Source organism: Camelus dromedarius, chromosome 1, assembly GCF_036321535.1.
Source record: "Camelus dromedarius isolate mCamDro1 chromosome 1, mCamDro1.pat, whole genome shotgun sequence".
NCBI lineage: Eukaryota > Metazoa > Chordata > Mammalia > Artiodactyla > Camelidae > Camelus > Camelus dromedarius.
Window position 1 is genome coordinate 84,001,649 of NC_087436.1, and position 144,179 is coordinate 84,145,827.

General features: G+C 38.6%; 2 protein-coding genes, 1 long non-coding RNA gene, 1 other non-coding gene and 1 pseudogene across 9 annotated transcripts; 2 read left to right on the top strand and 3 right to left on the bottom strand.

The window, feature by feature from the left end:
• Nucleotides 1–13,162: 13,162 nt before the first annotated feature.
• Nucleotides 13,163–24,151, bottom strand: LOC105091559 (uncharacterized). Its single transcript, XR_010381130.1, has 5 exons — nt 23,811–24,151; nt 23,425–23,584; nt 22,797–22,918; nt 20,556–20,712; nt 13,163–16,944 (listed from the first exon to the last, which is right to left on the bottom strand). It is a non-coding gene; the product is annotated as an uncharacterized LOC105091559 (long non-coding RNA).
• Nucleotides 24,152–25,636: 1,485 nt separating this feature from the next.
• Nucleotides 25,637–60,824, bottom strand: LOC116147104 (non-histone chromosomal protein HMG-14-like; annotated as a pseudogene).
• TRNAP-AGG (transfer RNA proline (anticodon AGG)) lies at nt 50,184–50,256 on the top strand. Its single transcript has one exon. It is a non-coding gene; the product is annotated as a tRNA-Pro (tRNA).
• Nucleotides 60,825–61,269: 445 nt separating the features above from the next.
• Nucleotides 61,270–68,461, top strand: LOC105091603 (nitric oxide-associated protein 1-like). Its single transcript, XM_064486399.1, is given in 4 exon segments — nt 61,270–61,673; nt 61,676–62,194; nt 62,196–62,427; nt 68,345–68,461. Coding segments are annotated over 4 exon segments (930 nt in total). The 5' UTR covers nt 61,270–61,550; the 3' UTR covers nt 68,401–68,461.
• On the bottom strand, nt 67,616–104,548 carry LOC105091557 (RE1-silencing transcription factor). 6 transcript variants are annotated; one of them, XR_010381131.1, is made up of 10 exons: nt 104,401–104,548; nt 103,340–103,476; nt 97,982–98,885; nt 95,008–95,079; nt 93,432–93,515; nt 85,785–87,586; nt 72,136–72,218; nt 70,926–71,010; nt 68,527–68,690; nt 67,616–67,980 (listed from the first exon to the last, which is right to left on the bottom strand). XR_010381131.1 is itself a non-coding variant. In XM_064486393.1 (9 exons), exons 3-8 carry the CDS (start codon nt 98,874–98,876, stop codon nt 70,938–70,940), a joined length of 3,009 nt encoding a protein of 1,002 aa, XP_064342463.1. In that variant the 5' UTR covers nt 98,877–98,885; nt 103,340–103,476; nt 104,401–104,548; the 3' UTR covers nt 67,616–68,690; nt 70,926–70,937. The 6 variants fall into 6 exon arrangements, 4 of the variants coding, with proteins under 4 accessions (XP_064342463.1, XP_064342464.1, XP_064342465.1 ...); XM_064486393.1 differs by having other exon boundaries at nt 67,616–68,690; XM_064486394.1 differs by lacking the exon at nt 103,340–103,476 and having other exon boundaries at nt 67,616–68,690.
• Nucleotides 104,549–144,179: the final 39,631 nt, after the last annotated feature.

The window sequence follows — 144,179 nt, forward strand, 5'->3', positions numbered from 1 at the left end:
GGAGGGGAAGCAATAACTCAAAAAAACAGCAGGAAGAAAAAAAATTCTGAGCTGAAAAAGTTTTGCATTTTTAGATCAAATGAGCTTAACAAGTACTTTTTATCTTTTGGGAGAATTTGAGAAACCAAATTCAATAGCCAAAGAATACATAAACATGTGTAGGAGAGGAAAAAATTTTCCTCAACCCCATTAGGGTTTCTGGCTAGGTCTGCAAATTAAACTGACAGAGATAGATTAACAGGAAAAGATGATATATATGTATTTAACATAAGTTTTATGTGACACATGAAGACCTAAAGAAACAGTTAGGTCTGGATATTTTTGTGCAAGATTTCATGAGGAGCAGGAGGTCATGTATGGAAACAACCTAAATGTCCATTGACAGATGACTAGATAAAGAGGTTGTGGTATATTTACACATTGGAATACTACTCGGCCATAAAAAAAAGAATGAGATAATGCCATTTGCAGCAACATGGATGGACCTGGAGATCATCATACTAAGTGAACTAAGTCAGACAGAGAAAAACAAATATCATATGATATCACTTGTATGTGGAATCTAAAAAAAATGGTACAAGTGAACTTATTTACAAAATGGAAATAGACTCACAGCCATAGGAAACAAACTTATGGTTACCAAACAGGAAAGGGAGGAGGGATAAATGAAGAGTTTGGAATAAGCAGATACTAACTACTATATATAAAATAGACAACAGGGACCTACTGTATAGCACAGGGAACTATATTCAATAACTTATGATAACCTATAACAAAAAAGCATATGAAAAAGAATTATAATGTATAGCTGAATCAGTATGCTGTACACCAGAAACTAACACATTGTAAATCAACTATACTTAAATTTTAAAAAGAGTAGAAGGTTATGGAGGAGTATGAGAGGTTAAGGAATATGAGATAAGTGTGGTAAACTGGGGAAACTTAGCAAGGCCTGTTTGTGTGCATTCTTCTTGGCGGACCCCTGTCTTTGGAGATAAGGATGCTTCTTTCCTCTGGGTACAAGGAGGGCATCTCTCACATGACGATTTATGATCTGTGTCAGAGGAGAAGGGGTGAGTGGGTTGAGGGGGGAAGTCAGAGTAACCTTCCTGCTTCTGCTGTTTTCTCAAATCCCTTCAGCTTAAAATATTCAATATGCCACGATGCTGCATTTTAATCCCATCACCTATAAAGAATTTGAATACTAAAATGAACAGATTAATTATCCATATCCATGTCTATTTCTGTACATGACAAACAGAGACTACAGGTTCTTTATGGCTTTTATGGCTTTGGGACATTTACAAAAATTACTCATGTCCTTGAAAACTACTAGAAGACTTTAATGAGGTGCTGGGGTAGTGGCCTGGGGTGGGGGGGAGCAGACATAGGAGTTGTGTCCTGGCTTGGGTCTGTCACTTTTGCTCACTTGCTATATAAACTCCTCCTCTCTAAGCCTTGGTTGATTGTGAAAATGGGATAAGACCTACTTGGCAGAAATGCTGCATGTGATAACGAGGAAATGCTTTATGCAAGACCTAGCATGATGCCCAGCACATTTTGGCATTTAGCAAATCGTAGTTACTGTTACTAATAACTGAGAATTGGGATAATATGGAACTTAGATAACGTGCAAGGAGATAGACTATAAAGCCTTTCTAGATTTCTCCTTCTATTGAGATAACCTTGCAAATAAATTCTACAGGTTCACAATGGAAGGCAGCAATGAAAGATGGTAAACAAGACCTAAGAAAGAGTATTTGAACTCTTTAAAATAGTTAAGAACCATCACTGATGAGACAAACTTTAAAATACATGTTTTCTTGCACAGCATGCATTTCAAAATTACCTATCACTGACACGTTAGAATGTTTTATAAATGTATTAATTTCACATTATTGACACATTAGTGGCATTAGAAGATCGAATATTCTTCTCTAATAACTAACTGTCTGGCAGGAAGTGATTTGGGTGATGGGAAAACTCAGGTTGAAACTGTCTTTAAGAGTATTAAATATCCTTAGTTAAAGTACTTGAAGCTATATTAAATTGTTTCATAATTATTTAATAGTTCTAATCTGCTTTTTTTTAAATGGGTGAGTTTTAGTGCAGCTTATTGAAGTGAATTCTCAGTAATTAACACAGAGACAAAAGGTAAGATGGCTGAACAAGTCAGAGGATTTCAGGGAGACCGTGGCATCACAGTCATCCTCTTCTCTTTGTCCTAAGCAGTGAATCACCAGCACAGTCTGCTCGTTTTGGGGAAGGCAGGAAAAGCAGGGTAGGGTGGACGAGTTTATTGCTTTGCTTCCTTTGATATCTCCAGCACCAAGCACTGAATGAAGCACATTGTGGACGTGTTAGCGAAATACCTGCTAAAGGCATGAATAAATACAAGGACAAAGACTAGGCAAATCCTAAGGACACAACTCCTAAGGTCGTGTCAGTAAACACGGAGCCCCTTCTCCACCTCTCTTCCCTTTTCCCATCAGCCAGGGGTTGAAGGTCCTCCTGCTGAATCTCACATCTCCATCAGCTGGGTCTCTGAAACTTGCTTCATAACTATTGTGATGCAAATTTTCTGTCCTCTTGCCACAAAAGTTTTTTTTTTCCCCTTGATCTTTACTCCAGACCTTTTCCCTGTTCTCTGCTGTTTGAGCTTCCCACGCAGAGAAAGTACCATCAGCATTTCAAACAGAGATATCAATATTAACCCAAAAGGGAGAATTACAGGATTTCTTTTCCACATAGGATCGTTCAGGATCCTTGAGCAAGCTGCTGTACTAAGAAACTGAGAAGGCTGCCTTGCTAAAAATCACTCCTCCGTTGGTCACATTATTTGTTTATGGCGCCTGCCCCAAGTGGACAAGTAACTGAAGTTCCGACAAGAAACCTGACTGATGAAAGCCAGAGTTTCTCAGCATTGCTAAGAAATGCTCCTCTTTCATCTTCAGGCAAAGAAAGACAATCTATGAAAGAATATTCACTTTTACATGCTAGTTATTGATGTAAAATAATGTACAGTAATACAAATTGCTTCATAGAGTTAGTTGTCTGTAAGGATAACACCTTGGGGGATTTAAGGAGAAGTCTTGCAAATTGGCAGGCAAGTTGAGACAGTTCTCTCTCTCCCCAGCTTGGCTCAATCCTGATCCCACCAAGCAGCTGTCTTTCCTAAGCATCACCCACTTTGATTTGCCAAATGCCTTTCTTAATCATCTGGTGCCACCAGATGTCAGAATTCCCTGCTGCTATCTCAAGTACTGATAGTCTTTCACTTGTGGTAAATATAGCTCGTGTTGATTCAGTTGGCTTTTTCTCTGAACAGCTGGATTGGTAGCAGAGGGGCTTGGGAAAGAGGCTGAACAGGTACTGAGAGTCCTGAGAGACTTGGTCACAGATGGAAGAGGGGGCACCTGGAAGAGCCTGAACCACGACAAAGCTTGCATCTTAGGCAAAATTTCCCTGTAAGATGGAATCTTTCCCCCCACCCTCCATTTCCAGATATGTTTTGTCTCTGCTTGCAGGATGATACAGAAGTCTGATACTTAGCTACTGTGTCCCTTTATTGCAAATTACTACTATAAAGATGTCAATCACAAACCCTTACTTTCTTAGCAGGGTTTGCCTGGATTGTCTACTGCCCCAGTTTTCAGTGCCTGGTTCTTGGATGACCTAGATCAGCATCACCTGGGGCACCTGTGAAAAATGCAGTTTTCAGGGCTTTTTCCTGGTGATCTGAATCAGAATCCAAGTCCTGAGAGCCAACATTTTAAACAGGCTTCCTGAGTAATTCTAACACACCTAAAATCTGAAACTACATGCTTAGATGAAGTTCTGTGAAGTTAGGATGCACGTCTGTTTTACTTCCTACACTATATTTGGCACATAACACAATATCTGGGAGGCAATTGTGTTTTATTTTATTTATCAAATAAAATATCCAGTGAAATCCCAAATACTGACTTCATTTTGCTTTTGAGAATCCTTCTAAATAACAGAAAAATAAATATACTATGTTCTTTAAAGCAAGAGAGATAATCTTGTTTCATAGATATATCCAACTTTTGCAAGATGGCTGCTGAGACTAGCTTATCTTGCCAGTTTTTGCAAGTGTTTTTCAATTTACATCACTGGGCAACTTTACAGCTGTCATGGCTTTGCTGTCATAATGTTACAAATTGATGGGACATTAGTGTTGGGTCTTCCCAAAGCAAGAGATGCTGGCTGGCCATCCTATGGAGCAAGGCTCTGGTGTCAGCCATAAAGGGACATGTGTGTAGTAAAGAATTCTATTGGGAGAATTAAAAGTTGAGACTTTCAACTCAGTCCTTCAGATAATTCAACAGCTCCTTCAGGTCTGTGTTTTATAGAAAAAATTAAGTTGAGGGGCAGGAATGTAGTTTCAACAAGAAATGCTTTGGTCATGATTTTAACCTTAACTGGCTGACCTCCAAGAAGAGTAATCAATCTAATCTCCAGATTTGTGATCTACGCAACTTGTTTATAGTTACTTTGTCTTTCAGCTCTAAACATGTAAAATACAGCTGAAGTGATAATGGTAAAATACTAAGGGCAAGGCTGGAAAAAAAAAAAAACGAAAACAGAAGCTTGTGGGCATCCCTGGCTAGAGATTAATTTTGAACTGTTTTGTATGAATATTCTCGAAGTTTTTAAAGTAACTAAAATTAATTGAGGACTTACTTGCACCAGGCTCTGTTCTATGTGTGTTTTTGTGTGTGTTTAATTTTTTTTAATTGAGTTGTAGTCAGTTTACAATGTTGTGTCAATTTCTGGTGTACAGTACAATTCTTCAGTCATACATGAATATACATATATTTGTTTTAATATTCTTTTTCACTGTGAGCTAGTACAGGATATTGAATATATTTCCCTGTGCTGTACAATATAAAGTTGTTTGTCTATTTTATATATACCTGTCAGTATCTGCAAATCTCGAACCCCCAGTTTATCCCTTCCCACTCCCTCCCCTGTAGCAACCACAAGTCTGTATTCTATGTCTGTGAGTCTGTTTGTTTTATATATACGTTCATTTGTCTTCATTTTTTAATTTTTTTAGATTCCACATATGAGTGATATCATATGCTATTTTTCTTTCTCTTTCTGGCTTACTTCACTTAGAATGACATTCTCCAGGACCATCCATGTTGCTGCAAATGGCATTATGCTGTCACTTTTTAGAGCTGAGTACTGCCCTGGCTATTGAATGGGGCCTCCATTTTATTTTGTGGTTGTCCCTGCTCCTACCCCCGCCCTGCTGTGTGAACTCTGCTCGCTGGTTCCAGAGGCCCTCTGGTCCCACCCCTGGTTTCTGCTGCTCCCAGTGCTGGTAGGCAGGTGGGTCGTGCCCATTCCCTACACAGCAGTCGGACTCATGCAAGGTAGGGGCGCGGGTAGCTCTCCCGCTCCGTGCAGATCCCCGGTCCAGGTCGGGTCCGTGCTCCTTAGGCAGCTTGGAGAAAACGGCCAACCAGCCCTCACCCCTGCTCTATGCCGGAACTCTGCTCCTTGTTCATTTGTCTTAGAGGTGAGAGTTCACAGAGGCACCAGGGCAGAATGTTCCTATCCGCCTGGGGCTGTAAACAAGGCTCAGTCCCGTCTATGAGGTTGCTGAGCCCCCAGGTACAGATTCAGGTTTTGACCCCACCTCCATCTGGGAGCTGCGGACAGGAGGATAAGGCGGCTGTGGTTGAGCCCTGCCTCTCTTCCCCAAGAACATGCCAGTAATGGTGCCATGGTCTGTGGAGATAAAGGCTATGGCGCCCCTCCCCCCAGGGCACACCAGCAGGGTTGCTTTGCTTTTTTTGTTGTTGTTGTTGTTGTGTTTTATGGGAGACCCAGGTTGTTCTGCTCTGTATACCCTCCCAGCAATGGCGCACGGCACACTGCAGTCCCCCAAGGTTGCTTCTGTACAGCCGGCCCAAGTCCTCAGCCCGGCTCGGGCAGTCTGTCCTGTCCCATACCTGCCGGTTCGCGGCCAGGGCTAGTAGTAGTGGGGACCCTTTATGCCCATTTAACTTAGTTCTGTTGGTCAAGGGCTATTCTGTAAGATCCGAGCCTCGGAAGTTCCCCCTCCATCCAGCTGACCTCTCTGTTGGAGAGGGGAAGACCCAGCGATCAAGCACTATTCCTCCTTTGCTGCTCCCTCCCCATGGGACGGGTCCTGCACTACTTTCCTTTTTCTTCCTTCTTTTCTCCTACCAGATTAATGGTGTATTTTGTCTTTTGAAGAAGGTAATGTTCTGTCAAAGTTCAGCAGGTGCTCTGGTTTGATGAGTGGGTCTGTGGGTGTCACTCTTGGTGTACTTGTGGGCCAGGGTGAGCTACGAGCGTCCTTCTACTCTGCCATCTTGGCCCTTCTTTGTTCTATGTGTTTTATGAGTATTGATTTATTTAACTCTAACATACCTATGCAGAATGTTCTGCTCTTTTCAGATAGGGAGTAAAGGCAATGAGAGATTAAATCACATGCTCAGCATCATATGCCTTCTCTGTAGCCACGTGACCCAGCAGAGATTCCTCAGTTACTCCGAGTTCCAAGTTCCACCGCTCCAGCAAAGGACAGAGAAGGAGTCTCTTGGGAGGCATTTCCACTAACTAATCCTCTAGGAACCAAAATGAAGTCCTGCAGCTCATTTGCCTCATCCTCCTAAAATCAAATGTTACTCCAGCATGCTCTCATTTTTTTGGAGGCGGGCAGAGTTCCTCCACCAATTCCGCAATGAGCTTTCTGCAGTATTCCTTTCATTCTACCTACAACGTGTGGAGACAGCTTCTGGTCAGTACAGTCTTCCTCATTCCCTAAAATGGCCAGTGGTGCTTTCAGAAGCAGTCCTGTATGCTTGCAGAGTAGTCCTCTGTGCTGAACTAGAAAGCTAGGTCCCCAGAAGAAAAGCATTTAAACCTAATAGCCCTCAGAGTCAAGCCAAACTTGAGACATTTTGATGCCAAACCTTAATCTTAGTGGGCAACAAGGAATACTAAATTCAGCTCCTGCTCCCTCTTCCCTTCCTGCCTAATGGAAGGACAGGAGAATTATTTTGGCTTGACGTGGCTGCAGACCATTAATATATTATTTCTCCTAATTAGCCTATTTAGTTAGAGATTTACTAACTAAGAGAATTAGGGTTCCTAACAGTTGATATCCACAAGAAGTATGCCAAGGAGAATACAGCCAAGCAGAGAAGTCTGCCACCATCCCTCCTGCACATAAATCGGAGCTTTAAGATATAGTGATTACAAAATGTGCAACTGACAAACATTATACTTGCAGTCTAAGAGGTTTGGAAAAAAACCTCAGTTAGCTCCAATTTTAAACATGATTGCACTGATTTACATACATGTCTGGCATTTCCCATACTCCCTAAGATGTATCTGAAAAAAATCTATTTTCCTAAGAAGGTTTGGTTTTCTGGAAAAACACAGTTCCACACACACTACAAAACTTTACTAAAATACCAATTGCACGCTTAAAGTCTTGATCTGGTAATCTGACTCTCCTAGAAGAATCTACTTACCATGTATATTTCTCATAACAATAGCCAACCATGTGTGTTTGGAAAGTAGCAAGCAGTTACCTCTGTTTGGAGGTGCTGTGCCTTTAGTTTCCTGAGAAGCCTAGGTACTACCTGGTAATAATGTGCTTGTAACTATGTTAAATACCATTACAGAAATTTCAATCTGCTTTATACTGAGAATTGATTTTTAAATATCCTGCATAAGAAGTAGTAGTAGACACTCGAGAATTATGATGTAGCTTGCTTTAATCTATACTGAGTACCTACCATATACTAAGCATTGCATAATTTGCTGTGCTTCCTATACTAAACTGAGGTATATATAGTCTAGTCCCAGCTCCTAAAGAGTTCGTGGTTTAGCAAGGGAAACAGACCCATATAAATAAAGGGGTTTAAGAGGATATAAAGGAAAGCATCAGAGGATGCTGCACTTAAGTAGGGTTTTGAAGGATGAATTTGTGTTCTCTAGTTATACCTGAGGAAGAAAGAGGAGGGATCAAAACATTCCAGGTAGAGGAATGGCCTGAGTCAGTCATGGTGATGGAGAGGAATCCCACAAAGCAAAGGCTGAGGAGACTCAGAAGGAATTCTTGGGGGTGGAAATCTAGAAGAGGAAACTTCAATGTCTTGAACGCCATGCTAACCAAGTTCAGACCTAACTTGGAGGCAATGGAGAAACACTGAAGGTTTGTACTTGGTAGAGTGACACGATCACATCAGGGTTTTAGAAGGATTACTCAGGTGGCAGTGGGCAGCGGGAATGCTGGTAGTTATTCCTGGAGACAAAATCAGCACTTAAGGGATTTTTGGAATAGCTTGTGGGGGAGACCATGTTGAACAGAAGCAAAGTGTGTGTAATGAGGATGGAAAGGAGAGGAGAAATTTGAGAGATGTTGAATTCCAGTCATGTAAATCAGTAGATTCTCAAGGTTTTTGTTTATTTTTTAAAGCATTTGAATCTGCCACTTCTCTAAGAAAACCATCTGAAATACTTATGTATAAAATATGAAAGTTGTATTTGGTTAATAAATGTAATATGTAAGTTCAAGTATGTATTTACTTGTAATAAACGCAATTACTGAAATCAATGTATTAGCTCATTAGTTAGGGCAAATTTGCTAATAAAATCTATTTACGGTTAAGAATCACTGCACTTTATCAGCAACAATGTACAACTTATTACATTTTTAGTTGTATATACTGGATTCATGAAAGTAAGTAGTTATAAGGGTAAATGATCATCATTAAAAAAGATTACTTTAAAATAGCAGATACTCCTCAGCTGAATTGATCTGGAAGTGTGAAATAGAAGTATCTGGTATATGTTTGTATCAAAATTATATCACCAATATATAATAATGTTTGCATTCCCTATAATGTGAACATCTGAAAAGGAACACCTAAAGTGTAAATGTATTAAGTTATCTATGACATTAAGGCATTGCATTGTGATATATTATGCATTCTTATTGCACAATTGATTTTTTTCTTGGCCAGGAGAACTACAGCCCCTAAGCTAGTGCTCCTAAATCTTGCCAGCATATGGTTGAGACTAGCACACACATGCTTTAGTAATGAACTCACTTACACAATTTTATGTGAGCAGACCTAAGCAGGTTTGATTTCCAGAAAAGGTACTTGTGTGTGTGTGTGTATGCATGTGCACAAGCACATGGTATGGCAGAAGTGCCACAAAAGGAATTCTAACCACCAACGTATCTTAATATATCAGTAATCACCAATATGTTAAAGTATGGCATATGGCGTATATAGAGCTATATAAAAATACAAGTTGACCCTTGAACAATGTAGGGGGGTTAATTTATAGCTGACCTCTGTGGTTCGCTCCACATCCGCAGATTCAACCAACCCTGAACCTTGTAGTATTGTAGTGCTTACTATTGAAAAATATCCTCATGTAAGTGGACCCGCACAGTTTCATCTTGAGTTGTTCAAGGGTCAACTGTATACAAATCATGGGATTTGTTTTAAACATTTCCCCTGAACACAATTTGAAAGCCATGGCCTAGATTATTCTATTTTATGATTAACCACATGTTGGCCATGATAACATTTGAAGAGCCTTTAATTTCTTTTTCCGCATCAGGTTAAATTGTTACCTAAAGTTTGTACTCTAGGAAAGAAATGATTTTTGTGTAAAACCCTTTGTGTAAAATGGCTTGAAATACATTTGCCTGTGAAGTTCCTGCTTTATTCTAGCTGGGGGAAAAGGAAAGTTACTTACTGAGCGTATCAGCTAGGATTCTTACATTTTGTAGAATGCGGATACTTCAAGGATCTGTAATGAGAACTTAGTGCTCAGTGGACAAACCTCATTCAGGAAAACACCGCTGGGTATCCTCTATGTTGGTGGTTCTCTATTTCGACTGACCACTGGATAATCCAGGAAAGCTTTTTTAAAAATCCCAATGCCCCAATGCCTGGCTTTCTCCCCTGCTCTGCAATTGTGACTTAATTTGTATGGGGTGAGTTTCGGGGATTGGTATTTTCAAAAAGTTCCTTGGGGAGTCTAACGTGAATTCAATGTTGGAAAGCCACGTCTATCTGGCAGGGCTTATTTTGGGTACCAGAAGAAGAAAGATTATTGATGTCTCCAATGGGAAAGGAAAATAAAGGATAATTTAACATACTGTGTTAAGTGCTAAAGAAGAGACAATATAGAAAGTACTATATGGAATTAATAAATAAGTAGTTGAATCTGATGCTGAGCTCCTTCTGATAGACGAATAGTAATTATAATGTTGGCAAAGTGTAGAGAGGCTTTCCGTGGCTTCCTGGAATTGATGATGGTTGAGTTGGAAGTAGGGTTCTCTCAGCAGGGAAAAAGTGATGTGAATAAAAGTGTAAGGCCATGAGATATAGGGAGTCATCCTCTGCTTCTGACAGTGGACAAAGATGCTCAGGCACTTTGGCGGTCACCTGACTCATTTCCTGATCCTGAGCACAACTTCCCAGAACAGATCCCTGATCTCCCTTTTGTGGTACCCTGTGTGTACTGGGAGGCCTGGGTCTTAGAAGTAAACTCGTATGCTGAGAGAGAGCACTAACCCTTTCAGATAATCATGCCCAAGGAGACATAATTTCATAAATGGAATTTATATAGCTTGAAAAGTTAATGCATCTTCCAAAGTGAGCATCTTAGTCACTTCTCAAGAGCAGGGTAAAACATAAAGCAGAGAATTCTTTCCCCCCACGAGGTCTGATAAAGCAAATCACCTACATGGAAAGACACTATTTTTGCCTGAGAGATTGGAGCACCTGATGAGTCATAAATCAATAAAAACATAGCCATAAGCTATTTAGTGATTCATTCGTTACTTATGTCTAAAATAAGCTTCCAGCAGAAGAGCATTTTACTTATACCCTCAGATTCTGCTCTAAGACGCACCCATAGAAAAACCTAGGGTCAAATCATGCCTTTGACTGCTAGGATAAAATTCCCATTGACGCAAAACCTCAGGAAATCTGTGGTTTGCAGAAGAAAGGTAACAATACCTATCTCACTGCTTCCATTTGAGAAAGCTTTTAGACTTTCTTTTCTGTAACTAAATGAAATTGGATTTTACTTTTCATACTTTTTTATTTTTGAAAAGAAGTTTACTAAGTGTGGCAAACTGTATTTTCCAAAAATGGCCAAAGCAATATTCTCAGGATCAGCTGTTTGCCCTTTGCCATTTCCCCATCAAGAGGAAGAATCTATCTACTTCTCTTCCCTTTGAAACCTGGCAGACCTTTGTGACTGCCTAGATGAAAAGAATGTGTACAAGTGACTTTAGCGTGTCTGTTTCTCTTCTCCCTTGAACTTGGGTGGAACTTTGTGACTGCCCAAATGATTGCAATGCATGGAAGTGATGCTTCTGAAGGTCAGTTATGAAAAGTGATACAGCTTCCATCTGGCTGCCTCTCTTTTGGAATGCTTGCCCTAAAAATCCAACCACCATATTGTCAGGAAGCCCGGGCCACATGGAGAGGCCCTGTGCAGAGGTCCTGGTAGGCAATCCCAGCTCAGGTCCCAGTCAACAGCTAGTGCCAAGTGACAGACATGGGTGTGAATGAATCTTTAGATGATTCCAGACCCCAGCCTTGGAGCCACCCCAGTTGGAGCTGAGTAGAGCAGGGTCAAGATGCCACCCCCCCCCCATAAACTACATATTTGGGAACAAAATTCATCAGTTTAAGTCACTAACTGTTGGCATTTTTTAACACCGTGGTAGATAACTGGAACAGTGAACAATAGTGAATGAGCAGATTTTTTTCATTTCAAGATGATTTTCAAGATTTAATCAATGCCACTTGAATAATTTAAAAAGACTTATTAACCAATTAAGTCTATTGTAAAATAGAAGAAAGCAGAAAGAAGATTCAAGAACTACTGTAGAATGGAGGGAGAGGAATCTGTTTCAGAATTACCTCCCACTTCTGATTTCCTATTTTCCTCCATCACCTAAGTTGCTATGCAATAGCCAATTTATTTAGGGAAGACCAGAGCCAGGAAATTTAAGTAAGGATACCCAAACTTCTATCTGACTTACTTGCCTCAGGCATCCTATTTATTAATATGTAATAAATATTTCACCCAATAAGTGATGCAGATTACCTTCCTAGAATCCTCTCCTTCTTCTCATTGTGGACAGATACACAGCCTGCCCCTGGCGATCAGCTTTTCCAGTGCTTTTCTGCCCAGCATAACAGTAGTTGTCATCCCACATGCTGAACTCCCTCACCCACACCCTAGCCTTTTTTGGCCACGTCCTCTTGTGGCCAATCTTGAGCTACCACTCTCTCAGTTCTTTTCCTGTGGTCCCCAGTGCTGATGAGGGACATCATAGCTACATGAAGTCATTCTGTGCTTATTTCAAGTCAAGGTTCATGTTATTCAGCAAGACTTTTAACATTTCAGCCTTCTTAAATTGCACATAGTTTGGAAGTTAGCTGTCCCAGACTTTTTCAAAATGCCCTACTTAGACTCAATCCTTCTAATATATGACCTAAATCATTTTACACTAAGTTAGAGGTCATTGGAACTCAGTCCTTCTTCTGTGATCTGATATCTTTACATTTTAAAAGCTTTGTCCCTCAGCTCTAGTTTGGAGTGTGTGTGTGTCATCACTGCTATCCATTTCCTTCTGATGGGGAAAAACAATCTTGCCTTGGACCTCCTTCTGTTCCCCCAGCATATAGTCATGCTTTTCTGCCTGAATACAGCCTCCTTGGGCCAGCCTACTTCTCACCCAGCACTGACCTTGTGGTCTCTAATATACACATGTACACACACACTGTCACATATCTGAAGAAAAAAGTCACAAAAATACTCATAATTATCATGAGCATTGTATTCTCTTAAACATGATTCCATTTAATTATATTCTACATTTTAAAATGCTGGCCATGCCTGCTAGTAGTTTGAGGATCGCAGGGAAAGACTGGGTTACCAGTCTGCAGACAAGTATGAGCCAGACTGAGAAGGAAGAACTAAAGACCAAAGTTGGCATCAGGAATTTCTTAATAGAGAAGGGACAGCAGATAGCAAACCAAGTTCAAATAACAGACTTAAACAAATCAAGGTGGGACAGACAGAAAAAAAAATTCAAGAAGCAAGTACATTTAGATTTTTAAATGTGTATATTTAGAGACTGAAATCCAGTGAAAGGGTAAGTGGGCCCTAATTTTAAACACGGTGGGATTGGTGCCACATGGAGGAGACAGAGAAGAGCTCATTTCACATTCCCTGCTGGGCTGCTGGAGCATCCTGTTTTGCCTGAGAGATCTGCAGACGACTTGAGCAAATGCTTGTGGATAAGAAATCTAGAAAAGTTAGACTGGCAAATTCAGAAAGATTAGAAAGAAGGCAGATACACAGCCCCTCTGTTGAGGGAAATTTTAACAGTTGGAGCATCTTTGTGAATGAAGGTGGATACAAAGACCAGGGAAGGAAACTGCCTGGTTTAGAAAAAGCCTAAGGCTTATCGAATCCCATGTAGGATGCAGCATTTGAGGACAGAGACCAAACGAAGGCCTATTGTCTAAAGAACAAATGCAGAAAATTGTGCCAAAATTTCCTGGGTCTCTGATCCCGCACAGGTGGAAGGCAAGGGGACTTACAGTAGAAGGACCACTGGCCAAAATATGGAGGATTATTCTTAACTGTTCTGTGCCTCAGTTTCCCAAACTGTAAAATGTGGACCATAATAGAATCTCCCTCATAGGATAATTGGAAGGATTAAATGAAATGATATCTGTAAAGGGTTTAGAATAGGGCCTGCCATATGATAAGCATTAAGTAAGTGTTCCTGCTATAGTTATTTTTACTGCAAAATTCAAATAGTATCAAATCTTGATTCCAAAGGTTCTAGTTGCTTTGACTCTCTAAAGTTGCTGAATGACTTCATCAACTGAGGCTTCAGCTTGAATAGGATGGAGAAAGGTCCATGTTTTGGGAGAATCTCCATTTCTTTTCAGCTCCAGTGACATTCCTGGCCTCTTCCCAGCCCCTCATCACTGTTCCTGGGAAAGAGAAGTTGTTTGTTTATTGAGTTTGAAAAAACTGCTTAGAATGTGCCATTTTATATGTGTCCTCTTTCACTTTGGGTTGCAACTTGCCTGCCAGAAGTATTAATTTTCTACTTCTCCATGTTATAAACCTGCAAGATCAGGCCTATGATTGCCCAGAACTGCTTGTTACTGGCTGGAACATTTGTCTAATTCAAGGGTGAAGTAGAGGAGGCCTGTTGTGGCCATAAATCTAAGACAAGTCATGCCTTCCAATCAGAAATTTATTATAATAAAACATACCATACTATCTGAGCTCTGTGCCTTTGTCTCAGGTGGTTTTGAACCCAGGAAGGGAAGGGAATGGTACTATTTTGTGACTTCTAAATCTTGGGAGAGAAAACTCATGCAAGGCATTAAAGTTTTAATTTCAAAGCAAGTAAGCACTTTATAAAAGGTATACTATTACATTTAGATGTTTATTTCTTTCCTGTGTTGATCTTTTTGGATACTCAAATTTTTATTTCCTCCTGACACTGTATAGCTGATTAAGCCATCAGCAACTTTAATAATGTATTCTATTTTCACAAAAGGATGTTTTCCTAACATGTGCTCTATCCATGCCCAATGAGTCCTTGGTAGCCACCCCAAATGGAAGCCATTTTCCATAGTGATAATTAATGACAAAAGTGCCATTCCTGTCACATTCAACCCTATGTCTCAATCAATATTCCCAACATATGGCAGCCTAATGAATCACTTGTATGTATTAGTAAAGTGCATCTGTCCAAAGCAGTCGTTCTCCACCAGTAGGGTATTTCTGATTCACTTTGGGAGCTTTCTTAAACTGCACAGTAACATCGTTCACTTCTCTAGCACAAGATTCTAGCCACCTTATGGTCATAAGTAATCTCCAGTTACATTGGAAAATAGACTGACAGGTTCTTAATTTGTCCTCTTCATTTATATTTTCTATGCTTGTGTGTCCTGATTTCTGAGTCTTTCAACCTTAGTTACTTCTTATTTTATTCTAACCTATGTCCTATTGTCAAGTTTACATCAAATTGGTCTTTTACTTGTTGGGGTTGATATTACTTAATGGCTCCGAGTGTGGAATTTTATGAAAATCTGGATTAAGGACTAGGGCCTGCCTCTGTGTAACTTTTCTTAATCAGTCTTAAGCCCCGATTTCCTTATCTATAAAACAGAGACCGAAGGAGTATCTATAGCATAAGGTTATTGTGAGGATTAAAAGACAAAATGAGCTGATGTATATAAAGTGCCTGGCAAAATGTGCAACCCAAATATATGAAAAATAGTAAGTGTTCAATAGTGTTGTTATTATCTTGTATTAATTTCAAGAGGAGAGATTTTCCCTTTAATCTTTGTCTAATAATCTTTTATTATTTCCTACTTTCTATTTTGCTTTCCATCTCAAGTGGCTTTACATGACAATTACCTGTTTTATTCAAGGGAATAAACTTACTACTTTATTAGCTTCAATTGGAATTAATTAAATAACCAAGCCAACTATACAGTAATGGACAATTTATCTCACATAATTCTTTTAATATATATTTTTGAGTGCCTGTCAATTGACTGGAGTCTGTAAGATTCCTTTCCTTAAACTGTATCATTTACTTTAAAATATTTTACTATTTCAGACTGGCCTTCCCCAATTATTCTGAATTAATTATGTGTGTCTATATAAGAAACAATAAACTGATCTCATTTGGTCTATAATGAACCATAGCATGGAAAACCTCAGTGCCAATTTATCCATCCAGTGATGAATATTCCCACATGAAGCGTCACCCCGTTCCATCTTCCATGCTTTACTAAGAATTAGAGCTGCCAGATGAAATGCAAGATGCCCAATTAAATTTGAATTTCAGACAAAAAAAAAAAAGAATATATGTCCCAACTGTTGCAGAGGGTATACTTCCACAGCACTATTCATTATTTAACTGAAATTCAAATTTAGCTGGCATTGCTAAATCTTGCTAAGGATGCTAGCAGAAATGAGAAAACTGAAATAAAGGTAATTCATTTAGTAAGACTGCTAAACTTAGAGATTGCTGGGCCATGCTCTTCTCTTGTGTTTCTATAAATATTTAACTTGATCAACCAGTTATTTGCTATAACTGAAGAAAAAGCTGCCTGTGTTCCCTCACTTTGTGGTTAGAGGGGACATAGCTCAATCTACAAATCCAGGACCAGAATGTTGTTGGCAGTCATGCTAGTCAGACTTAATGGATATAATATCAAAGGCCCAATTCAAGCCTGCTGTCTTTCCAGGGGCCCTAAGCCCCACCCTGCTTTTCTACCTTCCTGAATCCTGTCTGTGTACAATTCCTCCATTGATTTCTCAGGCTTCATCTGGAGTTCTACCTGGGTAGAGCTGGCAGGATCAGATTAACACACCAAACACAGAAAATAGCCCCATACATAGATTGGTGCGAAAAGGCTATGAGATCAGTACCTTACAGTGACTTTTGCCTATAATTTAGCTGTCAGCTTCAGTTCTTTGAGCTCAGACTTAATGACCAGGTAACACAAACCTCAGTTTTAGAAGGAATTAATTTGGCTATGGGCCTCTTTCTGTAAACTCCCTCTCTCTTTTTTGCAGTGCACAATTTTGACTTTCATTCTGTAAATATCCAGTCATCATTATTGTCTTTAAAGTATCTTTGCTTGGCCTCTGGTCTTGCCATGTACCCCGGTGACAGGGCCAAGGTAACTAAGTCGTGGAAACTGCATACTGAGCTGATAAGAAGAAAGGAAAAGGATCATCTGCTGAGTTCTGATTGTACTCTCAATCAGGAAAACTGCTGGAGCCTACGATAATGGGCCGGCCGTTGCCTTTCTTCAATTAAGTGTGTGTTTCCTCTTCTACCTGGAAAAAAAAAGGCATAAAAACATTTTCTATTAGAGTAACTCTCCTGGAAATGTCTGCATTGTCTCCTAGAAAGGGGGCATCAGTTAACTACCCAGTGGTACATTCCTACAGGAAAAAAGAGCTATTGGCCTATCTATAGGGCATAACTCTCAATGATGAAGATAGTAAATTTGAAGGATTAGGTGGCTGGACCTGTTTCTACAGACTAACATTCATAGTTAAAGTTACAGGGTTATACTACAGTGGGGGAACAGTGATTAGCTTAGGTAGTACACATACACACACAAATATCTCAAACTTGCTATTTGCATTAAAGCAGGATTCTTCCAAAAAATAATTATAAAAAGAATCATTGATTATCAAAAATGGAGTATCATAAAAAACAAAGATTAATATACATATATGAATTGGATACTGGCTCATAAAAAGGGGAAGATGAAGATTACAATATATTTAAAATATATTTCATATTGTATAAATAGTTTAATGAAGACTGAACCCTAGAATAACATATACCTTTCTTCATGTGAATGACACGTTATATAACCCAAACATACACATGGCACTTTGCATAGACGTGTGTGGGTGTTCAAACAGTATATTTTCCTCTAAGATGGGGGTTAGTGAATTACAGCTCATAGAGTGGATGTTTGTTTTTGTAAAGGAAGTTTTATTAGAACACAGACACCCCGTCTGTTTATGTATTGTTCGTGGCTCCTTTCACACTACACAGTGGACGTGAGTAGTTCCAATAGTGATTATATGGCCCACAAAAAATTTTGGTAAGACACAAATATGTATCTGATCTTTTAAAGGAAAAAGCAAAGACATGGGTATGGTATCTGTAGCTATAAAAAAATCATGTCTGTTTTAACAATTTCATAACATGAAATTCAATTTAGCTCTTTAGTGTTGACAGAGGAATAAGAAAGAAAGCCAGCTACTGGGTAAAGATTTTAATGTGCATAGAGATGTGTAGAAGAAACTTCCCTAGATGTCCACTCCAAGTTTCCTCTTCTCTTTATAATTTTATTTATATTTCTCCCTGCTCATTTTTATTATTCTGTTTCTAGCTTCTTGTCATTTATCTCTGTTCTACCTGTTTCTACATTTTCCACATTTCCACCATTTTCCACTATATTTAAATTTAAATTTGGGATTCATGTAAAAGCATAAGGACTTTTTGCATAGAAGATGTATTTACCCATATCTGTATGAGCAGTGTTGAAAACTTTTCACCTCTAATGAACTAAAAAGATAAACTGAGTAAGATGAATAGGCCTCTTGACAGTTTCCCTGACATTTGTTTGATGTTACGTAACAGTAAAGCACAGAAAATCCTATTTGGTTCAATATACTTGTAATAAGCTTTGGTGGTAACCGTGATAATTTTTCAGACTTTGGAGACTGAAAGGCAAATAAGATAGGTCCAGATTTCTTGTTGTTCTCTTTCATACATCTTGCACTTCCTTCTTAAAAAAAAATTTTTTTTAATCGAAGAATAGTCGGTTTACAATGTTGTGTTAATTTCTGGTGTATAGCATAGTGATTCGGTTATACATATCCATGTATTTCTTTCCATATTCTTTTTTATTATAGGTTATTGCAAGATATTGAATATAGTTCCCTGTGCTATACAGTAGAACCTTGTTGTTTACTTTGCACTTTCTTCTAAGCGGTTAGGATCATTTGTCCTTTGTGTGTGCAAGTGGGTGTGATTTAACTAGATCTTGCTCTAGATTCATCTCCATGAAGACCTGGAGGACGTCTGTTGTGCTTACACTTTTATTCCCAGTGCCTATTGTATACTAGGTCCTCCAAGAATATTTATCGAACTGCTTGAATGAATGACAGAGGGTCATTGAAACATTTTAGTAATTAGAAGGACAAGCTCACTTAAGTCTTACCTAAGTGATTCTAGTAGTAGTTTAAAGTTTAGATTTATAGGCTGTCACTCTGAGACTGAGCTGGATCTTATAATATTCCAAGACAGAAAATTCAGAAAATTCTTTAATTAAAGAAACATTAATTGAACATGCTTTATAGGCTAGATATTGTTTTCAGTATTGGACAATCAAGACAAACTTGATTAAGACACAGTCTTTACAATTTAAGATGCCTATGAAATGTGTAGTGAATTCTGATTAGAAAACTCAAAGGAAAGTATTTAATGGAGAAGACGGCATTTGAGAAGGGCATTGAGGGATGAATAGGAATCTGATTGGGAGAAAGAGAATTACACGCTGTGGGAGTAAATAAAGCCAAAGACGGTAGAAGGCAATGCTTGCCACTGGCCGGCAAGCGGTCTACTGTGAGAGCAGCACTCAGGGAAAGTAACATCTTGAATTACCAGGGAAGGTGGCAACACTCTTACTCTGACAAAAAGTGAGCGGGAAGCACTGAAAGTTTCCCAGGGGGTATAACGTGATATAATTCATGTTTTAGGAAGAGAAGTTTGGTGGCTGTATCAGGAGTAGGCTACAGGTAAGAAATCTGGTAAGAAGCCCATGGGAATAGCTCCACATTTAGACAATAAAATACTGAACTAATGAATTCAGCATGGTGGAAGAGAGGAAGACCAAACACTAGGACACTGAGGAGAGAAGGATCAACAAATCTGGACATGGTGTGAGAGTTCGGGGTAAACTGAAGCTAGCACTGTTGGAAGATTCCAGTTCACTGGCATTTTCCAAATATGAAAGAGAGGATGGAACCTATTCAGGATGAAAGATAGCAGGACCCCCTTTTGGCTGCAAGAAATGTGGGTCATGGGTTAAAATACAGACTGGATAAGGTTGTTCTCTCAGAATGCACTTCAGTCTTCAAGTACTTCAAGATGAACCATTCTGAAGTCAGTGAGAGTCACTTTACGTGTTGTATAATACTTATCTTTACTCCACTTGACATTGAGAAGTTGCAGTGCTAAGAAGGGGAATCATGACAGTGATAAAAAGGAAAACTAAGTGTGTTGTTTGAATTGACAATTATGCCATAAAGTTAGCTGTTGAAGTCTTTTTTTTTCCCATCATTTTTGTTTCCACACTTGTTGAACCAGGGAATAGATTAAGTGCAATCAATGGGGTTTATTTTTTTACAGTAAGTTGATAAGCTGGCTATAATTGTATGAATTAGGATACCAAAACACTGATAGGATTCCCAAAATCAACAGCCATCTATTTTCTAAAGTTATAGGGGAAAAGTACTGAATAAAATGCACAGGTAATTTAAAATCATCATTTAAGCTAGTAATTGGAATGAATTTCTTTAATAAATTCTTTAACTGGGTAGCAAATAGGATTTAAACTTCATTTCTTCAACCATTAAACAATCATAATAACACCAGATTGTAGAAGAGGGAAGGAAAAAAAAAAGGTAACTGTTTACTTGATAGGATCTTAATAGTTACTTTTTTAATGTAATGTAAAGAAATTTGGTCTTTCATGTGTAGGAAAACAAAATAAGATATTTATGTAATTCACCAGTTTGAGAGTATGAAAGGCATGAACCCAGAAATAAATACTTCTCCAAGCCAGTCTGGTTCTTTGCCCCATGATAGCTACCGCCCTTCCCAACCCCTCAGGTGTGCCTCTTACTTCTCGACTACTTGCCTGGATCCGATTTACCAGCCCAGCTTTGGTGGGATCTATGTGAGCAGCTCCCGTCTATTTTTGTGCTTTTTCCTCAGTCATGTAATTGGGATTCTTCATTGTTCTAGGAGCTATTCCTGTCAATTCACGTTAGGTGCTTTCAACATCATGACAGGTTCTAGGGATAAAATGATGAATAAGACAGCTGTCACAATTTATAAAGGGAGAAAAATGAAACATGAACAATAATATTGGATGATAATTGCACCCAGCTATGTACCCATTATAGAGGTGGCAGAGAGAAAAGAGTGATTATATAATATTGGATGATAATTGCACCCAGTTATGTACCCATTATAGAGGTGGTAGAGAGGAAAGAGTGATTATGCCTGTGTTATGGGCACTGAAAAGGCTTTATAGAGGAGGAGACATCAAGACTGTGTTTTCAAAGACTAATTCAAATTTTCAGATTCAACAGAAGGCAATATGGGGAGATTGGGAATAGGTATTCCAGGTGGAAGGACAAAAAAAAAAGGCATGAAAAAATTAAAATGTTTGCCACACTTTTTGTAACTAACCTCTGTTTTGGTTCCTCTTCCCATTTGCCATTCTTACAATTTGCGAAAGTCCCATTCTCCTCCAAAAGAACTGAGTTCTGCCCCTGAACAGCAATCCTTTTTGATTGTGGCCATTAGAATTCCCTGAAGCTGCCTTTCAGCCCCAGATCCTGATCTGAATGTCACCTACCCCAAATCCCCTATTTCTGCATCTATTTTCTAACTTGGATACCTACTTGCCTGAACTAAAATGCTGTGGCTGTGACTCGAATACTGAGCTTTGTCTCTGTTGTAGATCAAGTGCCCTTGATCTACAACATCAAGGGAACGTTTAGTTAAGGATTCAGGTGCAAGTGATTTAGAAAGGAGGGCTGCCTGGAGAAACAAGTGAGCAGATGGAGGAGAAGCAGCCAAGCAATGGTGTGATTTCAGGTGTATCTTCAGGCTCAGCCTGACCCCACAGGTAGCTCTGGAGTATGAATAAGCTTTCAGAGACTGTCTCATCTGGGGGAAAGGAGTGGGGATTTTGTTCCCACCTAGGAATCAGCCATTGGCTACAGGTAGACCTGGCAGTCTGTGTATGTGGGGACCTAACCTGCCAGGCACTTCTGGGCAAGGTAACTCCAATACACAAGGGTGAGCCTCTGAAAGTCACAGGCTCAGCTGTTAGCAGCACTGTAGTCAGAAGACGGTGAATGCTGGGAAAGAGGATCAGAGGGGAGCAGGGGAGGTGAGTGTCCACTGCAGCCTCACGCTGCATCTTCCTCGTGTTCAGTGTTCATGCCTCGGATGCCTATTGGGCAGGGATGCTTTGGCTGCCTGAATCTCCTCGGACTTTTCCTTCTTGCTAGAATTAGCTGGGCTCTCTCTGCTGGGCCAGTTTAAAATGCCTGCATTCCTGGGAAGCTATAGACCTTTCAAAGACAACAAAAACTGAAGGTATTTTTACTTCTTAGGAGGCTAGTAAAATTTCAGAGGAGCGGAAAGCTTTTGGTTGCTATCAAAATACAGTTCTACGTTGAATACAGAATTTGAAACTTAAATAAGCACAAAATAAAGGTAAGATTGATCTTTGGATTTCAAAAGCATAGGCTGTTTCCTAATCAGTATCCAAAGCAAGGGAAAGTATTTCGAGGATATTTTGTATTCTGATTTATTATGCTACAAATTCAATCTTTCTGATTAGAAAGTTTATTCTTGCTACAATATAAAAGCAAGTGTAGGACAAGGGTACACAGCTAAATAAATTTTTATAAATTCAATCAGAATTTAAAAATATTTTAAGCCATGAAACTTAATACTGTATGATTAGTATTTAGAAGTAATGTAGAAAATAGATGTGCCTTTTTCTCTATTATTCTTATGTGAGGATTATCCTAGTCATTTTCTCTCCTTTCTTCCTCTTTCTCTGAAATGAAATATTTTAAAAATCTCAAATTACAGGAGTTATAAAGATGTACATTTGTATATATCTATAAGAAAGACAAATAATGATGTACTTATGTGGCAGAAATTTGTTGAAATTAACAACTTTCAAGTCAAATTAGAAAGCTAGTATTGTATAAATATACCACAGATTTATCCACTCCTCTGTCAATGGACATTTAGGTTGTTTTCATGTCTTGGCTATTGTATATAGTGCTGCAATGAACATTGGGGTGCATGTATCTTTTCAAATTAGTTTATACAATGGAATACTACTCACCCATAAAAAGAGTAAAATAATGCCATTTGCAGCAACATAGATGGACCTGGAGATGATCATTCCAAGTGAAGTAAGCCAGAAAGAGAAAGAAAAATACCATACGATATCATTTACATATGGAACTAAAAAAAAAAAAGGAAGACACTAATGAACTTATCTGCAAAACAGAAACAGATTCATAGACATAGTAAACAAACTTATGGTTAGCAGGGAAAGCAGGTGGGAGGGGACAAATTGGGAGTTTGAGATTTGCAAATATTAACTACTATACATAAAATAGATAAATAAATTTTCTCTGTGTAGCACAGAGAACTATATTTAATATCTTACAGTAACCTATAGTGAAGAAATACGGAAATGAATATATGTATGTATATATATGACTAAAACATTATATTGTACATCAGAAATTGACACATTATAACTGACTATACTTCAATTTAAAAAAAAAAAGCTAGCATTGATTCAGCGTAGTATCTAACAGCCTAAACTGTTATTCAGAATTACTAGCATGGCATAGTTACTGCTGTGAACCAAATGGGTTAATTTGTACTTACTATAGTTTAAATATATTCTGTTTTTACTCTATTTCTTGGAAAATTGGTGGTTTATGTACAATAATTCTTACCTAATGAGACTATCCAGTTATACAGTTTCCTGTCATTCTGAATAAATGGGCACTGGCTATATCTTTGTTTCCATCATACTATGTGGTGACGTCATACTCCAATTTTAAAGATAATTTTATTTATCACACCGGAATTGGCCAATGCCTGGAAAGGTTACATCTGTAAAGTAAACATAGAACACTAAGGAGCCAAGTGGAGCCCTGATGATTTGTTTACATTGAACATTGATTTTTTAAAACCTCATTTCCCTGTTTTGTTACCGATGGAAGTGGAAAAAACAATAGAATCTCTCAATGAAAAAAACTCCCAGATTACTCAGTTGTAAAAACAGGTCCTTGACATTCTTCCTGTTCATCTAGGGAGATACTGACATCCACTTTGTTACCTTTGCCTCTGGAGTAGGAGGGAAGGTCATTCATGATATGATGCTTGGATGTTTCTTCAAACACAGCAGAGTAACAGATAAAAGGAAATAGCATGTGGAGTTGGCATGGATGGCAACTGTCAATGGGAGGAGAGATTACACCATACACATCTGTGATTATAGGTCATTTTCCTTCATATTCTAATATTTATAACTTTATTCAAATAGCAAGTAAACATTAGCATTTTCCTTTTGTTCCCAACAAGTGTTCCTGGTAATACTGTGACGACAAGGGTACTTTTTGATTCACCTTGGTTACCTTTGAATAATAATTAATGGAAATATAGATGACTAGTCAAATATTTTATTACTTACCTTAGAAATTGATAGTTTTACAACTTTACATTAGATAGAAGAGTACAAACAAGTTGTAGTCTTTCAAGAAATGTCTATGGAATTTTATCTCATAATCTTGGAATTGTCATTCCTGAGTTGAGTTCATCAAGTCATACTTGATTTAAATGGCCTATAAATTGAAAAATTAGAAAAACAGTCTTTTAACATGTTCCTGTTTAGTGGCTGGATCTTCTTTTGGTCTTTTAAGTAAAAGCTTAAAAAGAAGATGGATGATGCATTTTCCCAGTACTCTTGAAAAATGTATAATGATTTAAATTGAACAGAATTTCACAAAATATCAGATGCACTGTCTCCTTTTAGTAGACTCTAAATGTGGTACATAGGAGATACTCTTTTAGCTGCTACTACGGATATGAGATTGGATATTGATTTATCAATACTTTTTTTATTAAAGCCATATGTTTTATATGTTTATATACACAGCATATTCTAAAAGTGTTTATTGATATCAGGAGAGCAAGAATTTAAATTCTCTACCAAGTGGTATGTCAAAGTGAGTCCTTCTGGACCAGACTTCACTTCCCAATTACATTGGCAGTAACTTGAATTGCAAAAGCTCTGCTTAAATGATTGAGATATGATTCCTACAGAGGCAGGGATCCCTGATGGACTTTATGAGGTTTATTCATGGTTTCTTAAGAGGGCATTTACCTTGGAAAGTAGTTAATAGCACAGACTGTCATATCCAACTGCCAATTCCTCTTGGCTCAATCTGTAAAATATATCCAGCATCTGAAAACTTGTTACCATTCTGCCCCCACTCTTCCAGGACACCATCCCCTCTCACTTGGATTGTTGCCATAATCTAACTGATTTCCCTGTTACTATACTGCTCCCTCTAGGTTCAGTCTCAACACAGAAGCAAGAGCAATCCCTTGAAAACATGAGTCAGATAATGTTGTTCCTCAGCTTAAATCCTTCAGTGATAGCCCACATCACTCTGAGTGAAAGCATAAAGCATTATCACAGCCTTCACTGTTCTACAGAACCTGCTTCCCTCTCCCCATCAGCTCTGTGACCTCTTATCCCATAAACTGCCCCCCTCTCCTTTCCTCTAATCCCTCTTCTCCAGCCTCACTGGCCTCTTCAGTCTTCCTGCCTCAGAGCTGTCTCCTCTTCACCAAATATCTCCATTGTCTACCCTCTCATTGTTTTCAATTCTTTGTGCAAGTGTTTCACATGTTATGTTTTCAATGAGGCTACCCTTTACCCCCATCTTACTCCACTCTTCAGCCCTTTAACATGTTTTTTTCCCATTTACTTTTTTTTTTTATTAATTTTATTTTTTCTCGATATGTTTTTGATTTGCAGTGTTGTATTAGTTTCTGGTGTATAGTATAGTGATTCTTTTATATATATATATATATATATATATATATATATATATATATATATATATTCTATTTCATTACAGGTTACTACAAGACATTGAACATAGTTCTCTGTGCTATGCAGTAGGACCTTGTTGTTTATTCTTTACATAGTTTGTATCAGCCAATCCCAAACTCCCAAATTATCCCTCCCTCTCCCCTGTGCCCCCTAGTAACCATAAGTTTGTCTCCTGTATCCATGAGTTTCTATTTTGTAAGTTCGTTTGTGTCATTTTTTAATTTTTTTATTATTTTTTCTTTCACAACTGAGATTTTATTGGTTGTTTTGAGGATCAGTACAAACATTTCAATTTGTACACAATTCTTAACACACACACCAAAAATCATGTAGTTGTGACTCTTTTCCAAACAGTTATTCCAGTGACTTTCCAGCTGAAAATTTGAAAGCAAATTTTCCTTAACAGGGTATCAAGTACCAGTATCATCCAATGTTGATATGCTGTTACATCATAAGTCCCACCAATTCACAATTTAATATCATATACACTACATACTAAAATTTTCAATCGTTCACAGCACACTAACAAAGTTACTAGGAAAACTGGACTACCACGACCAAAGATGTTACAGAGTACACAAAATTCCGATAGAGGAGAGCCAAGATCAAGGAGTGGTTTGCTTTAGGAAACAATTCTACCAAAAACAATATGGGAAGAGAAGTAATTTAAAGTGTTCAAGACATTAAATGCACAACTGACTCCATACTGCAATTTAATTATGCTCTGTATTACAGGATATAAAAACTAACCCCCTATCTGTGGAATGTTAAGCTGACACTGAAAACAATCAAAGCCTCCCATATTCAATATCCCACTATTTTCTGGTTGTATCAAAAAATAAACAACCAGCAAATTATTTCACCTCTTAAAAAAAAGCATTTACACTTAAAAAATGGGATGAGGTGGGATTCCCTCCTTCTTGAAAATGTTTCTAGAGCTACTAAAAAACTTGCATTTACAAAATAGTTGATAAAAATATTCCTCTGGATTGTACAAGAAGGGAGACAGGGACGACTGATAAGCCCAGGTGTATGCTATTAATCAGAGTTCGCTTCTTTCTCTCCTGCTTCATCTCATTTTTAGTTTCTCCGTTTTCTGCAGGTAAATCTTTTGTCTCTTGGTTAGCCACTTCGGCCTGTTTTCCCTTTGCTCCCCTTTTCCCTTTTGTTTGCACTTCTTTGAAGATTTATCCTTTCCTGCCGCCTTTTTGGGCTTTGTTTCCACTTTCGCAGAAGCAGGTTTAGCGGACAACCTTGCTGATCTCCTCTTGGGCTCCTCTTTCGCCGCCCCCTCGGCGGAACTGACCTTCCTCTTGGGCATCATGGCAGCGGGGCAGGAATGTGCCGGGTGCCTGCGGGCCGCGGCGCGCTGAGAGCCTTCGCGAAGCTGGGCTTCGTGGCCGCTGCCGCTCCTCCCACCACCCGAGCTGCTGGGATCCGCCTGTGTCATTTTTTAAAGAGTCCACATTTAAGTGACACCATATATTTATCTTTCTTTGACTTACTTCACTTAGTATGATAATCTCTAGGTCCATCCATGTTGCTGCAAATGATACTATTCCATTTCTTTTTATGGCTGAGTAGTATTCCAGTTTATATATATGTCACATTTTCTTTATCCAGTCATCTGTCGATGGACATTTAGGTTGCTTCCATATCTTGGCTATTGTAAATAGTGCTGCTGTGAACATTGGGGTGCATGTGTCTTTTTGGATTAGAGTTTTCTCTGGATGTATGCCCAGGAGTGGGATTTCTGGATCACATGGCAAATCTATTTTTAGTTTTTAAGAAACCTCCATACATATTATTTTTATATCTTCCTTTTTCTCTTTCATTAAAATATGAATTTCATAAAGAAAGGGATTTGACTGTTTTGTTCATTGATGTACCCTCAGGGCCTAGCACGTTATAGATGTTCAGCAGATATTTCTTAATGAATGACTGAATCCATTGCTATTTCATGACAGTGGCAGAAAAGAGTGCTTTGGTCACCATAACATGGGCCACTACCTTCTGCTGAAATGTGGTATCTTTGAGGGGGCACAAATAAACAGTTCCCCCTGCCTGGTCTAGGTCTAAACCAATTGATAAATAAAGCTAAGTTTCAGCAGAAAGAGGACAGAGTATCAACTTGTTATTGAAAGGACCAGTGAAAGGACATGCTTATGTCTGTAAGCAAGTCAGTTACATCAGACTGAATCCCCAAATTAGGCGCGTGTATCTACAAAGCAACACTGGACCACAGCAAACCTCTCCGAACAGGAGTGGAATGAGTTCCCAGGGAAGCAGAGAATTCTCACTCCCCAGAATAAGGAAAGAGGAAGGAGCTGGGCTAGTCATGCAGTTTCTCCTTCCAAATTCACAAATAACATATTTTTCTTCTTGGAGGTGAGTGGGAGGTGGAGCAGTTGATGGGATATAGTAGAGAAATGTGTGGTTAGAGGATGGAGCGGGTAGGAAGTTTTACCCTAAAAAGTATCTCTTCATACGGAAGAAAACATCAGGCATGGGGAAGAAGCACTGTCCTCTAATGGTATCTGTACTGTTCTTCTCTTGATTTTTTTTTTTTTAAGGTTAGAAGTAATAGATCTCACGTATTTGGAATTGTCACTTTTGCTTTCTGCAAACCCAGAGATTAATAGGGATTTGGGCTTCATCTGAAGGTTCAGGGAATGATGGAAGGAGTTTAGCAAGCTGGTGACATGATTAGATATGCTTTAGTAAGATCACTGGTGGGAGGGTGGAGAATGTTGGAGAGGAACAAGACTAATGCCATGTGGCCACTTGGAGGTTGTAGGTGTAATCAGATAAGAAGCAACTAGGGCCTGAATGAAGGAGAGACCAGGAGGAAAGCAACCAGATTCTAGAACTATTAAAGAGGTGGGGCCTCAGGACTCAGTAATCACTCTGTATGAAGAGAAAGAGAGGAAGCATCAAGGATGTCAGTGTTTCATTAGGGCAGTTTTAATGGAGTCCAAGCGGAGAAGCAGTGGGAGGTGACAGAGGAAACACTAAGGACCCTGTAAGAACCATCAGTGAATGGGTGGTGAGACTTTGAAGAGTGGCCAGAGGAAACCAGGGTGAAGAAGGGTTTTAGGATGGGAGCCTTATTAGCAAGTTAACGTGATGATGAGTGGAGAACAGAGAAGAGAGGCAAAGGGAGAAGGAAGAGAGAGGATAGGAGATGTCTGATAGAGTAAGGACCCGTGGAGGTAGGATGCGGAGTCCTCTATATACAGGCTGGATAGGAAAGAGGCAGATACAGGGAGGAATTCACAACTCTCTCCTCCTATGAAAGCAGCATCAGAGCAGTGATGAACAGATGCTGAATGAATTAATGAATCAACGCATGAAAAGATGCATTACATGCTGGACACATTCAGGCAAGCCCCAAACAGCAGAACTCTAACAAAGGCGGGCATGTTCTCAAGATAGGTGGGGTGGACCTCTAGTGGCCAAAAAGGAAACCCAGAAATCTAATAGCCAAGAACAAAACTGGAATAAAACAGCTGGGAAAAATTTAATTACAAAAGAACAAACAGATAAAAGCCTTGCTCTACAATGCTGTCGATCTACTTGTATATAATTTTTGCTGTGTTGTTCCTTATCAGTAGGGTTAATGGCATATGCCTTAAGAATTCAGTTTTATAAATAACTACTTAGAGTGAATGGCTTATGGAAATGAAGCCAATAATCTTTTAATTATGATTAAAACTTTAAAAAAAATACCTGCAGGAGGGGACTAATTACTTATGTGTGGAATTTCATGTACAAGCTAGATAAGATAAAAGTATTTATACATTTTCAAATAGAGAAAAGGGGAAGAGACAATGATAATCAAATGAGCCCTTGTATGCCAAAGTCTCAAATATGATGAAAACAGTGAATGTAAAGATATCAGCAGCAACAGGATTTTTTAATTAAAAATACAAAACTATAAAGAACGTTGAAAAAAACTTCAATCCTTTAAAGTTAATAATCATATCCTAATGTCAAGTTACTTTCAGTAAACTAGGGAACAATTATTTGTTAATGTAAACAATAATTCTTTTAGGAGCCTGAGTGTTTTCTAAAGGAGATCAAATTGAGTGTATGCACCCCCCAGGCCTGGGGGTGGAGGCTCACCCTGTCTCATAGACACATGACAGAGAGTGTACCTCTGCCCCCTGGGCCCAGGGGTGGAGGGGAAACCCATCTGCTCGTAGACACATGACACAGGGTGACCCTCCACCCCCAGGCCTGGTGTCTGATTGACTGATTAACAACTCAGATTCCCTGCACTCTAGTCGATTGAGAGCTCAGGTGTCTTGCATTCTGGATTTTTCCTTTTCCTTTCCCCTTCCTCTCCCTTTGCCCAATGCTCATTTCAATCTAAGCTACCAATGAGTCCCTCCTCTAGTCGTAAGACCCCAAATCTTGGGGACGTGGAGAGCGAGGACCGCTCTAGCTACTTCCTGCTCATCTGGGGTGATGATGGAGCTCGCTGGGGTCCCAGACTAGCTGGCTGTCCTTGGGCAGGATGTGAGTGCAGGGTCAGTGTTCATCGAGGGGCTTGTATCTAAGTGGTCTTGGCTGGTTGCTTGATTACCTTGTTATATCATTATCTGAAGTTTATCTCTAGACAAGAAGAAACACTTTTCATAAGAAGTTTGAAAAGATAGAGGTCAAATATATAGAGCTAATCCTAGCCAAAGGACAAGAGGGACAAACAAGGGTCTTAAAAAACATTGATTTCTGTGCTTTCTGTTGGTTTAGGTTTTAGAAAGCAGATGTCGCAGTGTTAGTCCAGTGAACTAAAGGAGGAGTCAAAAGGGGGACCCTAATGTCAGAGACATTTTCAATTAGTGTTTAAAAACAGTCTGGTGGGGGCCCTAAAAGAGAAAAGATTTGAACCAGGAGACATTTAAGAAAGAGGTTTATCTAACAGGGATCCATAGTCCCCTAGGGCGATGGAACAGTCTCACTGGAGTGTTGCTTGGAAAGCAGTCGCAGATCACTAAGAGGTTCAAAGAATATGTGGCTCCCATTGGTGAACCAGATCTCATCAGGGTTTTCCAGGCCTTGGTCGCTGAGACCTGTTCTAGCTCCTAGAGAAATGGATGGGTCTCATGACATAGGTGAAAGGGAAGAGACTCCTCTGGTGATGGTAATAGTGTGTAGCTGGATTGAGTGTGCCACAGAGACAGCGACATCTGGGTTTTCCAGTAATAATGCCTGATACTGAAGAAGCCGAGCATCTGAGAGCCAGAAATGTCCATTGCCATTTAAAGGTCAGAAACTTGATGGTTAGTGTATGCTTGTATAGGGGCCCCCAGAGTTAGCTTAAAAGCTTCCTCCAGGAGAGTGGAGAGGGCTCCCAACACTCTTAGGCAGGAAGGCCAGCCTCGAGCAGTGGGATCTAGCTGCATGGAGAGGTATCCCATAGGCTGTTGGGTAGGACCCAGCCATTGGGTGAGGACCCCCAAGGCTATTCCTCCTCTCTCATGAACATAGAACTGGAAGGGCTTTGTGGGATCTGGAAGCCCCAAGGCCAGGGATCTTACTAGGAGATTTTTTTTTTTTTTATCCTTCCATTGCTTCCTGTTGGGAAGGACCCCACTGGAGAGGTCTTCCCAATCATCTACCCCTACGGCCCCTTCTGGGCAGCTGGGGATCCAAGATCCCCATGAATCAGCTCATGGATCTGGTGTTTAACGTATTTAATAGAGACATGGCTAAAGAGGCAAAAAGGATTCAGGGACAACAGCGAAAGGCGCAATTCTCAGTGGCAGCCTTCATCTCTGCACCACCTCAGAGTTACCCTCCACCAAAACCCATGGTGAGGACAGGATCCAGGATGCCTGCATCAGAGCCACTGTCTCGCCTAAAAGGGACCTGCTTTAAGTAGTCAGAAGGGCCACTGGAAAAACAAATGCCCCATGTATGGGAAAAGTCCACCAGGACCCTGCCCCATATGCAAAAAGGCCACTGGAAGCAGGACTGCCCCCAGTCCCGAAGGGGGCTTGGGGCTCCCAAACCAATGACTGAGATACTAAAGACTGAGGGGGCCCGGGACCCTCCCTGGCTTCCCAGAGGACACCGGGTCATTTCTCCGGTGGAGCCTTGGGGAACCCTTGACGTGGCAGGTAAAAAAGTCGTCTTCTTATTAGATAAGGGAGCCACCTACGTGTGCTGACTGATTTCCCTGGACCCTTGTCCTCCCAATCCTGTGTAATAATGGGGATCAATAGAAGGCCCCAAACAAGATGCTTACTAAAAATTTACTTTTACACGGGAGTTTTTGCTGGTGGCTGTGCCCCATCCCCTCGTTTGGAAAGGACCTACTTGCTCAGTAAATCCCAAGAAATAATCCCATTCAAAGACCCTTACATGAAAGAAACGCACCAAAAAAAAAAAAAAATCTATTCTTGGCTTTGGGAGCCTGCCTCAGTTCCAAGCCAGAACAGGTCTCCCTTCCACCCCATACTGATTCTCAAGTAAACCCTGCTGTCTGGGAAACTGAGGTCCCTGACAGAGCTACTATTGTCAGATTATCATCAGAAATGGGACCACGTGAGGCTACAGGCAAGCCTCTTCAGATCAAAGGCCAAACCAAGAGCCTAAATTAAAAAACTTCTCAAGCCCAGGAAGGCTCCTCAAAAGTGTTCATAAATAGATGGCCAAATGGGAGGCCATCGGTTGGACTAAATTGACCATAGCCAAAATTCGGAGCCTAATAAAATTTTATGGAAATCTCTCCCCTAAGCTAAATGAGAAAAAACAAAACTCTTTGTTTTACAAATCTAGTCTTTACAGGACCAGAGGTGTGGCTCCAAAAAGGATACAAAGCCCACCAACCCTTCCACCACTCCCAACACCTCCCCTATGTATTTATCTTAAATATAAAAAAAAAAAAAAAAAAAAAAAAGAGAGAGAGGCTTTTTTTCCTGGCCTTTAAAAAACAGTCTTTCTAGGAGAAACTTGCCTTCCTATGCCTTTGAGATACAAATATTCTACCTTGCCTTCTCCAGGAACTCTGATCTCACCATCATTTTAAAATGCAAATTTCAAAAAAAAGGGAGGGGGAGAGGTAAATAATTTGGAACTTAATTGCTAAGGACAAGTAAAAATTTTATCTCTTTTTCATAAATATTAGTAAAAAGGCTTAGTCATCTAGATGGGCAACTTTGATTTGTTCTATCTGCCAAAAACCCCAGTTTGAATCCAACCTCTTCTGTAGCCAATGGGTTTTAATTTGTTGTATCTGACTCATGACTAAAATTTTAAAATGAAAACTATAAGGTGTCTGGTTTGTATGTCACAGATGTATGGTATTGGCACAATTAAATGGTAAAACAGCTCTTTAACTGGCTGAAAGGAAATTAAGTACTTCTATAAATACTCAAACATAGAGAAAATTGGCCAAAATAAATTTCAGGTTCACGTTATCTAAAAAGGATTCAGTACTGGTATCGGTATTGATACCGATAGCTTAAGCTTGTTGGTTTAATTAATATACACGTCTTTAGAGACCTCAGTGTTAAGTATGATAGTGCGGTTGGGCCCAGGCTTACTAGAGGGCAAGCAAAACTTTATTGTATCTGTTACAAAGTTGTCAACAAAAGAGGTAACTCAATGTAAAAAAACTTTTAAAAAGTAAACAAAATAACAGATTTGGGGTAAACTCTATAGGAGTTTTCTTTTGAAAGTATCTACCTAAAAGTGTCTCTCCAAATTTTGGTACTTAAAACTTAAAACTAAGTTAAAACGTTCACTGACTATCTGTGTCATTTATAAAATTTTAAAACATTAATTGCTGGGCAAATCTAAGTTTATCTACCTTTGGTTTAGGAAAGAGGAAAAAAAAAAAAACCTAAAACATAAGTTTCCAGTCAGGAAATGGTTTCTGCCAGAGACTTAAGGTTTTTGAGGGTTACAATGATAATATATGTAATTAAAGCTCCTAAAATAAGTATTTCAGTATACAGTAGGAAAGAAAGATGTATGTTTGCAGTAAGAGTTTCATAAAAAAAAAACTATGAAAAAAAGTAAAAGGTTCCATGCATAGTCAGGATTTTAAATAGCTAACAAATTCAAAAAGTTCTTTGTAGCCCCAGCTAACTTTAAGATGCTTTAAAGAAAATCTGAGATATCTCGGATATTAAGGTAATTTTTCTAGGATTATTTAATTTGTTAAATATAATCAGCCCTAATTCTAGTAATTACAAACAAATCTCTATCAATTACAGATGTTCAACCAAGCCTGTTAAGTCTTTTTGTTGTTACAGACTGTCAAGTTGTTACAAAGGTGCTTCATCTTCAAAAAAATTCATCAGAAGTCTATGGAAACAGTGGATTACAATAGTCCCCAGGTCAAGTGATGGCTATGCAAAGATTCCAGCCCATACGCTCAGCTCTCTGGACCCAAAAACAAAAGGCTGTCCTGCCCCTGGGCCCCTAGATTAGGCATTCAGAGATTTTTTACTCCTTGATAGGCAGGGCCAATGCCCCTACTCAGCCTGAAAGTAGTTTCAGAAGACAGACCATCCCCCATTACAACTCCATAAGACTATGGGAGTAAAATCTCTGAGAAGGGAATAAGACAGGAAGGGGGCAGGGCACAGCCATTCAAGGAATAACACAGCAATTGATACCAGAATGGTGAAAGATTCAATCCCCAGTAGGACTTGAGGCTCAAAATGGTAGGAGTTTTGACTTCTTGTAGACCATGAGTGTCATTATATGCCCATTGTAATATATTGGCATGGTGAATAACACGCCCACAGGCGCCACGACAGTCCCAAGGCTAGCCACAAAAGGTCAAAGAGTGGGAAATGGCCAATTTCCTGAGAATCCCAGCCCTTTCCCCAGATAAGTTAGACTGATCCTTCCACTTATTAACATATAAAGCAAGGGAGCCCATAAAAACTGGCAACAGTGAACCTCGCGGCCACCACCGCATCTCTCTCCCTCTTCAAAGATGGCCCCCACCCTGTCTATGGAGTGTGTACCTACTTTTACTCTAATCTGAGCACCCAAACCCCACAACTCATGGCCTTTCTCTTGCCTCTTGATGTATCTCTAAATAAATCTACCTTTAACTAACTAAGTAAGTAAATAAATAAATAAATAAATAAATAAATAAATAAATGAAAGATAATTTGTCCCTCATATGAGCTGAGGTCTAAGTTAGGCCTGGAGGTGGATGTACACCTCTATAATATACATGCTTTATACATATATGTCTCATATAATACATGTGTATATATAACATAATATATGTATATATTACATTATATAGTATATGTTTATATACATGTATATATTATATAATATACATATCATACATATCCATACACAGACATGTGTATACGTAATACATATATTATACATATCCATACACTGACGTGTTCGGATACACACGTACCCAACATTATATATGTATATATGTATATATTATATTTGAATACATACATATATTATATAATATACATATTATATATATACATATACATACACAGACCAGTGTATTTATTTGTACACGTAAAACAGACCCAAAATACGGGTGCACATCCATCCCCAGACCTGTGTATGGATGTGCACCCCTTTAACAGACACATGATATGGGTGCACTTCACCTCCAACCCCAGGTCTGTGTATGGAGGGGCACCCGTTCTCAAAGAGACACATGATACAGGTGCACTTCATCTCCACCCTCAGGCCTGGGGGTGGAGGGGCACCCCATCTCATAGACACATGACACAGGGTGCCCCATGGGCAAAGAGTGGGAAGATAAATAATGGGAAAAACCTAATGAAATAAAGTTTCTTTCTAGATTCCTCAGGGGCCAATGAGACAGGAGGGAAGGGGGCAGGTCACAGCCACTCAAGGAATGACAGCAACCAAATTGGTGGAAGAGTCCCCTCCTAGTTGGCCTTGAGGATTAAGAGGTTTGACTTCTAATAGACCTTGAGCTTCATTATATGCTCACTGTAACAGCATGATCAAATAACATGCCCGCAGGCACCATGACAGCCCCAAGGCTAACCACAAAAGGCCAAAGAATGGGCGGTGGCCCAATCCCTGGGAATGCCAGCCCCTTCCCCAGGGCAGTTGGATTGATCCCACCTGTGGGCATGTGAAGCTATTGAGACCACAAAAAGTGACACCACCATGCCTGGTTGCCCTTTGTGCTCTCTCTCCCCTTTGGAGACGGCCCGCACTGTCTGTGGAGTGTGTACCTACTTTTACTTTAACCTAAGCACCCAATTCCAACACCTCTTTCCTTACCTTTCTCTTGCCTTACACTATGCAGTATGTATCTCTCTAAATAAATCTACCTTTACTCAATAGTGGCTCGCACTTGAATTCTTTCTTGCGCAAAGCCAAGGACCCACACTTGGCAGGGCACATCCCCAGGGCTCATCCGAGAACTGGGACTCGGCCCTCCTTACACCCCACATCCGATTTCCTGCATCACTATCTCTGGGCTGATGAGTCTAGAGCCATTTCCAATAAAGGAGAATGCATACCCCACCTTTAGGTAGAAAAAGAGAAAGGAAAGACAGCTATATCTTAACTGGCTTATCTCAAAATGATTTTTATTTCAAAGAGCCATATTATGGGTGACATAATCTGGTTTCCTTCAACAGTAAATGCTTAGATACCAATCAGTGTTCTAAATGCTTTATATAGAAAAAAACATTTAATCTTTTATAGCACTAAAAGTGGGTACCATTATTATCCCCCTGGTCAAGGTCACATGGAAATGGCGGAACTATGTTTGCAACACGGGCAGTCTGACTCCAGATCCAGTGCTCTTCACTGGCCCATCATAGCACTGAATTGTAATTGTCTACCTCCCCCCAGTAAACTGTATATTTTTGTGGTCAAGTACAATGTCTTCTTTGTTATTTGGTACCCAACCTTCAACACAGTGGGTGCCCAGTAATACTTTTGTTCAGATGAATCAGTTTTCTTGGGTTTGATTTTCTGTCAGAAAATGGGTGATAAAAACAGCAAAAACTCACTCTGCCAACCTCCATTTAAACAACTCACAAACAGAGGACCCTCTCCTTTCTCTCTGAACAAATCCCACAGCAGATCAATCACTCACTGGTTGTAGACAGACTTCTCTCTTGTAGACTATTTTCCGTAAGTCAAGTTGTATTCTCACCAAAACTCAACTGTGTGTGTTCACAAGCCTGTTATGCGAGTCTCCAGTTTTATTTTAATTAAAAATGGAAAGAGAGCATAAACATAAATGTAAAAACATAAAGCTGTTTAGATGAGAATTGTGTCAAATGCTTTGGAAAGACTTGCTAAAAGACAAATCGATAAAAACAAAACAAAAATATCCTTGAATTAGGTGTAGGTGAAGCAACTGTAAATAATTCAGAAATTGTTTTTTTAATTGTATATTACCTTGTCGTGATAGTGTCTTAAAATTCTCACCATATCTTCAAAGGTACATTTTACTCCCCAGCAGATATTTAGACTGTCATTTTGGTTGTCATGATTGGGGAGTTGTTACTGGCATCTAGTGGATAAAGAACAGAGATGCTACTAAACATCCTACAATGCACAGGACAGCCTCAAACAGCAAAGAATTACTTCATCCAAAATATGAATGGGGTCGAGAAATCCCATTTTAAAGAAGCCAAAACAGGAAATCATAGGTGATTTATTTTGAGTATGATTTTTGCAGTGATAGCACACAGAACTCTAACTAGTTGAAACATTCAAAGGAAAGGTCTTGTGTCTTGTGTCAGTTAGGATTAAATTCAGTTGCAAGTAACAATGACTCAAAATAACAGCTAACAGCACTGCCCATCCTAGAATGTGGCCTTCATCCTCCTGGTCTGTAAGATAAAGGTGAGAACTCCAGGCACCCAGCAGCAAGACGGAAGAATGGACAAAGAAGGATAAAAATTGGGAGAAGCAGAGGACAGGCACCAACTTTCTTTTAAAGGAGGTTCCCAGAGGCTACTGCACAATAATTCCACTTATATCCCATTGGTCAGTCCTTAATCACGTGGTCACACCTAGCTGCAAGAAAGGGTATCTTATAGTAGGTAGCATTCCAGCTGGCCACGTGCCCTGTCACTGTCTTACATCAAAAGATTGGCAATTTTTGTTTTCATTTCTATGTTTTAAGATAAAATGTTTAGGGTATATATTATTTTTTATTATCGTTTCCTTGCTTTAATTCACCTTTTCAATGAAATGACCAGTTACCGCTTGTCTCAGTCTCACTGGGATAAGAGGGCATCTACTCTCCTGTGAGAGCAGCCCTGGAACGCAGCATCTCAGTGAGCCTGGGGCAGCCAGAGCACATCAGGCTCCTAAATGGAGCACAGAGGACTGAACGGTGGATAGAAAGGGGGAAAAAAGAAAACTTTCCTTCAGAGTTTGGCCCATGGCCAGCCCTGCTTAGGTCTTTATAAATTGAGATAATATTAATAGGAATGTATATTTCATTAATTTAGAGTGCTAAACAGTTTACGGTGACTTACTGCAAAGTGACGAAAGGTGATCCCCATTTACTAAAACATTACACACACACACACACACACACACACACACACCCCCCAGAAATACAGCAGGCTGTGTATTTAACTTTCCATTAAAGTGGGACTCTGTACACCATGGTCTGCTCACTGTGACCAGTTCTAGTTTTGTCCCTGATGGTAGCTGTGGTTCTGAGCAAGACATATGACCTCTCTGGCCTCAATTCCATCAAATCTGAGAGTTGAGTTTCACTACGCCATATCAGTCTTAGGGCCACCATAATAAAGCCACAAACTTGGTGCCTTAAAAAACATAAATTTATCTTCTGACAGTTCCTGAGGCTAGAAGTCTAAACTCAAGGTGTGGCAGGGTTGGTTCCTTCCAAGGGGTGTGAGGGACAATCTATTTCATTCCTCTCTCCTACTCTCTGGTAGCCTCAGGCAATCCTTGGCTTGTAAACTGCGTTCTCTCTGTGTCTTCACATGATCTTCCCTCTGTGCATGACTCTGTGTCCAGATTTTCCCTTTTACAAAAAGGACACTAGTCATACTGGATTAGGGCCCACTCTACTGACCTCATTTTAACTCGATTATCTATATAAAGACCATCTTTCCTAATAAGGTCACGTTCTGAGGCACTGGGGGTTAGGACTCTAACATATCTGTGGGGCAGACACAACGAAGCCCATGACAACCCTTGAAGTCCAGTTCTGAACCTACTTTCTTGAGCACTGCTGCTTAGATGCCAGTATCTTAAAAGTCCAGACAAGAAGACTAGATTCCCCAGTGCGTCTGGGCCTTATGCCAGGGACTGAGGTGGCAGGCAGCAGGATATTCACGTGGAGATGGTAGTGACGAGCAAATTATGAAGCTGGAGGATAGTCAAGTAGGTACGGTGGCATGTCCTGGACTTTCATTTAAAAGTCAGCCAGACTGAACCTTCCTCTGAGGTCCTTTTCTTCAAGCATGTATTGACCCATTGCTTCAACATTGCAGATTTTTACATTAGAAAAACCATTTTTTTGTGGAGAATAGAAATCATTCTGTAGGATGTTTCTAGGAAATCTAGGGAGACTTGGGTCTTTGTCCTCTCCTCAGCTATTTTGTGATGAGAATGCCTCAGGTTATTCTCCAATTTTGGTCTCCCTTTCTCTTTTCCAGCCAAATTGCAATCAGTATAAATTACCAGGATGTCCCAGAGACTTTAGCCCCATTTGTTGAAGTGACATGTCCACTTAACTCAGTGAGTGTACTCTGCATGAAAATCTGATAACATATTTTTTCTTCCTTTGTGTACTTATAAAATATGTCCTCTTTTCCTTCCTTCCAGTTTTATTGACATATAGCACTGTCTAAGTTTAAGGTGTACAGCATAATGATCCGATTTACACACATCAGGTAATATAATTTTACAGAGTAGACTAGCCAAATTTTCTTTAGTTCTTTTCTTGCATTACTTAAGAAGTAGTGACTCTTTTGTTGGATATAAGAATCAAATGTGACATAAGTAGTTCTGTTTTAATACTGATATCTAAAAAGACACAGAATCCTTCAGTGCTTTTTCTAGGTCAAAGTTAGAGAATGAGGTATGTAATTAATCAATTGTAGACCAGATAATTAACTGATGTTACTATCCAGGGATGGGAAGTTTCCCAAAATTAAGAATATATTAGAGGGGGAGAATATAGCTAAAGTGATACAGCGCATGCTTAGCATGCACAATGTGCTGGGTTCAATCCCAGTACCTCCTCTATAAATAAATAAATGAACCTAATTACCTCCCCCAACCCCCCCCCCAAGAATATACTTAATAGCTAAACTGTGTGAAATAATAAGTGTTCTTTTAAATTCAGAGGACATGTGTAGGTGACCCACACACCCTACACTACTAGTCAGAAAACAGGTCTTAATAAGCCTCCCTGGTAGAATGCTCAGTACAAGTGTATTATACCTGATGCCCTCCCATGTAGCACACCTGACCAGCTCAGATGACCGTGACTCCTCCTCCAGGTGAGCTGCTTTGTACTTCAGGGCTCCGCTCTCTGACCTCGGTCTTCAGTGAGTTACTAGGTCCTCTCTGAGTGACTCTTCGGGGATGACTCCCTGTGCCCTGGGGTGATGGAAACATAGTAGAGTTGGGCTTTCACCCTCACTGTTTCCTAGATTCAGCTTTAAAAATGCTTAAGTAAGCATCACCCTGGAAGAATCCAATGTATAATGACATGAGTCTGTTTAATACAAATAGTGGAACAGTTTCAATATGGCAGGTAACATTGTAATATGGTGGCCCTGAGCAGGCCACCCCCAAATGTGCCTCAACTGCATATTAATTATTTTGAATTAAAGTTACTTAAGACCAAGCCAATGCAAAAGGGACCCTGACTCTCCTCTCTGTTTGCCTGAAAGAAAGAAATTAATCTCTTGTGAAAGGTGCACTCCTTTCATCTGAAGGTAGGACAGTCTTATCACCAGAGATGGGGAATTCAGAACTGAAAAGCTTGGATAAACAAACCTTGTTACTTCGTTTATTTACTACCTGGAGCTGAAACTCTGTTGAGATTCTTTACTAATTAAGCACCCAAAAAAAAGTTTGTCTTGTCAATTCCTCACAATTTTATTGGTTTTTCGTCTAAAAAGTATAAAAGCTGCCTGCTTTGGTCACTTACTAGGTCTCATTTCTAGGAGACCTCTGCGTACACAAATAAAAATTTGGTTCTTTTTCTCCTGTTAGCCTGTCTTGTGTCCATTTTATTATTAGTCTAGCCACAAGAATTCAAGAGAGTCGAGGGGGATATTTCTTCTACCCCAGCAGTTGGTGAGCCAGCCAGGAGACTGGCTGGAGCTCACTTTCCATCCTGAGGCTACTGCAGCTGAGAGTTCCTGGGACATCTGATAAAGACCAGCATAAGTTAAGATTTCTTACCACATCAGCGTCCTAGATCTCTGCCTGCAAGGTCTCGTGGAAGGTAAAGTGGAGAGAGTCCCTTTTCTCCCTCTCTAAATTTAGATTAGCAGGAGAAAACATTTGTTGAGCCAGTTCCTTAGACTTAGCAACTCTTGAGAATTCTTTTCTTCCTAGAGATGGTCACTGTTTTTCTTAGTCTCTTGTCTATCGTGTTGTTTGCCATAAGGAGGAAGAACCATAGGGCAGAATGCAGGCACAGGCCCTATAAACCTGCTGTCTGAGCCAGCCTCACAGACTAGCGAGTTGATGGTTCACACTAGACCTGTGTCTATTTAGACAAAGTTTGCTGTGGCTTTTCTATGTAAAAACCAGATGAGGTTCTTCCTTCCATTTTGTTTTATGTCTTGAGAGCTTGGCTTTGTGTCCAGTGAGAATATTCTCCCTGGTCTATGCCATTTGGAAGGTACATTTGGTAGCCTGTTGAATAGATTGGGATGCTTAGACACAAAGTTAGCACTCTGTTTGGCCATGCCAGCTCTCAGGGTGGTTGGTCTTAAGGGGTCCCAGTTCATAAGGAGCTGGTGTTGTCTTAAACTATGTTGCCTTACTTTCTTTGACTGACCATGGGAGTGAACTTTCTGGATCATGTGAGGGCTATATACTCTTGTGAGATGCCTCTTGTGTCTTTGGTTAAGCCTTAAGAAAGGCTGATTGGTTTGGGTCACTATTTAAATTAATATTAAAGATCCTACTAGTCAATGGCCAGACAAAGAATCCTATTTAAATTGGCTATATTTAAGAGGAAAACACTTTTGAGAATTCTCATCATAAACAACTGTTGTATTGATACTTACCAGAAGACCAAATTGAAAGGAAAAAATAAAGTGTAAGACCAACATAAATTCCCCTTCTAAAAAAAAAAAATTGCCCATCTCCTCAGTAATTCTCCAAGCTCGCCTACAAATAAAGAGGAAACAGATCAGCTGGAAACCAATATTCAAGGGCTAACCAAAACAACTGTTTTTGCTTCCAAACCTCTACAAATCCAGAAACACAACAAACCAAAGCCCACTTATCTTTACCAATCCCCAAACCTTGCCTATTCCTCTCAAAATGCTTCTAGATATTATAAAAGATCAGAATATTGGAGCAAAATTATCCTATACTTTAAAAATTGTTTTAAAATAATAATTATCCTAAGGCTTATGATAATAGACAAATAAATATACTCCAAAACTCCTAGGAGAAAAGTTACATTTTCTTTCTCTGTCCCTTAAAGCTATAAATCTTATTATGTCTTTGAAATATCAACATAGCCGACCTTGCTTGAGACTGGGCCTAGATTAGCTGAATTGATAGAATTTGAAACCAAAAAGAAAAAAGAAAAAAAGGGAAAGGGGCCTTTTAAAACACAGACTGCTAAAAGGATTCTTTTGCCCAAATTCTAGGAAATTACAACCCCTCTACAACTGCTTGTCAAAGACATACAGATCTTAAGTCTTCTCCATAAATAATAAACGTTAGTCATCTGAACAAGTAAACTTGATTCATTCCAACTTTGTTTATACACTAGTGAGTTTTGTATTGTACCTGATTCATGACTGAAGTTTTTTGTTGTTGTTTTTTCATGACTAAAGTTTTAAAACTAAAACCAAAAAAACTGGTTGTGTATATGTCTGTATGGCTATGCTATGGATGTTCTTCTGCCTCTAGATGGTACTGACAAAATTAACTTGTAGAAGAGCTCTATTTAATTGTTTTTTGTTTAAACAAATTGTTTGTTTACAAGAACTTACATTAAAATATAATAAAAACTAAACCAAATGTTTTTCAAGTTCTAGGATAATCTTTAGGAAATAAAAACTAATTTTGAGCTCGTTCATTTAATCAGTATTTGTATGTATTCAGAGTTATCAGTATTCAATATAATGCAGATAAAAAATATTGTTCTACTTGAGTTTACTTGTCTAGTGGATTTATGTTGTCTCTGTCACAAAGAAAGAAAACGGAAGGAAGGAAGGAAGGGAGAGAGAGAAAGAAATAAAGGAAAGAAAGGAAGAAAGAAAAGAAAGAAAGGAAGGAAGGAAGAAAGGAAGAGAGAGAAAGGAAGAAAGGAAGAAAAAGGAAGAAAAAGGAAGAAAAGAAAGAAAGAAAGAAAGAAAGAAAGAAAGAAAGAAAGAAAGAAAGAAAGAAAGAAAAAAAGAAAGAAAGAAAGAAAATCTTAAGATAATGACTGCTTTAATGACTCATGAAATTTTCATGAGTAATCTAAGTACGATTGTTAAGAACAAATGAATTAACTAGATGTAAATGAGGTAAGAGTTTTTAGCTGAGATTTTCAAAAACAATTGTCTTATGATTTGTATACTTAGTTTCCTAATTCTCTTTGGTAATTTAATTTATACCCTTAGAGTTTTGCTAAGTTACATTAAATGATGGGAATTCACTGGGTGTCTATATCATTTCCAAATAAGATAATTAAGTGGGAAGGTATAGCTCAGTGGTATAGCACAAGCTTAGCATGCACAAGGTCCTAGGTTCAATCCCGTTTCTCCATTAAATATAAATAAATAAACCTAGTTATCTCCCCCCCCAAAAAATCCCAAATAAGATAAAATACTGAAACATTAATCACTAAAACAAGTCTAAGTTTACCTACTTTTGATGTCTTATTACAGAGGAACTAAATATGTTTGGGTCTATTAGTACATATATTTTCCATTTTATTGAAAATATTATACTATAAAGTAACATATATTTCTAGAAATTATAACATGTGTTTATAAGTTCGCTAAGCCACAAAATGTTAATACAGTTCACAATTATTTACTTCTTTATTTCCCCCCAAATTAAGATTTTAAAAGATTAAGAATTCCAATTAATATATTAATTATACTAAAATTAAAAGTACTGGAAATAATAAAAGAAATAAAATGTGTTTGGGGGTAAGTAAAGGTATGGAGGTGCTTTTGTTAAGGAAAAAGAAAATGATTTTGTCCTAAAGCTGGTTATTTCTAAATGGGAAAGAAAACAAGGGATGTATATGTATATGTATATGTATATGTATATGTATATGTATGTGTATGTGTATGTGTATGTGTATGTGTATGTGTGTGCACACACACATACACATACACATAGAAAATTATAAAAAGGTTTGTAAAAAAAGGACTCTTTAGAAAGGAATTTTATGTGGAATCAGGAATGGCTAAGTTTGGAATTTAATTAAGTAAATGAGTTTTAATATCAAAAGTAAGTTAATACAAAATTAAATTTGGTTTTTCTCTCTGTTCAAAGAACAAAACTTTCTTACATTGCTCTGGTCTTAATAAGAAATTATTAAAAAAAAAGGTTTTCTTTACCTTTAATATAATCTGTCTAGAAAAACAAAGATTCTATATTTTGTCTTTATCAGGTTTTTGATCAGTTAGAAGACAAAACAAAGTCTTTTCAATACTAAAATAGCTAAGGCTTTTTATAACTATTCAACTTTCTGTATTTGCCAGGGAAATCTTTGTCACTTTGATTAAATGGACAGCTAAGTATTGTTTCACAGTGACCTATGATCCTATTTGACCAAGTGTTTTAAAAACTTCTGATATTTTTGACAAAATTCCCAAAAAAAGACTTACTGACCTGGAAATAACTTTGGAGTTTTCCAGAGGGCCCCTGGAACACCTCAAAAAAATTATTTTCTCTCATTTATAACAGAGATATTAAACTTATCAAGCTTATTTAGTAGGTTAAATTATAATGGGAAGCATTGTGAAATAAAGGATGATAAACCTTCTTATGTTATACTATGTGGGTAAGTATTATTAATATAAATGTTATAGAAAATACATGAAATTCCTAGAATTTGGATATGTCCTAGCATAATGTTAGTCATAGTTCTAGTTATTATCTTAAAATGATGTGTCTCAGAGATAACCAAATTTCCTTATCAGTTCCATTATAATGAATCAAATCTTTAATAATGGACATTTTAAAGTCTTTTATCATTTATACACAGTTATTGTTTCATGCAGATGCTTTTACAAAAGCTTCCTGCAAAAAAGTGTTTTATCTTCAGGGAAATTCATGGAAAGGAATCTAACAAATATGCTAGAATATAAGTTTCTGATGACTTTCAAATCATACCTGGGTAAGAATTCACAGAACTCTAATGGAGAAACTGATGGCTTCATAAAATTTCTAACAAAAGATCAAGCGAAGCAAGAATTAATTACATATGACTAAATAAACTGAGAGAGATAATTATAATGTTTTATGATTTTTTAAAATTTGAAACATTGCTGTTCTCCTAAATGTTTTGTTTCTCCAGATTTAAGGAAAACACTTCTCTTTTCTCTTACACTTACTATGACTTAGAGCAGTTTGGTACAATGTACTTTTGTAAGCAGAATTGAATCATTTATCTTTTTCTCTCTTCTGGATTCCTCCAGAATTCAGAAACTATCAGTGAGTATTCTTATTTTCTTGGCAATAGAGTTATTTGCGTACGTTCAGTAAGAATCTGTTCTCCTTATAACAGGACACAACTGGAAACACTGATCATATTATCAAAGCTTTGACTGGAATGTCATATTTGACAGAGATGCATAGACTCAGATATGACCAGACAGCTTTGAGAAACAAAGGTTGACTTTACAGAGCCAATAAAGCTCCTTAGAAAAACAGCTTTCAGGGCTCACAGCAGCCTTACTAGGTGAGTAAGGAAGGTTACTTCCTGGCAGGCCCAGGACACTGAGGATATTTTGGGGACCTCATGAAGAGAGGAATTCACCCAAATCTGTGCCTATTGCAGGCAAAGGCTGATGGTGAATGTGTGGCTTTGTTTCTTAGCCTTGAGAGGCTATTGAAAATATAATCTGAGATTCCTTATAAGAAGTTCCAGCAAAGCAGATTTAAAACAGCCTATATGGTCAATCGCTATTCTTACTGTACTTATGTAAACAACCAAGCCAAGTTTATTGAATCTAGACTTCTTTTGCAAACAGATTAGTCTAATTTGGCTACCTTTGGTAAAAACCGGGGGTAATTACAGAGAGAAAACTGTGTTTCGGCAGAAACTAAAATACACACTTGTAGATACCAGATCCTAGTTCTGTTCATCGTCTTTGAGGTTTTTGTTATTTACCTGTAAACTAGACTGTATCGTCAATTCTTCTAGTATTCTCTAGTGTCTAGCTATGACTCTCCAAACTAACTTTTCCAAACTTCTCCTATTCTTTTGATTTGGAATCACTGAGAACTAAAATTGCCCTTCTTTTCCTGAAGCTCTGCAAACTGAAGCTAGACAACTTGATACAAACTTAAGGGAAATTGCTGCAACAGCTCATATGTAAACAACCTTTGTGCCTGTTGCTGTATGAGCCAGAAAGTTTACCTAAACACCTGATGACATCATCAGATATTTCAAATTGCAAAAGATCCTTCAACTCTAACATCTAGAAATCTTAACTGACTGCCCTCTGGGCTCAGAAGTGGGTTTACAATCTGCTCCAATCATTAACTTCTGTTTTATTTTGTTTCCATAGATATGCTTCTTATTAAATACATGATTGCTTGCACCATAGGCCCGACTTTGGGAACCCATCTGCATTACCATCTCCAGAAATAAGTTTAACTGAACTGACCTATTGTCAAGTCTAAGAGACTGGTTCAATGAGATGGAAAACACTATCAGCTCAACTTTTAATATGTGAAACTTCCAGGGAAGTTTCAAAGGAAGTAACTGTTGAGGCCCAGGGAAGGGCACCCCAAAATATGCCTCAATGGCATATTAATTATTTTGAATTAAAGTTACTTAAGAAAGATCCAGTGCAAGAGGGACATTTTGATCCTCCTCTCAGTCTACCTGAGAGCAGGAAATAAACCTCTCATAAGAAAGGTTCACTCCCTGCATCTGGAGGGAGGACACTCTTATCACCTAACAGAATTCAGAGCTGAAAAGCCTGTATAAACAAGCTTTGTTAGTTTAATTTACTACCCTGAGCCAAAACTCTGTTTAGATTCTTTACTAATTAAGCACCCAAAGCATAAGTTTCTTTCCCTGTCAATTCCTCACAGATTTATTGTTTCTTATTCTAAAAAGTATGAAGCTTGCCCGCTTTGGCCACTTATTAGGCCCCATTTCTACAAGACCTCTGTGTGCCATTATTGAAGTTTCTTTTCCTCCTTTTAATCTGTTTTATGTCCATTTTATTATTAGTCCAGCCACAAAAACTCAGGAGGGGTAGAGGGGGAAATTTAATAATAAATGTGTTTTTATGGGGTTGTTCAATTTGCAGGGAAGATGGCCATGATATTAAAGTAATTTGACGCGGACCATGCTGACGGAGCAGCTTACAGAAGAGAAACTGGATAAAACACCTTCAACTGCACACTAGATGAACTTCATTTTCCCTTTCTCTCTTTTTCTGTGTTTCTTTGCATACAATTTGTTAACCCACATTTTCCACGGTGAGATGTGGGAGAAAGCCACAGGCAGTGACTAGTAAGTAAAACAACAAAAAATCCATGTTTTTGGCTTTGGCCACTTGAGTTATTGTGAGGATGACCTGTGTTGGAATAAACTCAGCAATGTATCAATTATCACTGTTCCCTGTTGAATATCTGTTGTCACATGGCTCCTTTCCTCTGAGGCAAAGATGAATTTCACTAAGGGAGGAGTGGAGTCACTGTTGAGGGTAAGGTTTATTCCCTTCCATCTCCCTGAATCTTGGATATTTAATGTATGTGTAACTGGTACAGGGTTCTGCACAGAGCAAATATTGGCCATCTGTGTTATGTTCTTTGGAGAAATGTCTATTCCAATTCTTTGCTCACTTTTTAATTATGATATTTGTCTTTTTTGTTGAGTTTTAAGAATTCTATATATATTCTAGACACAAGTCCCTTATCAAATATATGATTTGGAAATATTTTCTCTCTTTCTGTTTTCTCTTTTTGCTATATTGATAGTGTCCTTTGTCAAAAAAAAAATAATGTCCTTTGACTAATGAAAGTTTTTAATTTTGATGAAATCCAACTTACCAATTTTTTTTCCTGTCATTTATGGGTTTTGGTGCACACATAACATACCATTGCCAAATCCAAGGTCATGAAGATCTGCACCTCTTTTCTTCTAAGACTTATCATTTTAGCTCTTACATTTAGGTTTTTGATACACTTTGAATTAGTATTTGTATATGGTGTGATTTTGTTCTTTTGTTCACTTGGGATTTTTTGCACTAATTTTGATTTGCTAGAATATTACATTATTATATTATTCATCCTGATTGCTGGGTTTTTTGACACTCCTTACTTGCCTTACCTTAATCCTGCCCCTGCAAGGGCCTTGCTTTATAAAACCTTCTAGTGAAGGTTTTCTGGAAGGTTCACCTACTGCATTGTGAATAGGAATCAGTTTAGAAATTTTTCATATAACTTTTCAGGAACCCAGTTAGTTTATAACAAAAAGGTACACCTCTCCTCTATGTTCTTTCTTGGTGTTTTAAAGCCTGTAGATGCAACCAAGAGCCTCCAATAACATAGGGTTGGGTCTGCAACTCCAAGGCTACCATCGCTTCTCGCCCAGCTCCCAAACTCCCTCCCAGCCATTGGGATTTCTTCATTCTGAAGAGTACTTTGTTTAACCCTGAGTGAAAATTAAAGTTATATAAAAACAAAACAATTTTTATGTCTCCCTATTTTACTTTATTTTCATCCCAGCCCCTGTTATTTATTCAAAGTGCTTTTTTTTAAAAAACAAACTGACAGAAATCGATACTGCAGGAAGTTGGAGCCCAAAACAAACAACTATATTTAAAAAAAAAAAAAAAAAAGAGCACCTAGGTCTAGCAAGGCCCTGGTACGCAGGACTCTGCTGGACCATGTCAGAGTATACTCACCCAAACGGCCAGGATTTGGCCTCTAGCCCCTGATGCACATCCTGGGCCTCTGGCATTTTCCACCCTATATCTCCCAGAACCCAAGCTGGTTTGAGATACCACAGGGGTAACCTTTAAAACTAGCCCCATGTTGGGTCCAGAACACACCATCTAGACACAGAATCAGCCTGAGAGGTCAAGCTGCCTGGGGTTGGGCAGTGAAGCCTTGACAAGCACCAAGCTGGCTATTCCTCCCAAGGCAGAGCATACTGTACCCCTAGAGGCCAGGAGTTCAGTCCCCTGCTATTGGTTGACCTGTCGGATTAGCAGCTGCAAGTCGAGGGTACTCTGTACTTACTCCAAATCAGCCACAGGTTTTGTGTATGGGTCTTGTCATGTATAAAACTGTTCACATGGTAAGGTCATAGGGTGTTCTTGCCCCTCCTGCTAATGCAGGAGACCAGCCCGAGAAATCATATATGTATGTGTAACAGTCGCTTAGCTGTATACCTGAACCTAACGTTGTAAATCAGCTACACTTCAATAAAAAATTAAATAAAATAAAATAAAATTCATTTTATTTTTTAAATTTAAATTTTTTTTAATTTTATTTTTTGGGGGAGGTCATTAGGTCTATTTATTCATTTATTATTAGGTTTTTTTTTTGGAGGTACTGGGGATTGAATCCAGGACCTTTTGCATGGTAAACATGCATTCTATCATTTGAGCTATACCCTCCCCTGCAAATTTATTTTCTATTATGAAAAAAATGCAAAAAAAAAAAGACATGAAAAGGGTAAATAACTTTTTTTCATAAAGGTTCTGATGATTTCAGTTTAATCAATCAGCATTTTGAGTAGAAGTTCTAGAAACTAGCAAAATTAATCCACTTTACTAATACGGGTAACCCTGCAAAGTCAACATCTATATTCCAAAGATGTTAAGTTTTATACTTCATCACCTTCTTAAGGTGTAAGAAAAAAAGTTAATTTATCACAAGTAAATAAAGACTGCATGTATCATATGCTCTGAGTTTATATGAAATAATTAAAATGGATTTGCATTAATGATCTGTATAGCCATTTCATGTGCCCTCTTCTTAGTTCAGGTCAGAAGTACAGAGTCCAGAAAACAAAGAAAAGATAAATTCATATAACAAGAAACATGCTCTCATCTAATCAACAGAACATAGAAAAAATAGACCTAACACTTCAATTAAATTTACAGAAAATCCTAATTACTATTCTCCTCAAGGGACCGAGTATTCCAAGGACCCTAGCTGACTTCTTATCTCCCCCTAACACCTGTCAAAAACAGCGGAGGAGGATATAGGTCAGTGGTAGAGTGTGTGCTTAGGATGCATGAGGTCCTGGGTTCAATCCCCAGTATCTCCTCCAAATATAAATAAATAAATAAACCAAATTACCTCCCCCTCATAAAACAAAACAAAACAAAAAAAGCCTAATTACCCCCCTCACCCCCCACAAAAAAACCAGATCAGACCAAATAACATATACTGACTGTTGTAGTCACCAATCCATCCCCAAGCCAAATATACCAAGTACTTTTTGCTGAAATGATTAAGAATCTTTTCTGTACTAAGTTCTACCCTACCCCTCATGGTCAGTTTAAGTCTCTCCCATCTTTTCCTCTAGGCTCTGATATCCCACGTGAGAGATCTCTTCCTCCAACAGTGCTTATGATACTGGCATTTTGAATATGCTACATTACAATATTTATCACTCCTGTTTTGCAAAAATCATGAAGAGAAAATGTCATCAAGCATAAAAAAGACATTTTTATACCCACTTTTCCAACGCAGTGCCAGAAGACCCAATGACTTTTGTTCTTAACAGCAAAAGCCTATGCAGCACCTCCAGCCAGAATGAGAATAATACACCAGCTGTTACAAGCTTAGTTACAGAAAAGAGGGACTGAACTGGCTAGGAATAATGACCTCTCCCTCTAACTCTACTTCTGGGGCTCTCCCCGCCCCACTTTGTTGTTCAGTTTTTCCTGTCTCTCAAGGCCCATTACCTCTCAAATAAGGGGACAGTCACTACTCTGGACTACATACTTCTTTACAATCACTCATGTAAAACTAGATTCTAAAATTATATCCTTGCTATGATTTTAACAACACTAAAAACATGCATATGTGAAAAGAAAGAGTACAATGAACCTAGAAAAACTAAAATAGCTGGTATGTTTGGGTGATTCTCTCATTATTTCTTATATTGTTGTGATAATGCAACAAATAATCAAGAGAAAAGTACTTTACATACTTTTCTTTTTATGACTCCTTACACTGTGAAAGAAAAAACTGGGGATTTCTGAAACAATATAACTATTTCTGGCTTGCTTCTCTTAGTAGTTCATCATATTTCTGCGTTCTCTGTTCCCAGCTATTAAATACCTACTATCTGAATAAGGATTAGGGTTTTGCATTACTTGCAAAAATGTATCTCTCCATTAGATAGAATAAATTAGTTGTTGATTGACGATGTTGGAAGTACACTGCTAAAAACATCTACTAATTTTTTTTTCTTTTTTTAAATTTCAAATCAATACCCTTATTTCACTTTTGTTACTTTATCAGAATTACTTGTCTTACCAGTTCTTCAACTTCTCCAACGAGCATGTTGAGCTGCAGCTTCTAAGTCTATAGGTGGAGCAACTTCCACAATTCTTTGAACAGATATCTGTTCATCCAAAGAATCCAGCTGTTGTCTGACATCAAAATGGGAACTGAGAAAATACCTGAGTTCATAATCAGTTACAACTCAGTGATTTTGCTAGCACACTTCCCCATTTTCATTATCATGAAAGTCAACAAACACTAATCATTACAAGCGAAACACTCTATACCCATCACTACATAAAATACTATAAGGTATCCAAAAAAGGGATGAGACTAAGAATACTTTCTTTGTAGAACTTTTTGTTAAGTTTGAGGAAATGAGACTTATTGGTAAAATATTTAAAGCAGAACTTAAGAACTATAAGAAAGTTCTAATTTACAAATGTCCATTCAAATTTCAATGATCAATTTCATCCAAACTCTTTGAAACATTTCTCTAAAAACAATGTCAGGAGAGAAAACTAAAGAAAATGCATAGTCAAATACAAAAGTAAGTACAACATGGGTGGACCTTTAGGTTAGTATGCTGAGTAAAATAAGTCAGATGGAGAAAAATAAATAACACATGATTTCACTCATATGTGGAATCTTAAAAAAGCCAGAAAGCCCAAACCAACCAATGAACAGAAGAACAGAAAAATAAACCCACAGATATAAAAAATAGATTAGTGGTGACCAGAGGAGAAGGGGGTTGAGAAGTAGGCCAAACGAGTGAAGGTGGCCAATTGTATGGTGATGGATAGTAACTAGACTGTGGTGGTGATCACTCTGTTGTATATGCAGATATTAAACTGTATATGATGCTGTATTCCTGAAACATATCATTTTAAAAAGGGATTTTAAAAAAAAATAAAAATAAGAACTCTAACTCGAATGAGAGGGAGGATGATGACATCAATGACTAAAATAAGGAATGTATAAGAATTTCAATTTTAGGTTAAAATTATTCTATTCTGAGTATGTTAAAGGTAAGATGTGAATAAGTCATTCAAGTGAAAGTATTCAGCAAATGACTGATGACAACAAATGGAGCAAGGGTGAGCGATCAGAGCTAGTAGCGTGGATAAAGAAATCACATAGTGAAGCCCTAAGGAAGGATGGAGAATCTAAAAGAGTGTAGATGCATTGTTTATAAGGAATAGACACTTGTTCATGTGAGGGATGGGTAAGGAAATATATAATAAAGATACAAGTAGATATAAGTGCAAAAGGCATCTCTCCCCACACCATCACCCAGGAACAGCTGCATGGCTGGACTTGGTTTTTACTCTTATCTCCCTAGTAACTGACTCCCCCAACCTCACATCAATTTTCTGAGACAACGTGCATAGCCCAAATAATCATCAGCCTCCCAATTTGGCATCATCAGATCACCTCATAGGTTACTGGCCTGTCTATAGAGTGGCTAGCTTTGGGTCAAGGTCCACCCTGATTCAATCAACCATGGCCACCAATATTAGAAATTAGGTCCTATGGTGGAGAATACAAAACACAATCATCCCTGGAAAAGGTACAGCCTCAAGAATGATGGGGGCAATTTCCTTCAGTAGAGACTGTGAGCTAACAAGAAAGAAATTTCTCAAACCATTTAAGTCACCCACTGATATGTAAGAAGAATATGGAAGGCACTGTCTGTAAGATAAATAGCAATGGTTTTTATGGACCATTTATAATGAAAAATCTTTACAAAACTATGGACAAGTTTCATTCTCCCAGGAAGATGAACCATAGCTACTTGCCCTAAAATCAGTAGAAAGGTAGTACTTCATTAGAATGCTATCCTTTAAACAACTGACTATATGAATAGCTCATATTTATAGTATCTTCTATTGTGCCTGTTGTACAAGAAGTCATTTTACTGAAGTCACTGGTGATATTAAATGGTATCACATTCATATTGTTTGGGAAAGATCACTTGATGTTAATAGTGAAAAAACAAAATGTCACATCACAATAGCCAAAGCAACTATAGTCAATTAAAGTATAAACATCTAATCATTTATTCTGTAACAAATATTAAGTGCAATGATTGTTCAAATAGAGTATTCTATCCTCAAGCAACCTGTGACATATGTTGAAAATAATTCTCTTTTGGCACAGATCAAATATTCTCTCTCCCTGAATATCACAGAATATAGGGATACCCCACAGAACATCTACTTGGCTATTGTTTCCTAATAAAACTCCTCTTGGTGTTTAATACTGAAACACCATAGAAGATAAAAATGTGTTTAATAGGGAAAATAGATAGGTACTCACATCCCCAAAACTCAACACTTTAACAAAACAGTGTTCAAGAAAGATTCACTTATACTCCAAGTACAATTGGTAGAGAATCTCAGAAGCATGTGTTGTTTGAAAAGGGAGAGAGGGTCATCCAAGAGAATGTGCATCCTGGAGATGGTGGGGCTCAAGGCATCATGTTAATATAAACAAAGCAACTGTCAGTTTCGTAAGAGGGGAAGTTATAGCATTTTATTCCTAACATAGTGGGATGTTAACTTTATTACTCAAAAGTTACTTTTCTTACCTATATGTAAAGCTTCTTATCGAGTTTTATTACAGTTTAATTAACTTCAAATTGGATGGGAATTTGGGTTGAAATACTATAACTTATTGTAACTTAACCTATTGAAAATCATGAGAAGACTAAGGAATCAAATTAACAGCACCATTAATGCAACAAATAACCATCATGTGCTTCCTGATAAAATGCACTGAGAGCAGAAAATTTACTGTTGCCAAAAGCAATCATTTGAATCTAATTATGAGGAAACATCAGACTAACCCAAACTGAGAAGCATTCTAAAAAAGTAACTGGCCTGTATTATTCAAAAACATCAAAGTAAAAAAAAACCAAAAAAAAGAAAAAAAAACAGAAAAAGACTGAGAAACTGTTGTAGACTATAACTATGTAGATTATAAGAGATAAAAAAATGACATGAAAACTAAATGCAATATGTGATCTCATGGTGGATCCAGGAACAAAGAAATTTTTTTAAATTTTGCTATAAAAAATATCAGTAGGACAATCGGAAGAATTTGGATAAGGTCTTCAAATTAAATAAGATCATTGCATTAATATTAATTTCCTGATTTTGATGACTTAATGATTACATAAAAGAATGTTCTTCTATAAGCAACTTACCCTCAAATGTTTCAGAAAAAAAATATGTAGAGAACGAAAAAGACAAAACATAGTATAAAGTTAACATTCAGGGAATCTAAGTGAAATGTATACATGAACTCTTTGTGTAACTTTTCCATAGGTCCAAAATACTTCAAATGTTAAAGTTAAATATTTAAATAATTAAGTGAGAAACCAGCTCTCATAGTAGCATACTTATATAGAACTTCTAATTTTCAAGAACAGAATAAGCAGGAAATCCTTGTACATGTTGCAGTGACTTTTAAAGCTTATTCAGTTTGGTCTAAAAAGCTACCTGACTACAATCCAACATGCCTCTTGCCACAAATCTTGGGGATTTCATCATCATCATCCTCATCATACTGCGTATCTGTAAAAACCACAAGTATTATTCTCACTTGCAGTAAAATGCTACTAGTTAACATCTTGTTTCTATGATAGGAAATACCAGAAACAAACTGGCATCTGCTAAATAAAACACAAACATTTTACTCCACTTCTCTAAAATTTCAATTACATTAACTGAATTGTAATGCAATAATATACATAGGTCTATGTCTACATCATATAGGTATTCTCTTAATACACAAAGGGGCCTCATGCCAAGTTCAGTTTAAGTTGTGTGAATTTTAAATATTCCATCTTCTCTAGAATGCTCATTAATAGCTAACTATAATGATAACTAGTAGCAAGCTCATAGTCCTCTGATCAACAGGTTCCTCAGGGACTAGAGTCAGAGATTAGAGTAAGAGGGAAGAGTCACCAAAGTATTCCAATTGCTGGGCAATACATTAAGGAGGGGTGTCTATTACAGGCAACTTTTCATACATGGACAGAGATGACAGTCTGTATTTTCCAAAGATGGCCAGAACCATCTCTTCCAGTTCACATGCTTCCTTATAAGAAAAGTGATCTTGACACTCCTGCTACCAAGATATAGGAGTCTGTTTCCTCCCCTTAAGTCTGGGTGGGTTTTTTCTCGCTTCTGTAATTAAGTGAATACAGCTGAAGCAACACTTCATGACTTTAGAAGCTAGGCCAGGAAATTTAATGCAGTTAGTTCCCCCTTGTTTGCTAAAACACTTACTTCTGGAGCCCTGAGCTACCATTAGGAAGTTCTACTACTGTGAAGGCTACTACTTAGGTGAGGAAGCCCAAACCATACGGAGAGACTGTTTATAGCTGCTCCAGTCAGCAATCCTAGTACTTGAGTCCATCCAGGTCAGGTGCCAGACATGTTAGTAAACACTCCAGATCACCTAGCCCCCAGCTGGCAACACCCAGCCTTTGAGTCTTCCCAGTTCAACCACTGACATCAGGCAGCAGACCAGCCATTCCTACTATGCTGTCCAAATTCCTGACCCACTGAATCCATGAATATATTACATTAACTTTTAAGCAGCCACATTTTGAGGTAGTTACGCAGCAATAGTATCTTAAATAACAGGTCATTTGAAAAATCAGTTTCCACTGGTCTTAAAATTAGTCTCATCTTCTTATAGAAAAGATTAAGTGTGGGGGGTTGGATATTAGCTGCGTGGTAGAGTTCTTAGCATGCATGGCATCCTGGGTTCAATTCCCAGTACCTCCACTAAGAAACAAATAAATAAGTAAGCCTAAGCACCGCCCCCAAGAAAAATTTAAAAGTAATTTATTTAAAAATATTAAGTGTGCTGCATTTTTGTCTTTCTATTCTGACCTATATAGTCTATAAAATGTAAGATTTTGATTCAAAATTTTATATCCAAAATAAATTATTCAATAAATACTTCTTGAATGGACTGAAATTACCAATCCCTACACACGAGGGGAGGGGTAAGAAAGACAAAGGTATCTAAAATAGCTCAGTGATTTCTAACTCTGATGACAGACTAGAGGTTAATAACACAGCCACACAGCAGAAGGTGGGAAAAGGAGAGGAAATGATGAAGTCAGCTTTCAATAAACCTGTAGATTATTTATCCCTTTAAATACTTGCAAATGGATACAAACATGAAGGTCAAATAAGGAGTCTAAATTACCAAGAGTTCAGAATTATTAAGTAGTTGGTACAATAAGGAGAGTTAACATAAAGAATGAAGACTGAAGACAGGATATTAGGGAAAACCACTGTTAGTCATGTGCAGGAAAATGAATCTGCGGAGGCTCATTTATTCATTCATCCACTTATCAAATATTTATAGAATGTGATCATTTACTATGTCCCAGGCATTGGAGATGTTACCTTCAACAAGATTAAAAATGGCTGTATCCTCAGGTAGATTATCACCTACTGAGGAGATATGGACAAGATGAAGCCAATTAAAGGAAGAATAAAGTGAATGGACACTTCTAACCAGGACCTAAGGAGGTTGGGAAGACTTCCCAAAAGCTGAGTTATGCAGAGTAAGCCAGGCAAAAGGAGGGAGTGAGTGTGGGAGGGGGAGAGAAAGTATTCCAAACAGAAAACACAAATAGTGCAAAACGCTCCACAATGAAAGATATACAAGGAACAAAAGAAAACCAGTCTAGCCAAAGCACAGAGTGTGAAGTTGGAGTGGTAAAAGATTGGGCTTTACCAATAGAGCTTCGAGCAACCATTCTAAGGTTTTAGCAGAATGGTCAGATTTTCATTTCTGAAAGATCACTATTGCCCCAGTGTGGAGAGGGGATCAGAAAGACAAGGAAACTGAAAGCACACAAACCAGTTAAGAGTCTGAGGACGTAATCCAGGCAAGAGATGGTGAACCAGAATTGCGGCAGAGGGGATGGAGAAGTGAATAGATTTTATATTTATGAGACAGAACCCTCAGTGCTTGCTGAGTCATTAGGCATAGGGCAAGAAAAGAGGAATCAAGAATGATGCCCAAGCTTCTGGCTTCAATAAAAGAGGGTGATACCATTCACCAAGATGGAGAACACAGGAGGAAGCAGCTTTGGAAGGGGCAGTGAGTTAAGGAAAATAGTCAACTGTTTGGGCAGTACAATGCTGAGGCACCCAGGAAGACATCTAAGTGAAGTTATCTAGTGGCATTTAGCTATGCAAGACGTCTAGATTGGAAATAAAGCTGTCCCTCGGTATTCATATGGAACTGGTGCGAGGATGCCCAATGGATACCCAAATTGGAGGTCGCTCAAACTCTTACGTAATATAGCATAGTATTTCCATATAACCAACATACATTCTCCCTTATATATTTTTTTTAATTTAAAAAAATTCTTTTCTCCCTTATAGTTTAAGTCATTTCTAGATCACTTACGATAACTAATGCAATGTAAATGCTACATCAGTAGTCATAAATACAACGTAAATGCTTTCGTACAGGCATACCTCGGAGATACAGGTTTAGTTCCAGACCACCCTGAGTTACGTGAATTTTTTGGTTTCCCAGAGCACATAAAAGTTATATTTCCACTACACTATAGTCTATTGAGTGTGCACTACACTGTATCTTAAAAAATGTACATACCTTAATTTAAAAATACTTTATTGCTAAAAAATGCTAACCATCATCTGAGCCTTCAGTGACTCACAGTAAAATCAAAGATCACTGATCACAGATCACCATAACAAATAATGAAAAAAGTTTGAAATACTGTGAGAATTACCAAAATGTGAGAGAGACATGAAGTAAACAAATGTTGTTAATAAAATGACATCAGTAGACCTGCTCAACACAGAATTGCCATAAATCTAAACTTGTAAAAAAAAAAAAAAAAAGGCAATACTGTGAAGTACAAAAAAGGGGAGCAAAAAAAAAAAAAAAAAAGGCATGAACAGTTGTCAGCACAAGGCACATTCAAGTTGACCTTTCTGGAACTTTCTGGAACTTTTTTCCAAATATTTTCCACCCAAGATTAGTTGAATCTCCACATGCAAAGCCCACAGATACAGAGGGCCAACTGTACTCAGAAGTCATCCACATACAGACTGTAACTGAAGCCATGGAGAATGGATGAAATCAACCCGAGTTAATGTAAACAGCAGAAAAGAATGATAAAGTCAAAAAGATAAAAAGAATCAAATGAGACTGATGTGGCAGATGGAACCTGTGAGTTTCCCCGAGGAAGTCATCAACAATGTTGCCTACTACAGGGTTTAGAGAAGGTTTAAAAAAGGTCCATCTGATTTATCAATCGAGAAGTCTCTGATTTCCTAAAATATTGGGGGGGGGGGAACAAAGCATTCAACTTATTTTCTTGAGGAAAAGAGAAATCTATTTCACAGAGAAAGAATCCAGCTGAAAAGGAGTGTTTAAAAACGAATGAGAGGCTATCTAATAATGATATCAAAGGACACAAGCAGGAGTAGAATGGAGACTCAATGCTGGAGCAGACTTGATAAATGAGGTAACATTAACTCCTTTCCCACTGGATTATTATATAGTTAATGATAATATCAATTAGCCCAATCACTATGGTGGTCAATTGGCACCATCGAGCAAAATATTAATATTTTCTGTAACATTTGCATATCATTTGACCTGACAATTTTATACCTAGAAACTTATCCTACAGATATACTTGTATTAGACAAAATAACATGTACAAAATTACTCACTACAGCATTGTTTGAATCAGAAAAAGACTGGAAGTAACCCAAATATCAACCAAGAAGATACACTCTAAGTTATGGTATATCCACACAAACTAGCAGCTGTGAAAAAAAATTTACATGCTCTCCATATACTGATATGAAAATCTCCTGGATAGATACAAATATGTAACGCAAAAAATAAAAGTGCAACAAAGTATAAATGTTACTTTTTGTCTGTAAAAAGAGGGAAAACAGAATGCTATTTATACTTGCTTGAAAATGCTTAAAGCACCTGGAAAGATAAGAATCTAAGAACAGTGGTTACCTACTGTGGAGAGGGCTCACACAGGACAGACGGTGGACAAGAATAAGACCTTACACTTAACATTTTTACATTTTCTAGCTTGTGAGCCATGAGAACCTATTACCTTCTCAGAAACATGAAGCTAAAATTTTTTCAACTTTCTTTCCGAGATAGGAGTTAAGAAAAAGAGAATGTAATGATGCCAGAACATTTCCAGACTCAAGATTAAAATGGGACGGAATTTTACGCAGTGGAGTTTAAGCTTTTGCTTCTATTATCTCCATGAAACAGCTGAGGGAATAAGAAGAAATGTGAGGGGTGGCCACGAGATTGGGAGCTAGAAGAAAACGAAGTCTGAAATAGCTGCGAAGAATGGAAGAGGGAGCATTAAAACATATAAAGAAAATACACTATACATGACTAGGATTCTGTATGTAAAAAGAAAAACAAGATACACTGGCTCTGTTCAGTAAAATACATACTATCTGAGAACTGTGTCACCTTGTGTAAAGAGGAAATGTAAAGGTCATCTTTTAAAACAATTTACTTAGGAATGCCAAACTAGACCAACCCTCTCCCCCGCCTCAACAACTTTATATTATTTGTCCCTGGTTTATTTCCAGAGCCTAGCACAATGCCTTGTACAGGCTGACGCTCAAAAATTCAACAAATCCACTAATTCTGGTTTAAAGGAAAATCGAGGAGTCCTTTGTTTCAGACAAAGTCAAAACAACACAATTTGTCGTACGGTTCTGCACTCTATTTCAGTACGCGGAGTGTCACATTTATCCAGCAGCGAACAGTGGAATAGAGTCACCGTGACGAGAAACATAAATGCTACGATCCCTGTACCCTCCACCCCTCAAAATCCTAGCTTCGTTCCCGGTCTGGAGGATGGGGGACACACGACTGCGGACACTTGTGCGACGGGCTCGGGGAAAGGCCGCAAATCCTCAATTCGTCCAGCTCCTCACGTCTCCCTCCTTAGATGGGTCGCTGCGGAGAGTTCTGAGTGGTCACCTACCCTCGTCCGCGTCATACAGGTTAGAAAACAGTTGACCAGCTCCGAACTCTAGAAATCACAAACAGACGAGCGCTCAAGCGAGTCCGATGACCAGTGTGGCGAAGTAATTTCCGTCTCCGGCGTTCCCAGAATACGCTGCGTCCCACGCGAAGCTCCGCCCTCAAAGACGCCCATATATCGTGTGCGCCTGCGCCAAGGGTGGGATAAATTCGCGAAGGGTGAGTCGGCACATGCGCAGTTTGTGGGTTGAAGCCTCGTGGGGTTAACCGCGAGGACCACGCCTACACTCTGTGACTCAGATCTAGCCAATGAGTTCTGCCTTTTAATATTGTTGGGGAAATATTAACACCTGAAAAAAAAAAAAGCCAAGAAGATGTATTAATTACAGATTTTAATTGTGGCCATGAAAAAAAGCCAAATAAATATATTAATGGTCATGGTTTTAACCATGGCCATGTGTCTGGGATATTCGATGTTCAATTTTTTTCCAGCTCCAAAAACTAAAAAACGCAAAGCTTTTAAAAGTGTGATTTCTTAACGGCAGGTAGGGTAAGCTGCGGCGCGTTAAAGAAGCCTGAAAGTAAACACACTCTCATTAACTAGTCTAATTGTCTAACCCAGCTCAGTCTCTAAGTCCCTAGTACTTTTACCTCCGTGTTAAGTGGATTTCCAGGCCACGGAGCTCTCATCGCGAGAACTCACGACATTAGCTTTAGGAGGAGGAGCGCTAGTGAGCCAACTGACAAATGACTGCTCTCAGGTTGTCCCGAGCTTTCCTCCAGTAATTAACGCGACTCTGGGGCCTCAGTGCGCGTGCGAACAGGTGGCTCCACCCCTTTGCCCGCTTTAGCGTTTCTCATGCTTCCCGCGCGTCTCACTCCTAGGCTGTTCTGCAGGGTCCTGTGGCGATCCGCTCTCATAGTAAAGCGCCATGAACTCCCGGAGAAGCTCACGAGAGAAGATGCGCGGACGGCTGCTCCCAGCACCCATCGGGTCTGGGTCGTGGGCCTCCCCGTGGCCCGACAGCGACTGGGGGTTACGAAGGAAGGGCTGACATGGAGAAGCATTTTCTGTTCCCCGAGTACGTCCCGGAGCCGGCTCCCGCACTGAGCCTCCAAGACCAGCTGCGGAAGCTGCAGCAGCAGCAGCAGGAGGAGAAGGAGCGACAGATGCAACAGGGCAGGAGGAGCAGGGACAGCAGACGTTAAGTGCACCTGGTCGTGGGGCATCCGGACTCGACGGTGCAGCTCAGCCTCCTGAACTGTTTAGGTTTCGTGGAGGAGCTGCACAGGCAGACCGCGGACTGGAGCGGAAGGTGTGCCAGCGCTGCTGGCGGCTGATTCATCACCGGCGCGCCCTGCGTCTGCAGATGAGCCGCGAGCGGTACCTGGAGCTGGTGAGGGCCGCGCTGCGGCGGGCCGAGCCCTCCCTGGTACTCTACATGGTGGACCTCCTCGATCTGCCGGACAACCTGCTGCCTCACCTGCCCGCGTTGGTGGGCCCCAAGCAGCTGATCGTGCTAGGAAACAAGGTGGACCTCCTGCCCCAGGATACTGCTGGTTACCGGCAACGGCTCCAGGAGCGACTGTGGGACGACTGTGCCCGCGCCGGGATCCTGCCGCCCCCTGGCTACCGAGGGCCACAACACCCGAGCAGGGACCGGCCTCGGGACGCGGCGAATAATGTGAATCCTTCGACCAAAGTCCCGCACAGTGCTCAGGGACATGCGGCTCATCAGCGCCAAGACTGGCTATGGAGTCGAAGAATTGATCTCCGTGCTCCAGCGCTCCTGGCGCTACCGCGGCGCCGCCTGCTTGGTTGGCGCCAACAACGCTAGCAAGACCACTCTCTGCAACACGCTCCTGGAGTCCGATTACTGCATCGCCAAGGGTGCTGAGGCTATCGACAGGGCTACCGATTCCCCTTGGCCTGGTGAGTTTTAGGACTCTCATCCCCTTTGTTTTCTGAGGTGGAAGTCTCATTATGGTTCAGGCACGTAGTACTGTATCCTTCCTTAATGTCCACTAGAGGCTAGCAGAAGTCTTTCCTTTTAAAGGAAAAACTACTTTGGTCACATCTCTCTTTCGTGGCAGTTTAGTGCTTGGAAATTCAGTATTTGTTGTGGTAACTTTCCAATAGAAATAATTGAGTCCTTCTACGTTCCAGTCACTGTTCTGGCTGTATAGATGAACCAGGGGACACAGGAAGTTCCTGCTCTCTTGGAGGTTTCCCTTGTAGCTTTAGTTCTTTGCATGTTTCTCCAGAAAGTCCTTCATTTACTTTCTAAGCCTCTGTCCACCCCTCAGTCTTACCCCTTATGGCTTCAGTTTACTCATAAGAATACTAAACAGATTTAACATTGGAATAATTCACTAAGGCAATGTGATGTGTGGCTTTGTTGAGAAGAAATGTCAACTTTGTGACTTTAAGACACATCTATAGTAATTGTAAAATGGGTTCTTCTATAACCCTGTTTGTCTTTAACAGCTGGCAAAACTAACTACTTCGTTTGTTCCTTTGAAACCAGTCCTTAACTTTGAAAAGCTGTTTTTCCTGTAGCGGACTTAGGTTGAATTATACGCAGAAGTGCTTTAATACCAGTTAGTAGTACGGGGAAAATAGAAAGAAATCAGGCCTACAGATTTGGGATTCAACTCCTAGTTAATTAAGCCTGTGAGCCAGTCTCTGATCCTGTTTCCTAGTCTGTAAAGTAGGAATAATTTTGTAGAGAGCTGTCATGAAAGCTGAGTGAAATAACCACAGTACCCAAGATAGTGTAGCTCCTCCTAAATGTTAAGTTTCCTCTCCTTATTCTCTTTTCTTATACAATGTTTATAACAACGTATTTATTCTTTGCTGCTTCAAGTGCTATATTAAAACCTTCTCAAGTTTCCTATTTGTAATCCAACTCCTTACAGAATGTTTCAAAGGCAAAGAAGGCTTTAACAAGATGCAACTGAAGCGGTAGAATGGCAGGAACAAAATCAACTTACTCTCTTGAAAAAACATGGTTATGTAGTAGGTAAGCGCCTTCTATAGGAAACCTCTTGTTGGGTCTCTGCTAATATTCTGGGCTAGCCAGTTTTGGAGGGAGAAATTACTTAGTCATTTGGGAACATAGAGGTCCTTTAGAGGCAAGGCTGTTTGGAAACCCAGAGTTCATTGTGATGAGAAAATTGATACAGTAGATGCATGGAGAAATTAGGAAAGGAAACATGAATAACTGCTCATCTGGCCACTGTCAGCAGTAGAAATATTTTCACTAAGATACTAGCCATCTCCTTGCAAACCAGTATAGGTCTTTGATCTATTGCAGCTTTAAAGTAGATTGCCCTCCTTTCCTTGGTACCTCTTTTCATCTTCCTTTACTAAAAACAGTTTGATTTCCAACACTACCCACCCCTACATCCCCAACCTGAGCAATGTGCACAGCCAGCCACACACTTAATCATTAAAAGAGTCTGACTCCCACTGCCTTTGGAAATAAAGTATCATTGTAGTCTCATTCCATACTCCATACTTAGTAATTTGTTTGAGGCAAACATAAGAATTATATATCTTGAGTCAAAAGCTTTAAAGGAGAGACTACTAGCTTCAATATAAATTATTCTAGGAAGAATTAAAAGAACATTCTTGTATTCAGAAGGATGAAGCTTCTTTGAGTTTGATACTGATTCACTTGCCTCTGACATGGGAAACCAACTTGTTATGGTTGGAGATAAATCCACCAAACGAGTAGAATTAACCCCACAAGATGGGAAAGATGCCTACTGGTTTTACGACACCCCTGGAATTACAAAAGAAAATTGTGTATGTTTTTGATGTCTTTTAGAAACAATAACTTTCAGTTGCAAGTCTGTCTTAATTGGCAGAAAAGGAGGTATACTTTCATTTTAAACTAAATTCTGATTTCACTAATTAAAACAGCTCAGGGTTCAAGGAAAACCTATATGCCATCAAGTTCTATATGCCATTTGGTAGGCTTTACTGCTGATAACCTACTTATATCTTTGTGGTTTCCTTAGTGAGGGAGACATTTACAGAATCCTAGATTTTGGAGGTTGAAAGAAATCGTATCACTGCATCCGGTCACCTGTTTCATGCTTGAATTCCCTCTGTAACATATCCATCAAGAGGTGCACCCAGCTTGAACTGAAGTAAGGCATGACACATTCAGCTGAAGCAGTGTCACCACACCTTCCAAGGTCACCCCTTTGGTCTCTGACCTGCTCTTTGTGTTGAGCTGAGCAGTCTCCCTGTCACTTGTCTTGTTCCCCAAAGCTGTACAGAACAAATGTAATGCCTCTTTCCTTTGGCAGACTTTGAAGTATTTTAAAGTATAATGTCCTCTCTCTCCTTCATTCTACTCTTTTCTTCTCTTTCACTGGTTCATCCAGCAAAGATGGAATACTTACTGTGCTGATGTAATCCAGACAATTTGTCTTCGTTTCCTGTAGCTCTTCTCTCTGAAAGGCTAGTGATGAACACAGGCCCCTTGTCACAATGATTTCTAATTTGTTTTTGTTCTTAAAGTATGACATAAACAACTAAATTTCTTGTATAAGTGCCTCAGATGAGCCTAATTTGGAATAGGATTAGTTCTACCTATCTTGTTTTTACACATCTTTTTAATCCAATTGCAGAATCTCCTGGGAAACTTTGATTTTATCTTCAATTCAGCCTATATCCTACATGCTCATTAAATCTCACAACCTTTTATTCATTTGCAGTTTGGATCATCATCCAAGTCATCAGTTGAGTCAAGTGTGCATTTAGGACGCAGCCTTACAACAGATCCATTAATCAGCTTCCTCTGAATCTGGTTACTGACCAGGTTCTAATGTACCTAATCGTCTGTGTATGGCTCTGTGAAACAACATTAGATTCTTAAGAATTTTTCCTCCCTTTGCCATCAGAATCACTTATAGTTTCATTCTTCGAATTGTATCCCATCTGGTGTCCCCATATAGGTCTTTTAACCTTCTTTGCCCTCTACAACAATTGTTTGTGTCCAGTCTTTTCTTCTTTAGCAATACAGAACTTCAGAGCAACTGCACTGCTTCCTAGTAATGTTCTATCACTTTAACTTCACCAATTCATTCTTTCCTTTAGACTCAGGTCAGGGATAGCAGTTACTTGGTCATGTGTACTCTCTTGTCAATTAGTCAGAAAGGCAAGAACCCAGCAGTGAGACCTGCAAGGTTTTAGATATAAAAGTTCTTTCAGGCAATAGGATTCAGTGCCAGTTTATTGATCTATTTATTTGATGCCTTCAACCAGTGTTTCCCAAACTGAACCAAATTATTAGGGTCTCTGGTATAAAAGACTTAAAAGGTTTCTTTACTGCAGGTGGCTTTTAATATGCTTTGTCAAACATAAATACTGAGAAAAACTACTTGCAGCCCCCTTATGTATTTTTTGTGAGCCTCACTGAATATCACACATTTTTTAATCTTTAATTTTAATTAATAAAATAATTTTATTTTCTCGTGAGAAGCAAGTGCTCAAAAGTTTATCTGTTTGTTTGCTTTTACTGTCTCTATTTTTTAATCAGATTTTTATTCCTTAAATCTTAGCAGAATCTTGTACTGCCTAGCTTTCCTTTCTATTTTCTCTAGTCTCTTTAGGAGCTCTTTATCCTTAGAAGCCGCAGGATTCATAACTTTCTCTCTCTCTCTCTCTCTTTTGTGCTGAGTATTTGGGAGAAATAAGGAAACCAAAGACTGGAATTTAGAAAAGGTTCTTCAAGCTCTTTACTTGCTCATAGAAGGGGATGATCATTTTGCACCTAATGCATGCATACTTGCCACTAGAATAGAATGTAGGACATTGCCTGACTGTTAGCTGAAAACTGCTGCTCCCCAGAAGCCTTTGATGGAGACAACATGTTTTCTAGCTTGCAAATGAATCATCAGTACTTTCAGTTCACACAAAATTTGACAGAATTTGGGGGATGCTGCTGTCTCACACTCCTATAAAGTTATATTGCCATTATTCAAGATTAAGTTGTAAAACAGAGTAGAGCCATTTGTAAAATGATTCATTTAAGCAGAAAGAATATATGAATTTTATGTGCAGCAAAATCTGAATTATATACTTTGCTTTATTGTGAAATCTGGAATATTTTATCATCACTTTTTATCTTAAAGGTAAATCACAATATATCATATGTTCATTGAAAGTAATTCTTTTAAAAATTTGCCCTTTGCTTTACAGATTTTAAATCATAACAGAAAAAGAAGTAAATATTGTTTTGCCAACACACTCCATTGTTCCAAGAACTTTTGTGCTTAAACCAGGAATGGTTCTATATTTGGGTACCACAGGCCATATAGATTTTCTGCAGGTGAGGAAAGTCTGTACCACTAAAAAATGACTTAGTATTGGGATTTACTTTAAGGAAGCAGATAGATGAACAAAACTGGCAAGATGTTGATAACTAGGTCTTCCCTTTGTAGGGCTGATATACTGTTCTTTTGTGTGTGTGTGTGTGTGTGTGTGTGTGTGTGTGTGTGTGTGTGTGTTTGAAAACGTCTGTAATAAAAACTTAGGAAAAGGAAATGGGAAAAAAAAAGTACTAGGTATTAAAACCTGTATTTTCAATAGGAGGTTGAGTGCCCCATACACCTTGGCATTAAGAAAAGATACTTTCTGTCTCCTGTGGTATTGTTTTCCATGGAAGTCAGAGGTCACAAGTTTAGGTACAGAGCTTATATGCATTAATTCAATTCTACACTTTTTATATCCCATGCTATGTATACTTTTATGTATTTTTTTTGTTTGGTATTCATTTACATAGCATCATTCAGGGATTTTAGAATATCTGTAGAATTGATTCCTGTTTTGCCAAAGTGAGGAGAAAAAGGAAAATGAAACATGGATATGTCCAACAGCACTGAATGTAATTTGCAGGCCATTGCCTAGAACAACTTCTTGGGTTTGTGTGGGTTTATAATTTGTTGGAAATTTGGCCTTACACACTTAAATCCTGTATGTATTCCCTTAGAGCTCATAGAATGTTAATATTATAAACCTAACTTTATACAGGGACAGTTAAAGTAGACAATATTTCCTTTTCCTTTTTATAACAGAAGCTGTTGTGGTTGTTTTTGTTTTTGTGTTTTTATTAAGTATCAGGAAGCCAATTAAAGGCATAGTTCGATGGACAGATGAAATGCACTGCTTCTGCCATATTTTGCCCCCCCCCCTTTTTTTTAGGCATTACTTTTATTACAGCTGCCATATCAGTATTTTTTTAAACACTTTTTTATTGAGTCATAGTCATTTTACAATGCCATATCAGTATTTTAAAAGGGAGTTTGATTTTTTTCAAATTGTACCTTGTAATGTACTAATTTTACAAGTTTTCCATTGTTTAAAATAAGTTCTTTCTTCCTTTCTTAAGGGAAATCAGTCAGCTTGGTTTATAGCTGTGGCTTCAGACTTCTTCCCATGCACATTACTTCCTTGGACAAGGCAGATACTCTGTATCAGAAGCGGGCGGGTCATACATTACTCAAGGTGAGAGGACAGGCTTTGACAGTTGCACAGTTAGGTTAACGTCCCCTGTGATAGTCCCACAGCCCTGTTAAGAAAGCCTTTGTTGGACAGAACCAACTTTGTTATACCATCAGCTAGCTCTCCCCTGACCTTGTTCACCTTGAGGATTTTGGCTATAAAGTGAGGTGGACTCTTACAAGAAAAGGGATGTTGGATTGGACTGATCCTGGAATAGTGACAGAGCTGGATTTTCTCTAGGTGACACTATCCAGTATGGTATCCATATGTGGCTATTTAAATAAACTGATTAAAAGTAAATAAAATTTAAAATTCAATTCTTCTGTTGTAGTGGCCACTTTTCAACTGCCCAGCAGCCACGTCACTGGAGAAAGTTGTATTGGATAGTGCTGAGTGAAGAGAAGTTACAGGTATTCTCACAACTTGGGGTGCTGCTGGCATCTAGAGGGGGAAGCCAGAGAGGATGCTGACCATCCTGCAGTGCACAGGACAGCCCCCACAGCCAAGACTTACCAGGTGCAAGACGTCAGAAGTGCCAAAATTGAGCAGCCATCGTTGGGGTGGAAAAGCTCTCCGCCCAGGTTCTTAATCCCAGACACAGAGTTTCGCACCTCTTCTCTCCTGCTCTGCTTGTTCCTAACTTCAGCCCATGAGTAGTGCGTTAAAATTTCTCCAATCTTAGAAAGACAAGCATCGTATGATTGCATTATATGTATTTAAAAAAAAAAAGATACAAATGAGCTCATTTAGAAACCACAAATAGACTCATAGACAGAGAAAACAAACTATGGTTACCAAAGGGGAAAAGGGCTGGGGGGAGGGACAAATTAGGAATTTGGGATTAACAGATACACACTTACTATATATTAAAATGGATAAACAACAAGGACCTACTGTATAGCACAGGAAACTATATTCAATATCTTGTAATAATCTATAATGGAAAAGAATCCAAAAAGTATATATATATATGTATAACTGAATCACTTTGCTGTACACCTGAAACTGACATATCATAAATAAATAGTTTGTCTGCATAATACTGTAATTGATCTAAAATACAGTTATCTGTTAAATGAAATGTTAACTATTAGTCTCTCTGGTTACTAGGATTTGAGATAGTTTTTATTTTCGTGTATATGAATATTTTCCAAATTTTCCTCAAGAAACATACTGATTATATAATTGGTAGCAATAAACGTTATTTCACATGATTAAAAAAAATCTTCTGTGACCTTTAAAAAAACAAAACAAAACTCAGTGTTCTGCTCATTCCTTCTCTTCACAATCTAGCTTATTCCTGCTCCTCACATCCCATCCTCTGCAGTCTGTGTTTGGCCCTTTCTGTGCCACTGAAATTGTTCTTACTAAGTTCTCCATAGACTGAGTGGGGACTGTTCAGCTCTAACCAGACATGCTGTAGACACTGTTGGCTAGTGTATAACAGTTAAGATCATTGGAACCACTGGGTTCAAATCCCGCTCTGCTCCACCACTTAACAAAGCTGTGTGACTTTAGGCAAGTTTCCTTCACCTCTGTCCCTTGTACCTATGTCACAAGGTTGTGGAGAAGATTAAGTTCCAGGGCACTGTTGTAACTGCTATGTAAGTATCTCTGATGATGATGATGGGACGTATTTACTGCAAAAATAGCAGGTGCATCCAGTGCAGAGGTGATTTACCATTAACTAATGCTCATGCAACCAAAAATAAGTCAACATGCAAAATATACACACACCCTTCAATGAGGATAAAATCAACCTGACTTGAGGAGTAAATGCTGCTTTCTCTCTGGATTTCCTAAGGAAGCCAGAGTGAAATTAAAACTCTTTTGAAATAACTGCCCTAAAGTTAATACTCCAGAGACATGCAGGAGTTGCAGAGTAGTGAGCATATAAATGTAAGGAGCAATAAAGGATCTGTCCATTTTTCTACACTAAAAGACCTTAGTTCTGTTAGATTTGTTTTCTTTTTGGGTAAAACAATAACATACAAGTTGAAATGCAGATTGAGATTTCTAGGAAAGGAAACAGCCTTAATTTGTTTGGCTCTCATAAAAATGAACACTGTGGTGGTCTACCCTCATGCATCTATGTAGTTTTCAAAATGGACATCCCTGATACTTCTCAAAACAAGAATCCCAGGCTTCTCTCCCTCCCAGTGTAAACACAAATGGTTTCTTGGGCTGCTCTGAAACTCATTCTTGCCTCCTAGTTTTCTTACCCATCTCCTAAGTCCAAGTCTGTCCTGCCTCCTAATATCCCTGAATCCAGCCTTGCACTTTAAGCAAGCTGCTTACACTAGGCTGTTTTTGATCCTTATTTTCTCAGCTTCCAGTTTTTACTGCCCTCCTCCTACCCTACCCCACTAGAGCTGTGGTTCGCAACCAGGGTTGACTCTTAGCCCAAGGGGCCATCTGGCAAAGCCTGGAGACACTTTTGGTTTCATAATTTAAGGGATGCTGAGCAGAAGCTCCTAAAATTTGTGCAATGCACAGGACAGCCTCCCCCTGACAAAGAATTATTCAGCCAAAAATGTCAACAGTATTGAGGTTGAGAAGCCCTGAACTAGGGAGATTTTTCCAAAATACGAAACAAGTCACAGTATTCTTTTCTTATCCTTACTTCTTTCCTACTTAAAATTCCTTGGTAGCTCCACAGTACTGAGAGAAGTCTCATAACTAATACACGTGTGCACACACACCCCCACAAATTAAACTACAGTTCCCTGAACTCATCTTCTTTTCAGTCTTGGTGTCTGTACATGATTCTAACCCAGAATACCTTTCCACTGAGTAACTTCAACCTGTTTTTCAAAATACTGCTCTTCATCACTGTTTTCCTTGACTGAAACACTTATTACTTCTTCCTCCACAACCATAGTATTTAATAGATGTCTCATTGCATTTCGTACCTTGTAATTTGTTTACATGTTATTTCCAGCTTCTGATCTATTTGGGAGCAGAAGCCATATTGTAACATCTGTCTTGGTGTCCTTACTGTAAAACAGAGAGATCTGTTAATAAATAGGTAAATTATTATCCAGTTACTTCCAATCCATGGAAACACCTGTAAATAGAAACTGAATCTTATCCATTATACATGGACCCTTGACTTGTAATGAGGTGGGGATTAATCTCAGTCCAGCCAGGCCCTTAAGAGCTAAGGTATTTGAAAGGGTGTTGCCTTAATTGCCCAATATTATGTCTGTAGAGCTGTAAAAATAGCTAATAAAGGAAGATTCTGTTATCTGGAAGTTACCACCAGATGGATGCCCACATGGGGGGCCTTGACACTGGGAGTGTTTGGGGTTTTTTGTTTTTTGATTTTGATTTTGAGAGGGGAGGAGGTAATTAGGTTTCTTTTCTTTCTTTTTTTTTTTTAACTATAGGTACTGGGGATTGAACCCAGGACCTCATGCATGCATGCTAAGCACACGTATTACCACTGAGCTGTATCCTCCCACTGGGAGTGTTTGAAATGTTTAAATGTTAAACAGTTTAATGTTTAAAAAGATTTTATTCTTGATACCTTCCCAGAATTATCTTATCAGTGCTTTACTTAGAGTTATGAGGTGTTTAATGTGAACTTCCAAATATCTTCATTTTCTCCTCATGGAAAGAATGGCAGGATTTCCTCCTCTTGTTGCTGAAGACATTACATTAGACGAAGGACCTGGGGAATCTGAAGCAGTGGCTGATACCAAGTTCTCCTCTGCAGGTAATTTTACACCAAGCACTTTTTAAAAGGAAAATAAAGTAGCCTTACTAACTTATAGTACATTTTTATACAAATGTACCTTAAATGACATAGCAGAGTATTTTAAGAAATACATAGTAGTTTATTCATAAGATGCAAGCTACTCTGAAAATAAATTTGTACCTTTTCACAAATGCATTGTATGTTTTAAAAAAAAAATGAGTGAAAGACAACAGCAGCCTCCTTTGGGTCTCCATTCTGAGCTGTGTTTGGTGTTTTTGGTAAGGTGGTTGCAAACAGCATTTGTGCTCTGCCCTGTGCCTGCATAGGCTGGGTCACAGTAACGCCTCAGTTTAAAGACAGACTGCACCTCTGAGGCTATACACCTCAAGGAACAGTACTGACGGTCCGGCCCCCGCTCTTACCACATATCGTCAACATCACAGGAGAGCGCATCCCAAGAAGCGCGGCCTATAAAACCAAGAAGCCTCCTTCCCTTGTGTACAATCTGCAGAAAAAGAAAAGAAGATAAATATACGAAGCTGACCTTGTTCACATTGAAGATTAACCATATAGAACATACTACGTACGTTGAATTTTGTTAAATATCACCGTAATAAAGCAACCCCCACCTTCCCCTTTTTAAACTACTCTGGATGATGCCTCTCTTTAAAGTACTGAATTTCTAAACACAAGCTGCTTTTTTGTATAGTGCATATATGTGTTTGTCTGTGACCCAAATATACCTAGCAGAACTCTAAAAAGGAGTTCTGCTACATTCGGATTTCTCCCGCTACTTTTTTTTTTTTTTTTACTATTATTATTTTTTAATAGACTTTATTCTTTTAGATCAGTTTCAGGTTCACAACAAAATTGAGTAGAAAATACAGAGTTTGCACATAGCGAACCCCATCCACACATATATACTCCCCTACCCTCAACATCCCTCATCAGTGTGGCATATTTGGTACAATTGATGAACCAACATGGGCACGTTATTATCAACCGAAGTCCATAGTTTACATTAGGGTTCACTCTTGATGTACTTCCGCTACTATTTTTAACTGAGACCAGATGGCATTTCTTATTTGGAGTCTAGTTGAGAGAGCAACTTAGCAGTTAGCATATGAAAGAATTGGCAGAAAAGCAGTTTTTCCAAAATACATTGGCTTAAATGAGATAGAATTAAGTGGCTTTGCTTCATGAAGTCACCTCAGGACCCAACAGGGGGAGCACTCCATGGCTTCCATCTCTGGCTCCACGGTGGTTGCTCAAGTTGTCATGTTTTGCAGCAAGTGGAAAGAGGAGAAGAGAATGAAGAGCACACAGCTCCCCTGTTTAAAAGAAGGGGGAAGCTGGAAGTTGCAGACATGACATCATCCATTGGTCAAGAGTTACATGGCCACAAGCCCCACAGGGAAGCTAGGGGAGTGGAGGGAAATGAGGATTTCAGATTTTTATTAAGAAGGGGCGAATAGATGATGGAGAACAATTAGAAGTTTACCTTACATAATCTAAAAGTACCTGAAAATCTTAAGACAAAAAAGGATTCAAGTTACATCTTCCTGAAATCTGAAGTCTATTCTCCAAGTATCAGAACACTAACCATTTTATCAACATTTGCCTGTAAACATGGCATAACGTTACGTCAGTCAGAAAATTGTGCTCTACACTGGAATTTGACACAACATTGTAAAATGATTATAAATCAATAAAAATTGTTAAAAAAAAGTTACATCAGTCACAAATCTTTTCATTTAGATACTCCTAGTTGAGTAAGTGGCACTATACCGTGGTACAATGAACAATTAATGAGTCAAGTCCCAGATCTCATTGTTGAGATAAATGCTTATAAAGTAAACTGGCCTGAAACGCAGATCCAGAAGCAACCTGTAGACTCAGGTTTAGCATGAACTGCTTGACAGTCCCTTGTTCTCTGTCACTGTGTACACTCTGGCCTCACTCAGTCACTCATCTTAGAATAAAGGGTTAATATTTTCATATGCAACTTGTGAAAACTTTGTAGATCTCACTTCCATCATGTTTCAAGGTGAAGACTATTGGTATCTTGGGGAAGGTAGTTCTTTGTGTATAAATTACATGTAAGTTTCTAGTATTCTTCATCCCTAGACACTAAATGCCAGTAGCAACTCTCCTGCCCCATCCCTCATTGCGACAATTGAGACATATCCCTGAAGTTTCCATACCCACCCTCTATAATCGGTGGCCTCCTAAGTAGGGAAAATTCACTGGTAGTTGATATATAGTTGTTTATTTTGGACAGAAATACCATTATTTTTACAAATTAAAATTGTGGCCATTATATTTCTATCTTCTGTTTACTGGAGCTTAGACCTAAATCTTTAGATTAAAATGAAGAAAATAAGGTAAACTTGGCATTTATGGAGAAATTCAGAACCCAAAAACGAATGTTGTCTCTACTCTGATAACTTATTAATATGTATATTAGAAGGCAAATCAGTTCTCCTTCCTTATCTTATCCTTAGGCTTTTTGGCCTCTTGACTAGCAAAAATTCAGTTTTTAAACATTCATAATTTATATTCTTAAAACTCTTTTACCTCTAAAATTTAATGGCTTTGTTTTATAAAGCTTGACTGAAGCATATCTAAAAATGTTCCAAGGTATATTGCTAGGAATTTCAAATAGTGCAATTTACTAAGTAAGTTTCAGTTTTCCTGGTTATATTAATGTCTTTGGGTTTTAATTTTCTCATCTATAAAATGAGGGAATAACACTAGATATTTCTCAATCCTAATGTTTCATGATTCTCAGCAAAAACAGGCAAGAAAGCCAGGTAAAGGGTGGTTACAGTACCTCAGACCGAAGAAGACTCTCTGTGCATAGACAGTGGAGAACCACCACTAGGATCTGCTATTAATTTACTCCACATTGGGCCAACCTAATGCAGCCCAGGATCGGGGCTGGTCTATCCAACTGGTCAACAGTGGATTTTGCAGTAAGAAAGTTTTTTTTTTACTGTGTTGGTTTCTAACCTTAAGTAAGTTTATGGATACTTCTTAATCCATTAATCTTAGTTTGAAGACTGCGCTTGATCCCTATCATTTACACTATGGCAGCAGGAATTACTAAAGTGGAGAAATTAATGGCAATGTGTCAGCACAGCCCCCTCACTGCCACAAAACAGAGGTTGTTTTGAGGGGCTAGAAAACCATTAAGCAAGTTTATAATAGTTTGTTTACTTGGATCTGCACCCTTGTGGTGTTCAGAATGTCACTGCTTTTGTATTCGTGATACATAAAGTAAGATTCATCAAAGGGCTTTTTGACTTCTGTGACATTAAATGCAGTTTTATTCATAAAAGTTCCATCATATCTCTTTCCCTCTCTTTAAAACAGCATTTTCTTCAACATTAGAGACAAAGTGAAGTTTAACATAGATCTTGTATTTTTTATCACTACAAAAGGCGAGCCCTACCAATCATTAGGCCTTACCTGCGTAGTTCCCCAGAGTCTAAATTTGTTTATGTTACTTGTGACACTTCCCATGATAACCAAGAAGTGGAGTACAGATGCAATCATGTGTGCTTGTGTTTCCTGATCATTCAGACACTTCTTGCAAAATGGAGATCAAGGTGAGTTTCCTACAGATGACTAACTTGGAGCTCCAGCTGTGCCAGACATGGCAGAGTGGTTACTGCTCCACTGCATAGGCACCCAGCACTCAAGCTAAGGTGAGCTGTTTTGTAGACCAGCCTCTGATCATTTACCCTGGCTTCCCTCCCACTTGGCTCTGTCTCGTGGAACAATACAATCATTTCCACTCCTTCTCAGACTGTTCCATTTTCTCTTGGCTGCTCTCCTCTTCCCAGGGGGATTGTTTTCTCACAACTGTCAAAGAGTAATGTTTAAACAATAAAAAACAAGACTTCAGACTCATGTGAATTGAACAGATAGCACCTCTACTTGCTCTTAATGTCTCTGTCATGTTGTCTGCCCATTGATATCCTGTAGTGGCTGGGAAACAGCTGAAGATTAATATTCCAACACCATGTAGGAATGATGCCTCACTTTTTCCCTTCATGTCAAAGACCATCAATAGTCTCTCATTTAGTACCAGAGTTTCATGATCTAAACACTCCTAAGTCTAGAGCATACTTAATATACCCATCACTTGGATCTCAGGTTCCTGTTTTTCAGAAGCTTCCTTTCAGTTATTGGATAATTCTCAGAATTTACCTTCTGAGTAATCACCTAGTGGATGAGTTTCTTTGGTCTCAATAGTCTCACTGGTAGGTGCAATAGGTATGATATTAATCACAGACACTGTCAGTATCTCTGATCAGTAGTGTTGGTAAATTTGAGAAAACTGAGGCCACACACTCAAAAAAGACACGCATGTACTAGAGACCACATCATCAGGTGATTTTGAAAGTGAGTGACTGCTAAGATCTCTTCTATGTTTTCAGTAAGCGCCTGGAAAATAGCAGGTAATCATTGCATGAGTGAATGAATTAGAACAAGGGAGGTTTTTGTTTGGTTGGTTTTTACCTTCCCTGAAAAACAGCAAGAAAGCAGACTTAATTTGCTTAGTAACACTGACACCTTTCTCAAGTTTTTTCCTTTCCTGCCTAAAGGAAAGTATCTCAGGATAATTGTATTTCAGAATATTCATGGCTGCTGTAATCATACGGTAGCCCATATACCTTCTTTTTATTCCTTTACTTTCTTATAATAGTAGCTAGCCCTATTTGGCAGGTACAAGGGGCTGGGCACTGTTTTAAGCACTTTACATGTGTTACCTGAATCCTTAGAACAACCCCATGCAGGAGGTACATATGTTACTACTTCTATTTAGAGATGAGGAAGCCAAGGCACAAGTAACTTGCCCAGCATCACGCAACTAATGAGCAACAGAGCTTGATTCAAACAGACACAAGCCCCAGCACCCTGTGGGGCTGTTTAATTATACAGTAAAACTGACCGTTTTTTCTTTTCAATGTACAGTTTTATGAGTTTTAACATACGTATAGGTTCATTGAATAACAACCACAATCACAATGCAAAACGGTTCCACCAACACCCAGGTTTTCAACCACCGCACAATACTTCCTCTGTATACCAGAGCCCCTCCCAAGTCTAAAGGAAGGAACTTTTCAGCCTTACGAGGGAAACGTGTTATTTCAGAAAAGAAAGGCAACCTACTTTGAAGACCTGCAGAGGTAATGACACAATGTCCTTGGAGACACTGTCACTGCCTCTTAGTTCCCTTTCTAGCTTCCTTTGAATTCCCTCATATACAATTCCAGCCTGAGAATATTTCTCAAAGCCAGTATGTACGTGTGTGTACATGTGTGCGTGTGTCTGATGTGCTACATCCTTGCTGTCTTACTCCAGCAATGCTGCCCAAACCTAAACTAGGGTCCCAGGGTAATTTCCATGCTGTCTTACCATCTTAGGTAGTTTTAAATCAAATAAACCTGCTTTCATGGCCAGCTGGGAGTCTTTTCACATTGCTGGTGAGCTTTGCCAAGTACCACGGACAGATCACAGCATGGGTGGAGATCCTGACCCACAAAATTCTGATTAAGAAAATAGGAAATTACATACACAGTAAATTTGAAATGCAAACATCCAAAGAATTACACCATTAAACTATCTGAAAAAAGCTGTGATTCAAAATCCTGGCCCTATTAAGCGACAGAAAAACTGGAGGTCCCTATTTATTCACAAATCAAATAGCTTCAAAAACCAAATTTGAGACTCGCAGACATAGTAAACAATCTTATGGTTACCAGGGGGAAAAGGGGGTGGGAAGGGATAAATTTGGGGGTTAAATAAAGATTTGCAAATATTAACTACTATATATAGAAATAGATTTTAAAAAAACCAAGTTTCTTCTGTATAGCACAGGGAACTATACTCAGTATCTTATAATAACATTTAGTGAAAAAGTATATAAAAATGAATTGAATATATGTGTATGTATGACTGGGACATTATGCTGTACACCAGAGATTGACACATTGTACCTGACTATACTTCAATTAAAAATATATAAATAAATAAAATAGGGGGAAAAAATTTGGCGTGGACTTGTTTAAATGACTTGCCTTTTCTACTTGTATAGGAGTCCTCTTGTTTCCCGTTCCTTTTTGTATCTTACTTTCACTAAAATGGGATCCTGTTTGCCCAGTTAAAATCTTTTCAGTTATCTCTGTTTTCCTCAGCAATTAACGTCAGGCCTAAAATGATTCCTTAGAAACTCTGGTTAAATATTCAACAGGAAGGAAAATTAGAAAAATGGGTACTACTTTCCCTAAAATATCAGACAGAAGATGTATTTTATTGAAACACTAGCTAAAGAAAGTTATCTTTTTCTGTGCACAAGTAAGGCTATTAGGGAGAGGGAATTCTGAGGAATGTGTTGAAGATTTGTAACATGGGAATGTGGATGAGACTGTTCAACAAAGGAAAACAATGCTTAATGGTCCCATGCACCCACAAACTCCCCTGTTCAGCATGGCTTCAGTCTCTTCTACGTGTAGTTGCTCATTTGTCAATTGGAAATGCTTTTTTTAACTAGATTGAGGGCATAATTAGGTTTGTAGCCACATCTACTGCTGAGTAATTAACCACCCCAAAACTTAGTGGCTTGAGCTTACATTTGCTCCCACCCTTTAGTTTGGCAGTTTGATCTGGGGGTTCTTCTGCTCTATGGGGACATGCATTTGCATACCTCACTCCATGTCAGGAACTTCAGCTGGGATGTTCTTAGAGCTGGGAAACCTGGGTCTGTTTCCCTGGGTCACTCTCACCTATGATCTCCTCCTAAAGTAGGCCAGTTCAGGCTTGTGCACAAGGTGATCGCGCTCAGAAAGAGCATGAGAGTAGACACTGCAATGCCTCTGGAGAGTGGAGCTCAGAAATCACGCAGTGTCACTCTGCTGCACTGTATTGGTCAAAGAAAGTCGCAACAGCAGCACACATTCAAGCTGACTGCAAAGAATCTGTGGCCACTTTTGTCCACCACAAGGTCTCAGCATGTTCATCACCTTGAGGAAGATGCAAAATAACATGCTATGTGTTCTGACCCATATGAAGAGACTCCACTGTCTATTTATCAAATGAGAAAATTGATGCCGACTTCAATTTATTTCAAGAGTCAAGATACATAGAGCAGCTACATGACTGCAGAAACAAGGGAGCATCAAGCTGTTGAATTTTGATTTTATCATACATCTTTTAGGAATGGTTTGTTCTTAACTGTGTATGTCTTACACTTACATATTTAAAATGAGAAAAAACCCATTCAGATGCAAATCTAGGCTATCTCCTCTCCCATCCAAACAACCCTCAAGGAGTACTCAGACTAGCAGAAAGCTACCTCGGGAAGTCAGTTACCTGCATGGTCTTGTTAGAGGAGGTAGTGTGAACACAGGTATGAAGGACCTTAACATCTCTAAATAGCATCCTATCACTCTCCAAGGAGAAAGGAGGTTTTAGACAGAATCCAAACTGACAACACTGAGGCCCTACAAACCCTTCCTTTTCCTGATTCTACAACCAAGGGGAGGGGCGGAGTGACCTGGGATGGAAAAGTCCCTCTCCTCACATTGGCCACCTATCAGCATTTCTCCATCTCTGATGCCAAACAAGCAGACAGAAACCCACATGGGCACGTTTGTTGCTCTTACCACTTCCTGCTGTCTAGAGTGGACAGCCTGTTGCTGTGTGTCTCCACCACTCCTAGTGGATTCTGGGAGACCGGGAGACAGGTACCTGCTGCCAAGGGTCTGCAACTTGAGTGACATTCTAATAAACAGATTAGATGGGATAAATATCAGGGTGTACAATACAGCAGGCTCACAGGGCCCAAGAACCAAGGATGTTTTAAAGTAAATCCAGTTCTTACCTTTAAATGATGATACGTTCTGACGTTTTTAAATAGCTACCCACATAATGAATATCACGGTGTATCTAAAAATGCCAGCTTATGCTTTATGTCAGAACCAGGCATAAATGGAATCAGGGAACAACTGTTTTACACTAGTTTTCTTTCACCTCAAAAAGGTAAAATTAATCTGACTACTGGTGGTAAGCTTCTTATGGTCTTTAGTAAATATAAACTAGCTAGATGTTACAATATAGAGGGGGGCCTGTTTAAAGAGTGCCCTCTATATCATGTTAATGTAATTAATACATTAACTTAGGCTGAAATCCCTTTGACCACCATCCTAATTGCTTCTTGTATTTATTACAGCACACATTTCCCCACATAACATTCTTCACTTACTCTGAAAGGCACTGTGATGCAGACCTGCCACTTCCTACTTGTGTGACATCAGGCAATTTGTCTGTAGGAAGCAAAGTGGGAATAACAATCTACTTCTTCGGGATGTTGACAGGATTAAGCGTTAATGTGATGTGCTTAGAAGAGTGCCTGGTACTTACAAAAGGATTACTAACTGAAGGTCCTATGCTTGTTACTGGGCAAACTTGCCTGTCAGTATCTTTAAGCTGTGCTATATTTCATCAGAAAAATCTCTGTTATTCCATGCAAGTAAAACTCCTGCTGGATTCTCCACACTGGTCCACCAGACATGGCTAATTCCAGCAACCATTACAGCTTATGCTCTAGCAGGGACTTCTGTCTCATTAAATTGTAATCCCCTAATATACCAACATGTGGATAATTAATTCCCCTCAGTAATGTTAGCTGAGTGCCATGGGGCTAATCCCTACCCTATCAATGCTGAATGTTAAATGAACATGTTGTTCATCATTTAAGCAACACTAAATTAAACATCTTGAATATATACATCTTCTATGTCAAAAAAAAAAAAAAAAAAAACCTTCAACATAAAGAGTACAAGACCTGATTACTACAGCAAATCTGAAACAACTTCTATCTTAAGAACACAAGCATAAACATAACTGTAAGGTTATCAGGTATTATGGGTCCCCTGAACCACTCACTTCACATGGTGTCCACTCTCAAAGTAATTCCAGAATGTTAACCAATTTTGGCAATAATTAAAGTGATTAAATCATATATATCCATACAATGAAACATTATGCAATAGTTATAAAGAATGGGAAAGGTCCTAAATACTGACAAAGATCTCCAAATTCTACTCATTGCAGAATGTCAATAATTCCAGTTATGTAAAAAGCATAGAAATCAAGCATTAATACCATACACATAAGGAGGTAAAGAGTTAGTATCAAGCAATTAACAGTAGTTAATTCTCTAGCCATCATTCAAGAGTCCATAAATAACAAATGCTGGAGAGGCTGTGGAGAAAAGGGAACCCTACTACACTGCTGGTGGGAATGCAGTTTAGTGCAGCCACTGTGGAAAACAGTATGGAGATTCCTCAAAAGACTAGGAATAGACTTACCGTATGACCCAGGAATCCCGCTCCTGGGCATTTATCCAGAAGGAACCCTACTTCAAAAAGACACCCGCACTCCAATGTTCATAGCAGCACTATTTGCAATAGCCAAGAAATGGAAACAGCCTAAATGTCCATTGACAGATGACTGGATAAAGAAGAGGTGGTATATTTATACAATGGAATACAATTCAGCCATAAAAAATGACAACATTACGCCAATTGCAGCAACATGGATGTGACTGAAGAATGTCATTCTAAGTGAAGTAAGCCAGAAAGAGAAAGAAAAATACCGTATCATATGAGATCGCTCATATGTGGAATCTAAAAAAAAAAGAACATGAATACAAGAGAAACAGACTCACAGACATAGAATACAAACTTGTGGTTGCCAAGGGGGTGGGGGGTGGGAAGGGATAGATTGGGATTTCAAAATTTGTAGAGACTGACAGGCATATGTAGAATAGATAAACAAGATTATATTGTATAGCACAGGGAAATATATACAAGATCTTGTGGTAGCTCACAGTGAAAAAAAATGTGACAATGAATATATGTATGTTCATGTATAACTGAAAAATTGTGCTCTACACTGGAATTTGGCACAACATTGTAAAATGACTATGACTATAACTCAATAAAAAAAAATGTTTTAAAAAAATGTTAAAGGGAACTGTGATTGGGAAGGAATTACTATAGGTTGCTTCTTCCCTACCTCCACCCTCACCTTCCAGGAAGATTATAGGAAGACAGGTTTTGGACTACTACCTACTGGATTGCTACCCCAAACAAGGATTACCACAACCTTTCTATCTACTGTGGGTTATCTAGGGTAAAAGACTTCAAAAATTAACACACCTGAAATTCCAGCCAAATAAACTTGATGTCCTGGATACGTGATGTACCAATAATAAACAAAGGCATAAAATGCTTTTTAACACTTTATTTCAACATAACTATACTTACAATACACTCATACTGGTTAATAGAATGCAATTTAACTTATCCTACACAATTTGGACCAAAAACTTGGTACATGGTTTGCTTTAAAAAAAAAAAAAAACCGATCTGCAATCTGGTTTATTTTTCATCTATTATAAATGTATAACTCCATCAAATGCTGCTAAAGCAAACAGCAAGAACCTTGAGAAATTAACCTTTGGTTTGTCTCTGAAACATAACATGTATTGCACTGTAGAAGCTTATAAAACTGGTGCAACAAAACATTATAACGTTTCAATGCCAGCTTACAAAGTTCAATAAACTAATGGATGCTGAGGAGTGGGAAGAGCCTATGTATATATACGAAAATGTAAAATCTATCCAATCTAGTTAATATTGCATGTAGATCACAAATCTACACAAACCAAGATTCAGATAATTTCTTAAATCTGAATAACACTATCAGTCCAGTTTATCTGCTGAGGTCAACAAGGTAACTGCACAATAGCTGTTTTCCTGATATGTGCAAAAAAAGAAAATGAAGTTCCTTCCAGCTTTTCAGTCAAGAACTGAAACTACAGGAAAGGTATTACTTCCATTGTCAACATTCATGGGGTGATACGTGATGACTTAAGCTTAAATCTGAATTAGCATTCATATGCAAAATAGTCCCCAGAGTTAAAGACCACTTGACTTTAGAAGTGACTCTATAAAGTAAAATGGCCCTTCTTGGAAGACTAGAGTAAAACACTGAACCATAGTTGTAAAAAAACCGTAACAAAAAATGCAGCCCTATGTGAATTACACCTCAATTTACCAAAAAAAAAAAAAAAAAAAAAGCAGTCCCATAGAAGCAGCCCTGAAAAGAGGAAAAATATAACTTAAAATATCTTGAAAAACCAATGTGAATACAGGTTCAGAAGACAGTTAAAATTGATATTTTTATATGGCTACCTAGGATGAGGCTTATAATGTATTCTAAGTATTTCAACTTTCTCTCTAGTACTAATCATTAATTTACAAATAACGTGTTTAGTTTTTATTCCTTTATCAAAAGGGAAAATTCTAGCTTCAATCCTATCCAGAAGGGGAAACTGAAAAAACAAAAAGATTCAAACAGTCCCATGCAAATACCACATTTTTCAAATGAACTCCCAACTAGACCAGAAGTTCATATTACTAACATAATTTTCACTGAAACAATTTTTAATAAGTACAAATACATGGCATTAAGGTTCAGAACTTAATATAGGCCTGACAATCAAATCCTTATTTTCTGGAATCAAGGACTCAAGTCCACTCAATTTCCAGTAACAATATTTTCACGGATCACTTTAATAAAGGGTTGTAATTTCCTTCATACTTCTGCTTTGGGCATTCTAGTCTTAAAATCTAGATAAGAAAATTGGTCCAATTCCTCAGAAATCAAATCTTTTTCTTTTAAAGTATCAACAAATCCACAAAAACCTATTCCCCAAACTGATCTCCAATCTATAATTTGTACTTAGCATGAATCTTTTCATATATACTGTAAAAAGTAACTTACACAAAATGTACCCATGAACATTAAAACTAGTTGTTAGAAAGATTTAACTAGACTTATAATTTAAGATTTAAAACATAAATATTTGCAGCTTGATTTTATGTTGACAATGATTGTCGGAGCTGAGAATTCACCCAGAGTTCAACATCATTTACAAATCTCCATCATGCACACAAAACACACAAGCAAAATACAACTTACTCCTCATGTCTTGAGGGAATCTTCCGCTTCTTTAAATCTTTGGCCTCCCAATTCCAAATTCAAATGCCTTTTAGCTTAAACTTCAAACTTTCAGATTTTTAACAAGTTTTCCACCCACACTTCAATACTTTTCCTACTTTCATGTTGCATTGCCAAACTCTGAATCCTGCCTCAGAGATCACCAGACAAAAGAAAATAAATGAAATACAGAGTGGTTATTTCAGAATACAACATGGGAGGATCTAAACTGTTCAAGGTTCCCTACTGGGATCATACTTTATTGGATTACAATGAATAACTGCTATCAACAAGAAAAATTCTTTGTTAGACTCCTTCATAGTCTTTGATGACTGGCTAAAGAACCTACCAACAAAGCCTGGGAGTACATATTCCTCCATACAAAGTGTCCCCATAGGAACACCACAACAGCTGCAATTCACTGAGGCCTCACCTGGAAAAAAGGCGGTCACAGGAACAGCCAGGACACCCACAAGTAGGTGGAGATCCCTGAGAAGTGTGATTTTTAATCTGGACTGTACTTAAGTTTCACCAGCCTTTTTCATTGTATTCATAGGAAGATGCAGCTGGTCTACCAGCACTCACACTACCTTTCTTATCCTAGGTTTTCCATATAATTGCTATGGCTTTGGAATCTCACAAACATATTCTGTATAACCTGAAAGAGTAATTACGTCTCCTAATTCCAGGTTTGTATTTCCAAATATCATTTACAGTTCTTTATTCAGCTGAGTAGACAAATAAACACCAACCATCTGTGAAAAAAGATTTTCCTCAAGGATATAACCTAACAACTGTACATGTAGGAAGCAGCTATACTAAAACAGGCCAAAATTTTTTACTGATGGTTGGTATTTGGGATAAAAATCCATTCCACATAGAGCCTAGTGGTTCATTTATTGTAAAGTTCAAACAGAGCTGTGAATTCACAACATCCACTTAAAATAAATAACTTACATGAAATGCAGATTCTGGCATAGATGTGAATATCAGAATCAATGAATTGAACCTGCATGTTTCATTTGCTCACAAATTTGCACACACTAATAATCTGGAAAAAAAGAAAGTTGCAGCAAAGAAAAACAAAACAGAACATAACAAAAAACCTGCCCTTTTGCAAACAAGATTAAAAGCATCCCTCCAAAGAGGAAAAAAAATACAGGCAAATACATGTATAAAGTATTACTGTTCAACACAAATGCTATTTCTACAAAAAATGTAACTGCATAGATTTTTTAAATGTGCAACGTATTAAGCCATTAAAGCACCAAAATTAAAAAACACACCAAAATCAATGTTTTTTATGATGATTAACATATACACAAATAAGTACGTTTGATCAAAACTCAAGAAGTAAATACCTGGACTGATACAATGTCCATTGTTGGGAGAATTTCTCTTCAATTTAAATGTCTCTTCTCATCACTAAAACAATTTTAAAGTGCTAACTTTATATAAAGCAGGCAAATACTCAAATTGCTTGAGTATGCCAATTTTTATAGAGCTAAACAAGGAACTAAGAATAAACAAAGTGAAAGAGGAAGACAGACATGGGAAAAAAACTGAGAAGTTGTATCTGGGCAAAGCAATAGAATATGTAGTATCACCTGGGCCTTACTGGTTCAATTAAATGCATAAGCTAACAGATTTAGGTATCTGCTGGTTTAGCACACTAACTCCCTTGGATTTACTAAAATTTACATATCAGTAGGTATACGGAGTCCTAAGAGTGCCATTTAAAACTCAAGATTGAACACTTATTAAAGCAATTTTAAAAACAAAAAGTTGTCTGCAACTACAAATGAAGATAAAATGTCATAGACCTTACAAATTAAGAACTGAAGCTTTCTCCAAAGTTTAACTACTCCTGCCCTTGAGCTGCCTTTTCAAGGAAGTACACATTAACCAAATGACGATTGAGGTGTTTGCTGTAATCTTTCTCCTTTCTAAAAGACCGATCACAGAAGATACAAACAAAATCTCCCTCAGTCACCTTGACTGTGGAGGCTTCCTTTGCATTCTTTCTACTAGCTTCTTGTGGAAGTTGCCGAGCCCCATTCAATCCAGAATCATCACTATCCTCTGACAAGTTGTCACTTAGGTCACTTCCGTCGTGACTGTGGATGCCTTCGTCTTCATCCATTTCCTGAGACTCATTTACTGCCATGGTGACAGGAGGTGATGCCACAGCAGTTTTGGACACTGCTTCATGTTTCTCCAGTGGAATAGGAAGAAGCGGTGGTGGAACTGGCTCTTCAACTGCCGAGTCTCTGCCAGAGGGATTCTCTGTTTTGTTCTCCTCAGTATCCACTTCCATTTCACAAAGCACAGTGTCAGCTTGATGTCCACCATCTAAAGTTTCACCCTCTGGCAAATTCAAGTTTTGTTCAGAGGATGAAATAGGGGCAGATTCCTTGGTAACAGCGGCAAGACCAACTAGACTCTTATCTGCCTCTTCTGCTTCCACTTTTTGAAGAGGGGCTTCTTTATCTCCTTCGTCTGCAGTGAATAATTTTTGGTCTTTTGTCTCCTCTTCCTTTACATTTTCCTTTGGCAGAGGTGGTGACGGTGCTAAGAGATCCTGTGTACCGGCGCTTTCCTTTAGAAGCGGCCTATCTGCAACAGGCACTAAGCCAACTTCAATAAGGACCTGCTCTTTCTGTGCTACTTCACCCTGCATGTTGGACTTTTCCTTATTATCTTTTCGAGGAGACCTTTTGGGGATCAGCTCCGTGGGAGGAGGCGGCTCCATCTCAACAAGCCCCTTCTGAACAACCTCGACCTCAGCAGGCCCCATGGTTAGAGGAGGCTCCATGTGCACAGGCCCCTTCTGAACAAACTCGACCTCAGCAGGCCCCACGGGGGGAGTTGCTTCCGTCTGAACAGGCCGCCCCTGAGCAGATGCCGTGGGAGGCAGAGGCTCTGTCTGCACAGGCCCCACCTGTGCAGGCTCCACCTGAGAAGGCCTCCTCTGAACAGTCTCCCTCTGAGCAGGCTTGCTGCTTTTTTTACATGGTTTATTTTTCAGAGTCTTCTTCTTCGTACCTTTTTGCATGTAAATATTTTGTTTTTTATTCTCATCTACTTTGCTGTCACCCTTTGGCACTTCCTGACTGTTTTTGGATTTGCTTTCTGCCTTCTTTTTCTTTTTTGTCACATGTTCCTCATCATTAACAGGATCTTGCAAGGAATGGGCTTCAGCTTCCATCTTCCTTTTGCTTTTCTTGGTTTTAAAGGTTTTTTCTGAGTTATTTCCTGTATGCACATCTACTTCTTTAGTTTCCGCGGCTGATTTGCGAGTTCTGGTAGCCACTTGGGTTGAGGCACTACTGCAAGGCTTTTTCTCTTTTGAAACATTATCTTTTTTCTCCACTTTTACAGACCTCTCATTTTTCTTCCCAGACACATCCCCCTTTACTTTCGTCTGCTCTGTTTCTGTTTTCTCATCAGTAATTTTGTTATCAGGCAAGTCAGCCTCTCGCTTTTTGGTTTTCTTCAGTTTCACTTTTGAGACATCCATTGTTTTATCAGGGCAAGTAGGATGCTTAGATTTGAAGTGATACTGCAGATTGCACTTCTTGGAAGCTGCATAGTCGCATACAGGGCAATTGAACTGCCGTGGATTCACATGTAGCTCTACGTGTTTTTTGAAATTACTTCTATCTGCTGTTTTGTAGTCACAGTGTGGGCAGTTAAGAGGTTTAGGCCCATTGTGAACCTGTCTTGCATGGCGGGTAACTTCGTGTTGATTAGAGGCCACATAACTGCACTGGTCACACTTAAATGGCTTCTCACCTGAAAGTAAACAAGAGATGTCACAGAAGACATACATGAAGAAATGAATTCAAGATCTAGTCAATTATACTTACAAGGAATTGGATACATGTTAAAAAAACAAACAAACAAAAAACCATAAAAACTATTTCTTGAAGACTTTATCATGCAATTTACATTCACCATATTTATTTGTATATCTTTTCCCTATCCCTTGACATTGATTCTCACACCAAATGGAGGAATAATTATCTCAGTTAATCCTCATCTTCTAAAAAGGTCATCAAGCTAGGGCTCTTGAGTACTAGTAAAGAACACAGATTCATCAAGAAGTACACAATTATTGCCAAAGTTACTTGGGCTCCCCATATTAATTTTGGGGCAAGGACATTCAAAGAGAGAAGATAATTTTTAATTTTTTATGTTTAGCTAAAACAAATGTATAATGGAATAAAATATAAAATTTCCATACATTTAAGATAAACCTTGAGACTACAAAAGAAGTATCTTACATTCTAGGCTACACTCCCTTAGCTTCCATGTCAGAATTTTAAAACAATCCTTTGACCTCAAGGAGCAAATGGGAGCAAATGACTTTCTCTCTAAATTTAACTCTTTTGTCCATTGTGGCAAGAGCTGAGTCAAGTTTCACTCAGCAGACTTTTCCAGTGACAGAGTCGCTATTTTACAACAAACATAGACAAATCAGAAATCTGCTCTTGATTTTTTCCCCACCTTCTTCTAAAGAATGGGCAAAGAAACTAGGTAAATGAAAAGGGGCACACAAATAGATATGGTATGTAAAATAAGCAAAGAAAGTCATAATCACAGGTACATACAAGACCAGAAGCCCCCCACCCCCAAATTAAAGGCATAAAATTAACTCATTCTACCTGAATACATACCCATCTAGATCATACTCTAGTAAATATTACCAAATGGTATCCATACCCCACTGGTCCAACGGAATGCATAGCAGAAAAATGGAAATTGACATTTATGAAAAAGTCATCTCTCAAACATTCTCATATTCATATCAAATCTTATTTCTTTCATAAAGCAATAATACTCAGACATTAAGTAAAACCATGTAGATAGTAAGCTTTACATGATTAGAAGATATCTGATAATAAAATACTCAATCACAGAAACAAAAATTTACCCAGGTATGACAGACTGAATATGAAGCTAACCGGACAACTCTTCTGCATTTGTCCACTAACAGATTCACAGAGGTTTCTAACAACATGCTATTATTACTCTATACTTGGCCCTACCTTGTCCTCTCCATTGAATGATTTCAGTGGAGACAAACATTTGCTTAACATAGACACAAAATGGGGAAAATATATGTGGAACAGATGTTAAGAACTTGTTCTACAGTAAGGATTTCTGGGGCGGCGGGGGGCAAATATGGGCTCTGCAACTTACTATGAGATCTTCAGCAAACTACTGAAAACTCCTTTATAAGGCTCGATTTCCTCATCTGTGAAACAATGTTAGGTGTTGTGGGCTATAATCTAATCCACATACAGCACTTAGCACAGAGTGGATAGCCAAGCAGTCACTATGCATTACCTGTAAATCATCACTTTTGGAATGAGCTGGTAATTTTCAATATGAGTAAACAAAATGGAAGATTTCATGTGTTTATCCTGCTTTACCAAATAAACCCTACCTCCGAGTAAGTAAATAGCTAGTGAATGGATTTTACATCTTTAGGAAAACATTTGCTCTCATAAAAAAAAATTATAATGAAAATGTTGCCATTTTAAAAGCCCCAATGAATAATGGTATTTATAGATCCCGCATCAAGCAAGGTACAAGCCTCCACCTATGAAATGCTCAGGGAATCGGAATTTGCAGGACTCTTTTAAACTATGATGGCATCATTTACTTGCTCCATTCATCCTGCCTCCATTTTTGTTTTATTGACATTAAATCTTTCTTGTATTAAAAGATCGAGTCATCAAAAGTTTAGTTTATTAGTATCTAGCTGATTATAAATTTTTTTGCCCTGTACCAATAGTTTTAACTTAATTCTCTTTTCCAATTCTAGTAATATTTACCTGTTTTTCATCTTTATAAATGTGTCGGATGTCTATTTTATTCTTTCCAAATTAATGTATAGATGTCAGGCAAATTCAAAAGGAAAAATATTTTTACAAGCTTTACACATTCTTATTAAGAATAGCTCAGAAAAAATAGCAAGGGAACGTTTTAATTAAAGAGTAAGAGGGGCATATAATTGATTACTACTCAGCACTAAACACAAAGTTCTGATAATGCAGCATGGGATGAATCTCAAAAATATTTTACAGAAGAACATAATGTTTTTTGATGGAAGTCAGAGTATCAGGTGAGGGGAGCCTGGCAGTACTGTCAAGGAAGGGTAAGGAGGGAACTTTTTGAGGGTGGTAGAAACGTTTCATGTCTTCACCTAGGCAGTAGTCAAACAGGAAAAAAAACACATAAAAGTCACCGACCTATATACTTAATGTGTGCATTTTCATGTGTGTAGATTAAGCCACAATAAAATACTGCTTAAAAATTATTTCAAAATTCACAAGAAGATTCTCAAACCATGTTTCAAGTGGCCCAGCTTTTAAAATAGTGTCTCCATAATAATCATCAAATATTTGGTGAAAGGAAAATAAATTTTTTTTGCTGAAAAAAAAAATCTTTTCTTTCCTTCTTAAAAAGAACAGTCAATGGAGGTGGAACTTGGCAAGCTGTTAATTCCCCTTAACGAATATCCATTTTGCTCATAATGGGAAAATATCCAAAATGAACTCCTATGCTACCTGATCGGGGGAATTATCCACACCCAGTGTGTTATCTACAAAAATATCAGAATGGCAAGTACAAACTGCATGTATTTCATCCAGGATGAAATGGTAGCATATCCTGAGAATATGAAAGGGAGAGCTGTGGATTACGTCAGGATTTCTAGACTATCCAAGTAAGATACCTTAAAACCATTATGTACGAACACCAATAAAATGCAGAGTAAGACTGGGACATTGCGCTGTACACCAGAAACTGACATGTTGTAACTAACTACTTCAATTAAAAAAAAAAAATAAGTAAAATAAAACGCAGAGTAACACCTACTTTGGTGGGAGAAGACCTACTCTAACGGAAGTGCTCCAAGGAAATAACCAATATAGTTTTGATTCATAAACCAATTTCTTTGTCATTTTAGCTAATCTCTTCCAGAAATAAGAGACTAACCACACACTTCTCTCCCCTAAAATACATTCACATGAACAGGAAACTCAATTCCTAATGTGACCTGTAAAGATCACAGGGAAGGCACCCAAGATATTCACTCCATGCAACCCAGTCAGAAAGATTACTTACCCAATTTGACCTCACTTAGCCTCAGTTGACTTGTACATGTCATCAGCAACTTATACTAAAATTATTAAAACACAATATTGGCTAGAAATAATTCGGCACACTCACACACAAAACAGACTGGCCGTGCTTGCTTCCTCTTTGTGACTCACAAATTACTAGCATCCAATAAAAGACAAAGGCTCTGCTCTCTGTACTTTGCGATTCCAATTTCATTATGCTGTAGCTTCCTGAGCCATTTTCTGAGCCACAATGTCCTTTTAACACTGCTGATGACTGAAAATGAGGGTTGGGGAGTCCGAAGCCAAACCCTAACTCTTCTAACTTGGAGGAATGACAACCTTAGATAAAGCATTTATCTTCTCCAAGCTGGAGTTCTAATCTATAAACCAGGATTTAAGTATTCTAGTGGTACTAAGATTAGAAAAAACAAGTCCCAATTTTTCAGTACCCAGCATGCATACGATAAATACTACTATACATTATTAACACTTTTTAAATACTTACTACTTGAATACTGTACTGTAACAGCAACTACTAAAAATCACCTTTAAAATATAGCAAAGGAAGTTCAAGAGTAGGAAACACGCAGGCAATAATTACTGACTGGTGTGAAACACCATAGATAAACATTTATACAGTGACTAAAGTATTAGCAATTCAATTAAAAAGACACAAGTCTGTTGTCATTCTGATCCAGCGACACTAATAATAGGTCAATCAGAGATGACTTCAAGTGAGACATGTTATTAACTACAATACAAGTATTTAGATTTAATTTCCAGTGTACAAGGACACGTAATACAAGGTACAGGGACAGAGAAAAAATGAAATGATGCCATGAGAAAGCAAGTAAGACAAATCCAGAAGAGGGGACATTCGGACAGGAAAATGGCATTTCTTCAATGCCTTAGTTTCCCCTTCTGTAAAATGAGGAAAGTAGAACTTATACACCATAAGATAGCTATGAAAACAAAAATGAGATAACTCATGAAAAGCACTTAAATATTTTTTTATTTAAGAGCTAGAGCATGACTATTAGTAGGACATGATGTCTACCCTCAACAAAGCATCCATGTTACCCGCAGGAAAAGCAAGCAGGAAGCACCCAAAAGTAATACTAAAATCAGGTTTCCAGTTAAGTGATGCAATTCAGTAGCTTTGGAGATTAAAAAGGAACACTCAACTTATATAACATGATAGGCATGTAAGGTCAAGAAAGGCCAGCAAGCATGCTGGGTCCCCTCACTGCTGCTCAATTTAGAATCCATACTGTAATCAAGTCTTACTCAACCAGTGACATAAAAATATCCACATCCAATAGAAATAAAATGCGAGCAATATACGTAACTTTAATTTGCCTAACGGTCACATTACAAAGATAAAAACAAAAACAGGTAACATTAATTTTACTACTTACTTAACCCAATATATTCAGTATCAGTATTCAGTAATTAATATTTAAAATATTTTGCATAATTTTCTTGATACTGTTTAAATTACGGTATATATTTTATACATCTCAATTCAAACCAGCCACCTTTTACAAGCCCAACAACCACATGTGGCTCCTGGCTATCTAATGAAACAATAGAACTGTTAACTTCAGATAACTGGTAATTGTTAACTTGAGGGGATTGGGTCTAGACAGACTTTGGTAAACAGCAAGATTTTTGCATACTTTCTCCACAGGGGTCTATACTGTAAATCCAGGAGACTACTCTGATCAGATGTGCCTCTTCACCAAGGGTCAGTGAGGCCAAAATGAAATAATTATCCATTCAAGACTATCTATGCTGCCTATGGCTTTTTACCTTTGCCACTCTACATATTTTGATAGAGGACCAGTTCTGCTTGGTGATCATGATAATTTCAGTCACTGGAGTGGATGAATCTCCCACTTATAGTCCTGCATTTTATCTATTATAGGTTAATAAACTGGGATCCTGGAATATCTATCATTCTTCAAAGTTTGGCTTTTGTAAATCAGTACTCAGAAGCCCTATCAACTCTCAAGACAACAAACCCAAATTTAAGGACCTGAGCAACTAAGAAGGAATCCCTGGAACCAGAACCACACACTATGAAACTTGGCGTTATACTGTGTTTGGGGGCATTGTGGGTTGGGGGGTGGAGAAGAGTCTGGCAGGAGTATGAGGAGGTAGAGGTTATTTTAAAAGGATAAACCAGCCTTAGTCTATGATAGCTGTTCAACTTTTATTACGGTTGTGGAACTTGGTAAGATCTGGTAACAACTAAGGACCCTCCTCCCTTCTGGGTGCACACATACATTTACATTCAGTGTTAGAAATTCCACCTATGGACTTCTTGGTTAGGAATCTCCATTTAAATACAACTTCCACACAGTAAATCCCTAATTTTTAACTCTGATTTCAGTATTATATTAAAAATAAACCATAAATAAGGACCCAGTTCCAAGTCTAGAAGAACTTTCTAATAATGATAGTTTACTAAAAATGACAGAAAAGTTTCATTTCTTACCAACCTGAATGAGTACGCATATGTCTGGTTAGGTGAGTCTTCTGAGAACTAGAGTAAGGACAAAGTTCACATTTATATGGGCGTTCGCCTGTAAAAATATAATAACTAGTGTTCATATATAATAAGGCAGATGCAATTCTCACTAACAATATACACATCATTCAGTACTGAACATTTTTTCACAAGAATTTTTCCCCCCTATTCCTGGAAAAATGACCAATTTTTATCATGTATTAGAAAGGTAAGCAATTTAATTCAGAATACACATAACTAGTTATTTCAGCTTTGCTGACAAAAAAAAAATCATTGACTTTCTGAATCCACACAGCCCTTTTAATTTTCACAGTAATGCCATGTTATTACATTAAATATTAAGAACTGAAAAATTATCTTGATCAGGTATCAAGGAACTTTTTAAAAAATTAGAATTACTCTTAAAAAACAAAAACAAGCAAAAAAAAACTACTCAAATTCTACTCAAATTTTCTGATGCTATGGCTTGGATAATTTTTTTTGATCCTTGAAATGATACATCTCCACTGGAAACTGTTAGCTTAAAGCAAGAATATTTTTGAGTGGGGAGCCTGTTGTTTTAAGCTAAAAGTTTCAAGTGGTAGATAAAAGGTTTATGAAATAGTCAAGTCAGTGTTAAAGCAAATTATAATCATAAAGCCACAGGAAGGGACTGAGAGCAACTGAAGACAGGAGGCCAGTGATTTATTACTAAAGAATTTAAAACTCAAAAGCAGGAAAGGTGTATTTTTTGGACATGGGTTGTCACCACAAAACATTGAAAAAAATAGTTTGATAATTTGCTTTCATCTGTTCTTTGGCCACAAGATAGTAAGTATGACCTTGGGCAAGCTTCCTTATCTGTAAAAGTAATAATAGCACCTTCACTTCCTAGAATTGTGAAATTTTAAATCAAGATAATACGTGCAGAACACTTAACACAGTGTCTGGCACATAAAACCCTCAATAAATGTTACCATTTTGTCTATATATGAGTTGTAGTAATAGATGTGTCTTTAAAAAGGGGCAAGGAAAAAGACAGCGTGGAAAAACAAAAGCATGTGTTGATGAGTGTGAAATATGTTCCAAGACACTATTCAGCTGTTATTAGCCAGTAGTTACTGATAAGCTGTAAACAGAATGCCTACTTTGTTTGAATGCCTACTTTGACCCGGAAGAATTTTAAGACAGCTTAAAAAATGTTGAAAGTAAAAGAAAAAAGTTAAAAATATTTTTGTAAAGAAGATACACAAATGGCCAATAAGCACACAAAAAGATGCACAATATTATTAGCCATAAGGGAAATGCAAATCAAAACCACAGACACATGAAGACTTCACACCCAAGGATGATTACAACCAAAATGACAAATGTTTACAAGTATTTGTTATGATATGGAGAATTTGGAACCCTTGTACAGTACTGGTGGGATAGTAAAATAGTGCAACCACTTTGGGAAAAAGTGTCAGTTCCTCAAATGATTAAACATAATTACTATATGGCCTAGCAATTCCATTCCTACATGTATATTTACCCAAGAGAAATAAAAACATGTGACTAAACAAAACCTTGTATGTGAATGGTCACAGCGGTATTAGTCGTAACAGCCAAAAAGTAGAAATGATCCAAATATCTATTAACTGATAAACAGATGAACAAAATGTTACTTATCCATATAAGAGCATATTATTTGGCAATAAAAGGAAAACAAGTACTATATACATGACATGGATGAATCCTGAAACATTATACTAAGTGAAAGAAGATAGTTACCAAGGACCACATATTATATGATTCCATTTATATGAAATGACCAGAATAGGCCAATCCACAGTTAATTATATGGTATGTAAATTGCTATCAATTAAGTTATTACCAAAGAAAGTTAATGGAAGGAAAAAAAATAGCATTACAGATTAACATGAAGGATCAACTAAGGATAATTTACTTTTAAATTCTTTATAACAAAATAGATTGCTTCTATTTGTGCAATTCACCAAAATAGGCATAAATACTCTAGAAAAACTAGTAATTTTTCAATCACACATACAAAAATGTCACTTTTTAAAGCAGAAATTCTGAACTGGTTAACTATCAAAACCACAAAGTAAAAAATCTCTTGATTGAAGACTCAAATGAAAATCCTCAGACTCCACCAAGATAATGACCCATAAAAAGTGATTTGGAACTTTCAATCTTAGTTGCATGTGACCTTGGGCAAATCACTTTAGGCGGAGGTTCTCTCATGAACACTTACCCTGTTTTTTTCACTAAATTGTTCTGAAGATAAGCATAGAGAAGAAATGACCTAACCCTGAGTACTCAATCAAGAACATAAGAAACCTACTAAGTGAATCTTACAGTAGGCTACCACCTAAGTGAGAAATGAGAAACATGTGATTTCCAATGATGATCATTTACCTCTGCTCTACAGCATTCAATGAATTTATTTTTCCATAAATACAATTTTCAGAACTGTGCAATTAACAGCAGTGACCCTCTCAGAATTTACTAATCAAAATATTATCCTTCTATTTATACACCAGCAAATTGTTTAAAAAAAAAAAACACTTTATACTGTATAGCATAGGGAACCATATTCATTATCTTATAGTAACTTATGGTTAAAAAGAATATGAAAATGAATGTATGTATGTTATGTTCCTATATGACTGAAGCATTGTGCTGCACACCAGAAATTGACATAACATTGTAAACTGACTATACTTCAATAAAAATATATTTTTAAAAAAACACAAGGTAATACCAGGAGGTGAAAGTTTTCTAAAAAGTATTAAACCAAGTAAGTTTAATGCTAAAACATGTAATGAGATATATAAAACCAATGTTAGCTATGTAAGTCATAACCTTACTGTGGAAACCTTAAATTAATGTAGAGCAAAAGTAATGGATGATGAAGTATATAAAATAAGCCATTAAAATTAGTCACCTAGACTGTAATTAAATTAAAATAAACCACTATCACAAAAAAAATTAAGAAATGGCAAAAAGTAGAGTTCCTGTTTAAAAAAATTTTTTTACATAAAAAATTGAAATTACACACCAAAACTGAAATTTCTCCAATTCTCTCCATTTTCCTTTTTTTCTTCTAAAAAAAGTCCTTAAATCAAATAATCTAGATTTATTGCTGAAAATATTTTTAGGTTTTTGGAAAATTTTTTAAATTGTTCAGTGACTAAATAATTTTGAAATCATCAAAATATAACTGACCCCCCCCCGAATCAAAATTTAATGAGGCAAAGGAAATGGGATGGCTGGTAATATTCTTTATGTTGACTTGCATGGTGATTATGAACACAAATATTTGTAGTAATTCATCATTGTCAATTATACCTCAATCAAAAAAATTCATGAGGGTGTACACACAAAAGTCATGCACTTGACCTTATGTCATAGTTACCATCTTAAAGCTCTACAGATAACAGCCAATTCTAAATTAGTTCCCGAGGTTTTAAAAAAACTGTTAAAAGAATATAAAGTACTTATGGCTAAAGTATATATGGTATCTGGGATATTGCAGGTAAGCTTAGTTAAATCTAGCAGTTTGTTTAACTAAAACTGTTAAGGGATTAATGGTCTAGATTCCCAACTTTCATTTCCTATGTCATGCAGTTTTGACATGTTTGAATTTTTTTTACTTTTGAAATAAAATGGTTTTAAAGCCTGGAGACAATTAATCACAGGCTACAACAAATTGCAAAGAGAATGCAAATTCTTTTACTTGACTAGATTTTAAAGCTCTAAATTACACAGAAGCCATCTGCTGGGGCTTAGAATCCTGCTGAAAATGTCTTTCTTGTAATGGAATTTCATCTACAAGTTTTATTATTTATGTCTACCATGTAAATCAACATCAATTCCCCTTCTCACTATGATCCACTTAGCCTGGGGTTCAGTCCCACAGAGTGATTAACTCCTGCAAAAGGGATCTGATGTAAACAGCATCCCACAGCCCCTTTTCACTTGTGATGCAAAGAATACAGTACCACATTACCCTATCCATTTTGCTCAGACCAGTAATCAGTCCTCAAAAGTACCAATTCATAACAGGAAAAAGTAATGTAAATAAGAAAATTAACTATAAATAGCTACAAATGTTTCTTTTAAATAAGGAGACTCCTGAATTGTAAAGATTTGAAAGTCAATTTAAAAGGAAATAATAAAGGGCTGATGGGAAGAAAAGGGAATGACCACTGATAGGGGTTCCTTCTTGGGGTGAGAATGTCCTAAAACTGATTGGGGTGTTGGCTGTATAATTCTGTGACTATACTAAAACCAATGCGTTCCAATTTTAAATGGATGAATTCTGAGGTAGTGGAGTACATCTTAATAAAGCTATTATGTTTAAAAAATGAATTGCCAAATGTGACAAAATACAGATAACTTAAGTATAGGTGATGGGTACCTGTGGGTGCAGTAGGGCATTCTGTTTACTTCTGAGGTGTTTGAAATTTCTCACATTTTTGAGACTGTTCCATTTTTTGGATAGAGAACACTTATAAAGGAGAAAGGTCCGCTTACCCGTATGAGTTCGAACATGCTGAACATAGTTGTTTTTTCTGTCTGAAAAATAGTTGCATTTTCCACATGTGTATACTTTCCTTGGAAAATGGTTTCTCAAGTGTTTCCTCCAGTGATACTCGCTTACTGTGGTGTACGTGCAAATGATGCACTTGTAGACTCGCTCATTATCCCCGGCTCTGGTGTGGTGTTTCAGGTGAGCGGTATAGTGATCATATCGATTGGTATTGTAGCCGCAGCGGTCACAGCGGATGGGGCCCTTGGAGAAATCTCCCTCTTCTGCAGTGGAAGAGCCGGATTCCCTGGCTTTTGCTTGCTTCTCTGCACTTTCTTCCACAAAAAATTTCTTGGCACTATGAACTCGGATGTGATGCACAAACTGTTCTTCAGATTCTGCTTCATATTGGCATGGTTTACAGCGAAAGGGTTTGGTCTTCAAGTTCTTGCATTTGTCCTCTGCTACAGGTGTTTCTGAAGGAAGATCTTCATTTGAGCTGTACGTTTCTGGGGCAGCTGATACCTCAAACACAGGCTGTGGTTCCACAACACTGAGTTCCAAACTCTCCAGTTCCATGTTTTCCAGTCCACTGTGTTCACCTTTCGCTTCAGGAGACTCCTCAAGTCCTTCTCCATCACTATCTGAAAAATTGTTATCCCCAACAGGCATCAATTCTGCCATCTGTCTTTCTTCGCCAACCAGGTAATCACAGCAGCTGCCATTTACTTCTCCAGTTAGGGCCACATTTGCCAACATGATGAGCTGAGGTGCAGCCAGTTCTGCTCTGGAGAGATCAGGCAAGTCGTACATGTCATTAGACAAGGCCATGCCAATGCTACCACTGCCGGGGAACAGCCCTCCTCCTCCGGAAGACTGTCCCATTACCTGGGTGGCCATAACTGTGTTCTGTATTCAAAACAAAACAAAAAAACACAAAAGCACCACTTTAAATTACAACTTTTACTGGTCTAAAACCAAAACATCACTGTAATTCTTTGTAACTTAAATACATTTTCAGATATACTCTTTAAACTCAATCAGCTTCATTACTGAAAATAAGCCTTTAAAATATATTTTAATTCCAAATTCTCTTTACTGTAGTCACTGAAAAAAATTCTACAACCCCTAAGAAAAATTCTTTCAATTGTCTGACATAACTCTTCCAGGTCTACTACAGGTGTGCCTTCCCTCAAGCACTTCTAATTTTTCTGGTAGAAAAATGTCACCTTCATTTTTAGTGTTAATTTAAATTATATTTTAAATTCCATACATGCTATCCTCCCAACTCCTGCTTCAACAGTTTACTGGTCTGAATCAGAAAGGTGAAAAATCCAAGTCAACTCTGCATTTTATTAAGTACAGTCTGGAAAGTAGAACCCTGTAATAATTGGTCAATAGTTTAAACCTCATATGAACTCAATTAACCACAAAAGAATAAACTAGAGCTGATCCTTGAACAACAAAGGGTTTAGGGCACTGACTTCCTGGTTTAGTCCAAAATCTGAGAATAACTTTTTTCGGTTTTTATTTTTATTTTTTGGTTGGGGGTGGTAATTAGGTTTATTTATTTATTTTTAGAGGAGGTACTGGGGATTGAACTCATGACCCTGTGACTGCTAAGCATGCACTCTACCACTTGAGCTATATCCTTCCCACTTTGAGGATAACTTTTGACTCCACAAAAACTTAACTACCAATAGCCTACTGCTGACCAGAAGCCTTACCAATAACACAGCGGATTAACACATATTTTGCATGTTATATGTATTCTTACAACAAAGTAAGCTTAAGAAAATCATAAGAGAAAACACATTTACAGTACTGTATTTAATGATACCATAAGTTTGTGTACAAGATGAATCATCAGTATCTACATCCATATTGTCTTCTATGATACAAAATACTGTAGATGTCAAAAAAAAGTACAAATACTAGATACCAAAAAAAAAGACAATGTGAAAAAGAAATTCATATTTATTTAGAGGTATAACAATTTATGCACTGATGTGAGCAGCAATATGATTGCTTCCTGGTAGCCTAGCATACATGCAAATGAATGAATCATTTTTAACATTTTTATGGCATACAGTATTACAGCCATATTCATAATACAGTGTTGTAAACACCGTTACACTAAAAAAAAAAAACTTACCTATGATGGCAGACTGATAAACAGATGACCAATTAAGAAAAAAGCATACTGTACAGTAATGTAATTATTTGAAAACAAAGTTATAAAACAGTAGGAAAACAAACTGTCAACTTTATATTAAATACCAATCATTTTATACCTATGTAAGGATAGGCTATCCACTTCAATACAAGTCTTGCAAACCTTGTTCTACACAATGAACACTCAGGAGATAAAGATGATGACAAAAACATTTCAGGGCTCTAGCCATAGTTACTAGATTTTCACAACACACACACACACACCAAGCAAGTGTATTAACTGTACAGCATGATGATTATTTGCTACTCATTACGTAGAAGTGGGTCATCATAAAGGTCTGTATCCTAGTGGTCTTCATTCACATGGAGGCTGAGGAGGAGGAAGAGGCTGGTCTTGCAGTCTCAGGGGTGGAAGAGGTGGATGGGAAGGCAGGAGAAGCAGGCATACTTGTATGACTTGACAAAAATACATCCTAATTTCTGCCTAACTTTTTTGCCTTAGCATTTCTCCCAAAGCGTTTCTACATGGTACTAATTCTTCTTCTACCATTTGCTTTAGTTTCAGTGCCCATATCATAGAAGAGTCCACGTTATAGGTCAAAAACAATCTTGAATAATCGGAACCCTTCTGCCAGAATATCAATTTGTTTTCTGGTACTGCTTCTTCTACATCTTATTCTTCAAAGTCTGGCACTGGTTGGAAAAGTACTCATCTCCATCAAGGCATCTTAATTCCTCTGACGTATTTATTAGCTGCTGAATTTTCTCTGGATCCCTATCCCTATGTTGAAACACTTCACTTTTTTTTTTTTTTTTTTTTTGCCGTATCTAGAATCTTTTTCCCATTTCTTTGATTGGCTCTGTCATAAATCATGTGAAGTCATACACAGTATCTGGAAGGTTTTCTATGGCAGGAATTTATTTTTTCAGGCTTAATGACGTTCACAGCTTTTTCTATAACAATGGCATCCTCAATGGTGCAATCCTTCCAGAATTTCATGATGTTCTATCTGGGTTCCATTCCATAGCACTGACAATCTTTCCACAGAATACTATGTGTAATGAGCCTCTTTAAAATGCTTAACATCCCCTGAGATCTACAGGCTGAATTAAAGACAGTGTGTTTGGGGGCAAGCAGACCATTCTGACAGCTTCAGTGTCAAACTCATAGGGTTCTGTATGGCCAGGGGTACTGCCCAAATCAAAATACTTTAAAAGGCAGTCCCTTACTGGCAATTTATTTCTTGACTTCAGAGACTAAGCATTGATGCAACCAATCCAGAAAAAAGGGTTCTCGTTGTTCAAGCCTTCTTACTGTAGCACAACCAAAAGACTGGCAGCTGGTGTTTATCTTTTCTCTTCAAGGCTTGGGGGCTAGCAGCTTTACAGATAAGTGCAGTCCTGATCATAAACCCCACTATAGTTGCACAAAACATTGAGTCAGCCTATCCTTTCCTGCCTTAAATCCTCGTGCTTGCTTCTCTTATTAATAAATAACCTTTGTGGCACTTTTTTCCCAGAATAGGGCACTTCTGTCTGCATGAAAAACCTGTTGAGGCTGATATTATTTCTCAATGATATTCTTCATGGTTTTTCTCAAATCATTTTACAGTCCATACATATGCCTTTCTTACAGCAATCCTGCACCCACATAAAAGCTACATTTTAATACAAGATAAAAAGTAATTTCCCAAAATGTGCAACGTTTTCAGGCCTGCTGGCATAGCTGCAGTGATGACTTCACGAATTTTCTTTTTTTTTTTAAACATTGGTCCTTAGGGTGGAATCTTTTATCCTGAAGTAGTGGGCAACTTCAAGTGCAGACATCAACCTCTGCGTACATTATCAAGCAATTCAACTTTTTCTTAGTCGTAACTACTCTTTCTTTGGGAGCACTTCCAGCATTACTAGTGTCACTGTGAGTCCTTGGTGTTATCCAAGGTTTTCAGTATTGCACTGAACAGGTTCACAATTTACTGGAGAGTCTGCTCACAAGGAAATGATTAGCATCACCCCATGTTTTAAGTAGTTACTTACAACCCTTCAGCTCACTGAATTATTAACAGGAAGTGGCCGCAAAATTATTACAATAGTACAGTACGAACTATAGTTAATTTTATGGCGTTATGAGTTAATATTGCATCTTTACATTTGTTTACATTTCTCTAGATTAGAAATGATGCCATGAGTAGTGTGTTTGGGTAAGTTTTGATCAATTTTAACTTTTTATTAGATTTGTATGTATTTAATGGTAGTAAATGATACAAATATTCCAGTACCTACATATACTTTATGCACTCATGATGCACCTTTTTCTTTTTGATATTTCTAGGCTATGTGTATTGTCTGTAAATTTTTTCAAAATGTTGCATATCTCCAAGAAATTTTCCAATATATTTATTGAAAAAAAAAAATCTACAAATAGACCCATGCAGATCAAATTCCTCTTGTTCAAGGATCCACTGTGCTTTGAAAACTTAACAGTTTGTTTTTTTAACGACAATCTCTTTAAAATAAACAAAAATTATGGACTTTTTTCCTTTGAAAAGGTTAAGTTTGTATTCAAAACCTCACACATGAAAGTAAAGAAACTTTCAAACCCTATAATAAAGTAACTGGTCAACTCATCTTCACAATCAGCAACTTTCTTGCATTGTGCTTGACTTGGCCCAACTGCCTAGTGGAGCCATTACAAGATCACCCTGAAAACATGTTGGACTTTTTAATAGACTGCCTTAACCATGTTACTTTCCAATCTAAAAGGTGTTATTCTCAAATTAGGTCTTCTCTTGCAAATTGGAAAAAGCAAAATAATTGATAAGGACTAAAAAAATTACGTTAAACCCAAAAAAGTAATCCGTTTCACCGACTGTACAAACCCAAACCGGTTGAGTTTCATGTACCAACGAAAGTTGGAATCAAATGCCATCACACAAAGCAAAAGCTGTTCAAGTGCTTAACAGCCAGGCTACTCGGTAACTTACCCAAACATCGACTTTTTTCATACTCCCCAAACCCTAACTACCAACTCTAAAGGAATTTGCACGTTGGTCAGGAAGACCGTCCAAGCACAGCCCGGAAACCCAACGTGCTGCACGAATTCCTGCGTGCTGCTGCCACCAGCGCCTGCCTCGGCGGCGGCATTCCGGACTGAAATAGGCATTCGGCCATTTTCTCAAAATACGTACCAAACACAAAGCAGCTCTCTGCAAACTCGGGCGCTCTCGCTTCCTCTCGGCTCGGCCCACTCACTGCCACACACCGACACCCCAACTCGCCGAGTTCCCCAACTCTCGTCCTGAAGCTTTTCCTGGGCTCCCCAACACTAAAGAAGGCAAGATAGGCAAACTCGGGGCGCCGCTGGGCCGGACCCAGTCTTCCCCAGTTCAGGCTGCCCCCTCCCGGCCCAAGAGCCCGAGTCCAGGAAGAGGGAGAAAAGTTACCGCGTCGCGCCGTCCCGGCTCCTCACCGGCGCTGGGCTCGCCCTCAGCAGAGGGCCGGGGAGCCTCCGCGGGCGCCCTCCCAGGGCGCCGGGCCCCGAGAGCCGGAGGGGGCCCCAAGCGCGCCGGCCGCCCCCCGCGCCCCGGAAGTTTGCGGGCTCACTCCCCAACGGCGCCCCGCGGGACGCGCGCCCGGGCCCCGCCGTCCCAGCCCGCGAGGTGGCCCGGCGCCGAGGACCCGGCCGGCCGGGCGGCCGGAGCGCAGAAACCGCTGTCCAGCCCCATTGGCGGAACCGCCCGGGCCCCGGGCTGACTCAACCCGCCCGGCCGCACTCAACGGCGCCTTCCGGCGAAAGGGAGAGGCCGGAGGGAGGGGGACGGGAGGGCCGCCGGCAGGCGAGGGGCTGCGGCGGGACCCGGAGCCGGAGGACGACGAGAGGAAGTTTCAGGACTAGGGCCCCAAGCTGCTCCGCTCCTCGCCACAGGACCCAACTCCGAGGGACGCCCGGGCCCGCGCGGAGGCGGCGGCCAGGCCTCAGCTGGGGAGGGGGTCCTGGCGCCGAGCCGCTCTCCACGGACGCCCCCGGCCCAGCCCCCGGGCCGCGGCTGTGTAACCCGATCCCGCGCGGTTGCTCGCCCCCGCCTGCCCGGGCCGCCGCCGCCGGAGCCATAGTATCTGCAAATCAGCCCTGGACAGCGCCTCGCTCCGCGTCCTTCCGCGCCCTCCCCCTCCCCCTCCCGCCGCCGCCCGGACGGCCCTCCCGTCCTCTCCCCTCCCCGCCACCGTCCTCAGACCGCGTCGCGCTTACCGGCCTTCCCTGACGAGGAGGGGTGACGACCCGGCGTCGCAGCTCCTACACCGACTACTTTTCTTTGTTGCTGGAGTTTCGGGGGAGGGGAGAGGGAGGGTGGAAAAGTTGGACGCTGGGGCCGTCGAGGCCCGCGAAGACGCAGGAGTGGGGCTGCACAGAGTATTGAGGCCACCGGTTCTCGCCTGGCCGTCGCCGCCTCCGCCACCGCCGGGGTCTGGGGTCAGGGGCCTCGACGGCGCTTGCTGGGTCGCTGCGCCGCGAGCTCGCGGGAGCCACACATTCCAACACAGGAGGCTACGCCGCGCACCCGGCCCGCGCCGCCGCCGCCGCCGCCGCCGCCGCCCGCGGGACCCGCCCCCTCGCCGGCGCGCGCGCCTGGCCCGCCCCGCCCCGCCCCTGAGAGAAGGGGGTTGCTTTGGGCCCCGGCTGGGCTCGGGGCGCGCTTAGGCGGGGCTGCGCGTAATTCGCCCGGCCCCCTCACCTTAGCTCTTAGGTCAAAAAAGAGGCGAGCCCCGCTCCCTTTCTTCATTTCCTTCGTAAACAAACAACAAAAAAAGTTATCCTCCAGCCCTGGCTGAATGCATGAGAATAGACCTGTTAAAAGAAAAATGTACAGGCTTTGACGTCCTCTTTAGAAGCATTGTTATCCGCCCTTTTCAAGTCTAAAGCACTCGAAAATACCCTTCAGAATCTCTTCAAGTCTCCACTATAGCCACCCTTAACTAATTAGGCTTCGTTTTAAAGGTCTACGATTTAAAAATAGGTATACCTTCCAAATTTTAAACAGTAAGCTAGAAAAAGGCAAGCAGTTCCTGAGTTGTCAGAAAATGTTTCGGGAAGATCTGGGACTAAAGTTGAAAGAATGAGGAAAGAAGGGACAAGTACCTAGACGTGGCAGGTAGCAGGTCAATGCTTAGCCTTCAAAGCACGATTTCAGTGTAGCATTTACCCTCAGATTACAGAAGATAAAGAGAGTGGTGAGGAAGTAGAGGCTGCTTCGTGAGCAAGTCTCCGAGAGTACCCTGCCTCCATATATTTATAAAGTAGGGTGACCATGCATGTTACCTGGCACATAGTATGTTGAGAGAAAGTAGTCTCATGCACTCCTTCCCTTCTGTTTACACCAGAAACGTCTTATTAGTCTGCCTTTGATAACCTTAAATCACAGCTGTCCTCAGAAAATGAATGGCTCCCTTTAAACCTCTTTGTATGCCATTCAAGGCCCTGACTAACCAGATCTGGAGAAGCTGGACTATCACTAGTATTATAATAAAGGCAGCAGCAAGTGCCAGGAGAATTCAGAGTAGGGAGATAGTTTCTAACTAAGTGGATCTAGAAAATTCTCACAGTAGGTGATTATCCAATCTAGCCTTGGGGAATTAGGAGAATTTCAACAGGTGGAAAACTGAGAACGGAACATTATACAAGGTGAAAACAGCAAGCCTCAAAACTCATCTATTGAGACTTCCCTAATTCATCCTCCAGCCCCTTCATTTCCTTCTCTTTCAACTTCCTTCACTTGTCTAGCTTATGAGAAAGCTTCCAGACGCCTTACTTTCTTGGTCTCTTCTTCAGTAAACCTGTTTTCCTAAATCTAGACAATATATTATTAATTTTCCAGTGTCAAATTCAAGATGGAATGAAAGCCCTAATATGTTTAACTACCAAAGGTATTAATATTTAATACTAAATGCAAGCCCTCCCTATGAATCAAACTTTTCATCAAGATAAAGAGGAAACGAAAGAAATGCAGAAAGGAAGGAAAAAGGAAAGAAAAAGAACATAGAAGAGAGGGGAAAAAAATGAAAGAGAAGAATGGAGGAGGGAAGGAAAGAAAGAGAGAAGGAAGGAAAAAAGGGAGAAAAAACTTTTGTAGACCTGGTGCAAACTTTTCTACATTTTTTTTCAAACTTATTATTTCATTTTTTTAAACTAAAACCTAATTTGAGGTTGCATGGCTTTTTAGATGCTGTAGCCCAGAGAACAATTCTGGTCTCAAAGACAATCTCGAAGATATAGACGTTCTTTCCTTTTTTCTTGTACAAAAAGGCAAAAATGAAATGTCTCTTTTTAAACTTACTAGATAAATGTCCTTCAACTCCTCAGTCTGACTGCTTACTGGAAATGTTTTATTAATTGCAAATTTATTCCCACATATTGTGATGCAAATAAAAGAATGGAAAATCGGCAGCTGCATTCATTTAAAATTAGCAGAGGCCCTTGTTCAAGAGATGGCATATTCAGAGTGACCCAAATTATCATGACATGAAGGCCACAGGTCAAATTCAAGGCCAAGTTACAAATCAGTAGAAATTGTCCTTGAGGGAAGCTGTTGCTGTGAACTTGAATTCTTAATTGTTTATCAAGAGGCCATACTTTTCTGCATCCAAAATTTAAGATCTTCTGCAAGATAAAGGTGTTAAAATGTGAATGAGTGTTTGTTTTCTTATTTTGAGAATATGGATTATTTCCAACAAATTTAATTAATCATTTAAAAATTTTTAATTATCATATGTTCTTAGTAATATTTTTCTCTAGAGATTTATTTCACAAGTTTGGTTAAATACTGTTTTTTAAGCTTCTATGTGCTTTTTATTCCTAATCATGTTTCATTTTTCTCTCTAGAAAAGAGCTTAGTTTTACTTAACCCACATCAATGTCACACTGAAGTTCAATAATCTGCTTGAAATGTTATATCTTACTCAACGTTTGTGTTGATTAAAAATTAGGGTACAGTATCTCAATCCTGACGCTATTGGGTTTCAGGTTCACTCTTAACTGTCACTGGAGTGAGATGACTTTGGTCTGTCAGGGACTTATGTTTCAGGCATTTCTCCCATGTTCCTTACGTTACATTTCCAGTAGTACCTGTTACTGCTTGCACCTCCAGGGATCTCTTCCTGATATAACCAATCCTGTACAATTGAACTCTGACTCTAAAATTCTTGTTCTCTGAGTCAGGACAGTTTCTATGTCTCATTTAGTTAACAGTGAACTTACAACATAATTTAAAATAGTGCTTTCTGCTATCTACGACCTTATTCTGAAACTTTTGGTGAAGGTAAAGAAAGAAGTGGTGATAGACTAGAAAGCGCAGTGGCCAGGTAGGCTAGAAAACTGTTTCTCCTTCCCTCTGTTGCTTTGAGAAATCACTTGAGTTTTGTCTGAAAAATGAAGAGGTTAGACCAGTGATACTTCAAATTCTCAGCAGCTTAGAAATCTAGAGTGCATTTTATTCTGTTAAAGCTTGAATCTTGCACAGGTATTGCCTACAAGTTGTATATCTTTTAGTTCAATATATCTGGGAACCCCAGGATCTTCTCTGTAGCTTCTTTTTTTTAATATTATTTATTTATTACTTAATTTTTTTTTTATTTTTGTGGGGAGGTAATTAGGTTTATTTATTTTTAGAGAAGGTACTGGGGATTGAACCCAGGACCTCATGCATGCTAAGCATGTGCTCTACCACTTGAGCTATACCCTTTCCCCCTCTGTAGCTTCTTTTGCCCTCTGTGGGGAGACCCACCAGTAGGCCTTGAGCCCCACTGGCTTCAAGACTGATGATGTCTGAAGACAGGGATTTAAGACCCTGGTCCAGTTCTGTTGATGGCACCTTTGTCTACCCTGCTGCCAGTTGGGCCCTGAGCTTTTGCTCTGGTTCAGGAAATGGAACACAGTGTCTGCAGCTTAAGCCACAGAGGTGCTCCCTAAATGCTGAGAGAAGGGAGGGAGGCGAGCCAGGGAGCCCCAGAATGAGCTGGGCTTCCTCCTGCCTTCTCGCAGAGCCCAGACCACATTCTGAACCACTTTCCCCTTGTTCCTTTTCCCTTCACCTCACTGGCCTCCTTGAACCCTGGCTACTCTCCCAGCTCAGGTCCCTTGTTCTGCTTTCTATTCCTTTTCTGAAAGACTATCCTGTACCTCTCTGTTCACGCTGCTCATCTCCTCCTCTCCTCAGTTCAGAGGTCACCTTCTCAGAGGCCACACTCTTTTGAATTTCAGCCCCTCCCCTTTGCATCCAATTCTGTTGTCCTTCCCTGCTTTGTTTTTCTTGCTACCATTTATCCCTAACAAACATGCCGTGCATTTTATTTATTTACCCTTTTATTGTTTACCTTTCTTACTAGAACCAAGCTCTGGAAGGGCAGAGAATTTGATCTTTATCTCCAGTGTCTATAACATGGTAGTTGCTCAACATATGTGTGTTAATTCATAGGATCCTAGCTTGGTATCAGAGTCTCTCAGAGTGGGGTCCTCCATACCCTCATCGGTATCCCAGTTCAGTCCCCATCAGACTTTTCTCATGATCAGTGCTGGTCTGCCTCTTTGAATGGCCCCTAAAATATCTCCTTTTCAATAAGTATTCACTGAATGGATAAATAAATACTCATAGATCACTGGTCTCTGTGCGCTGCCTTCCTGTTGAAAATCTCACTTCCTGCTCTTCTGCATATTATATTCCTAACACACTCCTAGTTCCACACACCAATCTCTCCTTGGATTTTCCTTGGTGGAATTTAACAGTCTGTCTGGGCCTTAGGGGTCTGTCCATTTGCCCCTGTTTACATACAAGCCACACCCCCTCTCCCTGCACAGCCCATCATCTGCATTGCCCTGCCCCTCCCTTGTATTCCATCTCTCTGCTCTGGCCTTCCCTGTTGTCCTCCTTCCTAGAATTTCCCTCCCTATGGTGTGCAGACCACAAAATGTCACAACTGAAGAAGATCTCAGGGGTCCAAGGTCTTGCTTTATAGATGAAAGAAGACAGGCCTGCAAGCATTTGGCTTGTCCAGGTTTGTACAACTAGTTAGGGCACAGCTGGAAAGAGAACCCAGGGGCTCAGATTTCCAACCTGTCTGCTGCTCTTTCCACATCTCTCAAATTCTCCAGTCTTCCTCTGTTCTTGCCTGGTCCCAGCAGCATCCCTTTCTGAAAATATCTTTTATTTCCCTGGGCCTGAAGACCTACTTCGGTCAGTGGCTATACAGACAGGGTATTTGAGGTAAGAAGTCCCTTCAGATTCACGTTTTACTTACTCTTAAGAATTTTTTAATGTTAAGATTAATTACCTTCTGGCTAGGTGAGACGTTATTGAATTCCATCACTTTTTAAAATACTGAAGACCCAGGATTGACATTTTAACCTACAAAACTCATCACAGTTTAGGTGAAAGGGGACTTGACTCAAAAGATAACTTCCGGTAGCCTTTGTCTTCCTCCAGGAAAGAGGCAAAATCTTTCTAGTCTGTGTTCCCAAAGTGCCGTGGGAAGGGTACTTGTGTACATACTTTCTTTTCCGTGTCTGACTGTGAGGACCTGGAGATAAGGAACCATGTTATATTCTCCACATGATCTTATTCCTGACACAGTCAACAAAATTAAACATGCAACAAAGTGTATCAACCCAACTAAAGCTAAAACCAGGCACTGTTTTTATCAATCAATGAATGAACTGTATATTTTCCATATTTGTCTTCAAATTATCACTGAGCCTTCCAGACTGGCTAAAACAGTGGACAATATGAAGTGCTAATGAGGATGCTGAGCAAACTGGAACGTCATATATTGTTGATGGAAATGCAAACTGAGACAGCCATTTTGGAAACAGCCTTGAAGTTTCCTATAGAGACACTTAATACATTATCTAGATACACCATTCCAGGAATTAGCTGAACAGAATCAAACATTTATGCCATGTAAAGACCCTGTAGGAAAGGGTCCAAAAATTGGGAATAATCCAAAAGTCTATGTGGCAAATGGATAAACAAATTTTAATATACTCACACAATAGAATAAAGTGTCAGGGAGTTAAGACTTTTCCTGTACTCTCTTTAGTGATTGGGATCTTTTGAATTCAACTGACAAAAACAAATTAGCAAAAGATAATATTTAATCACCATATTTTTGTTGAAGTATGTAGATTGTGCACAGAAAAATGTGATTCAAAGAGAAGTTAGAATCTGGGGCTTATATATCATTTTAACAAAGGGAAGAGGAAGGAGAAAAAGACACTAATGGGAAAACAAATCAGTTCTCAATAAGAGAAGGGGAAGGAGAAAGGGCACTCTTGGGAAAACAAATGAGTTTTTGGGAAGGTAATTGGGCCTCTGGAGGACAGACAGGAGATGTGATAGTTTTGTGACCATGTCTGTTTAGATGTGTGGAGACTTCATCACCCATGATAAGAGTCAGTCATCCCTGGTGGATCCCAGGGAAGGGGATTTATGACAACTGAAGTCTTTATAGTTCTCCTTTTAGGAAAATGAGATTTCAGGAACTCAAATGCCTTCTGCTAAAGATAATTTTTATGCCACAGTGAGTATGTATGACTGACCCCTGAAGTATTAAAAAGGAACTAGTTACTGATACATGTAACTACATAGATGGATCTCAAAAGCATTATGCTAAGTGAGACAAGCCAGGTACAAGGCCACTTACCTTAAGATTCCAATTAAATAGCATTCTGGGAAAGACAAGCTAAGAGGTACAAATGAGACCATTAGTTGCCAGGGGCTGGTGGTTGTGGGAAGTGGATTGACTATAAAAGGGCACAAGGAAATTTTGGGGGTGATGTGAAAGATCTATATCTTGGCTGTTGTGATAGCTACACAATTGCGTAAATTTCTCAAAATTCATAGACATGAACCACTTAAAATGGCAAATTACACTAAATACAAATTATATTTCAATAAACTTGAAACCTGAAAAATATAATTATAAACAATAGAAATTCATTTCATTTTCTTTGTGGCAGTATTTTGGTTATTTGCATTATTTTGGAATGTTCAAAATCACTTCACAAAATGTTATTTCTGAGAATGTTGGTTTTCCTCCTGATAGAGTCTCTACCAATTTATATTTAAAAAGTCACTTCCTATCCTTAAAACTGTTTTATTCAACAGGTGTTTATCAAACACCTTCTCTGTTTAAGGCATAAAGGTGGTGAGAGAGTGGAGGGCAAGTAAAGAAGTATAAAATAGGTTTTAAATTTCATCAGCTTGCAATCTAATTAGGGAAATAAAATTTACCCTACTTTAGTAAAAGTACAAACAGTAAGCGCTTTAAGAGTTTGGAGGAGAAAAGGCTTCTAGCTAGGTAAAGCTTCAAGGAAGAGGTAGAGTATGTATTTCAGGAAACCAAGCAGCCCATGGGTACAACTTACAAGGAAAGAGTTGAATGTCTAGGTATCAGTTACCTTAATCCCTAATGTGTCATCCCAAGAGGCAGGAAGGCTGCTCCTCTGCTGAAAGATGAAGAGGCAGGAGAAGGGATGCAGGAAAGTCAAGTAAAGCAGATTGGCCAACCAGCTGGGGTTGGAGCATATCAGGACTGAAGATGAAGTGCTTGGCATCCCTCTAGAACAGACACCCTTTTAAGTATGGGCTTGGCTTTCTCCAGTGATGTCTTACATAAGTAGTGATGAAGTCTTTCTGAAAAATGAAACCAGAGCATTACAATCCAATTACAATTGTTGGGGGAGGGAATAGCTCAGTGGTGGAGCTCATGCTTAGTATGCATAAGGTCCTGGGTGAAAGAAAGAAAGAAAGAAAGAAAGAAAGAAAGAAACAAACAAACAAACAAACAAACAAACAAACAAAGAAACAAAGAAAGGAGGAAGGAAGGAAAGAAGGAAGAAAGGGAGGAAGGAAGGGAGGAAGGAAAGAAAAGGAGGAAGGAAGGAAGGGAGGGAGGAAGGAAAGAAAAGGAGGAAGGAAGGAAGGAAAGAAAAGAAAGAAAGAAAAAAAGAAAAAGAAAGAAAGACAGAAAGAAAGAAAGAGAGAAAGAAGGAAAGAAAAAGGAAGGAAGGAAGGAAGATGGCCATGACAATGTAAAAATATGTGAGCATGTGGAAGAAAATATGTTTAGAAAATAATGCTAGAACATTGACATAAAGAGTGTCTCAGGATCCTATCAAGAAAATGTACCCATTTCTAAGTATTTAAAACAGGAAATCTGAGGCAAGGGATTCTTTGCAGAGGTGATGGGATTATTTAGAAGCCAAAAGGGCATCCAAAGAGTTAAGAGACACACAACAGAAGTTGGAATCACCATGGCCTGTTTAGTAGAACGTGGAGCCATGGAGGAGCCAGAGTGAAGGGGACATTACTGTCCTTGCTAAGATGCTTCCCAGGACAGAGGGAGAAATAAATACCTGAATTCCTTCCTGACCACTCCAGTGTCATGCCAGTACTTCCCATTAGCCAACCCAGCCAGCTGCTGGCTTACCTGAAGCCTAGGAAATAAAGCTGGCAAAGGCCAGGTGCCTTCAGATGCAGAAGAGCACAGGAGATTAGGGACTAGATCTGAGGCCACAACGAGAACTTTTGAAAATGTTTTTTTGCTGGTGTTCCATTGCTTTTTTCAGTTCTAGTAGAGGAAAACTGTACAGTAAATAAATTAATAATCCTCTTAAGAAATCTCTAAACAGTCTCATACATTGTAGGTTTCAGTGTAAATTGGTATCACCTCTTGGGAGGGTAATTTGCCTAGATTCTTGAAGACTTCATTGTGCATACCCTTTGTCCCAGCAATTCCACTTCTACAAATTTACTCTACAGAAATATTTGCAAAAATCCTTAAAGATATATATATATCCATAGATAGATAGATAGATAGATAGATAGATAGATAGATAGATAGATGTCAATGGTAATTGCAGCAATATTTGCAATTGGGAAAAACTGGAAACAGTCCAAATGTCCATCAATAGGAACTGGTTTTGAATATAGTCATAGACATTTAGTTTCTAAAAGTAACAAAATAGTACTGTATATAATAAGATATCTAAGGCACATTGTGCAACTTTTAAAAAGCAGGTTTCAGTACAGATCACATAGTATGAGCCAGCTTTCAACTTTTTAAAGGGTATATATTGGTATGAAAAAATATCTGGAATAATATTTCAGACTATTTACATGATTTGGTAAGTGAGATGACAGGAGACTTCTGCTTTCAAGTAATAATTTTGAATTTTTCAAGTAATAAATTTGAATTTTTTATTATAATGAGTATAATTATTTGATAACCTGTAACACACATGGTCAATCCAGCAAATGCCTTAAATATCATATTTAAACTAAGTAACAGCACTATGCCAGTTAGCTTAGGTCAGAGTTTCTCAACCTTAGCACTGACATTTTTGGCTGGACAGTTCTTCATTGTGGGGGCACTGTTCTTGCATTCCAGAATGTTAGCAGCATCCTGGTTTCTACGTTCTCAATACTAGAAGCACCCTGTCCCTCCCAACTGTGACTCCAGACGTTGCAGATGTCTCCTAGTGATATGGTTGACTTGTACAGCAACCCAGTAAAATTTGAATTTCAGATAAACAGCAAATAATTCTTGATAAGTATGTTGCATGCAATATTTGTATGCTGTATTCAGTATTTTTATTTGCCTCTTCTGGCAACCCTACCTAGCAAGCAAATTGTTCTGGTGAGACCCACTGGTGTTAGGTGTGACACTGCTTCATTGCTTTGACTTTTCTGAAGAGAAATCTTCATACAGAAAACTCTGCTTCTTTGCCCTCTCTTTACTATGAAATAGGCACAGCCAGTGGGCTGATTGGGAGCCTGTAAAAAGCCAAGTCGCTTTCCTGTTCCATCTCTGGTACTGTCTGCCACCAAACAAGCAGTAGTATCTTGCAAAAATTTCCTCATCCAGACTAAGCCCCACAGTATTTTTCTTTTTCTTTTTTAATTCTTTTTTAGGTGGGAGGTAATTCGATTCATCTGTTTATTACTTTTGATAGAGGTACTGGGGATTGAACCCAGGACCTCGTGCATGCTGGGCATACACTTTACCACTGAGCTATACCTTCCCCCCACAGTATTTTTCTTTTTTGTTGTTGTTGGTTTTTTTTGGAGGGGGAGGTAATTAGATTTATTTATTTACTTACTTATTTAAGGGAGGAAGGTATACATCAGTGATAGAGTGCGTGGTTAGCACACACGAGATCTTTGGTTCAATCCCCAGTACCTCCATTAAAAATCAATAAATCAATAAATCTAATTACCTACCCCTCTCCTCAAAAAACACACTCACAAAAAATGTACTTATTTAATGGAGGTACTGGGGATTAAACTCAGGACCTCTTGCATGCTAAGCACATACTCTGTCACTGAGCTATACCCTCTCTGCCTCAGCAGTATTTTTCTGCAGTCAAATGCTCTACCCCTGAGCTATACCCCCTCAACAGTATTTTTCTGAATGAGTTCCCGGACCAAATAGTTTTGTGTAGGAAGTATAAAGCATGTCTTTCTGTTCTGGTATGATCATTTCTAAGCCTGATCAGCCATCCCCACAAAATTTATGCTCCAAGCTTTGAAAAAGGAATTATAAGATAAATTGACAAAAGTCTAATGAAAAGACTATAAGCACATTATGTCAACTTAATTCATACATTAAATGTCTTTATATATATATTTTTAATCTATAGGCTAAATTTTCTCACTTCCCAAGAAATCCTGAGTATGCAGAACAATTACTAAGAAATCATAGCTGATAAATTAGTTACCTATAGTCAAGTATTTTTAAGAGAAAAAATATTAAATTGCTACTCTTTTTATAATTTATCTAATACACATATATATATGTGAGTGCCTGTGAAGATGATTGGTAGGATGTGAGGTAAGGCCTTGAAAAGCAAAAGTACCTGATGCCCAGGAGACCTCGGCAGGTCTCGCCCAGAATTTCTTAGGAGAGACATAGATTGTTTACATATGCTGGGGAAACAAGAAGAAAAAAACCTAAAATTGATTTTGGAAGATTACTATTTTGACCATATTGTCATCTCGTTCGTTGTAAAATAATTTCAATAATTGGATGGAGGGTGGGAAATACTTTAATTTTCTACTTTATGTGCTCCCAAATTGTTCTGAATCTTCTCAAAAGGATGTGTACTTTTATAATTTAGAAAATAAGAATTTTTAAAGTAAAAAAAAAATAATCATAGACCATTTTACAACGCTATGTTTGGGGGACTGAAAATTGTTACAACTTTTTTGGAGAATGGGTTGGCCCTGCCAAAATAAACACACACACAGAGAAAGCTTTTGACCCAACATAACTGTCCACAGGACATAGTGATATATAAAAGGGTTCAGTCTAGTGTGTTTAGTAAAGCTAGTGGTCAAAATATTAACCAGGATGATTTTATGGAATGGGCTTACGGGAGAGTACTTTCACTTTCTATAATATGCATTTCTATATTATGCTGCTTATAATGTTATATTTAAATGATATGGCTCAAATTTGCTTATGAACTGCTTCATTCACTCAACAATTATTTGGTACTTACAATGTGTCAGACTTACTCCTTTGAATCTTCCCTCATTAATGTAAGATTAGGGTGAAAAAATGATTTTTAAAAGGAGAGAAAATATGGAGATGACTAATTGAATGTTTTCTGGGACGAAGGAATCAATGTGATGCAGAAAGACTGGGTAAGAAGACAAAATAGAGGGCGCTGTTTGAAGAGTTCCTTGATCACTGTCCTCAGGAAGGTCTGCCACATCAGCCACTTTGGAAGTGAAACTAATAGCTAAAGCTAATTCCTTTAACTGAAGGTCAATAGGATTACTTCCCCATTTACCCACCTTCCATATAATTGTTTTAGTGAATATAAACTGTTATCTCTGCTTTCTACATTTGGAATCTATTGAATGAATAATAATCCCTGACTTAAATAATACAAACCCAGAACTTCAAGTTTATTTTTAACATGTAGTATAAATCATAAATAGACAACTATGTGGTCACCCTTGGTGGTTTTTGCAGACAGCTGTAATAATATTGATAACTCAATTTCAAGGAAGAGTTAAAAAAATAACGTTCAGTGACCAGGGAATGTAGGACCAACGCAGTCTCATTTTGTTTTCACAACAACCCCTTCATAAGAAATATTGATAAAGATAATTGGCATATGGGGACCCATAAAATGGAGACCACCCAGCAGCCCGGCCCAGGTAACAAATCTAAACCTAAGCCAGCCTGCATGTGCAGGAAATGCCTCACTGTTGAGGAACCCTAACACACACCAATCACAATCTTCCAACTCAGCTTTAGCTAGCTCACCTTACCCTGGAAAACAGGACCTGCTAGGCTTGTAAAGAAAACCCCCAACCTCTCAGCCAGTCATGCCCTTTTTCTTGTTGCCTATTCTAAGCTCTGTAAAAAAAAAAACTCACTTTTGCCCAAAATCCCTCAGGAAGAGTGATTTTCTGCTTGTGAGGCACTGTATTCCCCAATCCATGGATTGTTTTCCTTTGAATAGAGCACAAACTCATTGTTAGCTCGCATTATTTTTGTCATTTGATCTTATGGACTCCCATTTTACAGAAGATTCGAAGAGACCTTACGTGTCTTGCCCCAGGCAAATGCCATGGTGTCCGGCAATCTGGCATTATCTCTGACTCTGGCATTATCTCTGACTCTGGCAATCAGCCCAAATACCATTCAGCCGAGTCTACCAGGCTGGGACCCAGAGGGTGCCATGTGAGTATGGGAGCCTCGGGAAGCTCTGGAATGGTTTCCATTGCTACACTCAAGGCCTTGAATTTGTACCTATGCCCCAACAGTTTTAAAGCACTGCTTCTTATAAAACTGCTTATTATAACATTTTCAAACATACAAAGTAGAGACAATAGTGTAATTAAGTTCTTATAACAATAATTTAGTAAAGCACTGCTTTTTTTTAAAGTTCACAAACTTGCTGAGGCATATGAGGTGGTCCATGAAAAAAGGCAGAACAAGAAAAACGCACACTTGATTTGTAGTTCCAGCTCTGCTATGAATAAGCTGTGTAGCATTGAATAATACATGGTGCCACCCTGGGACTTGGTTTCCTTGTTGTCTGAGATATAAAATCTGGAACCTGGAAGGGATCTGTGGGAACTTTCCAGGCCTTATATCCTATACTTTGGTTCTAAAATTCCATCACTCAGTCTATCTACACCCATTAAGCCACTAGTACCTCTTGCCTTAGCTGATGTCCCTTTACCTATTCCTGCTTCGTTACATTCCATTCTTCATCCAGAAGCCTTAAAAAGTCAACTATAAAAATGTAAATAAGATCACCTGATCACATCGTTCCTCTGCTAAAATCCCCTCAGTGCCTTCACATTTCTTTTAGAGCCATGTTTGAGCTGCTTAACAAGTCCTGTAAGGTGCTTCCTGACCTGGGCTGCTACCTCTCCTCCCACCAGCTCCACCACACTGGCCATTTCCTGTCGCAGAAGACCTCCACGTGCTGTTCCAACCACCTGGAGGATCCTTCTGGGCCTCAGCACCGACCCCTGTCCCAACACAGACACACTCTGCTTGGGCAAATTGTTCTCATTCCTCAGGGATCTGCTTAAATGTCACATCCTCCAGGAAGCCTTCACCTGAACTGTTAAGTCCTGCTAAGCCAATAGGTGCTCGTTAGCACCTAGTACTTGGATTTTGTGGCTCCAAACACTATTTTAAATAAGTAGCTACTTGTGTATTTATTTAACAACTGATTTCCCTTAGCAGACTACAAATTCCATGTCAGTTTTACTGTTTTAGTCACCTTGTAATTGCAGCACCTAGCACAGTGCCTGGTAGAGAATGGGCATTCAAATAAATATTTCTGGGCAAATAACTGGTTCCTGACAGGCTTTAGGGATAAAAAGAAGCTCATGATTTAATGGGAGGGGAGAATTTGATGCAAATATTATAATGCATTTCTATAGTGCTAGAATGAGTGAATAAATATGGGGCAGTCAACAAAGTCTTTTTAAGGAGCACCTAACCCAGCCTGGGTCAAGATAGGCTTACTGAGGGAGACAGTGACTTCTTGGAGGAAATCCATTCAAGCAGCTTCCCACAGAGTTGTACATATGGGGAGCAATACAGTGAGGGAGGGAGGGAAATTCAGTTCTCAGTGACCTTTTAGAATATTCGGTTGCTGACCTTTCTATTTGATATTCCCTGAGACTAACTTGGCCTGCGGTCACGTGTCATCTGTCTTTTCCTCCTCATAGAATGGGTGGTGAGCAGAACAACTATCGGTGAGCTCTAAATTGGGCTGGCTTAATAAGGAATAGGAACTGGGTAAGCCATTCTTTTTTTAAAGCAGGAAGTGGAAATTATAATTAAGGAGGTAGACTTCTCAATTTAAGCTGCAAAATGTCAGTAAAATCTTTTTTTTCCCCCCAGAATAACCGCTTATAATTTGTCAGCAAGTGCAGGTTATCTTGAAATGGAAGTCCAAATAAAATGGGTCATTCACACCTAGAGAGAAGTTTTAATCTAATCATTGGCTATCATTTTATGATAATGCAACAATTTAGTTTTATTTTATTAGTTTCTATAAATATAGATTTAAATATTAAAGTACTATATACTTTATAAATATTAGACTCTAATTTTTTGTTATTTGCAATTAAACAAACTGGTAGAAAATGTCAAATATTTGGAGAAATGTACAATATGAAAGCTAAAATCTCACATATTACTCAAGAATAAATACTGTCAATAGTTGCATATGTGAGATTTTTTCTTTTTTATATACAATATACATATAAACATATATTTTTAAACTAAAATTATTTCATTCTTTCCTGAAACTTTTTAAAAATATCTTAAACCTGTTATTATATGCAGAGTTGTCTAATAATTCTTTTTAATAACTTCCCAGTATTCCATTTAAAATTTTACAGCATTCCAAAAAACAAAAATAAGTATTTTCATTCTGAAATTGTCTTCATTGTATTGCTTTTACTCAGTTGTGTCTCCTAGGAATATTCTGGCAAAATTTGCTCAGATATAAAACCTACCAAATATGGTTATATATAAAAAGACCTAATTGAATTTCTTGGAGGTAGTCTCCTCAAAGTAGGATTCTAGGAGGGTAGAAGGTTAGAAAAAGTCAGTGTGGAAGAAATAAAGAGGATGTTTCACAAACCTGCTTAGGAATACAATGAAAACAAATTTCCCATTTACAAGAGGGAGGTCTTTAATGGAGATAAGGGTTTGACAGAATAGATCAACTAAGAACATTGGTTTGTAAATGTTTGTAAATATCCCTTCAAATTGAACTTTAAGATTCCTTTGGGCCCAGGTTTAATCTGGAGAGGAAATTTTTTTGCCCCTTTAATCACTGTAATAAAAACCTGTTGCAAGAAAAATCACATTTTCTTTTCAGATTGACATTATTTTTACTGAAATTTCTTTAGTGTCTAGGGGCTTCTTTAAGTGTTTCTGGAGTTTGGAATTTTGTCTCTGCAAGGAGAAATAATAGAGGGTTTAAAGAAGGAGCAGGAGAATGACCAGGTCTGATTCTGTTTGCAGGTCACTTTGGCTGATGTGAGGAAATGGATTATCAAAAGAGTAGCAGCTTAAGTGAAGTTTTGTAAATAATGTATGAAGGTCAAGTCGTTCCTTGCTCAAAAGCCTTCATCTCAGGGTAAAACTAAAGGCTCTTCAGTACTCAGTTCCTTTCCCTATCTTCTTCCCTCTAGCACATGCCACAAATTGTGGGGCCTTCACTAGGACAGGGGTTTTATTATTTTGTTCTTAGCTATAGGGCCAGTGCTCAGCAGAGCTTCACATGGCCATGCTGACACTACTGGTTACTGAGTGAACAGTTCTTTGGTTTTAGGATAAATTTGAAAATTCTTAACCCAGTATCCAAGGCCTATCTGGGGCCTGCTGTCACAGCCTAATCTTATTGAGGTAGAGAATAACCTCTGTTTTGTTGGAGGTTTCCAGGGACACCATGACCTGGCCCACGGGGATGGCTGCAAGAACAAAGAATGCCTGCAGCAAGAAGATTGCAACAATCAACCACACCCTCTCCCTTGTTTTTTTCTGTAAAAGGAGCCGGTATTCTGACTAGAGCAGGATGGTTCTCCAAGACATTAGTCTGCCGTCCTCTTGGTCTGCTAGCTTTCCGAATAAATTTGCTATTCCTTGCCCCAACACCTCATCTCCCGATTTATTGGCCTGTCCTGGGGCGAGCAGAATGAGTTTGGACTGAGTCTGGACTCGGCAACATTATCATCTTTGCCCCAGGCTCTTAAATGTGGCAAAGCTGAGCTTGCTTTAACTTTCTCAGTCTTAGAATTCCCTTTGCCTCTCCTTTTCAAACTTGAAACCTTTTCTCACTACCTTTAGAGACTCTAAAAACAAACATCTAGTATTTTGTGTGTGTGTGTATGTGTGGTTTCTCTGGGATGTTTATTTATTTTTTTAAAATTTTTAATAGACTTTATTCTTTTAGAGCAGTTTCGGGTTCACAACAGAATTGAGCAGAAAATACAGAGTTCCCACACAGCCCTCCCCACCCACACACGTATCTCCCCTACCTTCAGCATCCCTCATCAGTGTGGCATATTTGGCACAATCGATGAACCAACACGGGCACATTATTATCAACCAAAGTCCATAGTTTACCTTAGGGTTCACTCTTGATGTACATTCTATGGGTTTTGACAATTGCATAATGACATGTAGACACCACTATAGTATCATACAGAATAATTTCATTGCCCTAAAAATCCCTTGTACTCCATCTATTCATTCCTCTGTCCCTCTCCCCAAATCCCCGGAAACCACAACCTTTTTATTGTTTCTGTAGCTGTGCTTTTTCCAGAATGTCATTTGGTTGGAATCATACAGTTTGTAGCCTTTTCAGACTGGCTTCTTTCATTTAGTAATATGTCTTTTAAGTTTCTTCTATGACTTTCATGGCTTGATAAATCTTTTTTGTTTTACTGCACACATATTTTAAAATTTACGTGTATGTACTGTTCATTGTTTCTAAGAATGTTTAGAGCTTTAGCACTTTAAACTTACATAGTTATCAAAGGAATAGAGCCAGCCACAAAGTAAGAATTAACTCAAAAAGATACATACACCCTGCTATTAACAGCAATATTGTTTATAATTGCCCAGATATGGAAGCATCCTAAGTGTACATCAATAGTTGAATAGGTAATGGAGATGCAGCATTTTATATATATATATATAATGGAATACAACTCACCCAAAAAAAAGGATATTTTGCCATTTGTGGCCCTTCATTCACTTTTTTTTTTCACTTCAAAAACCAGAATTTTATAACTGGCAGAGACATTTCCATTAAATCAAAAATAACAAAATACCTAGAAATAAACTTAACCAAAGAGGTTACCAATACTCTGAAAACCGAAGTGATACAAAGAAATGGAAAGATTTCTTGCACTCTTGGATTGGAAGAATCAACACTCAAAATGGCCACACTACCCAAAGCAGTCCACAGATCCAACACAATCCCCATCAAAATACTCGCAACATTCCTCAAAAACTAGAGCAAACAATTCCAAAATTTATAAGTAACCACAAAAGACCCCGAACAGCCAAAGCAATCTTTTGTAGATCTCTTTTTTTCTCTCTCTCTTTTCTTTTTGTTCTCTTTTCTTATGGTTTGATGACTGGAGAAGTTCCTTTAACATTTGTTGTAAAGCTGATTTGGTGGTGCTGAAATCTTTCAGCTTTTATCTGTGAAGCTTTTGATTTCTCCATCAAGTCTGAAGGAGAGCCTTGCTGGAACAAGTATTCTTGGCTGTAAGTTTCCCCCTTGCATCATTTTAAATATATCTTGCCACTCCCTTCTGGTCTGTAGAGTTTCTGCTGAAAAATCAGCCAATAACCTTATGGGAGTTCCCTTGTATGCTATCCATTGCTTTTCTTTTGCTAATTTTAATATTTTCTCCTTATCCTTAATTGTCAACTTGATGACTATTTGCCTTGGTGTGTTCCTCTTTGGGTTGACTGTGTGGTACTCTCTGCACTTCCAGGACTCGGGTGATTGTTTCCTTTCCCAAGGTGGGCAAGTTTTCGGTTATTATCTCTCTAAAAATTTTCTCAGGTCCTTTCTCTCTCTCTTCTCTTTCTGGGACCCCCTTATAATGCGATTAGAGCACTTCATGTTGTCCCAGAGTTCTCTTAAACTATCCTCATTCCTTTTTTCTGTTCTGAAGTAGTGATTTCCACTAATCTGTCTTCTAGCTCACTGATCTGTTCTTTTGCTTCATTTAGTCTATCTTTGTTCCTTCTAGTGTATTGTTCATTTCAGTGATTTTATTCTTCAACTCTGTTTGGGTATTCTTTATATTTTCCAACTGTTTACTAAAAACTTCACTCTGTGCATCTCTACTCCTCTTGAGTTCTCTGAACATCTTGGCCATCATTACTTTAAACTGTTTCTCAGATAAATTACCTATCTCCTCGTCACTTATTTCTTCTTCAAGGATTTTATCTTGTGCCTTGGCCTGGGAGATACTCCTTTGTGGCCTCATACTGTCTTCCTATGAGTTTGTGGATTCCTTCCACGGGCTTTGGGATTATTGTTTTCTTATTTCTACTATCTGTCCCTGGTGGATGAGGCTGGACTAGGGGCTTATCCAGGTTTCCTGGCAGGAGGAGCCAGTGCCTGCCCACTGCTGGGTGAAGCATGGTCCTGGACCTCTGGTGGGTAGGGCCATGTCTAGAGGCCTCTGTGGCTTAAGAAGTCTGATAATGGATGTGGCTGTGTTCCCACCCTGTATATTGTTTGGCCTGAGGCTTCTCTACAGGCTGTTGGGTGGGACTAGATCTTGGTGCTAATGATCCAATCAAGTTGTCAGCTTCCAGGAAAACTCATGTAGATTAACACTCCCGGAATGTCTGCCACCAGTTTATGTCCCCTGAGTGAGCCGCAGCCATCCCCCATGTCCCCAGGAGACCCTACAAATCCAGCAGGCAGGTCTGGCCCAGGTTCCTGTGAAATCACTGCCTCTGCCCTTGGACCTGGCGCACATGAGTTTCCGTGTAGGCTTCTCAAGTGAATGGAATCTCCATTTATCCCAGTCCTATGAGACTCCCAGAGTCAAGTATCCCTGGCCTTCAAAACCAGATGTCCTGGGGTCTCCTTCTTTTCCCAATGCCAGAAACTGAGCTGGGGAGACTGACGTGGGGCTTAGAGCTCTCACTCCTGTGGGAGGGCCTCTGTGACCTAACAAATCTTCAGCTTGTGGGTCACCCATCCGGGGGGTATGGGGCCCAATTATATCACAAGCATGCCCCTCCTACCTTCCTGCTGTGGTTCCCTCTTTATGTTTCCAGTTGCAGAAGATCTCTTTTGCTAGGTTCCAGTCTTTTTTCGATGGTTGTTTAGCATTCAGTTTCATTGTAGTCATAAGGAGAGGCGAGCTCATGGTCTTACTACCCCACCATCTTGACTGGAACTCAGCATCCAGTGTTTTACCTTCTCAGTGTTTATCATAAATAATTTTTGTTTTATTTACAGTGAAAACATTTACAATTTTTGAGACTTTATTTTTAGAACAGTTTTAGATTTACAGAAAAATTGAGCAGATAGTACAATATCCCATATACTTTCAGCCCAATGTAGTTTCCCCTATTATTATATTAAAATAGCACATTTGTTATAATTAATGAATCAATATGCAATTGTTACTTTTGATACATTAATATTAACTAAATTCCATAGTTTTTTCAGATTTCTGTAGTTTTTGCCTAATGTCCTTTCTCTGTTCCAGAGTCCCATCCAGGAGTATGTTTCATTGTTATGTCTCTAGGCGATGACAGTTCCTCAAACTTTCTTTATTTTTCATAACCTTGACAGTTTTGAGGATTCCTAGTCAGGTATATTGTCAGATGTTACCTTTAAGTAAACTATTTATTTACGTGCAATCTATTAATAGTAATTTAATTATCTTCATGCAATTAGTATTAGCCTTTCTCAGTACACTATAATCTCCACGAAGTTTGGGCCATCTCTGACTTACTCATATCTGTATCTCAGGAGTTAATATACAGCAGATACTGAATATAAATTGCTGATTGAATACATGATTTGCTTAGGAAACAATTCCTATAGGACGTTATCACTGGAAATTCCCTTTCTTAGGAATTCTTCTCAAGGTAAGGTTAAGTGTGGCCTCCTTAGTGTATCAGTACATATCCTGTTCCTTCTAGATGAATTTTAGATTTCTTCTTCCAATTAACTTTTCCATGTTATTTTACTTTACGATAAGTCTTCTTTTTATCAACATCTTTAGCTTTCATTTTCACCTATATATGGCCTTATTACAGTTAATCCTTACTGAGCATTGTTGAGCATATCCAAGGAGCTGTAACTTCAGCAAATGTATTAAGAAAGAAAACCTCCTTTTGAGATGCTTGCCTGAGGAAACTGGACATGTACATAAAGGTAAATAACACTAAATAAAACATTGGGTCAACTGGTAACTGAATGATATAAACTTGAGTTATTTGCCAGGTTTGGGGGAAGAGAAAACTCAGTAAGACTCAAGAGAGTAGGCTTTGACAAAAATCCAAAAATGAGGCTCAATCTTCAGAGTTCTAAGAGCATGGTCCTGGTAATGGATATTCCGTTGTCCGCCCTGAAAATCTCCATAGCACCCCTTCTAAATAAGAGGTATGTATGAGCTTTGAAATCAAAATCCCAGCTCTGTCCATTTGTTATAAACTGTGTGCTCAAGAATAAAGTGTGTAAAACCTACAGCCAGCATAGTACTCAACGGTGAAAAACTCAAAAGCTTCCCACTAAAATCTGGGATAAGACAAGGATGCCCACTATCACCACTCCTATTCAACATAGTCCTGGAAGTCCCAGCCACAGCAATCAGGCAAGAGAAAGAAATAAAAGGGATCCAAATTGGAAAAGAAGAGGTAAAAGTGTCACTATATGCTGACGACATGTTACTATATATATAAAACCCTAAAAGGTCCACACAAAAGGTACTAGAGCTGATTGAAGAATTCAGCAAGGTAGCAGGTTACAAAATTAACGTTCAAAAATCAGTTGCATTTCTTTACACTAATGATGAATCAACAGAAAAAGAAAGTAAAGAAACAATCCCCTTTAAAATAGCACCCAAAGTAATAAAATATCTGGGAATAAATCTAACCAAGGAGGTGAAAGAATTATACACAGAAAACTATAAACCATTGATGAAGGAAATTAAAGAAGACTTTAAAAAATGGAAAGATATTCCATGCTCTTGGATTGGAAGAATCAATATTGTTAAAATGGTCACACTGCCCACGGCAATCTACAGATTTAATGCAATCCCTATCAAATTACCCAGGACATATTTCACAGAACTAGAACAAATCATAATAAGATTTATATGGAACCATCAAAGACCTAGAATTGCCAAAGCATTACTGAAGAGAAAGAAAGAGGCTGGAGGAATAACTCTCCCAGACTTCAGGCAATACTATAGAGCTACAGTCATCAAGACAGCATGGTATTGGTACAAAAACAGACATATAGACCAATGGAACAGAATAGAGAGCCCAGAAATGAACCCACAAACTTTTGGTCAACTAATCTTCGACAAAGGAGGCAAGACTATACAATGGAATAAAGACAGTCTCTTCAGCAAATGATGTTGGGAAAACTGGACAGCAGCATGTAAAACAATGAAGCTAGAACACTCCCTTACACCATACACAAAAATCAACACAAAATGGATCAAAGACTTAAACATAAGACAAGATACAATAAACCTCCTAGAGGAAAATATAGGCAAAACATTATCTGACATACATTTCAAAAATTTTCTCCTAGAAGAAATAAAAGCAAGAATAAACAAATGGGACCTAATGAAACTTACAAGCTTCTGCACAGCAAAGGAAACCAGAAGTAAAACAAGAAGACAACCTACGGAATGGGAGAAAATTTTTGCAAATGAAACCAACAAAGGCTTGATCTCCAGAATATATAAGCAGCTCATACAACTCAATAAGAAAAAAATAAACAACCCAATCCAAAAATGGACAGAAGACCTAAACAAGCAATTCTCCAAGGAAGACATACAAATGATCAAAAGGCACATGAAAAAATGCTCAATATCACTAATTATCAGAGAAATGCAAATCAAAACTACAATAAGGTATCACCTCACACCAGTCAGAATGGCCATCATTCAAAATCCACAAATGACAAATGCTGCAGAGGCTGTGGAGAAAGGGGAACCTTCCTACACTGCTGGTGGGAATGCAGTTTGGTGCAGCCACTATGGAAAACAGTGTGGAAATTCCTCAAAAGACTAGGAATAGACTTACCATATGACCCAGGAATCCCACTCCTGGGCTTGTATCCAGAAGGAACCCTACTTCAGGATGACATCTGCACCCCAATGTTCATAGCAGCACTATTTACAATAGCCAAAACATGGAAACAGCCTAAATGTCCATCAACAGGTGACTGGATAAAGAAGAGGTTGTATATTTATACAATGGAATACTACTCAGCCATAAAAACCAACATAATGCCATTTGCAGCAACATGGATGCTCCTGGAGAATGTCATTCTAAGTGAAGTAAGCCAGAAAGAGAAAGAAAAATACCATATGAGATCGCTCATATGTGGAATCTAAAAAACAAAAACAAAAACAAACAAACAAAAACAAAGCGTAAATACAGGACAGAAATAGACTCATAGACAGAGAATACAGACTTGTGGTTGCCAGGGGGGTGGAGGGTGGGAAGGGATAGACTGGGATTTCAAAATTGTAGAATAGATAAACAAGATTACACTGTATAGCACAGAGAAATATACACAAAATGTTATGATAACTCACAGAGAAAAAAATGTGACAATGAGTGTGTATATGTCCATGAATGACTGAAAAATTGTGCTGAACACTGGAATTTGACACAACATTGTAAAATGATTATAAATCAATAAAAAATGTTAAAAAAAAATAATAAATTGTGTAAATATTCTGCATGTGTTAAGAAAAATTATCCCAAGGATGATTCAATTCTCTAAGGAAATGACAACTTTTGCTGTGCTACTTGATATTGTTTAGGCCCAGGCTCTGTGAAGGTACTTGTTAGCTTGTAGATTTTTGTTTGGTAGAGAGGCAACTGATTCCTCTCCAGCAGAAAGATACCACAAAGGGCTATTTAGAGTCTTTTTTTCCCTGTAGGACATTAATTAGCTGTGTCTCTCACCTAGCAAATTTATTTAGCATGTCTTTCCTGGTCTCTATTTATCAAATGTTCTTTGAAACAGCTTTATCATCTGCTGGTTCCTTTACTGATAAGTTAGACAAATCTTTCAGGCACACACATACACACACATTTCTGTGGGAGCCATATTTTAACTTTGGATCAAGATTTATGGTTTTCTTTCACGGCCAGAGATTTGATTTTTAATTTTTTTTAACCTAATTTTTTCTTTGGGGGGGGGGGAATTAGGTGTATTATTTATTTAGAGGAGATACTGGGGATTGAACCCAGGACCTTGTGCTTGCTAGGCATGCACTCTATCACTTGAGCCATATCCTACACCCCCATATTTTAACTTTGAACAACCAACTAAAAATATCATTTTCCTTACCCCTGAGTTTCTTCTTTGTAGTCAGTGTCATGTGGGAAAAGACCTTTTCTCTGGCAAAAGATTGGCCCAGTTGCCACAGCTTATGGGGCTTATTTTTTTCTGCTTATACATGACAATGAAGTTTAGTTTTGAACATATGAAGTTGAAAATGCCCATGGTACATCCCAGTGGAGATGTTAAAGAAGCTCTAAGCTTAGAGTTCAGGGGAGAGGCCCGGGCTGACGGTGTAAGTTTAGGAGGCATTTGTATCAACAAGAAGATATTTAAAGTCATGAGAATAGACGGGGATGGGAAAAGGAGTGGAGGAAAGAATGAGAGAAGAAATAAAGACAGACACAGAATAGTTGACATGATACAATCTCAAATTGGAACTCCAATATTTAGAGACCCATGGAGGAGAAGTAGCAAAGGAGACTGGAGAGGGAACAGATACATCAGAGAACAAAACAGTATAGTGTCAAAGAAACCAGAAGCCTAGGTCAAAAGCTGCTGAGAGGCTATGTCTAAGGAGTAGAATGTATATATTAGATATGGCAGCATGGAAGATAGCCATGACTTTGAAAAGGTCACTTTGGGTAGAGTGATGAGGACAGACAACTGGCTGGCTTTGTATGGGTTGAAGGCTGAACAGAAGCTGAAGATGTGAAGGCAGCACAAGTAGAAAACTTGTACTTTGTAGCTATATTTGTACCTGAGACTTCTGGGAGAAGAGATTAAGACTACAAGCATTTATTACATTCTTAGCATGATTCAGATGATTTAACCCAAGTGAAATCCAACAAAAACAGATACCCGCTACCACACTGTGCTATGTTATAGAACTACTGACAGAATACTTGGGAAGCTTCCACTCAAGTAGAATGTGGGTTCTAGAGCCTGACTGCCTGGGTTACTATCCCAGCTCTTTCACTAACTAGCCCAATGACCTTGGGCGATTACTACAACTCTGAGCCTCAGTTTCTTTATCTGTAACATGGGGGTGGATAGCAGTACCTACTTCATAAGGCTGTTGTAGAGATAAAAAGTGTTAGAATATGCCTACACAAAGTAAGTGCTCAATAAAGATTACCTTTATTATTACTTTTTCCAAGGAGGTATTTTAGGTGAGAAAATAGTTTAAACGATTTCTAAATGCAAGGTATTAAGTGTCATGATCAAAGCATGCATTAGGGTTATGAGAGCCCAGAGGAATTGCTTGGCCCAGTAAGGGCTCAGGAAACCTCCCCACTGGGGTGACTCAGATGCAGGAAAATGGATGTGGGACGTGAGGAGGGCCGTGCCCCAGGTCTTTGTGGAGCCCCTGGGCTGTGCCCCACCAGGTATGGGTCCTTGGCTTCATGCAGGAAAGAATTCAAGTGTGAGGCACAGTTGAGTAAAGGTAGATTTATTTAGAGAGATACATACTGCATAGAGTGTAAGACAAGAGAAAGGCAAGGAAAAAGGTGTGGGAATTGGGTGCTCAAGTTAAAGTAAAAGTAGGTACACACTTCATAGACAGAGTGTGGGCCATCTCTGAAGAGGAGGGAGCGAAAAAGGGCTGCCAGGTGTGCTGTTGCCAGTTTTTATGGGCTCAGTAGCTTCACATGCCTACACATGGGACCATTCCAGATACCCTGGGGAGGGGGCTGGGATTGCCAGGAATTTGGCCACCACCCACTCTTTGACCTTTTGTGGTTAGCCTTGGGACTGTCCTGGCACCTGTGGGCATGTTATTGATCACACTAATATGTTACAATGAGCATATAATGAAGCTCAAGTTCCACTAGAAGTCAAACCTCCCATCATCGCAATCCTCGAGGCCAACTGGGAGTTGAACCTTCCACCATTTTGGTGTTAACTGCTGTCATTCCTTAAAAAGCTGTGCCCTGCCCTCTTCCATCCTGTCTCAACTCGATCTCTGTCTGGACTATACAGTTTTTTCTCATGATGACCCTATGAGGATACACTGCAAAGATACCGAAGCTTAAAAAGAATCAGAAAAGATGTTGCAGTTTGTTATGGACAGGAAGCTTCTTTACAGAATTTTTCTTGTATTCTACAAAACTGTGAAGACCTGGGAGTTTGTAGCTTTGAGATCATATATATCTTGAGCAAAGACTGTATCTCTTAGCCTGTGCTTATGAAATTTCTCAACTTCCACTTAACTGTCAGGAGGTAGGGAGATAGTCAGGGAGAGATAAAGATTTTGCTAGGGCTTTGCTGCCATTATCTGACTATTTTCCCCAGCAGAGGCTTGTGTGTTGTTAATATAAACTCCTATTTAGTAAGAAAGGAGTGATAGTAAACCAATCTAATCAAGTTCCTCCTCATTAAAAGCCCATGGAAGGGAGGGTATGGCTCAGTGGTAGAGCTGCTGCTTAACATGCATGAGGCCCTGGGTTCAATCCCCAGTACCTCCATTTAAAAACATATAAAAATTTAAAATATATATATATATAAAATAAATAAATTTAAATTAACCTAACATTATTCCCCTCAAAACAAACAAACAAAAAATCAATGTTCCTTCATGGTAAAGCCCTCAGTAAGTCCTGGTTTAAGATAGTTTCTATTTGTATTCTTTTCATTCTTAAATTTCCCCTTATGAAAAGCCTTCCATTTAGTTCTTGCTTTTGAGACCTGGTCCCACTGAGTTTTAAGAATTCTGTGATCTGAAGTTTCACACAGAGTGTAGTACATCAATCAGCAACACAGTCATCACCTGAGAGCTTAGTAAAAATGCAGAATCTGAAGCCCAACCCAGACCTACTGAATCAGAAATTTTATTTTGACAAGCTGTCAGTGTACATTAAAACTTAAGAAGCACTGTTATGAAAGAGATAAAAGGAACTTAGGAAAACTTCAGGAATCCAAGAGCTTTTTTCTCAGAAGTAGAGAAAATCAAAACTACTATGGAAATGTTTTCCAAAATTGTTTTTTTCAAAATCAGATTTGACATTTGGTATATTCATTCAAGTGGCTTGCTACAGAGTTTAAGGTCCTTTTTAAGTACTCAACTCTTTTCAGAGAACTGAACATTCACATTGACAAGAAGGTCTTAAAAATGTGACAATGAATATATGTATATTCATGTATAATTGAAAAATTGTGCTCTACATTGGAATTTGACACAACATTGTAAAATGACTATAACTCAATAAAAAATGTTTCAAAAATTTTTTTAAAAAAGAGGAAATTTGTAGGGGAGAGACAAAGAACAAATTCTTCTTCACAGCCCTCAAAAGGAACCAACCTGCTGTCATCTTGCTTGCAGGCTTCTGGCCTCCAAAACTGTGAGACAATAAATTTCTGTTGTTTAAACCAAAAAAAAAAAGGTCTTAAATAATGACAATGGAAAGGACACATTCTTTATTTTAAACTCAGCCCTCAGACAAAGTCATCTCTAAGAATATGAGTCAAACAGAAGAAGTGAAATGGCTTCTATTGCCATATCTTCTTTTTTCCTTCCAGAATCAATAGTAGACACTTTAAAAACTCTTTTTCTATTTCTAAAAAACTCATCTTTCACTGCTTGTAGACGACCAAGTGTCCTCTATGACAATTTATTCTTATACTATTCCACACAGTCAAGAGTTTGACAATTTAAATTTCCTTTCTGTGAACTTCTTGGTTTCAAGGAATTCTTTGTAACCACTTCTACCTACAACTCTATTTTTCAGGCTTGCAAGTACATTTTAGTATCATTTATCAGGAACAGTTTGTCAATTTTAAATAATATTGGGACTGGGCTCATAAAGACATTGAGAAGTTCATGATGATGAGTATAATTTATCTTACTTGAGTATTTTTGTTTTTGCTTTATTTTCCCCACCCTTAACAGAGGCACTGGGGATTGAACCCAGGACCCTGTGCATGGCAAGCACTCAGTCTACCACTAAGCTATGCTCCCCTATCCCCCTACTTGGGCATATTTGAAATGTGACTAATTATGAAGGCAGCAGGAGCCCCAAGTAAAACTTTATCCAGTGTGGCTGGCCTTTTTTGCATACCTTTCCAGGAAGTGGCCAACAGTGGAAAGCTGGAAAGTTAGGATTTGAAAAAGGAGCTCCTGACTGTGACCAAATGCAAATGCAAGTACGTGTGCCTGATGCAGTGAGGCCAAATGAAACAAAACGTGGCCAAGCAAGGAGAATGAGGGCTTGTGCCTCAAACCCCAAACTCCCTGATGGGTTTTCTGGGAGAAGTTTTTATGGGCAAAATTTGGAGTGAGGGCTACGGGGTCTATGACTTTCTTCTCATTGGTTGGTGGCAAGGTAACAGGGCCGTGCTCCAACCTGAAGTTGCCATCTTCCACATGGGGGAGGGGTGGTCCTTAGTTCCTGCAGAAGAGCTCAAAGATACTGTTATGTATATTCCTTGAGGAGGAACAAGGACCCTGCCCCAAGGACGCAGGATTGTTTCTTGACTGCTCCTCCTTTGTTCCTGCATTCCCTTCCTTTCCTGATAAGCAACTCTTTGAATCCACCCTTTGGAATTCAGGGAAGGTCTAGGAGGCTGAATGAAGCGTATTTCCTATCAATAGAAACAGAAGACATGGAAAGGACTTGAATCCTGGAGGGCCACACAGGGTCCTGGCTCTGTTTCATGGTTCTTAACTAACCGTTGAGGTGTGATGGGCTGAGGATCAGGACACATACTAAATTGTTAAAAAGTTCATAATGAGGTACTTTCAATAGTCTTAAAGTTTCAGGTGTTTCCCCCAAATCAGGATGCATTAAAGGGGAGTATTTTGCTCCAATATAATTAAACTAATGTATTGGATTATACTATTTTATGCTCATCTCCATGAAGCCCTGTCCTGGTGTCATTTACTGAGCGTACTGCTCCAAATAAGCCAGTAATCTTGACTCCCATTCCCTACTCTCTCAAAGCTCCTAGTAGTAGAAAGAATGTGAATTTTAGAGTCAAGAGTACCCTAAGAGAGCCCCATTTTTCTCATATGAAAAGGAAAGTGATAATACCTCTTACATACGGTAGGAATAAGACCGATCTGTTCAGCCAGTAGCCCATACTCATTATTCAGCAAATGTTAGTTCCTTTCTCTCTCTGGCAGCTCATAAAATATCTTGATCCTTCAAGAAAGATTGCTGGGTGCAGAAGGCAGAAATGGAAGACAGCCCCTAGGGCACTGTCATCACACTAGCCAGGACCCTCTCTTTTCTCTGTCTGTCCTCAGAATTCCCCAGCTGCAGGCTTGCAATATTAAGAGTCACTTTGCCTGTAACAGAGGCAGCTTGGGGATCCAATGGAGATCTGAGATGGAACTGCTGCCCAAAATCTTGTGACAATGGGCATACACTGTAGAGAAGAAAATCATGTATTTCAGTGTGAGCAAACCCCTGGGATTTCCCTTAGTTCTCAGTGTGCCTTCAGCAGTGTCTGCAGCCTCTGGCTCCGTGGATACTTTCATTGAGGCAATAGTCTCCATTGTCACGAGCAGCCTCCCAGGGTAATTGTCAGTGACAAGGGTTAGGAGAGGGAGAAAAGCCACAGAACAGACATCAAAGGCAATTATAGCAAACCCCAGGTTGCTGTGAATGGAAGCAATCACTCAGAATGTCATTTTGGAAATAAATTCCCTGGATAGATTAAACATTTTGATAGTCACCAAAGTAAAAATGTGACCCCAGAGCTTTCTATGAAAAAGATGTTTTGACCAAAAGCATACCAGCATCTGCTTCCTAGGGTTGAGTATTTCCTGATTTGCAAATGCACTCCTTCCTGGTACCTCAAAACCTATTTGGTTACGTTTCCAAAGTAGTCACATCTGTTTTACATTCGACAGTAAGTTCGTATATTCCTTCCTGCCAGTTTGCAACAGTTATGCAGCACCTACTAAGCGCAAAGCATTGCTCCAGGTAACATAAAAATTTGACCATAGATATGGGCAAGGGAGCACATTAATGCAAACCAGAGATCTTAGATTACTTATCACCTTGTCCATTACTTTTGTCAGTATGGCTCCAGGCCATCAGGAAAAATACCTCTCTATGTGGCCATTAAATCTGATAGATGTTTTGAAGGTCCCAGAGAATTAAGGTCCATTTTTCTTGTTCTTAATATTAGGAAATAGATCCCTAGTTCAAATGGTCTCTTTCTCTCTCTCTCTCTTTTTTTTTTTTTCAGTATTTTATATCCTTATATTTTAGTGTACTTCTCAACTTTCTCATTCTGGTAATACAGCTACATATCCTTAAAATTGAGATCTCTGTGCCTTATTATTTTGCAACTCCCATTTTTTTTTAACAATATACAGTTGACTCTTGAACCTTGCAGGTTATTGGCACTGACCCTCTATGCAGTCAAAATCCATTTATAACTTTACAGATGATTCTCTGTATCTATGTTTCCACATCAATGTATTCGAACAATCACAGAGTGTGTAGTACTGTAGTACATGTTCATTGAAAAATCCACATATAAGTGAACCCATGTTGTTTAAACTCACATTGTTCAAGGGTCAACAGTACTCTGTAGATCTTTTCATATCAATAAATATCTAAATTTGTATTTTTTCTTCATATCACATATCACTAGCTCAAATCAAACATTCTATTATGTTACTTATCCATCTTCTCCTATTTCTATTGATTGTCATGTTCTCCCACCATAATGCATGTGGAGAACTTGCTGGATGCTCCCATGTCTGAAATAATGCCGGGCACATAGTGGGACTTTTACAGACCTTTGTTAAATGAATGATTGAATGAATAACAAAAATTTTATTTTAAATGATAAGATTAATACTATATTAAATTTTTACTATTTTACTTTTCTGAATTTGTAGTTTACTCTAAAAATAACATAGAAGATACATTCTTAAAAAGCATTAAAAATTTGAGTAATATAAAAATTGGGGAAAAATTATTTTAATACTTCAGGGGTATGGCTTAAAAAAACGTAAACAATCTCCAAATATAAATTTGGAAAAGTCGAGAATTTGATCTTAAATAAGCCGTTCTCAAAAGTTAACTGGAACAACTTGAAATCTAACTTTTTTTTTTTTTTCCAGAAAATTGTGGGGCCAACTGGTGTAGTTCAAAGTCCAATGACCCCCATTCCTGTGCTGTTAGATATCTGCCTGCGATTCCTCAGAAGATAAAAGTACATTCTTTACTGGATAGCCTTGGGTAATGCCTAATCTTACAATAACTCAGGCTGGTTTGTTTCAGCCCACCTCATCAGAGTCATAAACCCCACCACCCTTTGAGGACCCGAAACTTTCCTCACCTACAGCCAATCAAAGAGCTGTGTGCAAGGTGATCGCACAGCCCCCTATCCACTGTGTTCACCAACTCCTCCCCCTGGTTAAAGGCCTCAGCAACTACCCCCCAGTGCCCACACAGACACCTCCCATCTGTGTGGCCCACTGTGGTCTACAGCAGCCTATCTATTAAACTTTTCTTTGTCTTTTAAACTTTTCTTTGTCTTTGGTAAATTCTTTTACTGCCTGCGACACTGGGCTGCCTTGTTCCCCAACAGAAATCATGGTAAATCTTCCCATGACTGAAATTCAAGGAACATTGAACACCTGAAATGACCAGAGGAATCACTGACTGAAGTATGGATGGATGAAAAAATTTGAGTATCACAGCTATATGCTCCATTCCATATTCACTCGCTCCTGCTGACTGCTTGCCTGAAGACATGAACTTCATTGTGCCTGTCTCACAACACTTCTTTGAGTACAGATATTGTGGAAACACGGAACTTGCAGGCTGCAAGGGGCTGAAGTTCTTGCTTCTTAAGAATGTGTTTATAGATCTCTCTAAATGAGAAACAGAGAATGGTATTCTTCTTTGTTCCTTTCCTGGAACAAATGAAGCTCAGAGTAGCATGCAAAAATCAGAGAGAAAATGGGACTCCACCACAATAATAAGAGCTCTGGATTATTCTGTGTTTGTTGATTATCATTAATGATATCTATGTATGGCTTCACAAAACAACAAATAAGAAAAAAGTCCTTCGGAGAGAAGAAAATTTCCCTTTGTAGTAACAAAGGTTTACTGTGGGTATTCCCAAGGTGCTGTGAGGAATTAAAAGACGTCCATGACCAGGTCGCTGCCCTAGGTTCCTGTCTTTGTAGTTTGGGGGAAGATAAGCCTAAAAATCAGGGACAGTATAAAATGAAAATATGGGGCTCCTTGTTAAAATATTTTTGCAAATTTCAAGACAATGACTGCAGAGCATTAAATCAAGCACAAGGCTCTTCTAATTGTGGGGCCCCATGTGATTGCACAGCTCACACATCCATGAAGCTGCCCCTGAAGAAAACAACAAATTATTCCATATGGAAAATAGTACAGAGGTTCCTCAAAAAATTAGAATTGAACTACCATATGATTCCACATCCACTTCTGAGTATTTATATGACAGAAACAAAAACACTCAAAAAAATATATGCATGTCCACTGCAGCATTATTTACAATATCCAAAACATGGAAACAACCTAAATATTCATCAGTGGAGTAATGGTCATTTATCCATAAAAGGAATGAAATCTTGCCATTAGCAACATCATTGTTGGACCTTGAGGGCGTTATGCTAAATGAGATAAATCAGGTAGAAAAAGAGTAATACTGTGTGATCTCATTTATATGTGGAACCTAAAACAAAAATAAAAACAAAAAATAAAAATATAAACTCATAAAAAATAATAAATCATTAAGACAAAATATAATGAAATAAACACTTGAGAAATATACAAGGTACTGATGGGGAAAAAAAAGGAAGAAACCATGAGGTATCCATGCTATAGAAAAGGGGCTGAAAGATGGTACACAAAAATGCCAACACCTCCTCTAAGGGAAGTGATGTGGGGCTGAGGAGCGTAGGGAGTTGATAGAGGGGGCTTTTCTTGTTCGATCTCTGTACTTCTGTATTATCTGAACCTTTTATAGTGAGTTTGTATTTTACATTTGTAATTCAAATAAGTGATTTACCAAAGAATCTTGGCTACTGTTGTTAATGTTTATCATATGATATACTCTGATGTTACTATTCTATTCCATTAAAAAAAATATTGGCCCTCTGAACCAGCACTTCACAAAAGAAGATATTCAAATAGCCAATAAACAAACGAAAATGTTCTCAACTTCATTAGTCATCAGAGAAATATAAATTTAAACCACAATGCAATGCCACTGTCTACCCAGTCAAATGGCTAAACTGAGAAAAACAATGCCAATCTTCAGCAAGGATATGGAGCAACTGGAACTCTCGTACATTATTTATGGGAGTATAAATTGACACAAGCTAAAAACAACTATTTAGCATTATCTACCAAAGCTCAGCATACATGTACACTTTGACCCGGTAGTTGAGCTCCAAGATACATACCTAACAGAAATGTATAGACGGTCATGAAAAATGACCAAAAATGGTCACAGAAGTAGATTGTATTTTCCAAAGATGGCTGTGACAATCTCACTTGTAGCATGTTTTCCTATAATATAGCCTAGAGATTCTTCCCTAGGAGAGATAGAATCGGTCTCCTCCCTTTGAACCCAGGCAGGCTTGTGACTCATTTGGAACAAGAAAATGTTGTGTAAGTGATGCCATGTGACTTCCAAAGTTAAGTCAGTGGAGGGTAGAAGGACATGCCACCCCATAATGTACCACTTTGACATTAGTATTCTTTGAACTGAAGGCAATTGAGAAAAAAGCACATATCAGGAAAGCTCTCTGCCTTCCTCCTACTTGCCTAAATACAGGAGATAAATCTATGATGGTGTCTCCTGTCTCTCCTCTCTGCCAGGCAGAACAGAAGTTAATCACCAGAGATAACCATAGACCTATCAGGCCCAGCCCTTACCTCCCCATATATTATTTTACCACAATTTTCTGTCCTAAAAACTTGTGGTCCTTTTCTTTTGTCTTGTTACTTCTCTAAAAATTTTTGTTCTTTTGTTAAGATGCTCTAGAAGCCCATGTTCTAACTGCCCTTTGTGATACTCATCACTGAGGATTCCCATATATACTTCGATGCACATGTTAATAAACTTGTGTTTTTCTCTGTTAATCTGGCTTTTTGTCAGTCTAATTTACAGGGCTTAGGTTCAAATGAACCTAAGATGAGTAGAGGCAAAAGAGTTTTTCCTCCTTTACATTAGAAAAAGCCCGCAGCTTCTTCTTTCTTCCGGGGGCACTCATGCTTGGCATTCTGAGCTACCATGTAAGAAGTCCAGCTGCCCTGAGGCCACCATGCTGTGAGGAAGCCAAACGACCAGGAGAGTCCACATATAGGTGACCCAATTGGCAGTGCTCAGTCTTAGAGTCCTCTTGGCCCAGGTGCCAGATGTGTGCTGATGCCACTGTCATCTCACCCTCAACCACTGAGTCTTTTCAGCTGAGGCCCCAGACCTCACTGCAGCAAACATAAACCATTCCCACAATGCCCTTTCCAAACTCCTGGCTCATAGCATCTGTGAGCATGATAAAGTGGGCATTCTTTTTTTGTGGGGGGAGCAGGGGGGAGGTAATTAGGTATTTTTGCTTTTGTTTTTTTTTAACTGTTGAACCCAGGACCTCGTGCATGCATACACTTTACCACTGAGATGTACCCACCCAACTAAATAATATGTTGCAGTTATTCATGTAATGGAATATTCTATGGCAGTGAGAACTAATTGATACACAAAACAACATGGATGGATTTTACAAATACAATGCTGAGCAAAAGAAGCCAAATACAAAAGAATACATACCATATGATTTTATTTATATGAAATTCCAAAAGGACAAAACTTATATCTAGTGCTGGAAACCAGGGTAATGGTTAGCTCTGGAGGGAGGTAGTGACTGGGAGGGTGTGTAAGGAGGGTTTCTGAGATGCTAGCAATGTTCTGTTTCTTCGTGTCAGTCTGGCTGCACAGTTGCGGCTATTCTGTAAAAATCTGAGCTCAACTTTTGATGTATGCACTTTTCTGCTTTTAGGTTACACTTCAATAACATTTTTAAAGATGCCAACCATGACCCAGAGATTGATTTCCCAACCCACAGATTGCAATTTACAGTTCTATGTGAATGGTACCTGATGGGGCTGTGTAGGACAGTGGCTGGTGGTGATCTTGCCTCAGACAGCTGGATGGGTATCACAGGTCAGCTGTTTGTGTAAAAGCATCCTTAACATAAAGCTTCCTGCATACTAGAACCAACTGCTGGCTGCGTCCAACTCAAAGGCTCTGGGGAAGACTATTCTTTCCCTTCAGATCAATTGGAATGTGCCGGTAAAAGGGCAGAAATATCTTAGTGTTTAAGATCATAGACTTTGGGTGGGGGGGAGGGTATAGCTCAGTGGTAGAGTGAGGCATGAATGAGGTCCTGGATTCAAGCTCCAGTAACTCCATTAAAAAAAAAAGAAGAAGAACATGGACTTGGGTATTTGATAGATGGGCTTTGAATGGTGTGCAGCAGGTTAACTTGACCTTTATAAAAACATTTCTTTAGCACTTACTCTGTGCTAGCATTTTACCTGTACAATCTCATCTATTAAAAGAACAAACCTGTGAAGTAACTTAGTTACTAGGACTTTCCATTTATGAAGCTGAGGAAATTAAAAACTGGAGAAATTAGATAACCTGCTGGAGTTCCCAGTGTTTATAAATGTCTAAGGATGGAGCCTGACATATGACTGTATTTTTTTGAGTTGCCTGAATACATGGACAAACTTCAGATTGAAGGACTGGAAGGTATGACACTAGTCAGCCAAAAATGGAAAGAGAAGTTTACAGATGATGCTAAAGAGTCTTGACCAAGGGCAAAGTCAGGTTAGGAGTACGTAAATCCGGGGTTTGAGTTTCATCTCTCTGACTGATCTTTGGCTAAGCTGAATGATTTTAGTTTTTCTTTTTGTATGGTGGTTATGTTTGTTTTTCTTCTACAGATGACTGCTTTCAGAGAAATGATTGAGTTCTTCGTCTCTTTAGATCTTTGTATTAGCTTCTTTGTATCATTCAGGTCTCTGGTCAAATGCCACCTCCTCAGAAAGCCCTTTGCTAACTACCTTGTCTAAAATATCCTCCCTGTCACTCTCACTTTATTCCTTCTTAGTTTTCTTTTTTTTTTTTTTTAATTTTTTATTTATTTTTAATGGGGGTACTGGGAACTGAACTCAGGACCTCATGCATGATAAGCATGCGCTCTACCACTGAGTTATATCTACCCCCTCCTTAGTTTTCTTCTAAGCAATTTTCAGTGCTGGAAACCATTTTATTTACTTGTTTATTGCCTGTCTCCTCCATTATAATGTGAGCTTCATGAGGGCAAAGATTTATCTGCTTTATTCATCTAAATCCCCAGTGCCTAGAACAGTGCCTGGAAGGAATGTCCTAGATGATCAATTAGTACTAGGGAAGGGAGAAAGAGAGGAAGGCAGGGGGGAAGCAGGGAGGAAGGAAAAAAGGAGACTGGTATACAGACATTTGAGGACTTTGAATTGGCTTTTTGTGTTTAAGCCTGTATTGGTAATACTAGCTCCTATAAGAGATATCTTCCCCCACCCCCCAAATCTCAGTAGCTCATCACAAAAACCTTATTTCTCATTCACAAAATCATCTAATGCAGATGTTCCTGGTTAGGGGGGTTTCCTCCAAGTAGTGATTCAGGGATCCAGGCTCCTTCCACATTCAAAATGTGGCTCCCAAGATTGCCCTGGGAGCCATCTCCCTCCCTGTCAGCTGGGAGGGTTCAAGGGCATGGAGGACAACACAGAGGAGATTTAATGGGCCAGACCTGGAAGTGCTATGTATCACTTTTGACCACATGCCACTTGGCACAGCTAAGTGTAAGGGAGGTTTGGAAATACAGTGTAGGTGTGTGCCCAGGAGAACAGAACACATCTGGTGAACAGCTAAACAATCCTTGCCACTGTGGTTAAATGAGGTGGTCCCTGTTACACATCTATAAATAAAGAGTTCAGAGTAAAATCATTCATTACTGTATATTTGTGTTTTAAAAGTCTAGAAACCATTTGTTTCAGAGAATTTCCAAAGTCTCCCTCTATGATAAAACCATTACCTTTTCTTGAGAGCTGCCTTTTATATTCTCCAGGGAGAGGAAAGAAGAGAAACCTGAACTTGATTTTTGCAAAAATTTCATTTGTATCTAAATTGTTTCACAAGACTGTGACATGTTTACATATAAACTATATTTTTGACTAGATTACAAAACCTGCCACAGTTGCCCCCAAAGGCATGGATTTCCTAACAGGGTGGCTGTCAACACTGCAAAATGTATCTCTGAGGGTTTGAAATCTTACCACCTAGGAAGGAATAGATGTTTTGAAATTTCTAAATTTTAAGTGAGGCCCAGTTAAAGCCTGGTGTTTCCACTCAGATTACCTTATCACAATTTTTTCCCCCTAATTTAATACTAGTCAAGACTATAAGCTCCAGAAGAATGAGTTTCTGTCCATTGTCAGAGGGGTAGCAAGGTGATAACAGGAAAAACTAACATTTACTGAGGCTTATTTGTCAGGACTGTGCTAGGCACTGTGCCCATGAACTTGACTTCCTTTTTTTTTTTTTTTTAACATTTTTTATTGATTTATAATCATTTTACAATGTTGTGTCAAATTCCAGTGTTCAGCACAATTTTTCAGTCATTCATGGACATACACACACTCATTGGAACTTGACTTCCTTTAATCCTCGTATCAACACACCAAGGAAGGTAGTGTGATCCCAGTTTGATCAGTGAGGACACTTTGTCCCTCATCTGTTGTTCAGACCAGCAAAGGACAAAGCTTGGATGTGAGCTGAGGTGTATCTGGCACCAAAGCCCACACTCCTGACCAGAGCAGACTAGGAAAGAGAATGAAAGTGAAGAACTTGGGAAATGGGCTAGAGACCAACACTGAGGAGTCTTGGAATTTGATTCCTCAGTCTTTTCTTTTCTAAGAAGTCCCTGCAGGTGATTCATGCCTTTGTCTGTTAGTTGCTAGCACTGTAGAAAGACTGAAGTTACATGTACGATTAGAGCTTCAGATCCTAGTACCAGCTCTCTGATGTTTCTGGTCACTTAATGAAATCACCTTGCAGGGAGTTTGTCCAAACCAGCTATCTGTGGGAGCAATCAAGTTCCAACCCCGATTTGACTGGGAAGATTTGGCTACCCTGATCATACCTCTCTGGGAAAAATGAAACTGACAGATTAAGGGAGCAATTCGAAGAATAAATTTGGCACCCAATTTAAGACTGGAAAATAATTTTCCTTCTTATTCAGGCACGGAAACTGCCTTAAGGACGGTAAAAGCCAGCAGGAGAGTCCAGCTGAAAGCCCTTTTCCCTCTTCGCCTCTGCCAGGGCTCAGGTCTGTGAAACAGATGAACTATTTGCTACCTTCCTGAGTTTGTACTCAGTTGCTTATAGCAGACCTAGAAATACGTACATCATCAAAGTAAAAACTTAAGCCAAATAGTAAGATTTCAGAGTGGGAGAAACAGTAGACTTTACAAGAATTAAACTAAAATTCCAGCCACATCTAGTAAGTCTTTGAACCATAAAGATTATATTTTGCAATATTAAATATATCATTTTTGGAAAACCCATTCCTTTAGAATCTTTTGGGGTTAACACTATTTTCAGATTTCTTTTTCACAGCCATTGCATGTAGTATAAAGGAGATAAAGGAAAAACTGTGCTAAAATGTATTTCCTCTAAATTGGTGCGGTCTCTGTGGAATATTGCTGAAGGATATATTATCAACATTTATCAAAATTACAATACAAAATTATAAACCCTCTGACTCAGAAATTTTACATCCAGGAATTTACATTATAGACATACTTGTACTGATATATGTACATGGTTATTCTGCACCATAGTTTATATAAAGGCAAAAGAATGGAGACAAGCTAAACATCAACAGAGGACTAACTGAATAAATCACAGTGCCTGTATATAGTGGAACAGTATGTAGCCATTGGAATGAATAAAGAAGCTAATATTTAATGTACTGATGTTTAATGATCTCCAGGATATATAGTTAAATGACAAAAGCCAGGTGTAGAACAGTGTGGGAAGTACAGACAAAAGGCAACTTGTATGGGCGGGGGGGTGGGGGAGATGTACATGATTTTGCTTTATATGCAGAAACTATCTCTAGGACACAGAGAAACTTGTAATGTTGATTACTTCAAAGAGCTGAGTAGCTGGTAAGAAAGACTTTTCACTGTATGCTCTCTGTATCTTTTGAGTTCGGGACTATGTTAACAATTTAAAAGGATATTTATTCATTGAAGTATAGTTGATTTACAATGTTGTGTTAGTTTCTGGTGTACAAGAAGGTGATTGGAGATGACTGTGTCTGTCCTTGCCTGACACCTTGATTGGTGCCTTGTGATGGATGGTGAAGCAGAGGGCTCAGTGTTCTGACCCACAGACACTGTGAGATGATAGATGTATGCTGTTTTAAGTCACCGAATTTTAGGGTAATTTACTAGCAATAATTAGCTATAGATAACTAATAAATAAGATACATTTAAATAATAAATTAGTCATTGAAGTTTAAAAATTTAAAACAGGATAACCTAAGGAATACAAATACAAATATTAAGATCAAATACAAATATTAACAAATTAGAGAATTAAAAAGTGGTAGAACTAGTAAATCCAAGAACTGATTCTTTTAAAAGCAATAAACAACTAATTAACCTAAAAAATAAAAAAGAAAGCATAACACACAAAATAAGAAATGAGAAAGGAGAAATAAAGACAGATTTTTTTTAAAATTAAGTGCTTGGTTCAACTATATGCATTTAAAAATCTTTAAAAGAAAATATTTCACATTTGATTCCCTTCTTTTTCCTATGAGGAAATGAGCTGATATAAATTTGTGATTTAAATTTGGGCTCTTGTCTTTATTCTGACCATTCCCTGTAATTCAGGATAAAACTGGGAAAGTCTTACAGAGCAGTATTTTTCAACCTGCATGTCACAACATATTGCATGGGTCATGAAATCCGTGTAGTGGATTTGACTAGAATTTTTAAATGACATATAATAGAATATGAAAATATGAGGGCATTGTGCATAGTGGGGGTGAGTATTTCTTTCATAAAACTTGTACTTCAGTTGTGTGTGTGTGTGTGCACATTAGCTACTGTGTAAAATTTATTTCTCTTTGTTCACATCAAGAGTTTGAAAGTGACTAGTGCACAGGACTCAAGGGATATGGAAAGTAATTCTGTACACACAGAAGGCTCCTGAGAGCATCTGTAATTGTGAACCCTAACACTGAAACAGAAAGGTACAACTTTTCTCCATTAAAATGTATGTCACAGCCTACAGGCTTCAAACTCTGACTCATTTTTTCCAGGGGTTAACTTCCCTCTCACTACCTGCTGCATAATATCATTGATGATTTCCATCTGTTCTAATGATCCTGTATC

What these genes read in the sequence shown, in the direction of transcription:
- LOC105091557 (XM_064486394.1), bottom strand. Translation starts at nt 98,876, where the DNA reads ATGGCCACCCAGGTAATGGGACAGTCTTCCGGAGGAGGAGGGCTGTTC. An exon ending in AGGAAGCCTCCACAGTCAAG is followed by an intron (nt 72,219 to 85,784) that starts GTGACTGAGGGA and finishes CTTTTTCTGCAG; the next exon opens with ATTGTACACAAGGGAAGGAG. An exon ending in TGTGATGTTGACGATATGTG is followed by an intron (nt 71,011 to 72,135) that starts GTAAGAGCGGGG and finishes TCTGTTTTACAG; the next exon opens with TAAGGACACCAAGACAGATG.